At 41.6% G+C, this 144,179-nt stretch overlaps 6 protein-coding genes across 6 annotated transcripts in view; 2 read left to right on the top strand and 4 right to left on the bottom strand.

Moving 5' to 3' along the window:
• The window catches only part of key (NF-kappa-B essential modulator kenny), a 14,040-nt gene extending 225 nt beyond the window's left edge, over positions 1-13,815 (bottom strand). The window contains exons 1-14 of the mRNA XM_080270396.1: positions 13,777-13,815; positions 11,097-11,233; positions 10,621-10,720; positions 9,817-9,995; positions 9,000-9,164; positions 8,118-8,271; positions 6,860-6,975; positions 5,892-6,026; positions 5,361-5,423; positions 4,141-4,308; positions 3,156-3,332; positions 1,820-1,980; positions 924-1,041; positions 1-117 (exon numbers count right to left, since the gene is read on the bottom strand). The exon at positions 1-117 is cut by the window's left edge and continues 225 nt beyond it. Coding sequence (XP_080126522.1) covers positions 1-117; positions 924-1,041; positions 1,820-1,980; positions 3,156-3,332; positions 4,141-4,308; positions 5,361-5,423; positions 5,892-6,026; positions 6,860-6,975; positions 8,118-8,271; positions 9,000-9,164; positions 9,817-9,995; positions 10,621-10,720; positions 11,097-11,228 — 1,785 coding nt within the window. The 5' untranslated portion in view covers positions 11,229-11,233; positions 13,777-13,815. The remainder of the gene's footprint in view (positions 118-923; positions 1,042-1,819; positions 1,981-3,155; positions 3,333-4,140; positions 4,309-5,360; positions 5,424-5,891; positions 6,027-6,859; positions 6,976-8,117; positions 8,272-8,999; positions 9,165-9,816; positions 9,996-10,620; positions 10,721-11,096; positions 11,234-13,776) is intronic.
• A 2,813-nt stretch (positions 13,816-16,628) lies between these two features.
• On the bottom strand, positions 16,629-20,996 carry ATPsynE (ATP synthase, subunit E). Its single transcript, XM_080270395.1, has 3 exons — positions 20,907-20,996; positions 19,254-19,410; positions 16,629-16,788 (listed from the first exon to the last, which is right to left on the bottom strand). Exons 1-3 carry the CDS (start codon positions 20,949-20,951, stop codon positions 16,733-16,735), a joined length of 258 nt encoding a protein of 85 aa, XP_080126521.1. The 5' UTR covers positions 20,952-20,996; the 3' UTR covers positions 16,629-16,732.
• A 9,982-nt stretch (positions 20,997-30,978) lies between these two features.
• Positions 30,979-42,427, top strand: LOC145397195 (uncharacterized). The gene is made up of 9 exons (XM_080270393.1): positions 30,979-31,172; positions 31,549-31,625; positions 32,719-32,787; positions 36,156-36,183; positions 36,919-37,500; positions 38,851-38,911; positions 39,984-40,161; positions 40,608-40,724; positions 41,119-42,427. Exons 1-9 carry the CDS (start codon positions 30,980-30,982, stop codon positions 41,260-41,262), a joined length of 1,449 nt encoding a protein of 482 aa, XP_080126519.1. The 5' UTR covers position 30,979; the 3' UTR covers positions 41,263-42,427.
• Positions 42,428-45,954: 3,527 nt separating this feature from the next.
• On the bottom strand, positions 45,955-51,999 carry LOC145397245 (uncharacterized). The gene is made up of 5 exons (XM_080270441.1): positions 49,469-51,999; positions 48,292-48,455; positions 47,454-47,601; positions 46,880-47,068; positions 45,955-46,128 (listed from the first exon to the last, which is right to left on the bottom strand). Exons 1-5 carry the CDS (start codon positions 51,997-51,999, stop codon positions 46,083-46,085), a joined length of 3,078 nt encoding a protein of 1,025 aa, XP_080126567.1. The 3' UTR covers positions 45,955-46,082.
• A 27,048-nt stretch (positions 52,000-79,047) lies between these two features.
• On the bottom strand, positions 79,048-86,921 carry LOC145397194 (uncharacterized). Its single transcript, XM_080270392.1, has 8 exons — positions 86,847-86,921; positions 84,309-84,440; positions 82,055-82,181; positions 81,369-81,465; positions 81,275-81,314; positions 80,771-80,990; positions 80,435-80,627; positions 79,048-79,476 (listed from the first exon to the last, which is right to left on the bottom strand). Exons 2-8 carry the CDS (start codon positions 84,421-84,423, stop codon positions 79,282-79,284), a joined length of 987 nt encoding a protein of 328 aa, XP_080126518.1. The 5' UTR covers positions 84,424-84,440; positions 86,847-86,921; the 3' UTR covers positions 79,048-79,281.
• A 1,033-nt stretch (positions 86,922-87,954) lies between these two features.
• Positions 87,955-106,881, top strand: Nup154 (nuclear pore complex protein Nup154). Its single transcript, XM_080270391.1, has 27 exons — positions 87,955-88,028; positions 89,588-89,756; positions 90,451-90,576; positions 90,878-90,974; positions 91,532-91,695; positions 92,250-92,398; positions 92,859-92,969; positions 93,345-93,496; positions 93,999-94,090; positions 94,856-95,017; positions 95,402-95,592; positions 96,146-96,391; positions 96,632-96,728; positions 97,430-97,608; positions 98,673-98,788; positions 99,349-99,505; positions 99,792-99,886; positions 100,530-100,704; positions 101,198-101,394; positions 101,699-101,855; positions 102,263-102,501; positions 103,239-103,383; positions 103,626-103,799; positions 104,369-104,507; positions 105,163-105,283; positions 105,549-105,671; positions 106,722-106,881. The coding sequence occupies exons 2-27, from the start codon at positions 89,588-89,590 to the stop codon at positions 106,855-106,857; spliced, it is 3,909 nt and encodes a 1,302-aa protein (XP_080126517.1). The 5' UTR covers positions 87,955-88,028; the 3' UTR covers positions 106,858-106,881.
• The last annotated feature ends 37,298 nt before the right edge of the window (positions 106,882-144,179 follow it).

The raw sequence follows: 144,179 nt of genomic DNA, 5'->3' as shown, positions 1-144,179 counted from the left end.
ATCAAGGCAGCGGTTGACGTGATCCTCTAGTGGATGATACTGGTTGAAGGATTTGTTGCATTTAGGGCAGTAAAACAGGTTCTCGTCAATTTCATCTTCCTTCTTCTTATCTTCTTCCTGCAAGTTATGTCATAATTATTAACACCTTGAATCAGGTGATGTACTTTATTGGTTTATTTTTGCTAGAGGGCTTTATTTTACCTTAAGGGAGGCCTCATTTACTGAAGTTCACACTTCTCACTTTCTGTCATCCCCATCCTCTCCACATGCCCAAAGCATCTTAAGGGAGGCCTCATTTACTAAAGTTCACACTTCTCACTTTCTGTCATCCCCATCCTCTCCACATGCCCAAAGCATCTCAATCTGCCTCTCCTCATCACACTCCAGTCTCATTCTTTCTCTTAACTCTTCCATCATAAACCTATTTTATTTTAATGACACGACAAATGAGACTACAGCAGCCATTTATTGAAAAACAGGAGTGCATAAATGGACAGCAACTGTTCAGTAAAGAAAACTCTGGATAAACTAAGGAAACAACTTATAAATTTTGCCATATAAGAGAAGAGACAGAGAAATGGCATACAGGGGAATGCAAACCCTTCATTTATTACGAAAATTATTAAAGTAAGTGAGTAAGGTGTAATGCGTTCAGCCTTCCTGAACATATCTAATACCCACAGGCATTCCAAAAACGACAGTAAAGAATCTGGGTTTTGCATTCCACTCTCCAACTGAAGATTTATGCAACCACCCTAAAACTCAAACCGTAAAAGACATACATAAGGGAATGCCGCTGGAAATGCAAAGCTACCAAATGACAAACTAACTGAACTGGAACAAGCTCTGATATTTTATAAAAACATCCCTTACATTTAATGAGGTTTGCCTGTATATTCTTGAAGCATAACCAGTAACTATACCTTTTTGTCCGAACTGTTTGAAAGTTTGTCCCAAAAAGCATCAGGGGCTATGGGTGCCAGTCCCGTAGCTGCCGGAGCTCCACTACGCTCCTCAGAGGCTCCACGCGAACCTCCAACACTAAAAATAAATAAATAAGTAGAGAGTAAACAAACCGATAAAGTTTTAAAAATGAGGTACACAGCAGTTACCGGTATGCCATTTTCTTCTTGCTGCCAACAGACATTTGTGCTCAGCTATTACCAAAGCTTCACACTTTCCATGCAAATAAAAATATATAAAAAATACACAAATAAACTGCTTTTCTGCATGCTGATTTCTTTCTATTCTTGCTACCACCAGCTGTTGCCAAAGCTGCACCACTCCTCAGAAACTCCATATCAGCTCGTGCTGCTGGAATATATACTGTAACTAACCTCTGCACTATAATGGCAACTTTTCCAGTTTATCTTTTTTCCACCAGACATACACACTGTCATTGCTTGAGGCTCATGTGAACCCTGAACACTAAAAAAAATAATACAGTATACAGTACAGTAAGTCATTATCAGTCAACATTTTTTGCATTCTATTTTTGCTATCAAATACTAGATACTGTACTAACAGACTGCTGCTTAACTTCCACTGCTTTATAAAGCAAATTTGCCAGTTCCTTTTGTTTCATTCATTTCATTTAAGGGCTCCAATATGTCTGCATGTGTCAGTCTAGGTCACCTGATGGTGACACTTCACACTGCTCAATCCCATTTTTGGGGCTGGGGGTGGTGAGAGGGGTACTATGCCAGTATGAGTGAGGGGGTCAGAGCACCACCACAGTCCTTACTGCTGGGGCCCCAAGATATCTCTCCCGAGCCCTGAAGGCATCCCCCTCCAACACAGTGATTGTAGCAATACTTACCCCGGATGCAGCTGCCTGCGTTGATATGCCTCCAGCTCATCAACCAACTGTGTGTTGCGAGTGTGGAGGTGACGCAGCTCATCGCGCAGTTTCTCCCGGTCAGCAGCAAGTGCTTCCCTGGCCTCACGCTCGGCGCGGAAGTCACCCTGATACACTTCAACCTGCAGAACATTATCACCATCATCATCTTGTTCCTCAATCCTTATTCACATACAACTCTATCATATAATACCTCAACCACCAAAACACTCATAATTATAGCCATTATCATCATCATTATCAGCATATACTGAAATCCTAATTCTCACTCAACTTTTAAACAACACAAAAATCCTGATTCTCCCCTCCCCCATTAATAATTATTCAGATACCATGCCATCTCTTGCTTCTGAACTTACCCTATTCATATCTAACTTTACTGTTTTCTACATTTACTTTGCACAGATTCCTTCATTTACAATTCAAGCCTCTAAAATTTAGCCAGTTCTTAACCTTAATCCTCCAGAAACTCATTCACTGTACATTTAGGGACAAAAGTATGCATAACTTTCCCCCCTCCCTCTTCTCACCTTCCTCTGCTGGCTAATATTCTAAGCTGGGAGAGACTCGGTATGTTCCTTTGCCCACTGATGATACTCCTTGATATAACACATAACAGATGAGTAGATGAAAGTAATGACCATGCCATAAGTGTGAAGCAGAAGCAGTAAAGGATTACAGGATCTTATGTCCCTGATTATACACTCAAATGCCTGTTATTTCAACACTTTCACTTCATTTCTCACTGCCTTCTGGTGGTTGACCTTGATATAATGGCAGAGGATGGATATGCTTCCCTGCCCACAGAAGATTCATATGAACAATGGAGGAGAAAATGAATGGAAATACCCTAAAAGTGATGCACATTCTATTCTACTGCTTCATCTTTTAGTATACCATCAGGAATGCAGGGGCCCAGGGCTACGCCATTCAGTCCAGACATAAAAAGCAAGAGTGACTAGTAGCTCATCCCTGAGCTGCATTATAAGAACAATATATCCTGAGAACTCCCTGGATTTACACCCTGCAAGGCCACACTAACCCACCAGACCACCAAACCCTGTAATACTGGAGCATACATCCCTGACTGAACCAGGGATTATTCCAGCCATCTGACCTAAGCTGGAGAGGGACATCTTCACATGATATAACAGGTTACTCAAATGTCCTTCAATTCCCTTCCAACTGATTGAAGGGAAGATGGTTGATTGCAGCAGAATGGTAACTTTAGACCACAGTCCATCATGTTCATGTTCAGATGAGCCTGGGCCAACAGGATCATCATCATCATCCTCACCTGAGCTCTAAGTATGGCGATAGTCTCACTCTCACTGGTGCGTTCAGCCAGGGCAGCTTTGGTCTGGCCAAGTTCTTTCTTCAGTTTGGACAGGTCATCATTCTTGGCTGCAAGTAATTCCTCATAAGACATAAGCTTGGCCATTGCCTCATCATGCTTCTCATTCATGGACTTGATCTGCAAAACAAAGGAAATATAAAGGAAATAATCTACTATCCATCTATTTATCACCCAACCCTATATTTTCCCAACAAGAGTGTAAGGACCCAGGACTGGGCTAAGGTGAGAGTTAGCAGCCACTATCCCGGTGTGTAGCATTTTATGAGCACTAAATCCAATTACCTCTTACATGTACACCATTATTGGCCATATTCAACTAAAGCAAATTCACTCACTAGACCACCAGACATCTACAAACACAGGAAATATCTGTACACAACAAATATCAATGAAATACATATAAATTATACATGAGAAATACACACAAAGGCATTATAGTTAATCTTCTTTTAAATCAAATGATGTTTAAGGGAGTAGATGGGTGGCTGCTACCAACTTTGGGAGGCACTACCATGAGAGTGAAATGTGGCTACACGCTTGGTGACTGGCCATACAACCATCACTAAGAGGAAGAAATCATTGTCACTTGCTGATGTTTTCTCTGAATGATAATACAGAGTCACAGCTCAAGCTGAGACTCTCACATTGTTACAAATCTTATTACACATCTCAAATTTCTTTTTTTCCAAACAGCTTCCAGCAAGTGCTGTATAAAGCAATAGTGTATGGGGAATAGCAACCGTCCCCCCCCCCTCCAGTGACGTGAGAGTAGTAGTATTTTCTTTCTCTCTGGAATTTACTTCATTCCATTCTTAGGCAGGATGATGATGATGATGATGATGATGATGATGATGATGATGACAATGACAATGCTGATGATGAGTGTGAATTCTGGTCCAGGCTACTCCCTTAGTATGAAACTAACCTTAACCTGGTAGTACTGGTCATTGTGCGTCTCCCTCTCGGAGCGATCCTTCACATCCTGTATTTCCTTCTTGAGCCGGCTGATCTCATTATGGGCTCGGCTCAGCGCTGCCCTCTCGTCACTTGTCTTTTGCCTCTCAGCGGATAGAGCCGTCTCCAGGGTTTCCACCTTAAAAATATAATTGAGCTTTAAATTCATCATCATCATCATCATCCAGACGTCCTTTCCCATCCTAGGGCACAGTAAGGAGTAGCAATGTCCAGACAGCCCAAATTTACCCACTCCAATGGGCCACACTACCATTCACTCATCATTCAAGCCCCTGGAATCCTGGCTCTATCTGATACTTTAAAATACTGGTTTATTTACATCAGAATCTTAAAATACTTGCTTATCTACATTAGAATGATAAAATAATGACTTACAAATCTACATTAAATCTTACAATGCTGGATATCTACATTAGAATTTTTTTACACTGGCTTAGCTATGTTAAATCTGGGGGTTTATCCACATTGGAATCTTACAGTACTGGTTCTCCTATGTTTGATTCATTAACCCAGGCTCCTGTGATTCACTCTCAGTTCAATAAAACCATCTAGAATTTCCTGAAACAGAATGCTGGAGTTGTCCGATCGTGAAAGGATTAACGATGACAGTATTAACTCTCTCAGGCACCTATGACTCACTATCCGCTGAAATGTCTGCCTTAAAACTGTTTGGCCATGTGGAGAGGATGGAGGGTGAGAGACTGACGAGGAGAGAGTACGTGAGTCAGGTGGAGGGGTGGGGGAGGCCAAGGATGAGATGGAGGGATGGAGTGGAGAGGTATATGAGAGAGGGGGGTGTGAACTGGGAGCAGGGCAGTGAAATAGCAGGGGACAGGGTGACATAGAGGTGATTTGTTTGTGGCCACTCCTTACGGGATTAAGGCGTCTGGCAATTGATAGATAGGAAACTGTTTCCCTCAAATAAGTATATTATATGTGCTCAGTCTTGACAATAAGACTGACTAGGAGAGTGTATGTGAATGAGGTGGAGAGGTGAAGGGGGAAACAGAAGATAAGTTAGAGGGATGGGGTATATGAGTGAGGCATGAAGTGGAGAGAGGAAAGGCTGATGGCAGAGGACAGAATGACATGGAGATGATTAATTTGTAGCCACCCCTTCCAGGACTAGTCAGTCTCTCATTCTCTGATCAAGGTGTTAAAGGTCCTTACCTCCTCTCTCAGCATGGCAGCCTCATCCCGCAGACGCTTCTTCTCCCCAGCATCATTAGCATCCTGAAATATCACCGAGTTATACTTCTTTCACCTTCATTTTGTCAAGATTTCATCCTTTTGCAGCTTATTTAATATAGTTGAATGGCAGAATATGATAATACTACAGCACTACATCCTTTCCAATGCATTTCTTCACGACTGGCAACATATTCTAGTGCTAAATGACTGTTATACACCAGCATTCAAGATACAGAGACATCACTTTTGGGCCAAGTCATAGTAGCTGCAGTAGATATAGCAACCCAAGCCTTGTATGAATGTGAACCCAGTGGACTGCTGGCCAAAGTTACCCTTCTACTGCAACCCACCATCCTCCTGTAGGGGGATGTGGAGGGGACTGAAGAATGTTTGTATAATCAGGTGGCTAGATCCATCACCCTGTCATATCAGTGCCACCACATCAAGGTGTCCCTCTCCTGCATCCTAAGCTAGAGAAAAACAAGTATTGTATATATTTCATTCCATCACCTTCACCACTCCTTCTTGTGGTGGAGAAGCAGGAACCTGGGAGGCATCGGCTCTGGCTTGAAGTTTGCGGCACATTTCGCGGTGTAAGGAGGCTTCTTCCTGAGCTCGCTGCACCTCACATTCCAACACTTCAACCTGAGGAAAAGTATATTATCATCAATATCGCCATCACTACCATGACCACCACCACCACCACCACCACCCTCTCTCAATTCCTCCTGGGCATGCTGCAACTCACTCTTACACTTCCTGGACAAATCACCATCATCATCATCATCACCAGCCTCCTCCTGGGTTCACTGTACCTCACACAACCATGCCCGGTCATCATACCAATTGAGTCACAGATCTAGCTGGGCTTATATGTCTGGTGTCACTTTGAGGGGCAAGACAATACGACAACAAAAGTGCAATCCCAGAGAGAAGTATGTCTTGAATAGTCCTTCCTAATGCTTAGAAGAAAACAGAACCCTCCTCCCTCCTGCTGTGTCCAGGTGAGTGACAAAACTGAAAGCAGCAAATCAGGCTACAGGCTGGATCCACCATCAATCATCCTCTGTCTGCCCTCCTGTGTTCCTACTCCTCCCATTCTTCCTGACACTTTTCATTACTCTTCTTTCCATTTCAGGTGAATCTACACTGACTGACATGCCTAATGGCTTCTTGTAACCCAGGAAACTATTTACCATACAACGCTGGGTGGTAACCATATAACCAAATAACAGGTGATAGGGAGCCTATTAGGGTGTCCCTGTTAACCAGGTGGAGAGACGCATATGCGGTGTCCATTCAGGAATCAAATCTCCACACTTTTTCCTATGTCTTGCTGTGGTGAGGCACTGCATACTGCAAGGAGACATTGGTTCACTGCAAGGGATGGCCCTGCTGGGGCAGTTGCTTGCCTGCAGTTGATGGGTCTGCTCAGCCAGACAGACTGGAGTTACTCAACAACAACTACTACTACTAACCTGAGTTCGAGTATCATGAAGCTCCTGCAGTAGTGTGCTTGATGTGTCCTGCTCCTTGTGTAACTGGTCACGTAACTTCTGTATCTCAGCTTCACCTGGTGGGCCTCCCATACCCTCTGCAAGAGTAAAGGAAGTCATAGTTAACCCAGGAAACCATTCAGTATGTTGGAGGGTAAACACAGAGCCAACAAACTGAGGTAAAAAACTGACCACTCCATCTGGAATGCTAGGATCATATTCTCTGGCATATTTAAGAACCATTCCATGCTGTAACTGATTTGAATTTTTAGTAAACACTAGACGCACAGGAAGGTTCCGCATATTTCCATTCCTTGTTTGTTGTATATATATAACCTACAACAATTCTCCTGCAACATTTTTTTTATATACTGAGTAAGAGACATGGATATATTTTGCTATGCTCTTTCCTTTTCCTTCCTGGGAAATCAAATAATAATTGTGAGAGGGAAGCAACTGTAAATACCTTTATGTTTGAGAATTCCAAACCCAAGCTGTAACAAGACATTAACACTAAAATATGGTGCTGGCCATGAAGAGGTGCAATGTAAAGGAAATAGAGTTGCTGTACTGTCTTATTCTGCCGCTGAGCAACAGGAAAAGGCTGCAAAAGAGCAAAAATCTGCACCACGTTAAACTGGTATGCGACAGGTTTTCACAACATGACCCCACTGCAACCTGATTCATGACTGCATACAGTATACAGCAAAGAAAAAAGCTCGCCAAAAGAAAATAATACAAAATTAAAATAAATAAATCAAAAAGTAAACAGCTCACAAGCTAGAAGTGAGATAGTTTTCCTGCCAGTCAAACAACAGCTGCATGAAAACAGAGGTACAGCTGATGAACAGCATGTAAGGATGATATGGATTCTGTTATCAATAGAGACGATTATAGAAACAACCTATCAATGGTAAAATTTGATGGGAGAGCTGGATCTGTGATGGTTCTATGTGTATACAGTATACTGGTGATGGAGAAAGAAAAGCAAGAGGAGTATCTGACTAGTGCAAGAGGAGTATCTGACTAGTGCAAGAGGTGTGTGAGAACACAGAAGTTTGGAGGCAGTTCTGTCATGGCCAGCCTCTATCAGAGGGTTTCCAGAAGGAAGCAAGGCATCTGATATGATGATGATGATGATGAAAACTGTGACTAACACCCTCATCACCCCAACCCTACATTCCACTAAAAAATGGATTGTGAACACAGTCATATTTACTACCAAAAGTTATCAATTTACCATAAACCGGGCTGGACTCAACAGATCTGGCCTTGGCTGTGGCGCCCTCCCTCGCCTGGCGCAGCTGCTGCCTCAGGTCATTGGCCACGCTCACCAGCTCAAACCTCTCCAGTTGGAGGCGTTCTTGCTCACTGCGGCTGGTTGTTAGGTCACACTGTCAGCAAAATAAACAATAGGTATTTGTTACAAGTTGCTTTTCCTAACACATATTTTTTTGTTTTAACTCAATTAGCTGAAACCTCTCCAGTTCCTGGAGTTCTTGCTCACTGCAGCTTCTTGTTAGGTTGTATTGTTGCCAAACTAAAACAGGTAATATCATCATTATCCTAACCCTGTCTCATATCAAAGAATCTCATTATATAATGTCACCCTTTTATGCATTTTCTTACTACGTACCTATTCAACAACAGCAGCAGCAACTATTACCTCATATAACATAATGTCCCAAGGAGCTATGACAACACTACAGCAGCACCACCAATAACAATAACAGCAACAACAACCCCTACACTGAGCATCTTACAATTCCTTTCAAGTACGGTAACAGAATACTAACAACTACAATACCACCATGATCATCCTTTATTTACCTTATGCATGGTACTATATCCTGTAAGATCATGAGAGCTGTACTGTCACCTTATGCAGGATAATATATTTATCACAATGCTGTCATGCAGCAACATTTCAACTTTCATTCTCGCTTCCCTAATCCTTATCACTACTTTCATACCAAAAACTTTAAAATGATGTTATGGTTTACACACCTGCAAATCAGTAAAACTGTAAAAGTTGAAATGATGAAAAACAGGCAATGACTTTAATAACAAGAACTACAACCACACCACCACCACCATCAACAAAACCCTTTACCGTACTTACTTTCAGCAAGGTAATGTCTCCTTCAAGCCGTGATCGCTGTACGGCCAGCTTTTCCTTGTCCTCCTGGGCCTGCCTCAAGTTTCTCTCCGCCACCTCAAGCCGAGTGTTCAGGAGATTGATGGTGTCGCTTAGCTCGTTGAACCGGGACTGGCCCTCCTCTGGTACCTTGCAAGAAAATGTGGAGTTAACCCTTTAGGCACAGTGTACAGGAAGAAGTGAGGAGTGATGAAGCACAGCAGATGTGAGCAAAATTAGTCAGCTTGTTTTCACCTGACACAACTGGGCTATTCCCTAAACTTGAACACTACACTGTGGTTGCATGAAATTCGATGAGCCTTCGTTATGATTTAGCACAATCTCTTTCAGTACATGTCAAATCGATCCTTTAACCTGACCACACTAAACGATCAATTGAGCTGAAAGGGGTTAAGGAAAAGGAAAAGGATGGAACAAATGCAACAGTGACAAAATCAGAGGCTATTTTTATAAAAGATCCTAACCAATTTTTACAATAAATAAATCCCGGTGACAGTAAAGAATAATCACGTCATTTTCTGTTTTGTATTTTTTCATTTTAACATTCATTTTACTAAGGCTGTGAAGTGCTTGGAAACTGTAAAAGTGAAGTTAAGTGTATTAAATGTAGCAGGAGTTGCAAACCCAGGCACATCTGAACGTGAACCCTGTGAAATGCAGGCTGAAGCTTCTTGTATGAGCATGCAGCTTCACCGTCTAGTCATATCAGTGCCACCAGATCAGGCATCCCTCTTCAGTACCATATCCTAAGGCTGACGAGGTTAACAGACAAGCACCATACCTTTGCACTAGCCAGCTGTGCCTTGACTGTCGTATTCTCATGTTGCAGTGAGGTCAACTGTGCCATGGCCTGTGTGACCTGCTGCCGTAGCTGCTGCTGTTGTGCCTCGTTCTGCTGCCGCCATTGTACCACCAACCCCAGTTGTTGTCGCAGAGCAAGGTTGTTCTGGGCCACCGTCTCTGGTGGCATCAAATTACCCCCTTGAATCCAGTAACATACCTTTATATTGTATTTTATTCTCTACCTTCAGACAAGTATATTAAGCTTTGGGGAAACCTCCTACATTGAAAGTGTTAATGAAGGCTGTGTCTAATGCCTCCAGTCCAAAATGTCTCTCCAAATAAAACTGTCTGGTCAAAGAATATTACATAAAACTCATCATCAGAATGAAGGGGTTAAATCAAATTAAGTGTTACTTTTCCATCCTGGTTATTTCTCACCAACATCCAAGCTTTTCTTGCTCCATTTTCTCTGACAACCCCCTCTATATCGTAAATCATATGCATCCATAACAAATATATTTCCTTCTCCTTCCTCCCCTCACCCCAAGGAAAAAATAAATATATATTTTCTCTACACAGGGTCACCATTCATGAGATATATTCTCATTCAGCTCCCCCCCTCAAAAAACAATTTGAGCTACGATACTGTTTACATAAACACACCATTCTTGTGATATGTATCTCTTCAGCTACTCTCTCTTCACCCTCCCAAAAGAGCTATAATTATTTTCTTTTCATAAATACATCATTCACTGGAAATATCCTTTTCCAGCTAGTGAAGAAAAAGTAAAAGGCCTCTCACCTTTCAACTCCAAATTTTCATTAATGACCGTTCGTAGTTTTAAGACAAGGTCATCTAAATTCACAGATCCTTCAGTTGACAGCAGTGATGACAATGACTCCTGAGGAGGAAAAGCAAAAGTCAGTAATTATATTTAATAAGCAAAGCATATTACCACATATCCTTCGTTTCTACTATATTACCCTCAAAGTGATTTCAAAGCTGTTGCCAAACCCCTTTTTTTTCCTTAATCCAAAAAAATGTATTTCCCATTGACAGAATGCTGCAGATGTTCTCAAGAACATGCAGTTCAGCTCTCACCATACTGAATGCGTTCAACAGTATTAGTAGGCTTATACAGGGGAGTGCAAGACTTGGGTTGTAAAATCAATATCAGTACCTAAAATATGACAATGTTCTGTACCTAACAATCCACAACTAAGAAAGATGCTGTACCTATACTGTCTATGTCTTGAGCTTGGCGACTCACCACTTACCTGTACTTCCAATGTGATGCCATTAGCGGATGTGATGGTGGGTGATGTCATCAGAGGGAGGGACTCAACACCTGGACTGGTCACACCACACAGTCCACCCTGACCCATTTCGGGCTGGTCTGGCCGCACCATTACACCTGGGGGTTGTCATAACTCCAGCTTAAGTTCAGTGGTAAAAAAGAGTACAGAAACTTCTAATCTACTAAGAATATGGCTCCCTGAGAAGATTTTGCAATGAATGTGCCACTTCCAGACACTAGATATGTTGAACTTAGTTTATTACTCACAATTTTTTTTTTTTTTTTTCCAGTGCCAATAACCTCCAGTCCCTTCAAAATGTGTCCAGAACTCTAGGTATCCCAAAATGAACTGAATCGTAAACTTTTCCCTTTTGTTCAGGTTTCTTTGCACAGATAGGACAAAAATGCGTATACACTCAAGTCTTCATTATCACAGTCAGTCAGTCCTCATTACAAGTTACAAATGTGTGCAGAAATACTGTATCATAAAGGTACTGTATATCAGAAAGGAACTGGCACATGATCTTTACATGTATCAATGCAATGTTAACATATAATTTCTGTTATAATCTCATAGGACAAAAGAATATTAAAACATGCAATGGACAAGGAGAACTTTTATGTACCGGTACATGTATTACAGTGACCACTAATATCAATCCATCTCCTTATGACATCTAATGAGACAGAGAGCAATAACTTATGAAACCCTTAGATGCAAGTTTTAGAGCAAAAAAAAAACTTCTCTGAATACAGTGCATGCATTTTATTACTTTAAAAAAAAAAAAAAAAAGAATGATATTAGTGTCCACAACTGCATCGTACCATAACTGTTTTTTGGGACAATGTCTGTTATTACCAAACTATTAACAAATATATGCAATTTTTCTTACTTACAATCATGACTGTTTAGGCTGGCTGTGGGAAGAATAATTAAGAGTCAGTACATTATCCTACGGCCATAGCAAAGCTCAGGGGGTTACAAAATTGTCCATCAGTCCTCCCATAGACATGAGTGTGTGTGTGTGTGTGTGTGTGTGTGTGTGTGTGTGTGTGTGTTTTAAGAGACAATGAATGGAGGAAGGAAAAATGAAGGAAAAAAAAAAAAAAAAATGGTACAAATTTAAGTCTATCTACCTACCTATTACCAGACGCCATAATCCCGTAAGGGGTGGCCATTTGACTCCAAGTTAAGTACATACAGTAATTCTTTCAATCTCAAGACAAGTAAGAACATTCCCAAACATCTCTCCCTCAATTTATTTTTAGATATGGTTGGCTAATATAATTTTGTACATTATATATATAGAGTATGATGGCCATGTGGAGAGGATGGAGGGTGGAAGACTGACGAAGAGAGTGTATGTGAGTGAGGTGGAGGGGGAAAGAGGGAGGGGGAGGCCGAGGATGAGATGGAGGGATGGGGTGGAGAGGTATATGAGAGAGGGGGGTGTGAGTTGGGAGCAGGGGAGTGAAATGGCAGGGGACAGGGCAACTTGGAGGCAATTTGTTTGTGGCCACCCCAAACGGGATTGAGGCGTCTGGCAATAGATAGATAGATAGATAGATGATGATATTAGAATGATAGCCTATATATAACACTGATGGGGATGCCAAGGTATACTAAGCAAAGCAAGTAAGTTGGGAAGAAATGATAGGGAACTTTCCTAACCATCTAGACTATGGGCCATCTTTTTACCATCAGATGATTTTATTCAGCTGCAAATAATAATAATAATAATAATAATAATAATAGCTAATAATAATAAGCTTATTTGGTTTGGCATATATAATCAGTGTGGCATATGAAAAACACTGAACAGGTGTTTATAAGTACCATCCATGCTTGAAACCAACCAAGGCTAACCCAATAAGGCCTCTGTGGCGTATTTCCATTGGGGTCCTTCTTTTGGGATCAGGATTAGCTGGGGGCAATTGGGAGTACTAAGTCTTATTATAAAGGTAATCTTAGCTTAGGTTATATGAATTTGTAAACACAAGATTATAACAAATAAAGAATATTTGTTTGTTGGTAACATACTTAAAACTAACATTGAAGTGTCTAGCAGTACAAAAATATACATCAGCATCTCTGATGGAGGCTGCCTGTTGAAGGTTTCTATTCAGATTTTTCGTGAAAGAATAAAGACTTCTGCTTGCTTTTATACTGTGAGACAAACTGTTCCTGTCTTTGGCTGCTGCACTGTGGACTACATGCAACGCCTTCAGTCCTTCTGTTTATGCATTATGAAGGGGGTTAGATTAATGGAGATTGCCTGGGCGTGATGGGGTGAAAATATTAACAGTATGAAGAATTTAAAAATGGGAAATAAATGTTGTTGTTGTGGTCTATCGTTTTTACTTTATTTTAGGCCTACCGTAACCTAAGTACAGGTAACAGACGTAACCTAACCTGCCTATATGAGGAGTGTGACTCAAAAATGTCAAAAATACCAAAAAGATTAATGTTAAGTATGAATGGGTTGAGGTTAATGTTGATTGTTTACAGAGATGCACTGCTGCTGTGACTATTATTAACTCTGACAGTCCATATTTACAACTTTTACACTAATATATAATACACAGCGTCCCCAGCCTCGTTCAAAACCTGCAAAGAAACTCAAAATAGTGAACAAATAAAGCTATAATGTCTAACTTACTTATAAAATTGAGAATCAGCAAATCGCCACTTCCGCTTGAAGGAAGCTGCCCCCTAGGCCAAAATAATCAAACTCGAAGGTCACGTTCTTTCCCTTCTGATGGCCACGCAGTACAATTAAATTTCAGCGCCTAACAGAACATCATATACCAACCTTTTTTTTTTTTTTCCTCGCCTTAGGATGGAGCGAAGAAGGGTATAGAAAGCAAGAAAAATCCGATAAGTACAGTTTGGCAAGGCTTGGAGGGGCAGAGAGGGGTAGTGAAGAGTATGTGAGGTAGAGTACAATATGACTGAGTGAGGAGGGGTAAAACAGAGATGAGACAGGGTACAGTATGATGGTCGGTGGTGTGAGGTGAGGTGGGGTGGGTTAATGGTGGGGTTGGGTGAGGCAGAATGGGGTTGGGTAAGGCAGATTGAGGCAATGGTGGGGATGGATGGGGTGGAGTGGAGTAATGATGGGTTGGGTGGGGTGCATAGGGTAAAGGTGAGATAGGTGGGGTAGAGTGGAGTAATGGTGGGTTGGGTGTGGTGCAGTGGGGTAATGGCGGGATTGGGAGGGGTGGAGTGGGGTAATGGTGATGTTGGGTTAAGTGCAGTGGGGTAATGGTGGGGTGGTGTGGGGTAATATTGGGGATGGGTGGGATTGAGCGGGATAATGGTGGGATGCAGTGGAATAATGGTGGGGTGGAGCGAGGTAATGGGGGGCTAAATGGGGTGGTGTGGGTAATGGTGGAGTTGGGTGGGGCAACAGTGGGTTGGGTGGGGTAGTCGTGGGGTACAATTCGGTAAGGGTGGGGTTGTGTGAGATGGAGTGGGAGCAGTGGTGGGGCTGGGTGAGGTGGATAGGGTAATGGTGGGGTTGGATGTGTCTCCAGCTGTAGTTTAGCCCATTTCTTTATGATGAATGCAAGTCTGTTCTACGGCACAAATAAAAAAAAAAGTTATTATTAAACCAGTACCTTAAGAGTGTAATGGTGATTCATTTGGTGCGGAGGAAACATAGCTGTCTAACACAGAAATTCCTGATAGGGAGGATTCAGCCATGTAAAAAATAAACAAGTTTCCCCTTTCACAGCTAAAAGAAAACGTACTGAAAGGGGAAACAATTCTATCAAAATGGATTATGACCATGAAAGGTGGCTGTGTTGTTGAGTATGCAAACTTCTTATCTCGGGGGGGAGGGGGGGAGTAAACTGCTAGTAGGCTATTATTGTTTTATCTGCTGATTCCTTTGAAATTTTCCATTTAAGTAATAGACTGTTGTAATAGGGCCAATATCTATGAAATCTATCTGACCTCACTTTTTTTTTTCGATACATGTCCCTCTTATACATTATTGCGTAGCAGCTACTGAACTTGAAAAAAAATTCTCCCAGCCACGAGAGTGAAATAGAGAAGGTTCCCACCCCCTAAGTCCATCTAAACTTGCAAGAACACCTGCACTTTCCTACAGTCAGTCTGTTATGGTCTGACACAACTAGACTACTCCCATAACATTAATATTATGATGTAATTATGTGACAGCTGTGAACCTTTAGTTATGAGTCTCCTTGGTTACTAAACAAATCAGTACTCCAATCTGACAACACTTGCAACTGCATTATAGTCTCATCAGTTTCCATAACTTACTTTCTTATACTGTAGTCACTTACCATACACATTTATTTTTGGCCTACCATGCCTCCTCCCACTTTCATACTCACAGACTCTCTTCACCAACCTTTATACATCCATTCCCTTCCTATGACCTTACCATCTATGCACACACTGCTATCCACCTATCAAGAATCAGGTGGTGGCAATAATCATTCACTTATTGTAGTGCTGCCTACTTTTTCAATAACTGTTTTTGTTTTTCTTTATGCAAGGAAGAAGGGACCAAAGGCTGGAAGCCCACATGATTGTTCCTTCCAGGACAAAATAAAAACACTAAGTGCCAAACTCAAGTTCCACTCAAGATGCCTGGACACACTGTATTTACAAGACTAGAGGTCAAAGGAAGTGGGAAATAAGACAGAGGAAGACAGGTCCAGAATTAACCTGTTGCACACATGAAGGACTAGGAGTAATGGTTAACTCTTGCATTAGAGGGCTGGACAGAAAGGGGATTGAGACTTTGCTGTTACACACTCACCATAGTGATGGAGTGACAAGCCTGTTGCCTGTAACCCAAGAAACTAATTACGATGAAGGGTGGTAACCATGTAAGAAACTAAGTGTGATCTGGAGCCTACAATGATGCCTCTATTAATCAAGTGAAGGGATGCAAATGCAGTGTTCATCACACAAAGCACACACTTCCCAATGCCTTACTCTCCACCGCAAGTAGACATCGGTTCACTGCAATGGACAGCCCTGCAGGGGCATTTTCTTGCCTGCAGTTGATGGGCTTGCTTGGCCAGGCAGACTGGGGTTTCTCTACTACTCCTACAACTACTACTACTATCAACATATTTTTCCTATATCCAGACAATTTTATTCAGCTTGGGAGAGACTTCACATTAAGAGATAGTCTTAATTAATTAATACATTGCTACTCCTCACCCTGCCCTAGGGTGTGAAAGGAGGTCCAGATGATGATTATTACTAGATCCTCCTAAAGTGATTAAAACTGCCCAGTAAGGCAGTACTGTAGTAGCTAGAATAAACCAAGGAAACACATCACTGTTCTAAGTGTCAAATATTCTGTTACCCACCTCTTACCATTCATATCTGAAGGGGGTCCATCTTGAGTCACAGTGGTTGTAACTTCTCCAGAAACACTATTCCCTTATGAAGCTGTAATCTTCCATCCAATGTCCTTATCCTATTCAATCTTAACATCTACTGTAAGGTAAGAAAAGCATGTGGTTATTAAAGATATTTTATTAATTAACGTTACTTTATACAGTCATTTTTTGCCACTGGATTACAACGAAACACTTGTAAACTCACTCCCTGAACAAAGATCCATGCTAAAAGTCTGGTGGGACTTTTGCGCCTGCTTGGTGTGCCAGGTAGATCATCTCCTCTGTAAAGGAAGGATAGAGATTATAATTTTCATCATGACCAAGGATGATGTGAAAGGATGAAATGGGTAAATGAAAAGGAAGGGCAACCAAATGGAATGGGACAGGACAATGAGGAGGCAATTTATCTGTGGCCACTCTCTTACAAAAAAAAAAAAAAAAAAAAAAAAAAAAAGGGGGGGGGGTTAGGTACGATCCAGAAACAAAGAAAAATAACAAGAGGCATAACTTTGCTAGCTTTAGAAGACAAACTGATTTTTTCCCCCCCCTCAATTTTGGGGGCCTAATTAAATTTCATGTGTCAAATACTATGGGTTCACCTCCAAGTGCACTACTCCATATTAAAGTGAGAAGAAAAGGGATTGAAGTTCAATGGAAATTATGAGGCAAACACAATCTAACAACAGGGCTCCTGGGTTGAAAAGGGCAGCAGCTTATGTGATATGGCAAGAGACGCATACAAAGTGGAAATGAGGATGTTGAGGAATGTGTGTGGAGTGTGGAGAGTGGACAGGATAAGGAATAGCTGATGTGTTTTCTGAAAGATGTGGAGCAGGGAAATCTGTGGATGCCAGAGCTGAAGAAAGTGTGCTTAAATGGTATGGTTATGTGGAGAGACTGGGTGTGAACAGAGTGCTGAAAAGAATATATGTGAGCGAGTTTGAAGGTGGAAAGTGGTGTGGTAGGCCAAGAAGGTAGATAGATATAGTAACTGACGGTGTACAAAAGTGAGGCATGGAGAATGATGAGGCTAGGGATGTGACAGTTGATCATGCTGGTAGGAAGAATTTACGTGGAGTGTACAACAAGGGTTTGGCACACTTGTTCTATCCCAGTGATGTAATAGTTGTCAAAGTGAATCTAGTTGACAGGCGGTACAAACCACCAAAGTGTAGATGATTGTGTTTGTGAGGTGGAGTCATGATTCTCGGAGCATGAATGATGAGTGAGTGGGTATGTGACCCATTCAACTGGGAACTTTGGTTAGTTTCTCCTCCTGTCAAGTTTTTTTTATGGCTCTCTGGACGTTACCACACTCCATCCTAGGGTGGGACAAGGGGTATGGATGATGATGATGATGATGATGATGATGATGATGATGATGAGGAGGAGGAGGAGGAGGAAGTAAGTAAATCAAGTTATAATGAGTGCTTCTCAGTATATGCATCTACCTGCATCATAAGGGTGTGTTAACTGAACATCACAGCATCAAGACTACTAGTATCAACACTAACTTCTTGGCTATGATGATGTCTTCCTCCTTATTTTATAAATGCTACTACCAGACAGTTTTATTTTTGGGTGGAGGGGTCAAGGACCCGAGGTTTGGGCACGGCAATTCATCCTATCACAGGCAACTGATCATTATTACTGCAATTGCTGGAGCTGTATGCTGCCAGAGAACATCTTCAAATATAAAAAGAAACAAACTGATGCATGATTTCTCCTAACGAATCCCAATACTGAGGCTGGCCATGGCAGAGCTGATATTTTCTATGGACTGGAAGTAAAGCTGACAAAACCAGCCAAGTACTTCCCAATAGTGGCTGGCTGGGAAAAAAAATCTCTGAAATATAATTCTAATATTTGTAAGTGTGAATCCCAGCTTGGACTCTGGCTCTATGTACTTGCGGTTTAGTTTCTTGCCTAAGCATGATGACTGTGTGGGTATACCATTTTTACTCTAACTTGGCCAAAAATTGCCATCACTCCAACTTGAATGCTGAGTTGTAACAACAGATCAACACTAGAATATGATGCCAGTCATGAACAAGTCCTGTGGAAAGGACAAAAGGACTACAGCATCGTTTTATTCTGCCACTGAGCTATGTGAAATATGTTGCAAAAGAAGGAATATCTGGGAGCTGGGAGAAGTTTAGGTCTTCTATAGTTACCTAGCTTGTAGTCATACGTCACTATCATAGTCGCACCTCTCAGGGTTAATGGCAGCTACCCTCTACTAATCTTCAAATCCACTGATGCATCATAATTATCTCATTTTCTTATCAGCCTGGAAGTCTAGTGGTTACACTTCACAAACCAAAATAATAACCTTACGTTGTGCATGGGTTTGAAGCTTCCTAAAGTGACTTCCACATGACAGAACAAAACAATACTGAAACAGGACAACCCATTCACCACAATGACATCTTTATATTTTGTACTCCTGCTGCTGCGATTTTTTTTTTTTTTTTTTTTTTTTTTTTTTAATTAATAAGGTGAAACATCTTGCATTGTGTGGGATCCATACAACCTTCATTAATCGGTTCACTGCTACAAAATTTTGCTACAATTTTTTCCAGCTTTATAAAAACTTCTGAAACTCGAGGGTATAGAAAAAAATATATATATATATCCCTTCAGTATATACTGGAGGTCTTTCCTACACTGCACAACATCATCTGTTCACTGGCCACAATAAAAAAAAAAAAAAAAATACCACTGGCGTATGGGGTTAGGAACTTGCCTCTGTTAAGCTTGGCCTTTTCCTCAGCCAGTTGTTTATTCCTGATGACAGCCTTCTTTGCCTCCTCCTCCCTGAAAATGTCTTCTTTCTTTTTAAGTGACCGGTAGTGGCTGCTTCCATATATCACACCCGTCAGCAAGGCGGCCCATCGACCAAACTGAAAAATAATATGCCATCATCATCCTGCCCTCTTTTTCCCATCAAAGGATTGGGTGAGGTAGGGTCCAGAAAGTTAGGAAAGAGAAAACAAGATAAAAGGAGAACTGACCAATGGTATAAACACAATCACTCACCATTCAAATCTACAGAAAAAACAGCACCCTCCACAAACCCACAACATCCACTACAGTACATGGCAGCACATCCACCCACACCAAGGAACATCAAAACAACACCCTGCACATGATACTATACACAAATACTGTCATCTCTCCTCCGTCGCCCACCTCAGACCAGCTTCCAGAAGCACATCCACACTCAGATCACTCGCCGCTCCATTCAGTCACTAAAAGACAACACACAGCTGCATGCACGGCCTCCTGACATCCATCCTTCTGAATCCTATCTCCCTCGTGAGGACAGGGTCCACCTGGCCAGACTGAGATGTGGGCACCATCCAGCCCTCTTAAGCTACCAGAAGAGGCTGGATGACTCCGTCGCTGATGCCTGTCCAAGATGTAACACAGCACCCCATACTATTAAGCACATTATGGAAGACTGCATTGCACACAATCACCTATGCCAACAACACAACATACACTCTTTGAGAGCTCTGTGGGAAAGCCCAGTCTCGGCCATGGCCTTCCTAAGGGAGTCGGGGCTGTTCAGCCAGAAATTTATAAATCTGAAAGCAGACTGTCAATGGCAAAAGAGGTTAGACTGGCTTAGGTTTGGCTTGGTTAGGTTAGGTTTGGTTATATCATTAAGTTTTCCACTGCTTTGACATGGGATACACTGATGTGTCCAGTCAGAGCAATGGTTGGTAGAAAATGTGGCTAGTCGGTGTGATTGTCGCTAAACACTACAATGGGCGACCTGGCCACTTCCTTAAGTACCTTAAAATACGTATACTTTGTAATTTTCCAATTCTTGCAATCACAATGGAACAATTAACTATCGGTGCTGCTTGTGTACCAAATTACTTACAATATTGGTGGAATCAGCGTGCCCATTTGGTAAAGAATTAACGTACCGTAAATACTACCACAGATGTCAGTGCCCAAATATCATTATGCTGCGAAATAAAGATGAATATACAAAACTGGTAAACTTCTAGTTTTGAGGCATCATTAAGTGGAATTTACTGTTTATTTCGTAGTTTGATTGAGGTAGGCTATGCTTGGTTTCTTTGTAGGGTCTTCCATACAAAAGCAAAATTAACCCATGAATGACAGGATGAAATTTAATGAGAATTTCTTGCGATGCCCCTAAATAAGAACTTCACCTACGAAATAAAAAAAGGCTCAAGAGCAGAGAATACACAACACTAATCTGCTGACGACCACTACCAAAACAAACAGACCGGCAGACAATCCACCATATTTTCCTCATTGTCACAGCCCATACACATTGATTTCTTCTGTTTCACACCGAAGGGAGGTGAAAAATGTCTAGAATTACCATCCAAATTTTGCAACTGAGCGAACGACTTGCCTTAATTAGGGGAGAAACACGGACCGGTGCTCCAAGGGTCGCCATCTTGTCGGAGGAGTCCTAGCAGCTGAGCAGACGACTTGATTTTTGCTATTATATATCTAGCTTTTATTTGTAAAGTATTTAATTAAAAATGAGTGTAAAATTAGTGTTTTTTCAAATCTTTAATTTTACTTGGCTCAAATTAATGTTTCATAAATCTCCGATTCTCTCTCCCACTCATTCTTAACAACAACGCAGCAACTTGGTAACAAGATAGAAGTACGATTTTGTGTGGGGTCAGTATAGCGTGAAAATCTTATTCCTATCAATGTCAGCGATATTCTACTTTCCCTCTCGTGCGTAGCGCTGTTCTAGCGAGTTCTTACAGCAGTTAGTGCTCATTCAGCGCTGCAGTCCAAACGCCAGCATAATAAACAGAGGACTGAAGACAATCGCATAGACGGAGAATTGCTGCTGAATTTACGTGTTCTACGCATTATCCTTTTCAACAATGAGTGAGAGTAAGTTTGACTGGATGTTTACAATATGGCTATACTAAATAATTTCCCTTATTTTAAGAATGTCCTGTTTGTGAAAAGTATGGGCTTGATTGGCTGTTACGCTTCTTTAAAGATCTTTTTGTTTCAAATTAATCAATGGTAATGATGGATTTGAGATGGCCTAGCAAACTGCACAAGAACAGGGTTTGATCAGAATGCTTATACAACAGCTGCTCCACTTGAGACAATATAACACGATGATGATATATACTTTTACTTGCTGCTTACCCTACAGCTTACTTTATATATAATTAAACATCCTTCACGGGTTTTCTACTGTAGGTTGGGTTGTTTTCTGGACTTTACCCTCTATTTGGCTTGGGGTCTTTGTATATCATGCATTCAATCATTTCCTCATCACAAAAATTCCTTGTCAAAAATAAGAATGCTCCCCATTAGCCATTTGTCCTATAATTTGGTTCCATATCTTAGAGCAATGAGGTAACATGAACACTGGCTCAAACAAGAAGAGCAATACTGTAATAATAATAATAATAATGAAGGTAATACAGTACTGTAATAATAGTAACAATTAGTGAAAGAATATGAATCCTAGGTCATAAATTTATAAGGCTTAAATGCTTCATTAGTAAGGTAATAACTGGCAAATAATTAAACAGGGTGGTCCACATATAACACTCCTTTTCCACAATGCCAGATGATTTTGTGTGTGTTGTGGAGACGACTCAGTCACTTAAAACCAACTCTTCATCATTTGTTTCCTACTCCCACTGCTACACCCACACCAGCAAACTTAGCCATCCCCACAGCACTTGATTAAGAGTTTCTATAATCACGATGTGTGACTCTGAGGTTGTTATTATCGTGCCCTGGCATCCTACCATTCAAAAGTTCGTCTGATTTCTTGTATAATACGAGCTGCATGTGATTTATGTATAATAATATTTGTGTATAATATATTCATGCATAATAATATGATTCGTGTATGATACGAAATCGGATGCACTTTTGAATGGTAGGTTGCCAGGATATGATAATGACAACCTCAGAGTCGTGCACTGTGACTATAGTGGAGTGCTATATATGGGCAACCCTGTATGTGCTGAGACACTATTTCATACAAGATGATGTAGCTGATTCTTGATGGTTTCCACTATAATACACAGCTCTAGACTACGGTACTTACCAAATGTATTTCACTTAAATAGAAGTAGTTTTAATTATTTATAAACAAAGACAATTTGCTACAAGGTACAGCTGATGACAGAAATATCTACTCACCTCAATATGATAACAAGACTGAGCAATAATTTTCAAAACCCAGCCAAAATATCTCCGGAATTCAACAATGCCTTTCTGTTATGGAAAAGTTTGCAATACTGCCTAATTCACATTTTTATAATACTGTACTGTACTGATGATGATGATATACTACAGCACAATGTATTTCCAGACGACAAAGTACTGCGCCAAAACCGTGGTCTGGGGCCGCTTTTGACCAACATAGGTGGCAGGAAAGGACCATTACTTAGTACACCTCCTGCAGGAAACAGTGGTGCAGTGCCACAGAGAAGTAAGTTTGTTGCTGTTTGTGGTGCGTTTGTTATTTTTGTTAGTTGTGTCTTGTTTTTGTTTGGTATTGTTGTTGTGGTAGTGATGGTGTAGTACCAGACTCATAGGCAATGTGAACACTGTGTACTGCCAGCCGAAGCTGCCCATTTTCATGCAGTTCATCATTCTCCTTCCTGGGTATACTGAGGGATGTTAATATAACCAGGCAGTGGATCTAGTCAACTAAATCAGTGCCACCAGGCAAAGGCATCCCTCTTCAGCTATACATTCAGATCCCTAACTCTTTTCAGCTTGGTTGATGGCCATATGCAGTCACATGTCAACCTCTGTCTCTTCGCCACGCTGTTGTATCTTTGTCTCTTTTCTGTCGCTACTTCAGTGGTCACTGTTCATCTGAACTGTCTGTTTGCATCCCTTCACCACTACGACGGGTGCATAACACCCGTCTAGCAACAAACTCTCATCCTTTTTCTGTCCTACTCACAGATGCAAGAATTAACTGTTACTCCCAGCCCTTCATGGATGCAACAGGTCAACTCTGGAACTGTCTCCCTCTGTTAGTACTTCCTACTGCCTGTGATCTCCAGTCTTTCAACTACAGTGTGTCCAGGCATCTCAAAACGAACAGATCTTGAAAATTTGGCACTGTCATCTTGTTTTTGTTTTTTCCTTGAGGGAATAGTTTACAGGCTGGCCTTTGAGTCCTTCTTCCTTGGAGAGAGAGAAACAGAAACAAATAATTGGGTCACTTTGACCTGTAAACTAGGAGACTCATTTCTTACCTCACAACTAAGGCTCGTAGAAAGTCATGCAATCACAGTACAATTCGTATCATTCATAAAGGCTCCACAGTGCTTGCATACGTCAGCCTTGGTCACCTACTAGCAGCTCTCCGCACTGATGGATGTCTGGCAGTACAGTCCTTCAGTTGTGAGAGTGACCCTTGAATGAGAAGAAACTAATTATTGTGAGTCAGTTGAAGAGAATAAGTGCCTGTTCACATGAAGGGCAGGAATGGACATGTGCCTGTGTCTGATGTAGCAGAGGAGGCTTTGTTGCACTTCTCTATGTAATTTCAGCCTCACTCCTTATTTTCTATTGTATGTTATTTGTATCACTTTTACACTGACATAGTTTGTATCTGTAACACACAAGAGGCACAGCAGGCAAAATAAATCACTATGGAAAAAATGCAATAAAACCTCCAAAGCCACTTAGCCACCGTAATATATGGCTGACTTACACCATAACATAACTCTTTTGTTTGAAGTCTCTTGGGGGGGAGTCATGATGATGATATGCAATCCACCCTGTTTATATTCTTTTCATGTAAATGTGGCTTAGAATTGCCATCTCTTCATCTTGAGTGTTCAGTAGTAACAATAAACTAACACTAGAAGTGTTAGTGAAGTGTAATGGAATGGATATATAATCAGGGCTTTGTCATATTGTACCATTCAGCCAAGTGAAATAAGCTGGGATAGGACACAAATCTGGGCCATGTTACAGCGAAACATGAATAATGTAAACTGGGATGATTCTCATTTGTGACAATAAACAGACACTATAATATGATGCTAGTCATGAAGAAGTGCTGTTGAAAGAATGTAGACTCACAGACCTGTCTAGTTTTGCCAGTAAGCTACATAAGCCACAAAAAAAATATATATATATATATGGCCAATGTTAAGATGAAATAAGTATGCTGGGATGATGATGATAGCTGTAACAATAAACGAATACATGATACTAGTCAGAAATAAGTGCTGTAGAAAAGATACAGAGCCATAGTATTGTCCTCTGCCATTGAACTAGAAAATATAAGCTGCAAAAAGACAAAAATCCAGACCAAGTTAAGGTGAAAAGAATGTAATGTGAACTAGGATGATGAGTAAACAGTGATTCTTTACAGGGGAGGCAAATACATCACGGGATCAGGGCTTTGATCCCAGTGCACAAGGCTTCTCGGGCTGGGGAGACTTAAATTCCAGGCCCATGGGAGGAAACCAGTCCCGGAATGATGAAGGTATGACACACGTTTATTTTTTGTAACATTAATAAACATTTGCCCCTTTTATTTTTTGTCATTCATGATTTTACTCAGCTTAGGAGAACATTTTCCACACTAGAGGGGTTGAATACAGCCTAAATACACACAAATATAAGACACTCTTCCTAAGCTGAATAAAATCATCTAACAGCAGGGAGAATAAACAAAATCGGACATCACCTGCATTCTGTGAGTTAAGGCTAAACATTTCTTGTGTTAGATGTTGGAATCAAAATTAATCAAAGGATAGGTTTTGAGAATTGTGGATACCAAAATACCTTTGTACAATAGTCTCCTGTATATTTTTGTGTTGCTAGATACTCTTAACTTTATTGTCTATATAGTTATGTGGTTCTGTCTGGTACCTACCATTAAAAATGCCCTGAAAAGGTTCGGAATCTTTGTGACGTGAGAGAAATACTGAATTGAATTGTGTGTATCACTACTGCTGTGCTTTATACAAGGAGATGAGGTGTAGTGAGTCAGAGAGGAAATATCCCTGTGCTGTATACAAGGAGATGAGGTGTAGATGGAGAAAATACCCTGTGCTGCATACAAGGAGATGAGGTGCAGCGAGTCACTGAGGAAATACAGTACACCCTCGATATAACAAACTACAGTCAAGTCACTTATGGCGTGTGCTTCTATGGCATGGTTTTCTATGACACGGCAAGGTGCCAGACCCAAAAAAGCGAACCACACACTTAAACTATACCTATGGTGCGGGCGTGGCAAGGTCTGAAACGTGCCTCTTGCCTCGGAACCCCCAAACCTACCCCTTCCACTTAAGCACTATCTTCGTCGGAGTCAGGTACATACAGTATTTTATGCCCTTAAAGCCCTTTATTATTTATTGTTTAGTGTTTAGTTTGTGTGTAATACATGCATTGACTGATTGCTTGATTGTGTGCGTGTGTAAAGTGGGGTGAAAAGGAGGACTTTGGGTGAATGTCCAGAACCAAATTGCATTTTTCCCATGGGTTTAGTTATTTGTATGGCGCGGTTTTCTATGGCATGGGCTCAGTCCAGAACCAATTAGTCATGCCTTAGGCGACTTGACTGTAGTTGGTACCAGACCCCTAATATTAAAGCCAGGGATGCACAATAACAGAGCAAGGTCTAAATAGCTCTTTCTCAACAAATCCTCTCACGATGCTGGCCACCCAGAGACTGATACGGAGGAACACAGATGTGTGTGTGTGTGTGTGTGTTACACTAGTTGGTGTTGCCTGCACATCCATTCTTTTCATGAAGGAAAGTTGGTTAAGTGAACATAACTTTCTGCCGGTTCTAGGTGGTCATTAAAACCAAAATTCATTGAAAGAAGGTTTTATATATCGAGGGTTTACTGTAGCCCTGTGCTGTATACAAGATGAGGAGGTGTAGTGCAGTACTAAAGGTGGAGAAAATACCCCTGTGCTTTATACAAGATGAGGTGTAGTGGATCATAAAGAAGAAAATACCACTGTGCTGTATACATGGATATGAGGTGTAGTGAGTCACAGAGAAAATACCACTGTGCTGTATACATGGATATGAGGTGTAGTGAGTCACAGAGAAAATACCACTGTGTTGTATACATGGATATGAGGTGTAGTGAGTCACAGAGAAAATACCACTGTGCTGTATACATGGAGATGAGGTGTAGCGAGTCACAAAGGTTAATATAAAACGGAGATCAGCAGTTTAAGGGACTGAGCTTTGCTATGAAGTTGATGCTTGCTGTATCATGAATTTTTATTTCTGGTTATTGTGGCAACTCTCCAACTTAGTAAAGAAGATACTGTATTACTGACTTGGAGAACTGTCTGAAATATAACAGAATCTAGTGTTGGAGTTTTACCTCTGCTTCATGTGACAAATCTCCAACTAAGTGTACAAGATATTACTGATGTGGGAGAATTCTCTGAAATGTTACAGAACTGGGTGATGAATTTTTATGTTCACTTATCATCACAGATCTCCAACTTAGTAAGCAAGACATTACTAACTTGGAGATCTGTCTGAAGTGTAACAGAATTGGGTGTTCAGGTGGTAACTGTGAACTTTATCTTAGTTTATTCTAGCTTCTTCTAGATGATTTTTATTTTGCCAAAGACAGACTTCTGGCTCTGGAGGAGTTAGTCCTCATTAACCTTAATTACCACTACTATACGTGTCATTGAAGAGAAGGCTACATATGGTAGTGCTGTGTACAATGGGTTGTGAGGCATGTGTGGCACTTATCCAAGAGCCTGACCTCCTTCTACTTCCCTGCATCTCACCATGGAAAGGATCCTGTTCCACCACAATGGAGTGCTGGATTCCGACAGGGTGTTTGTACTGTACTATACGTGTAGGACAGCCCCACAGCAGCTGCTTACCTGTGAGCATTGAATCTGCTTAGGCAGACAGACTGGGGTTAAGCAACAGCAACAAATAAATTGAACAGAATCATCAGATTGAAGTGGTTAACATCACTGCTAAAACAAAGCACAACATGGGCTACCAGTGGATTACAGCAGACTGAACCTTAACTGTACAAGGCAGTCACAGCCTTATATAACACCTTTTGCCCACAGTGTTACCAAATGTTACCATAAGTGTAGTAACGGGAAAGTAACATATAAATAATCATGGAGTGGAAAGTGGGATCAAAGAAAAACAAAGTAATGTACTAAGTATATGACATTAATTGCTCAGACAGATAAATCATACCCATACACTGAAATTAAATGCCTGTATCCTCAGTGTCAGCACAGGTTCAGTATATGAGTGTGATTCACCAGCACTGGGTTACAATTAGTGTGTTTTGCTTCATTCAGTCATAATACATGACCCCAAAGCCTTGCATAACGCTTAACCCCAAAGCCAGCATAACGCTTGACCCCAAACCAAGTAGACCAAATGCTGCTGTGTAGACTCCAGCCTTGCATTATTAACCATCTCAAAATATTTCTCTTAACAGTTTCAATCACATCCAAAACAGCAGCAATTTATATGTGTATGGTAAAGCTGTCTGTCTATGTTGAGTGCATGCAAGTCAGCTCCTTCACTCAATTCACTCATACTTTTGTGCAGTTATATGGCTTCTGAGTTAAAATCCAAGTAGATTTTCACCGTTAGTACAGAGGTAATTCATTGTCCACCCTGTTCCGTGTCTTTTTACATAAAGACAGTGCAGCCAGAGTAATGCAAATGTTAATAGTGTACATTTTAATGGTGATACTGCAGCTTTTGGAGTGGTGGCTGTAGGTTCATTTGTACTCTCTAACAAGCAGAGTATGTTTTTACCCATTTGTTCGTTTGTTTGTCTTACAGGATTACTCCAAAACTAAAAGAGAGATTTGGACAGGGTAGATACCCCATGTCCCAGGGAACAATTGATTAACTTTTGGGACCGGTCCGGATCGTATTACAGATTCAGGATCCGGAAAACACATTTTGCGAAACCCTTATCAGTGATGAGAGAACCTAACCCATTATGAAGAATGGCTTGGAAATTACATTGCCCTTGTTGATGAGATGCACTCCACTGAGTGTCTCTCAAGTTTTATATGCAAATGAAAAAATTAATAGTGCTGATTTACCAGAATTTTCAGAGGTTTCAAAAAGTACATAATGATGGAAGGAATGCAGGAACTGTTGTGAAAAAATTAGAAAATATGTAGAACACTGCACATTCTCTAATTTTTTCATGTTTTTTTTGGGGGGTAATGATCATGCTTTCTTCTGTGTTGTTAGATTAGTAATGCCAGTTTGTCCAGCAACGGTTTTGTGTGTATTTATGAGACCCTGTGGAATGTTTTGCCCTGGTAGCTACTGGTCTCTTAAGCCAATCCCTGGCTTTGGGTGCAGCATTTCACTCTGTGGAGGGAAGGAATACTGGTGAGGATCATTGATGGGGAAGCCTGCACTGTGCAAACCTCCCTCAGTGGCATCTGTGGTGTGGCCAGTCAGGTTATTTGGGTAAGCTGTTTGTGGTGCTGGTGATGCCCAGGTATTTGTCGTCATTCCGAGTTGCCTGGCCAAGACTATCCCAGAGAGATGAGTCTGAGTTTTTACCTTGTGTGGTCTTGTTAGCCTTGTATGTGCCTTTTGGAGTGCAGCTCTGAGTTATCTTCTGTAGTGTTGTTTGCCATGCATATGCCTCTTAGAGTGTATACATTGCATCCTGGAGTAGGTACCTGAGACCCCCCATGGATCAGCAGTGAGCTCCACCTCCATCTTGGTGTGTGGTTTTCATGGTGGTCTTCATAGGCAGGAAATATTCAGTCTTAAGCAGAGGTGAGTCCAAGCTGACACTTGCACATTATTAGAACTCTTACTATGGTACGCATCTCAAGCGTCTTTTATCACACCAGATTCCAGCAATCCATGATAGGTTATGAGCTACTTTTGGCACTTGGTTTAGCTTGCAATCCATAGAAAGCAGCTGTACCCTGGCCAGCCTTAGTATGGGGATTACTTTAGAGGTTGCATGGTTTCATATGATTGACTGAATGACTTAAAAAGGATAGAAGGAGAAAGAAATCCAATCAGATGATATCACGCTTCCTCAGAAGAAATACCTTTACTTCGTAAGCCATGGTACAGCTGATGCTTTTCAAAGACTTGTAGCCAAAAGGTGCTCATCCATGATGCTTAGTTTTGTAACTTACACCGTTGTGCCTGTGGTGGGTCATTCACCCACTATCCTGCGATGCAAGGCCACTGCATCATCCAGGTTTCCACAGTGACCTCCCCTAGGTGTTAGCCTAGGTACCCATGTTACCTATCAGATTACAAAAGGTGGATGGACACCTGAAACAAGTGACACCAGCTGCCTAAACTAGGATTATAACCCTGGCACTGCCAGGTCAGTAGCTTCATAGGTAGCACTGCAAACCACTCAGCCACAGGGGTCGTGGCTAATGAGAATGGTGCTCTTGGTGTGCATGATGTTGGAGGCTGTTGATGATTCCAGTACAGGGTACCAGTAAGCATTTTCCAAGTGCACTTGTTGAAGAAAATGTGCCAGTGTGATGCTGCCTTAATTGTAAGCTGTTTAGTGAAGAACTTTACCGCTTCACTGCAGCGATGTACAGTATTTAATTCAGGCTACTATTAATCAATGTATTCAACTTACAGAGGCCCTCATTTTTGATGGCATTAATAAAATCTGTATTTAGCTTGAAATAGTGTCTCCTAAACCAAGTAAAGGTGTCTGGAAATGGTAAAAATAAAATATAAAATAAGCCACTGGACTGAAGACATTAACAATGCTCTGACTGACCTTGGTAATGATGAAAAGTTGTGAATACAGTTGCTCCTTACTTACAAATTTAATTGGTTTGGAGAGTTGGTTCATAACACAAAAAGCCTGTGGGTCTAGTCCTGTTCAAGGCCTTTTTTTTTTTACGTGTTCGACTCGGCATAGGCTTCATAAACTGCTCCCAAGGCCTAGTAGTCCTCCTACATACTATACACCTCTACCTGTCACCACTTTGGCACTAACACCCACCGTCCACATTGAATACATGCTAGGGCTGTCTCATACAGGACTGGTGTATTGGTATTAGCTGGGGTATTTTTACGACATGTCAGCGGGTCTTCTCGTAGATCAGTAAAGTCTGTTTTTGTGAAATTCAAATCCTTAAACTGTTCCCTGTCCCAGCGGGGATTTGAACCTGGGTCCGGTAAGACTGCAGGCCACCTCACTACCGACTGAGCCACCACCTGAACATTGGTGAACACAGGTAGAAAGTGAAATACTAATCTGTACCAGTTGTTTCAAGTCAACATAATAATTAATTCCAGTGTCTTTAAAACATAATAAGTCCTGTATAATATAATTCAGTACAGTATATGAAAAAAATGGAAAACAAAAAAGGGGGGGGAAATACGTATCTCTGAGTGTCTGTAAGTAGGAGAGCAACTGTAATCATTTAAGTTTCCTTCCTCTTGTAGGCTAATGTGTAACTGGTATTATGGTAGGAAATAGAAGAGACTCAGGCATGAAGCGAGATGGCGACCCCAAAGAAAGGGACGCCAGAGACTTCAAAAAGCCAAAACAAGATTACGAAGAGCCGCCCTCTAGGGAAATGAAAAACTGGTCTGCAATGAAGGAGTACAATGACGACCATAATAAGGAATGGTTTGCTTCAGAGAATGCGAGGCTGGGTAAGTGATTATGTATTTAAAGTACCTAAAGATTGAAGTTTAGGTGTGTGTGTGTGTGTGTGTGTGTGTGTGTGTGTGTGTGTGTGTGTGTGTGTGTGTGTGTGTGTGTGTGTGTGTGTGTGTGCACATACCTAGTTGTAGCAGGGAGTTGGTCTGACTATCTCTGTGAGAGAGAGAGAGAAAGCAAGAGAGAGATTAGGAGCGTATACAGGTTAAGAACTAAACAAATAAAGTAGCCTTCAGATCACATTCAAAATACTGTACTATAGCAGAGTAATATTAAGTTGTATTAATAACTGTAATATAACCTGGCATTTTGCAAAAGAACTTTGTCAGTCAAAATCCCTTTATAAACATGATTATATAATGATTTTAGGCAAGCTGTATGGTGAAGGTGTGATAACAGTGACCTACATCGAAAGTCAGGGGGGAAGAGTTGGTTATGCATGTAAGGTAAGTTATATATCCAAATCATTTACTCATATATACCCACATAATTCACCCATCCCAGCCGTTCTGTCATATCATTTACACAGTACACATATTGCAGTTGCCTACTCTCATGATATATCTCATTTATCCTCACCATTTATGCACCATATCTCTTCCATCGTACTTTATTATGTAAAAAGAAAGAAAGAAAAGACTAGGCCTGCAAAACTTGTCCACTTGTCTCTACCGAAGAAAATTCAACAAAAAGAAAGCCAAATTCAAGAGTTTAGCAATTGCATAAATGAAAGACGAAGAGCACCAGTTCACTCTTTCAGCAGCATTGTGACAGTATGTTGGCCTCACAGTATATTTGTGCCCTGAATTCAGAGTTCAAAACTCAAGCCAAGTTGGACATTTAAAGAGGGTGGTGGCAGCTTGTCCTCTCATATGATTGCCTGTCTTTGCGTGTTGTCATTTCATGCAATACTGATAACATTACAGATTCTAACACAGCAGCAGAACCACTGCAACACTTTCACATGCACCACTTACTACACACACCCTTCTCCATGCAAGCATCAGAAAGGGTCACTTCTGTCCTTCATCCTGGAGAATTGCTGGTCCTGTGGTGGACTCCATAATATGAGGTCAACTTGCAGTTTTATAAATATGATGAGTCTGTAGTTTGTAGTTAGGACAAGAAGCAGTGCAGTCAACGTGGTATGGCTTCTCATTAAAAGTCTGACCAGTTCCAATGACTGTCATTTTAAAATGAGGTGCTGAACGTGGGCTTCTCCGTGTATAATTCATTCATCCTAATTTGCCCTGTCACTTCCCATGTCTCACTAACATCCATACTCTCTCTCCCTCTCTCTCTCTCTCTCTTTCTCTCTCATTTACCATATCCATCCATGTAATTCTTGGCCTTCCTTGCCTCATTCAAACTTACTCACATGATACAAAGTTATATTGGTTTATTCTGAATGCTCTACATATACTGTACTGAAATATCTTACAAGTTTATTTCATACTTAATGGTGATATTCAGTTGTGGGCTGTTTAATATATTAGCTGTGTGGCTTTATACCCTTTTAATTTTTATTTTTCACTGCAGATCTGTCTTGCGGAAATGAATGGAAAGAAGTCGTTGGAGCTGCACTGTAGTGGTATGAAACACCTGAAGGTATTATGTTTCACTGGAAGTTTTTCGTTTAACTTCATTCATAAAGGCTCTGACATGTTTCCACGTATTGGATTTGGCCACCTAATGGCAGCTCTCTGTGCTGCTAAATCTCCAGCAGCCTCTCTTTTCAGTCCTTTACCCCTGAGGTCATACTGAATGACCTTGTTCCACGCCTTTTTCAGTTTGCCTCGCACAACACTACCCTCAGTATTCATACCTCTCACCCTTTGCACGCAGCTGTCATCCTCCATTCTTGTAAAGCTGCATTGTTGTAGCTTACATTTATGACTCCATTTTATTTGGACCAATCTAGGATTTTTTTTTCAGTTCATAGATTGTTCCTCTCTCTCTCTCTCTCTCTCTAAAAAATGCCCTGATTTACGATATAAAATGTCCTGATTTACGATATAAAATGCCCTAATTTACAATGTAATGACAGAAGCAACAGATGATATGACTAAAGAAGAGGGTGGTACTGTATATGCCTTTGTCATGCATGTAGTGTATGTTCAGTACATACAGAGTAACACACACACAAAAAAAGGAGGCCATGCTTTCTTATAAGAAAGCCCCGTACTATGGCTGGCCGTGGTACAGCTGATGTTTTCCATGGATTGGAAGCTAAACCAAGTGCCAAATGCAGCTAATTGCTTTCCAGCAGTTGCTGGGAAAAATATATATATATATATATATATATATATATATGTCTTGAGATTTGTAACTGTAAGAGTTCCAGCTTGGACATCCAATTCTGTGTGCAGTCACTCAGAAAAAAGATCACCAAGAGACTGTACTTGCGACTGAATATTTCCTGCCTAAGACTGATGACTGCACGTGTAATTACCAACCTTGTAGCCACACTTCACCCTCTCGGTAGTACCTTCTAGGGTCAGTGGTATCCACCCTTTGACCACCTAAACAGAGACACAAGTTTCCCATAATTTCTTCCACTTACAGCTACAGAACTCACTGTCCTTACATGGCAAACCCTCCCAAACTAAGAGAGGTCTGGTATGTTACTCTCCCCATAGATGACTTAATATCCACCCAAGAAGAAATTTACGTCTTGATTGTAGATGACGTAATTTATTCTATACGTATTCAGTATGGGAAAAGTCTCTAGTATCTAAGGGGTTTATTAAGGCTACACCTAACTATTCCAGCTCAAAATGTCTATCCTAAGCTGAATAAAATTGTCAGGGGGGGGGGAAGGAACGCAGCACGAGAGGAAGAAATAGCAGCTGGAAACTTGTCGCTAATTCAGTACATGCTGCAGTGTGTATGGCAGCTCAACAAGTACTTTTGATTTGATTTTTGAAGTCCCTTAGTATTCGTCACCACAGCAGAGAACTGCTTCATTATCAGAGGCAATATTGTACTGTATTTCCCAACTGTACAAGGCATGAAATGGGCAATGCAGAGTATACCTTCCTGATTACATGTGGAAAGGTTGGCAGTAACTTGAGGTGCTTTGTTTGGTAGAATATAAAACAGGATTCATTATGAATCAGCCAAAAAGATGTTGGAATGATGATGATGATAATGCAACCTCATATTCACAAACGCGTAGGTTTGGGAGTCAGTATGACTCCCAATAAAGGAAGGCTTCTAATGTTGTAACTTCAAGCCTTAAAATGGCAATATCTGTCATTGCAGAGAGTGTATGTTGTGTATTTTAAATCATAACTGTCATCATCATCATCATCATTTCCTTTTTGTTCCCTACTAGCTCCATGGAACCTCCTAACGGGGATGTCCTTGACACAACTACCAAAAGGCTCCTAATTTATATAAAGATGTTCTAACTAATGTAAAACTGATACTCATCAGTTTTCATTGGGTAAAACATTAAGAATTAACCTAAGTACAATTTTAAATAACACTGTGATTTAGGGGAGTACATGGAGAGACTGATCAGGCTATACTTAAGTGAACACGATTCCCGACAGTCATTCCTAGCAGTGAATCTCATATATTTGTGCAGTGATTACTGGTGTATGTAGAGATGGCCATGAATTATTTTCACCAATTCTGGCTTCTGACTCATATATCAGAAAGAATACACTGGGTTGAATGAATCGCCTCCACAGTTTTAACCACTTTAAGACAATTATAATTCTTGTCTTGGGTGGGTAAAACTTCATTTTTTAAATCAAATTAAATCAAATGATGTCAGGCTTCCTCTTATGGAATCCTCATAATAAAGCAAGTTATGACACAACTGATATTTCCTGTGGAATGAAAGCTAAACCAGGTGCCCCAAACCAGTTAATTATTCTTAGCTGCTGGAACTTAAGAGAAACTGAAATCTAAGATGTGTCAAGAGTTGTAATTATGTGTGAGTTGAATTTAGACTTGACTCTGTTTACATGTGGATGAGTGTTTCCTGCCTAAGAGTGATGATTGTATGGCTAGTTATATCAAGCTTGCAGCCACACTTCACTCCCCTGGTACTACCTCCCAGGATCAGTGGTAATCAGTCTGTTTTGTCTTACTGATCCAAATGTCAGTGATACTAAAAAATGACCGACAGACTGTGCACATAATTAACAGCCTCAGCATATACCCTAAGTCTTTGTATTATCTTGACTGTCCGATCATTCCATAAGTAGGCTAGATGGACTTTAAATGCTGTCATGAGTGGCTAATAATACCAAGAAAAAGACATGGGTTGAGTTAAAGACTGAAGATGGTAATTATATTATAAATGCTGGTTCAGAATTGCCTATAATTGGTTTGTCTTCATCTGAGGGAACTGGGCCACTATTAAAACTTGCTTACTAAGTCGTGGTTGCATGAAATTCAGTGAGCCTTAGCCATGAGGTAGGTACAAATGTCCTTGATTACTATATGCATTTTACCTTACTCTGGCCCAGATTTTCATCCGTTTGCAGATTACTTCACATAGGTCAGTGGCAGAAAAGACAGTGCTATGGCTCTATATCCTTTCCACAGCACCTCTTTGTGACTAGCATCTTATTCTAGTATTCGTCTACTGTTACAACTCAGCATGCAAGATGGTGAGATGGGGGTGGTAATTTTAGGCCAAGTTAAGAGTAAAGAGGGCATAGTCATATACAGTATATCCTCCAGTCTGGTTAAACGTGGCCATCAACTGAGCTGACGGGGGTTATGGATTTTTGTCAGATGAAAATAACCCAACTATAGTCACTGCCATTTAGGTGTGTATTGGAGAAGGAGGATTGTATAGAGTATATTTGGTAATTAATATAAGTACTGTATGTTTGACTCGATTCCATAAAGAAGAATGCAGTAATTTTTCCTTTTTTACTTATTTGAAGGAATGTTTCTTACATATATTGTATTATTAGACATTTTTTGACACAAATTTTTTTTTCTCATTTCAGAAAAGGAATTTGTGGGAGAAGAACAAAGGTAATGTGTTAAAGTAAATGATGTTGGAGAATTTCTAGAAGTAATAGTACCGTTCTCTGTAGGTGATGAAATCAGTAAGTTACAAGAGGAACGTGTGGGGTCACATGGAGAGACAGACAAATGAGAAAGTAAAGGAGTGCTGTGGTGTTGATGTGAATGTGACTGAAAGTGTTATGAGACACAGAATGAGAGATGGACCAGAAGAGTGTATGTGAGTGAGGTGGAGGGAAAGACGAAAGTGATGGAGGGATGAAGTGGAGAGAAGGGAGTGTGAGCTGGAGGGATGGGGTGGATAGGTATATGAGTGAAAGGAATGTGAGGTGAATGAAGGGCAGCCTAATGGCAGTGGAGAGGGTGACACAGATGTGATTTTGTGGCCACACGTATGTGTGTCCTTCATACTTAATACAAGTCTCATGTATCATGTAACTGTGGAATAAAATATTGGCAATGGCTTTGTTTGAATCAACATGTTAGTAATTGCCCAAGAATCTGTATTCAGTACCAGTTACAAGATTTTTTCCTTTTGTTTTTTACCCGATATTTTAATTAGGTAAATTAACCATTGTGCATGCCACTACATCTCTCAACCCCCAATCCCCTAAAAGAAGGATGGTGGTCTGCAGAAGGGTGTCAGCTTGCAGTCCATCAGGTTCCTATCCAGATGATCCTGGGGCCACAACACAGATGTTCAAATAATTGTTATATGGCAATAACTCCTTTCTCAATCCCCAGGCAACCCTGATGCAATGGAAAAGGATGAGCCACATGAAGAAAGGAAAATGCAGCAAGGCATAGGAAGAGGAGGAGACCTTGGCCAAAACAGAGGAGGAAGAGGTGGTCCAGGAGGAGGAGGAAGAGGAGGAGACTTTGGCCAAAACAGAGGAGGAAGAGGTGGTGGAGGAAGAGGAGACTTTGGCCAAAACAGAGGAGGAAGAGGTGGTGGAGGAGGAGGAGACTTTGGCCAAAACAGAGGAGGAGGAGACTTTGGCCAGAACAGAGGAGGAAGAGGAGGAGGAGACTCTGGCCTAAACAGAGGAGGAAGAGGTGGTGGAGGAGGAGACTTTGGCCAAAACAGAGGAGGAAGAGGTGGAGGAGGAGCAGACTTTGGTCGAAACAGGGAAGGAGGGGAGTTTGGTCAAGGCAGGGATGAGGGAGATTTTGGTGGTCGAGGAAGGGGTGGAGAAGGGCGAGGGAGCAGAGACCAAGGCCAGGGTGGTAGGGGCTGGGATGACCGAAGAAGGGATGACTACGATGATTATGGAGGCTACAGAGACAGCAGATATGATGACTACGACAGGCCCCCTCTGGATCGTGGTGAGTACTGTGCCTTGGATGTTGACTATGTTGTTATTTTTTATCACAGTCTTAGTCATAATCACCTTCATCTACCACCACCATCGTACTTGGTCGCAGTAAGGGAGGGGGCATTCACCATCCATTCTTTCAATGTAGTGATGCTCTCGCGTGACTGCCTGTACCTCTATTCCTTCATTCCTCTTCTGTCTTTCTTTCCTTCATTCTTTCCTCTTCCTTCTGCCTGTGGGTGACTCTACATTGAGTGACAAGTTAAATGATCTCCTGTACACCAGGAAACCATTTACTACGCTGGGTGGTAACCATATTACAGCGCCTGGTGGTTTAGTGGGTAATTAAGGCACTCCAGTTGGACTGAGCCTGCACAGGTTTTTCATCCAAGGGATGGTGGGGTTTATTGCTCATGTAATGCTACTCAGGGATGAGTGAGGCTGGTCACTCTCATCTTAAATGTCAGGACCAGCTTGCCTAGCCCTGGACTCCTAGCTCCTCATGGGACAACACAGGATTAGATGATGATGATAGGGGAGAGGAGACTATGGGCACAGCAAGGGAGGAGGAGACTGTGGTTATGGGAGAGGAGGATGAAGGCAGGGGGATAGTAATCAAGACTGGGTTGGTAGAGGCAAGGGTGACTGCGGGAGGAGGGATGAATATGATGAGTAGGGACACTACAGTGATAATACAAGTTTCAAGCCTTATCTGTTGAGGTTTATCATCATCTTTCATAGCCCTAGTTATCACCATCATCATAAACATCATTATCATGACCATTTTTATCTTCCATCCTCATCTTCCACCACCTTCATCATCATAATGTTATCGGCCTAAGCTTATGTGGTTTATCGTATCATTTGGTCTGCTTTCTGCACAGGGTGTTTACATTTTGACACAAACTATTATGTCACTTAGCCTGAAAAATGTCCAAGAAGAATGATAGTCTCACCACAGATGTTTTCAGTCTCATTACTGTGGCATGTTTGTTCTAATGTAAAAGATCTTGATATCCTTCTCATACTAATTAATCTAAAGTTAGCATCTCTCCATCGTGAATGCTAAGTTGTAACAAGAGATTAGCAGCAGAATATGGTGTTAATCATGATGAAGTGCCATGGATGGATATAGAGATGTAACAGTGTCTTTTTCTTCCACTGAGCTATGTGAAATAAACTGCTTAAGGACAAAAACCCAGGCCAAGTCAAGGATAAGAGTATAAGAACATGTTGTAGTGCTAGTCTATTATTATAAATCTGCATACAAGGTCAAGGAGTGGCAGTTTCAGACCTGGTTAGAGTAAAAACAGTTTAGTAACCAAGGAGACTCACTGTACATACATGTCTTTGTCAACAGATTGGTACCGAGGAAGGGGAAGTCCTCCACGTTCCTATGATGATCCCTACTATGACAGAAGGTGTGTATTCAATGTGGGTGTGATAAGTGTTGGAAGTACACTGAAGTTGTTGGGTTATGTGGAGAGAATGGAGAATACGAGATTGAATAGGAGAGTGTGAGTGAGATGGAGACCAAGGATGAGGTGGAGGGATGGCATAGAGAGGTACATGATAAGTGCTACAACAAAAGAAGGTATGTAATTAATTTGTGTGTGCTGGAAAGTGTTACAAGAGGTACCCTCAATGGTTTGGTTATGTGGAGAGAATGGAAAATAAGAGACTGAATTGGAGAGTGTATGTGAGTGTGGTGGTTAGATAGAGCTTTATCATTTTTAATTATTATTATTATTATTATTGGTGGTAGGTGAGGGCACTCACCATCCACAAACTTGATGTAATACTGCTCTTGGGTGCCTCTCATCTTTCCCTCCTTCCTCTTCTGCCTTTCTTTCCTTCATTCTTTCCTCTTCCTTCTGTCTCTGGGTGACTCTACACTGAGTGACAAGCCAAATGGTTTCCTGTACACCAGGAAGCCATTTGCTACAGTGGGTGATAACCATATACCCAAATTATGGCACCTGGTGGTTTAGTGTGGAATTAATGTGCTCCAATCGGATTGAGCCTGTATAGGTTTATATCCAAGGGATGGTTGAGGTTTATTGCTCACGTAATGCCACTCAGGGATGAGTGAGGCTGGTCACTCTCATCTTAAATGTCAGGACCAACTTACCTAGCCCCAGGCTCCTACATTCCTTATGGGGCGGCATAGGAATGGATGATGGATGGATTATTATTATTATTGTTATTATTATTATTGTTATTATTATTATTTGGGAGGTTGCTGTCATAGTACTTCAGGAATTTTGTTTTTATTATTTCTGTGAGTGTTGTTATTTTATCAGTGATTCTTCTCATGTATCATTTAAGGAACTTGCTATGTTATTCTGGGTTATAATATTTCTGGGATTGTTTTGATATTTCCAGGATTACCATTATCACATTACCATTTTATCACTTGAAGTACAGTATAACCTTCACAAAGATCATGGTAAGTGTGATTTTACTAATTTTCAGCTTTCTTGCTTATTTCAGGAGACCAGATAGCCTTCCATACGACCCATATAGGAGTGATCCGTACAGCGGTGACCGTTATGGTACGGGGCCTAATTACAGCCGCCCCCTGCCCCCCCCACCCTCCATCAGTGGCGGCCCACACGCAGCACAAGATAAACTCAATACAGGAGCAACTGGCACATTACTTAAGAAGCTGGTGGGTTTTATTTAGTACAAAGGATATTTGTGGCCATAGTATTATTTATTCATCTGGTTTTATTTATATGTTTATTTTTTGCCAGAAACTGGTGGTCTAGTTTTGTTGTATATAGGACTTCCCCCCACCCACCCCCAACCCAGCAAGCTACCCAATAAAATGGGTGATGACCATACAACCAACAACATGCCTGATTGATGAGAAAGAGTGTGAGTCAGGAGCAGCGGGAAAGAAGGAAGGGGAGACCAAGGATGAGATGGAGTGGAAAGATAATGAGAGAAGGAGGGGGTAAGCTGGGAGGAGGGCAGCCAAATGGCAGAGGACAGGGTGACAAGATGGTGATTTGTTGTGGCCATCCCTGATGGGATTAAGGTGTCTGGCAATAGACAGATAGACCCTTCAATAGCATTAATTATTTCACATGTTAATTTCTTCATTTTTTTCAGTCTGCATGTTCAGTAAATTCTGAAGCTGATGCCGCCCTTGCCACAGACGTCATTGAGATGTTGGTGAAGTCACTGAAGGAGTACAACCAGAAGAAGGGATCAGCCAGTGCTGTTCATGTAAGTTATATATTCTGCATTGGTTTCTCCTTAAACTGCCCTAACATTGCCATCTCTCCAGTTTGAATGTTGAGTTATAACAAAAGATTAACACTACATTACAGTATGATGCTGGTCATGAAGAAGTGCCATGGCAAGGACAGGAAGCCATAGTATAATTTTTGCTGTCACCAAACTACAGTATATGACATACTGTATGCTACAAAGGGATAAAAGTCTTGGCCAAGTTAAAGCAAGAGAACCATAATATTGTACACTATTAGCCTGGGGTTGCAGTACCATCAAGAACACTGAAAACAACAACAACAACAACAACCTCTCCATTACCCAAAATTCATCTTCCCTCTTTCTCTTCACCATATGTGTATTACCATCATTTTTTCCTCCCCTTCAGCTCCTAGAGGACACTGCAGCGAAAATCAACATCATAAAAGCCCTGGAAAAGGAAAAGCAGCCACCTGTACCCCCACCCAGCACTGGCCTCTTATCCACCCCTCCCTATCCCTCCTTCCCACCAGGACGCCTCGGCAACATGTAAAGCTGTGGCTGGTTTTCAAATGATGGAAATGGGTCACTCCAGTTACATGGGGGTTGTTTGTCATTCAGTGAGCCGTAATTATGAACTGTGAATTGTCTCCTTGTTTGCTACTACAGTTGGCCTCATTTCAACTGTTAGAACCTGGCCACTCCCACAATTTGTATACAGTATTAAGTGACAGTTACATAAAGTTCAATAAGTGCTAGTTATAAGGTAAAAATGACTCTCCTTTACTTGTATTCTTGTCTGGTAAGGAGGCTCCTGAGCACCTCTATTTATATAAACTACTCGATACTCATTAACATCCTCTTTTTTGCACCATATCCTTTTATTGCTGCCATAGATTGCATAACACACAAGAACAGAGTAACAGTGCAGGATCAGAAATAAACCAGTAGGGGACAGGTGTTAGTAAGCCTCCTAACCACAAAAGAATACCATCCCTTATATACTGGCCAAACTGAATCTCTTATCTTTACCTGGCCATCACCTGAAGTGAAATGGGTTAGGGACCTTCATAAGCTCAGAACAAATGTGCTACAGTACAACAGCAGTGAAATGTTAGTTTTTTCTTTATACAGTAGTACATTTTGTATCTTGGCTCCAACTTATTTTGATTCAGTTTATTAATATCTCCTGAAAGGGTCGGGATGATATCAGATTACTTGTATTTTCTGTTAATATCTAGTGAAAGGGATGACCTGGTGACATTCTGCTTTCAGTGAATACTGTGAGTGTAGGGTTGGAATTAGTCTTGTTAATGTGCATCTCTGAAGTAACCAAATATAAATAAGACTGAACAAGGACCTTCTCTTTCTACACAGAAAAACAAAACTTTTTATAAACAATCTCTGTAATGGATTATAGGCTAATAGTAACGGTGTGTGACTGACTTACTTTTGTGTATTCCAATGTCCTCTTAATGTGGTATGGTAAGTCACTCAGCTGTTACTTAATACAATGAGTACAATTAATCTGTTTATGTTCTGTACTTGCTGAACACTACATGCAATTTATGGAGACAAAGTATTTCCATATTCTTGTAAGTTTGCCACAGTCAGATAAATGTGGACTAAGTTGGCACAGCTGCATGGTGTAGTTTTCTAGTGTCAGTCCAGGATGATTATAATTAAATTAGTACAACTGAATTATTCTGAATAAAGCTTTGCCCTAATTTTCTGTATAATTTATGTAAATCATTGGGGTTTTACTGGGGGAGGGGTATTATCAGTGTGGTGGAAAATGGAATGCCACAATGGTAAGATGGAAGAACAACAGTGAGGAATATATAAGGGCAGAGCTATCCTGACGCACTTCCATCTTCAAGAATTCAAGGCTTGGAAGATACAGGTAATACAGTATCAGTAATTATTCATGGTTGTGGTGGTTTGGCCAGGTGGAGAGGATGGAAAGCGAGAGACTAACGAGGAAAGGATGGAGAGCGAGAAACTAATGAGGAGAGTATATGTAAGTGAGGTGGAGAGGGGGAAGCGTGGATGAGATGGAGGGATTGAATCGAGAGGTATACGAGAGACGGGTCTGGACCCAAGAAGGAGCAAATTGGCAAGATAATGATCTGTTTGATACATGGATTAAAGCTGAATTACAAGATATCCTCAGAAGTACTGGGAATTGAAACTATCAGAAGAAGTACAAAGAAGGAGACTGAGGTAGTTTGGTCATGTCGAGATGATGGACTCTGAAAGTTGTGTGAGAAGGTGTAGAAGTAGAGAGGTACCAGGCCATCAGTTGAGAGGCAGATCAAGGAAGACATGGGACAAGGTGATGTGCATTGACCTAAGACTCAGAGGCAGGAATTTAGTCAGTTTGTTTTTGTCTGACAGAACTTGGCTGCTTTCACAATTCAAATACTAAGTCATGGTTGAATGAAATTCAGAAAGCCATAGTTATGCAGCACGGATAAGTCTCCTTGATTACAAGTAAAATTCATCCTCCAATCTGACTGAACCTGGCCTTCAACTTATATCTTTGTCAAATGAAAATACAGTGACAAGAGAACCGTCATAGGACAGAGCATGGTGGAGGAATGTTAGCAGGTGAACCCACCTGACCCACAACCATGGAAAAGACACACCTCAAAATGATGATGAAAATGCTTGTAAATTCCTTGGATACAGGGGAAAAAATTGCCTACATATTCTCTGCACACCTGATGGCAAAAAAAGGAGAGAGTGGGTGGAATTAGGAGTCCCAAAGACTCTTCTTTCCCTACCAAACATCACACAATATCTTTCCTAAAATCAACAGCTTCCCATACAAGCAGACACCAATGAAAGAATGTCTATCCAAACACTCAACTTTGCACTGGACTAGACACCTTAACCCTTTTCCACATGGCCATAAATTTCTGGCAGGTTGTTCCAAACACAATGCTCTCACATGTGCAGGACATCTGACAAGCAACTGAGCACATTCTTTTATTTTAAATAAATTTTTCCTGGTTCCCTCATGAAATTCATGTCAGAAAGTTATTTCAGGTGGTAATTTTTGTGGCTCAAATTATGTCTGTATGCCAATTTAGGAGGTATTTTTAATGACACAATTCACTTCATACAGGGCAAAGAGGTTACTTTGTAGATAGAGGGAGAAGTTCCCTCCATCAACAAATCTATTGGAGGTGGTTACAAGCCTGATTTATTCCCTCCATTATGATCTTCCACTGAGTTCTTCCATCCCCTCTACAAAGGTGGATTCCCCTCCCCTTTCCTTAAACTCAGCTCTAAACTACCACCACCACCATCATATACACCTCTTATTCCCATTTATGGATTGGGTAAGGTACCTGTATTTATTTTTAAAAAAATATATATATTGAGCAGAATCAGTATCAAGTTTATAACACTGTACATTCAAAAGGTTACATTCAATTGTTTATTACCTCCTTTGAGGTGTAGGAGCCCGAGGCAAGGCCCCCATAGCCTACTACTGTACATGTAAAGGTAGCATCACACTGGGCAGAAAACAGTGCTGCTGTGGTGAGTACTCAAATGAATTAAATATCAATCATTTACTTGTTTTTAACAGTGAAAAGCACAAGTTAAATAAAATTAAAACTGGCTCACAAAAGCAACTAACATATTCCCGCTTCTGCCCAATGTGAATCTAGCATATGGCAAGATTATGAACCTACACTACAATAATCTCCAGCCACCTCCTGGGGACCAAACCCATACATGGCTGTCACCCCGACTGGAGAGTTCTAACTGCACATTACAACACAGAGGCAATATTAGTCTAATTTTGTGCAGTATGATACAGCTGGTCCTCATTTAAAGCTGCTTTTTATTTATGTTTGTTTCATTAATAAGTTGCATATGAATTACCACCTTTTCTGCATTTAACCACTTCAGTCCAATGATGTATTTCTCATTTTAATCAGTTTACCACCAAACTATTCAATATTAGAAAGATCTCTAGTAGTGAAGGGGTTAGTGAATGCTAAATCTAACCCCTCCAGTTTTTAAAAGTCCCTCTTAAGCTGAGTAAGTCCTCTGGAGACACTAAGAATATAATAAAACGCACACCACTCTAGTGAAGGGCTAACATTGCTTGCGATTCATTTAAAAGTTACAATGAGGTCAGGTACAGAAGATGCTTTTTACACTATGAGCCTCTCAGTCATGAACCAAAAGCACATATAAATCATCCTTCTGGTTGCAAATATCTCAGACTTTAAGAGAGGACATACTGCAGTGTCTCTAATAATAATGTACACTGTGCTGTAGTTAGTTTCCAGTTACAACTACATTTACAGACATATGGTACAATAGGGTACAAAAGTTTGCCTAATACAGGTACCGTATTTCACCTCTTCTGTTTATCACTTTACACTGCTAGATAATATTCCTAAGCTGAGTATGGGCTTGTAAAATTTCCAGACCATAAGGTGGTTGGTTCTTTGTGGAATGTGTCAAGGAGAAAAGTGAGGGACGTGGCCTAAATGTGCAGACACAGTGGAATAGCAGTGGAAATTGCAACTTCAGGCTTATCTGGATGTGAACTCAGTGGATCTAAGGGCTCGTTTACATAATCAGTGTCAGAGTATGTGTTCAATGTATGGTAATCATGTGGCAATGGAGAAGTGATCTTCAACACTCAAGAAGTAATCTTCGGCATTTAAGAAATCTTTGGCACACAAGAAGTGATTTTTGGCATTTGAGAAATGAACTTCAGCACTTGAGAAGTGATCTTTTTGATGGCAACACTGATCATCTACACAGTCACTGTCCAAATACGGCAGCAACACCATGCTATAAAAAAAGACCCACCATGACTATGTAAAGGAGTCCTAAGAAAGCCAGCTCTTTCCATTGGGTGCTCCCTGAAATTTTTCCTGAGCAGATTGAGATGGTCTGGGAATGTGGAGAGGATGGAGGATGACAAATGGGTGTGGAGGGTGAGGGGTATAAACACTGAGGGTAAAGTTGCAAGAAGCAGACTGAAAAAGACCTGGGATGAGGTCATACTGTGTTACCTCAGGGATAATGGACTAAATGGAGAGGCAGCTAGAGATACTGCAGCATGGACAGCCACAATTAGGTGACCAAGGTTGGTGCATGCAAGCATGTTGGAGCCTTTATAATGATACATAACAAAACGACTATGTCAAAGGATTGGCTGAGAGTAAGATGCATGAGGTGAGTGTAATAGCAGGCAAATTTTTGACCCTGACTACATCACTACACTACAGTACCATCACAGACACCCCACCATGTAATGTTGTCTTTGTTGTTGAGCTCAGAAGGCATTAGGTACAGTGGGCGGCCATCTTATTACTGCAACGTTTCAATCTCTGGTGATTACATGGCAAGTAACACTGACTCCCAAATCTGGTCTTCACTGTATCTGTGAAAGGAGAGAAACGACATTAAGCTCTTCAAATCTAATGTATAAAATTATCTTATGGCAGCAAAAGTATTGGCTACAAATATATTATGCAATCATGATTATCAACACTGTCACCATCATCATTATCACCATCAACATCAACACTATCATCACCATCACCATCATCAACACTATCATCATCAAGGCTTGTACAACCATGTAGCTGAACTCCCTAGTTATACCAGTGCTACCACAAGACTGTCCACCATCTGAATTTACAGTACCAGATAAATGGATAATGTTGTGATCCTTAAAATACATTCCTAAATATTGGCAAGTCCTTGTTGTGAGCTACCCTTGTTTGACAACTGTTTTCCTACTGATAGTATCTGAAGGGGTTGCAGTTCCAGTTCATCTGAATATGAATCCAATGGACTGCAGGCTGAAGTCCTCCTCCCCCTACAGTCCACCATACTCTTTTGGGGAGATCGGGTGGATGCTGAGGGATCTTTGTATGATCACGCAAGTTATATCAATGCCAACACAAGAAGGCATCCCTCTCCAGTATCCCAAATGACAGTATACATACACTACTGTATCTGTAGGGCAGTCCTACAGAGGCAGTTGCTTACCTGTGATCAAAAGGTCTGCTCAGCCACAGACTGGTTAAGCAACGACAACAACAAGAGTAGCACCATTCAACAGAAAAAGTTATAATATTCTGGAACACATCCCTTGCTAATGATGGCTACCAGTAAGCAATCCTCACCTCCTAAAGTCACATCTCCAGTGGGAATGAGCCATGTCCTTCAGAGTATAGTACTCGTCATCTGTCAGTCCAATCTCCTCAGGGACGGTGATGTGACCAACGAGTATATTGTCTTTTATTAGCCCTGCCACCAGCTGCTTCCATCCCTCCACTGTCACTTCAGCACCAGGAAACCGAATGTCCACAAACCTGATTGAGAAAAATCATTGTACAGTATCATCATTACCACCACCAGCAGCTGCTTCCAAACCTCTTCTGTGAATGGCAGTAAACCCGGATGAGACAGAGTTTACCATATTATAAAAAAATACCTTAGTTCATATTACCGTATCATTAATAATCATCATCATCAACCACACTAAGAACTGCATCATCATCAGAAGCACCTTCCAAACATCATAAGAGGCTTGAGTGCAAAAGAGTTGAATATCCACATACCTGGTGTGTGGATAGAAAAAGGTTAATACAAATACTATAATGATGATGATGATGATGATACTTATATTACTATTATTATTATTATTATTATTATTACTGTTATCATCAAAGTCAATGCTCTATAGACCCAACTCACATTGACTCAGGAGGTAACATTTTGGTCATTATGTCACACACTCTGGTAATGCCGGCGTCATCCACATCGCTCAGCAGCAACCACAACATTGACACCTCTGGCATCTGACACAGCGATGATGATGACACAGCTGATGTGATGTGTAAACCTGGAAAGAAAATGTTACCACGGTGTAAAGGGAATCATCATCATCATCATCATCATCATCATCATCATCATCATCAACATCATCATCATCATCACCTATGTACCCTGTTTGCTTCTGGAAACCCCCAAACAAGGGATGTCCATAACAGAACCTCTTCCAGGTATCTCTCTCTCTCTCTTTCTTTCTTTTTTTTATGCAAGGAAGAAGGAATCAATGGCTAGAATCCCCCAAAATTGTTCCCTCCAAGAAAAAATACAAACAAAATAAAAGAGCCATACCCTCTCAAGCCCCTCTCCCTCCACCTTCTCTCTTTCACAACCATACACTAGCAGTCAAATGTTGTCTCCTGCTTCCAGATAGGGCATGAATCTCTACTAAAGGAGGTGATGCTGAAGAGGAACCTACACATGGTGGTGCTGTGTATCCTGGGAGGAGAGAAGCAGCTACGGCATCCACCCCAAAACTCAAACCACCTCATATTTCCCTGCCTCTCACTGTGGTTAACTCAGCTATGGTATACTATGTTAGGTTAGACTGCTGGTTTAGGTTGTTAGACTGTTAGATAAGGTGTATTTATGATACATTAGGTTAGGTTTGGTTAGTCTGTTGGGTTTTTGGCTAGGTTAGATTAGAATTAATTTGGCTTGATTACTCTGTTAGATATGATTAAGTTAGGTTTCATATACTCACACAGACTAACCCAACTATGGCTGGATGCTTCTTCACGGAGGCATTTCAGTAACCCAGCTGCCTGCTCATCACTGCTTACAGCCAGGTTCAAAAACTGGGTTGAGTTTGGCAGTGTAGCTAACGTCTCACCTCCGATGTGACCAAGGAATTCACCAAGTTGACACCTAAGCAATACATACATACATCCATCATCTAATCCAGTGTTACCTCAAGAGGGGCGTAAGAGCCCCGGGCTAGGAAAGTTGGTTCCGACATTTAAGATGAGAGTGACCAGCCTCACTCATCCTTGAGTGGCATTACGTGAGTAATAAACCCAAACCACCCCTTGGATATGTAACCTTCACCGGCTCAATCTGAGTGGAGTGCCATAATTGCCCACTAAACCACTAGGTACCACAATTTGGTTATATGGTTACCACCCAGCATAGTAAATGGTTTCCTGGTGTACAGGAAACCATTTGGCTTGTCACTCAGTGTAGAGTCATCCGTAGACATTAGGAGGAGGAAAGAATGAAGGAAAGAAAGACAAAAGAGGAAAGATGGAAAGAAGGAAGGAAGAGAGGAAACGGTAGGCACCTGAGAGCAGCACTACATTAAGTGAGAGGATGGTGAGCACCTGAGAAATAAATAAATAAATAAATAAAAAATGAATTACAATAACAATGTTAATAATAATAATAATAATCTTAAACAGAAAATAATACTAAAGCTATTATGGTGACTTTTCATCATCCGCTGGTATCAGCACTATTATGATGTTAGTGTTGTTCCTGTGGTAAGTGGGGATGCCCACCATCCACTCACTCAGTGTAGTGCTCTCTCTCTCCTAATGACTCTACACTGAGTGACAAGCCAAATGGTTTCCTCTCTCCCAGGAAACTATTTACTATGCTAGGCAGTAACCATATAACTAAATGATGGGTGGTGGTTCAGTGGTCTTAGGCACTTCAACTTGAGGGGTGACTACCTGCACAATGCCACTTAGGGGCTGGCGAGGCTGGTCACTGTCACCTTAATTGTAAGGACTGAGTAGCCTAGCCTTGGGCCCCTACACTCCTGTTTACATGGGTCAGAATGGGAATAATAATGATTATGATTATGACTATGATGATAAATTCTGTAACAAACACCTGACTTAAGAATAGGACTAGTTCTATTTAAAAATTATACTCTTTACCTTGCTGCGGCAAACATGAGCTGTTCATCATTTGCAGGCACTGCACTTGGATGCTTGAAGTCATGCCTGAAGTACAGATCAAATTGGCTGTTGCAGTTGGCGATCTTTTCAATAAGTTCCGTGAAGTGAGATATGCTGTCTGACTTGCAGGCTATGCTGACTTTGATTTCACTGGGTCTAGCACTGTCCAGGAGAATGAGAGCTACCTCTATTCGGTCCTCTGTGATGGTCAGGTTCTTTGTGATGTGGCTGGAGACAAGCCTAAGTATGGTGTTGTCATTCTTCACATTATCAAGCAGATCAAACCATTCGTTGTTATCCTTAATACCAAACTTTGACTCCTTCAGCAGCTCCACAATCTCCTCAGCTGTGCACTCCTCCACCCTCTTACCCCCATGGGCATACAGAACACCAGCCACCTGCACTAACAAACTCCGGTACTTGATTAGCTTAAGCGAGTCTGGGTCTTCTTTGTGCAGGTCAGTTAGGATGGCTCGTATGGCTCCGGGCTTCTGTGGAGAGACGGTTTGGCTCTGTCTCTTCAAGGCATCGCTTAGAAAATTCTGCTTTACAGTAGGCGACACCTGTTTTGCTTCAAGGAATGAGGCAAGTTCCTGCAAAAATGCACTATTATCAGCTTCCTTATTCTCATCCAACAAACTCTGTCGTATCCACAATGAGGCATAGAACTCATGCATTAGCTTATGTGGCATACTAACTTGCTCTTCTCCTTCTACAGTATTTATCACCAGAAAGGCAGACATCACTTCTTTTGATGGTAAGCTATTAGTATTACAGGTTGTCTTCATTAGCATCACGGACTCTGGCAAGAATTTCTCGATCATGTCCCAGCGCAGCGATACGAGAGCCTCCCGACACATGCTGGTCACAAACACCGTCACTCTCTCATTTAATGTATCTAAATCCACACCCATCGTGGTCTCATTGTGAATAAGTCTTTCTATTAGCTTCTTCTTCATTAGTGTCAGTGTCTCTAAGTACAATTCACTAGAACTTGTCACTGCAGTCATTAAGGAAGGATCGTCAGCCCACAGCCACACGAGAATCACCAAGTTCAGTGGAAGCCGAAAGTGTCTTTGTAAACAAGGTAGTGATTTCCTCATGTACTGGAGAAGTTTGTCTGTGTCCTGTATACTAAGATTCACCCTCAGCATCTCATTGTGATACTTAACAACAAATTCTTCCCTTTTATGGTCTGCAATACCAATGATCCTCAAGTGAGCAGTTTGAAACTCAATTGTGACATGTAGCTGGAAATAACTCACCTTCTCTGGGCGTGAGGTACAGAAAACTACTAAATTTGCTGCCTTTAGGTTGAGAATTTCCAAGAAAAGTTTTTCTGACGATGAATTTAGTTCATCAAGGCCATCTACAAGCAGCAATACTTTTAGGCCAAGAACAAATTTCTGTAATTCCCCTTCCCTAAAGTATTTGGCGCTGGTGTTGGGCAGTAAATGGCCGAGTAGCTGTGAGAAGGACGAGAGGGAGCGATTTCTGCAGTCCATGACAAGGAGGAGGTCAAACTCTTCCAGTCCCTTTGTACAGCAAGTGGGGCTTGACCACTGATGCTTCATGTGCTTCAGTAAAGTTGTTTTTCCAGACCCAGCAGGACCTTCTATGATATAAACTTCATGACGAGGTATATTTCCACTCTCAACGTCCAAACTACTTGTGCGGCAGAATACTATGATGTCATTGCAAGGAACGAGTGTGCCTCTTACCTTTGTACCGGCGCTCTCAACCTCAATCTGTGTAAAGACTGTATCAATTGTCAACATAACCCTTTTGCCTTCAAGAAATGATACTGGGTTTAGCTGTGAGCAGTTCTTATACCTAGCCTTCAGTTCTCCACCTCCTTCTTCTTTCAAAATTTTCCTTAGTTTCTCATAAAACACCAAGACTTCGTACTGACTCAGATCAGAAGGCACAAGAGTTTGATCCCGAATGTTCTTTAAGTCATCCACCATTTTGTTGATCATCCTTTGCACTTCTAATGGATCCCGATTGTACAGAACTCCTGCCACACTTAACGCTTTCTTGAGGATCCCCATAACTTCAGCAGCCTTCAATATCAATTCCTCTTTAGTTACTCCTAAATTAGAGTGACTGACAGCATTCCTAAAATTCTTGACAGACATGAGCAGCCACTCTAGCCGATTCTCATCCTGTCCTGTGTATTCCTGCTCTAATTTATCACTAGTATGGTACATCAGTTTAACCAAGTGGGTGATGTCAAAACTACTTTCCAAGGACTTGTCGGACATCTTCTGCCTCTGAGATACATCAAAGTATTTCCTGTATTTGGTGCTGGTGTAGCCTTTTGTATTTAATAAGTAATCCTCCACAGTCTGTCCACTTTCCTGAAACGTGCCCCATTTGAATATCGTATACAGAACTAATCGTGCTGTACTGTAGGCCATCTTGATCAACTTGAAGCTATTTTTCTCATCCTCACTAATTTCATCCGGTGATCTTGGGGTAAACTGCTCTTCGGACAAAAACTCAGCCATGATGACGATCTGACTGTGACGTGACTCATTCCACTCCTACCTCCATTCCTCTACCTGTAATGTGTTAAATATACCAGTACGTCAATAATTTATAGTACTGTGTATATTGAACAATGGATGCCTGGCAGACTACTGGGTTGAGGTGCTCCAGACAGACATGGCCCATCTATCTATCCATCTACTTATCTCTCTATACCTATTATAGTTAATCACATTGGTGGAGGATTAGTGCCCCTCCCTGTAAAACAATTAACTCTAAGCCGTTGGCCACCCCGTTTGGGATACATGGCGTCTGGCAATGAATGAATGAATGAATGACAAATGGGGTGACCACAGACCTACCACCTCCATGTCACCCTGTCCTCTCCCATCAGGCTGCCCATCCTCCAACTCAAACACCCTTTCTCAAATATCTCTCCACCCCATCATCTCATGAGGCACATGTGGGTTTAAATACAAGGAGTGGCTGGGGTTTACTACTAACATAATGCCATCCATCCATCCATCATCCAATCCTGTGTTGCTCCATGAGGAGCGTAGGAGGCCAGGGCTAGGCAAGTTGGTGCTGACATTAAGATGAGAGTGACCAGCCTCACTCATCCCTCACAACATTATACCACTCAGGGAAAAGCAACTGGTCACTCTTCTCTGTAATTTTAAACCGAGTATCCCAGTAACAACTTATTTAAAAATGCCCATGGAGGAATGGAGTGGAGAGGTATATGAGAGGGGGGGGTGCAAGCTGAGAGCAAGGTAGTGAAATGGTAGGGGACAGGGCAAAATGGAGGCGATTTGTTTGTGGTCACCTCTTACAGGATTAAGACATCTGGCAATAGATAGACAGATAGACCTGTGGAAAATCTCCCAAGGTGGAAGGCTTAATAAACTCTCTCTGTTAACCATTAAAACTTGGCTAACAGCTTCTCTGTTTTATTCTGGTTAATGTCCAGCATGTTTACTAATTACAGTAATGGGAAAACTTGAGAGGCTGAAGTATAGAGGATGACAAATAGGACCTGCACTCAAGTCATATGGAAGTTTTCAGTTAAGGTAGCTACCGTACTGTTTGGTTACATCTGGCTAATGAAAAATACAATAAATATATAACTAGCAAACTGGTAAAGCACTAACAAATAAAATAAGATCCCCCCCCTCTCTCTCTCTATGACATTTAAAAATTCATGACAATGATAAATTTGCATCAAAATGTATCAAACAGTAGTCGATGACACCCTAAGCCTGTGAAACAACCAAGTGTTCTCATTAAAAAATAAATAAATAAATAAAAATACCCCTCACAACAATTAAAGTCTGACCACAAATGTAAACAACACAGTTTATTCCACACAATAAATGCTTTCCCATACTCCATAAATTCAGCAATTGCCCTGAGCATCCTTGAGTCTTTGAATCTGAGGCCTGAGCAGGTTAGGATTGCGAATGAAGTGCTGGGAGGAAGGATGGGACTGGAATGTATTGGTGCTGTGATGAGAAGGGGCAGATTGAAATGGTTTGGGCAGGAGGAGAGGGTGGATTTTGAAACTGGGTATGGAAACTGTGATGTATAAACATCAAGGGTAGGGTTGTGCTGGGCAGACTGAAAAAGCCCTGGGACAAGGTCATAGAGTGTGACCTCAGCAATAAGGGAATGAACAGGGAGGCTGCCCAAGATCAAGCTGTATGTAGAGCCACCATTAGCTGACCAAGGCCAATGCATGAATGTTGGAGCCTTTATAAACAATACAATAAGATAAATGCACTGTACCGTACGGTACATCCATTATTTTAACGATGGGCCTAAAATTGCCAAATCTCCAGGCTAAATGCTTAACTGTATCAACAAATTAACATTAGAAATTGATGCTAGTAATGAAGAAATTCTGTGGAAAGGATGCAATGCCCTATTGTTATCTTTTTCTGCCAATGAACCATGTAACATGCTGAAAAAGGATGAAAACCCGGGTCAAGTTAATCAGTGCTGGCACCCTACTCTATAAATCTGCCTCATCATCACTCTCAGCAAATCTGGCCAGTCATACTACCCGAAAAAACTGTTAAATCATCCTGCCGTTACCCACTCATAAAAAAAAAAAAAATCAGTGGAATATAATACTGATTGTGCTTGCTACCTTAATACTGAAATAAAACTGAGAATAATGAAGATTCAGCGGAAAATATCGATAATATATACCGATTCAACCTATATATGTCCAGATAAAAAAAAAAAAATGTTGCAGACCAGAGTCAATGTTTTATGGAATGAAACAGGCAAACCACACATAAAATCTACCAAAAATCCTTGCATACCTACCCAATCCCACCCATTTCTACAAAACCGAGAACACACCCACCATTACCCATTAAATCATTGCAATATATCACAAAACACACCTTCCACCTTTCAGATGAAGGTTGTTGACACTCATTTATTATTGTCAGCGTTCGCATAGTGACCAACCAGTCCTCAACGCGGCAACGCCCTTTTTTTTTTTTTTTCCTTTTTTTTTTAAATTATATTAGTCACCAGTGTGATATACCAGTAAGAGATATTTCAACAAAGCAAAATATATAACTTATATACTTTTACCTGTGATAGGTTAGGAAAGCATAATAGAAAACGTATTATAACTTGGGTGAACTTAGTTATTCAAATTAAGCTAAATAAGATCGTTTATTTGTTTTTTCTTCCTCATGTATACGTCAGTGTATCCCTTTACTTTCAGGTACAGTACCATTGATTTTCTCATGGCTGAGACAAATCTAGTGTTTTCTTCCAGCTTATGCCACATGACTTTATTCAAAATCAAAAGAGAAAGTTGATATGCCCCTTACCACTGTATTATTCATAAAGAGATGCCTCCATATGGTGGCACTAATTCCAGGTGGATTCACATTCTTCAACTCTCTGTTCCCACGAAAGGAGGATGGTGGACTGTAGAAAGGCAATTTAAACTTACAGTCCACAGAGTTCACGTTTCAGATGAGTCCGGGACTGCAACTACTACTACTGTACTACTGCTGCTACTGCTACTACTACTACTACTGCTACTATCACTACTACAACTGCTACTGTTACTACTACTTCTACTATTACTGACCACTACTACTGCTAATATTGTTAAGTGTTACTACCACTACTATTGTTAGCTAGTACCATCACCAGACTGGGGGGCAATATTCTTTCTCACTTGCCCCAGGGATAGGTTGTATGATCAGTTGATTACCACCCAGCACTGTAAATGGGTTCCTGGGAGTCAGTAAACAATATGGGCTTGTCACTCAGTGTAGTACTCTTGCTGGAAGTGCTAAAGCAAGTGAGTGCATGATAGGTGCCCCACCCACCATTATGATCAATGAAATAGACCATACACTTGTTCACTCACCACTGAAGCCCCTGGAATCCAGACTTCACCTCACAGGCACATCTTTCCACTCATATCCATTTTATGAAAACCAGTCAGGCAATCCTATGGTTAGCAAGCTCAAAAAGGGGTACCAAACCCTTGTCATGTGTTCCTCCTTTCATAATTCATCCAACCAACTTGATCCCCTGTCAGTTCCCTAGCCTCATCTATCTCTATACTTTACTTGATCCCCTGACAGTTCACTAGCCTCATCTATCTCTATCCTGTACTTCGCACACACTTACCATGTCAATCCACTGTCTTGGCTTATCACACCTCCTCCTATGTTCAGATTATGTCACATTTACCTTCATTACTTAACACTAACTTGAAATTTAAGTTATTCAGGATTACTGCCACATCATCCAGTCATTCACTATGCTGAGCTATATGACCATCTGGTTTGTGACGATACAATCACCTGAGAGTAGCTTTATAGTTAATACCCTCCCTCCCCAACTCTGGGAATAGGCTTAAGAGCCCACTTCGCATGGCTCAGCAGTCCTCCTAGGTACTCTATATCCTCATGCCACCACATCAGCACTAACACCCACCATTCACAACTAGTACATGTTAGGGCTGTCCTACACAGGACTGGCACTAGCAGGAGCATCTTTATGATGTTGGTGGATCCTGTGTGACGTCAGTAAAGTCTGCATAAATGAAATTTAAAAACTTAGACAGTTCCCTGCCCCAGTAGTTGATCATCCCATGTTTTGTGGTAGATGGGATGCCCACCATCTACTACAGGGGCAGGGAACAGTTTAAGGAAACACACACACACACACACACACACAAAATAATAAGTAAATAGGTAGGTAAATACGCACACACACACACACACACAGACACCAAAGAATAAGGAAATAAAAACACCTCCAGTTCAGTTTCATCAATTATTTTAGCAAAACAATTCACTGTTACATAAAGAAAGAGGAATGTTAAATATAGATTTGGAATAAGTATAAAAATGTGCAAAGCATTTTAGACAAAGCATAATTTATATTATATAAACTACAGTCCACATTATAAAACAAACCTAAGTGTATATATAGAACTTTAGCCCCTTTCAGTACAGTGACCTTTTTTCATTTTGATCTGGCTATAACTATACTGTTACTCGGCCTTAAATTGTCATCACTCCATACTGAATATTGAGTTGTAATAATAGCTTAACACCAGTCATGAAGAAGCATAATGTAAAGGACACAGAGCCATTCCACTGAACTACATGCAATGAGCTGCAAAAAAGATGAAAATCTATCAAGGTAAAAAGACCCTAGATGATATTTTGTGACTTAAGAAATTATAGCTATAATCCCTTTTCCTTAACCTGGCCCAGTTTTTTGTCCCTTTGCAGCTTATTTCACATAGTTCAGAGGCAGGATAAGACAATATTATGGCTTTACATCCTTCCACAGCATTTCTTCATGACTAACCTTATTCTAGTGTGAATCTCTTGCTATATATATCAGTATTCATGGTGAAGAGTTGGCAATTTTAGGGAGGTTAGAGTAAATGGCTACAGTAGTAGTATTAGCAGTAGTAGTAGTAGTAGTAGTAGTAGTAAAAAGCAATAGCCCCAGGTTCATCTGAAACATGAATCTGGTGGACTGCAGAATGAGGTTACCCTTCTTCTGCAGTCCACCATCCTTCTTTCAGGGGATAGGGAGGGAGTTGAGGGACATTTGTAAAACCAGACAGAGGAGCTGAACAGTTACATCAGCGCCACCGTGGGAAGGCATCCCTTTTCAGCACAGTCGTGAAGGGGTTAATGAAGGCTAAATATAACCTGTTCAGTTCAAAAAGCCTCCTATGTTAAATAAAATCATCTGGTGGTACCACAAATAAATAATAACAATAATAATAAAAATAATAAACATTAATGAAGTGAAGGAATCAACCTTTAATTTCAGATATATACAGGGTGGTCCTTGTTTAACACTATGTCCATTCCGCCAGGTGATTTCTTATGTGTCGTGGGGAACGGCACAGTCAGCATTATCGGTGCCTACCTTGCATTGTTTACTCACTTCCTACTCTCACCGTCACACCCACACCTGCTATCTGGGCCATCCCACAACACATACAACACTGCCGGGTGAGTTTCTAGTGGAGGGCCATTTACAGACCACCCTAAATTTCAAACAGTATTCAATTACAATATTCCTGATTTCCAAATAAGCATTATCCATCACATTATTATCTATATCAATCACCCTTAGTTGACATTAGGGTGGAGGACAGGGAGGAAAAAAAATCATCTCTTTGCTACTACCATATGGGGAAAAATAAACAAGATGTATAACCTGTAATGGTGAATGTCTCAATACAGTAATATATTGTATGTTTATTCATGTTTAATCCTCATTGTGTTAATCTATTGTGCTTTGTAGGCTCGGATAATTACGCGGGCTACTGTGCCATTTATTTAAGGGTCTGGCGGTTAGTAATGCACCATTAGTGTATTCCACTTACTTGTAAAGCTTTGACTCTATTAGTATTAGTATTGTACAGGCTTTGGCTCTTATCAGTTTGGTTACTAGGAAGCTTACTGTACTGCTACCACTAAACAATTTCACTCAGCTTTGGAGAGACATTTTCAAACATATGGAGTTAGATACAGCCTTCATTAACCTCTTCACTATAGCAGGTCTATCTTAACTCAATAAAAATCATGTGTAAATTGCGAGAAAAAATGAAAAATGTGTCATCGCAGAAAAGGGGTTGAGTGGCATGCAAGACAATATATCACTGAGAAATAGATGACAGTAATACTAACTTTGTGGAGATGTAGGACTGTAATCTATGTGGCTAGGGAGACTTCTTAGCAGCTCTTCTGTAGTGATTTATCTTGCATATTACACCTCAATGTTTTCTGTATTACCGATGTATATTACTTTGATATACATAGTAGTAATGAGAGTAGTAGTAATAGTAGTAGTAGCAGTAGTAGTAGTAGTAGTATTAGTTGTATCATATGAATGTGAACCCAGTGGACTGCAGGCTGAAGTTGCCCTCTCCTGCAGATGACTATCCTCCTTTTGGGAGGATTAAAGAGAGAGTTTAGGGACACTTGTACAGCTGAGCAGATCCATCACCCAGCTGTATCAGTGCCACCACATAAAGGCTTCTCTTCAGCACCACAATGATATAAAAACAATATAAATAGTCCACAAAAGTGTTGCAGTGTAATAATAAAAACAAACTGCTACAGAAGAGGTGCTACAAATCCTCCCATCCCACCCAGAATATGTCTCTTAGTTCCTTCAATCCAATAACATGTTTAATTCTTCCTAGCTTCTTCTTTAAGCATAAGGGAGATCTACTGCAGGGAAGGGGTTAATGAAGGCTTTATCTAACCCCCCAAGTTCAAAACACAGCCCTTAAACTCAACTAAATCATTTGGATAGGAAGAATAAAAAGATGCATTGGTTTGATGAGACCAGAGGGAATATCAAGTAAATTACAGCTGTTATATTATTTAGCATAAAAATAAGCATATGTGGAATCTCTAACTACAGCTCTTATATACAGCTCTGCATTTTGTATATATATCTGATATAATTCATACTGGTAGTATAATTACTGTATCTGCTATGATAGGAGATATTCACATCTATGCCCATTCAACAAATTACACTTATATACAAAGGCCATGCACAATAACCTACACATAACCACTATAAACACTTTCAGTCTGAATATATCCATTTTTAATTCATTCTTGTAGTTACTTTATGATTTTATTTAGCTCAGGATAGGCTTTTACAACTGCAGTGGGTAGATTTAGCCTTCATACAGTAGTAGCCGCAACCCCAGGCTTATCTGAATGTGAACCTGGTGGACTGCAGGCTGAAGCTACCCTCCTCCTGCAGTCCACCATTCTTCTTTTGGGGAACAGGGAGGGGACTGAGGGATGCTTGTATAACCAGGCAGTGGATCCACACAGTTATATCAGTGCCACCACATGATGATATCTCTCTCCAGCACCAGATATAGCCTTAATAAACCCCTTCAGTGCAAGATGCCTTTACATCATTCAGAGATTATTCTCATGCGCTGCCAACTGCGCTACTGAGGCGTTGCCTAAATGGCTCGCTTGGTAAGCTGCTGTACTCACGCAGTTGCAAGCGCTGGTTCGAATTTTGGGTGCCTAAATGGCTCACTTGGTAAGCTGCTGTACTCACGCAGTTGCAAGCGCTGGTTCAAATCCTCGCAATATTTTTTTAAAGATGCCTTTACAAAGTTGAATAAAACCATCTGATATCAACAAGAATAAATTTAAAAAGGACATGACCCAGACTAAAAGGGTTAATTTTGACCGAGAGCAGAATTAATTTAAGGCTTTTCATCCAATGGCATAATTTTTCTCTGCTGATCCCTTTAATCCAACTGACATATCTTTTAATTCAGTCTTAAGGCAACCAGATAATTTTATTTTACTTAGGAGAGTTTTCTTGTACTGGATGGGTTTATTAAAGGCTGCATCTGACCCCTCCAGTTCAAAAAGTCCCCTGATGTGAGTAAAATCATCTGGAGGCAGGTAAGAAAAAATTAAGAAGTGAGTAATCGGATTTAAGTGGCTGAAAGTGAAGATACGTGATATCTTAAGAGGACTCCCCTTTCCTTAAACCAGGGCACTTTATGGACCTACAGCCATATATGGAGTTAACCAACAATCCTCTGCTTGCTTGTGTTGTGCCTTCCATGTTTCTCATTCCTTCCTAAATGACAGAATATCCTTCTTCACATGCTTTTTTTATTTTGTCACATTTTGCTGTCACATAAATACTGTACCATAATTCATGTAGCACCATCCAACATAGAGAAGTGCTGACAAACTTCTGACCATGGCTGTACTTCTCCTTACAAACAATATCTAAAGATAATTAAAATTACTTCACATTTCACAGAATATCCACAGATATACATTTTTTTTGTACAGATTACAGTTAAAATCACCATATTAAATGTACAATCAAGGAAAAAAGTTCAGTTACTACTTCACACTTGGGCCTGTCTGTCAGTTTCCTCCCTGAAGCACTATACTGTATTAGAATCATCAGTGGGCAGAGAAACATACCAAACATCTCACAGCACTGAAATATTACCTTGTTCAGCTCAGTCATGCCAAGCCAAGCAGACCTGTCCAACTGAAGGTAAGCAACTGCCAGTATGGGGTTGTGCCAAAGGTTCCTTACACCAATGATGCTTTGTCTGTCTCTGGGTGGTATGTGTTATGCAGTGCTCTATTATGTGTGTGTTATGCTTTGCAGGCCTATTCTACGAGCTGGGCACGTGTCATCTATAATTCCACCCAGCCCAAACCTATGCAGGCACCTGATGGCTGGGTAATGTCCTGATCTAAGCCAGCTTGGTGGACTCAACCAGCAGAGGAAAATGAGAAGTAGAAAGTGTGATATATTAGACAAACTTTTGTCCAGGACTGTACCTAGATTCTACATTATGGCAGATAATGGAAAAATTGGCTTATATTTGCAATTACGAAATACAGCAAGTTTTTGTTATAAGACTAGGGTGCACTACAAAATACTGTTTCAACTTTTTTTTAACTCCTTCAATCTGGCAATGTTTTCCAATTTATTCCTGCTACTAAAAAGCCATTTTATTTCATTTTAGGGGAGACATCTTGTAGTAAATGGGTTAATGGAGACAATATCTAACTCCTACAATCAAACAAGTACTACCCTATCTATCTATCTACTGCCAGATGCCTTAATCCTGTAAGAGTGGCAACAAACAAACAATCTCCATGTCTCCCTGCCCTCTACCATTAGGCTGCCCTCCCTCCAACTCACACCTCCCTCCCTCCTCTCTCTTTCTCCCTCCATCTCATCCTTGGCCTCCATATCATCCTCTGCCCCTCCACCTCACCCACATATACTCTTCTAGTCAGTCTCTCATTCTCCCAAGTTAAATAATATATGATACTAAGAGCAAGAATAATATGGAAAAGACTTTATCATACTGAAGGGTTTCATACAATAAGACTTTTAAATAAGGAAAACGCCAAAACAACTGTACAGGCAACAAGAGAACTTTTATCAGGCAATATTTGGTAGTTTTTGATGACTTAATTGCAAAAATAAGTAAATAAGTAAAAAAATAAAGCAAAATTGACATGAATTTTAAAAAATAAATTATAATAAAAGTCTAATTTAAAAGACAATTGCAAAAAATATGTAAATAAATGAAAAATAAAGCAAAATAAATACAGTAAAAGTCCAATTCTTCGGCATCCAATTCCCCGGCAAATCTGACATTTCGGCAGTTTTGAGAAATAGTCCCATTTATGAAAATCTCTGATCGTTCGGCAGATTTTCCGATTTTTTTCGTCAATCTTGAAATTCTCCATGAGGACCCTCTACTGCTGGGGACTTCTTCCAGCAGTAGCAGAGTCCAATCAACCCCTTCTATTGTACATATGTAAATAAGGAACCTACTATAAGTTTAGGTAAGTGCATGTGAACTTGTAGGCCTACTGTACCATTACATTAATATACAGTATGTTCACTAATTTCTTTATTTTTCATATTCATGTATAGTACTGTATTCATTACAGTATTGTACAGTATCAAACAGTATACAGTACTCTCTCCAAACACATTTGTAATGATATGAGTAGTGATGATAGTGTTCACCGAAACATATAAGGTATTGAGTGGGTAGGGTTTTTGATAATTCGGCAATTTTGATTTTCGGCACTAGCCTGGTCCCATAGATGCCAAAAAATCGGACTTCTACTGTAATAATTTTCGTTCTTGAAGGCCCCTACATGCTTTCTGCGTCTGCCTTCGTCACCTAATAATAATAGATGTCAAATTTAAAATAAAAGTCAATACATAACAGAAACTTACTGTATTTGGCTTTTGTGTTATGGCAGGTAAAGGAAATATTGGTTAGCTATCTGCAATGAAATAAAATACATATAAGAGTATAAATATAATGCAAGGGAAATCCATCGCCTTACCATTAAGTAAACACAGAGTACAGCATATTAAATTAAAAAACTCAGGAAGCTAGTTTATTTGTGATATCTATGGCATTTTTCTTATGGTTTCAGGAGGCTGTGTAATGCTTCTTTCCAACCACTGTCATCACCAACACCTTGTTCTCTTGCTTCCACTTCATCCTCTAAAATAATAAACTCAAGAAAATGGTTTATTTGTGGTACTTCTGGCCTTTTTTTTATGCACCACCTTTCCCTAACCCAACTGCATTCTGACATTTAAAAGGTGTCAGTTACATGCACAAGAATATCCTCCCCTGTAGTGTATTCCATTTAATGTCAGACAATATTATTCAACTAAAAGTCAGTCACAACAGATGGAAAGAGTTAATAGCTGCTCTAGCTCCCTCATGATTAGCACAGGTTTAACATTTTCTCCAGATGATATCCGGTTATTTTATTCAGTTGCCAGAGTTGTAGCTGCCTGAGTGTGTTAAAGGGCAGTGGTATAGCCAGAGAGGTATCTAGGGTGGCATTGGGCACCCTTGAACTATGCCTGGCCACCACAAATATTCAGGGGAATAATTTCAGACCCCCCTGAACAGTTCTCCTTGCACATCCTGTAAATGGACATGGTCACCCCATTTTAAAAATCCTAGCTACCTTCCCATTAAAAGGTAATGAGCAAAATAAATTACTCAGGGAGGAAGATGCACTATAAAGCCTCCTAAACCCATAAACATACAACCCTTACTCAAAAACATAAGATATAAAATGTGCATTGTGACATTACCATACCCTAGAGATAATTCATCCATCTTTCCTTAACTACTTGGGACCATGAATTCATCACCTAACTGCAAATGGTAACAAACGAACAAGGCATCACAGTGCAACCATACAACCAATACTTCTGTTATGGTTGTCAATAAAGATAAACTAACTTTTTTATCCCACAGTGTTTTATTCTTGTTACCTCTAGATCATGTTCTTGGCTGACATCATCATTATCATCATCATCATCATCATCATTATCATCATCTAGCACACTATTTTACTTGTGATAAGTATTCTGAGCCATATTAATTGCATCCTCAGCAGCTAGGCGTAATATTCTACTAAAAAATATATGAGTACCTAACAGAAGAATTGTGTACATAATATAGATAGTTCATAAAGTAATATACAGTACACAGCATAAAATATAGTACAGTACATAATGTAATATACAGTATATAAAGTAATACATTGTTTGTAAATATATGAAATTACTTAAGCTTGTAGTCATAACCTTTTAAATCATTTACCCTCAGTTTACCTCTTCCACACTTAACAAAATTAGCTAACTCATTTATCTCAATTATCATCTAAATCAGCTTCTCACTCTAACAATACACCACACAGGCATTTTCTGATTCCTTATATTTTTTCATCCTGTTTCATTCTCTTTACTGGATCAGATGTTTTCACTAACCTCTCTCTCACAACACCATCCTTACATAAAAAGAACAACCTTGGTAACAACACAACCATCTAATCCCTATTCTTAACTCAAAACTTTTCATAACACAACCCTCTCATTCCTATTCTCAACTCAAAACTTTTCATAACACAACCCTCTCATTCCTCTCCTCAAAACTATTTCTAACACAACCATCTCACTCCTATTCTCACCTCACTACCATCATCATCTCCTTTGCATAACACAACTAAAATCTACAACTAAATATCCTTTTCATTATACAACCATCTCATTCTTATTCTCACCTCTAAACTATGACTAAATCTAGTTTTGCTAATACAACCATCTACTCTTACTCTCATCTCACTACTATCAACATCTCCTTTTCAAAACAACACCTAAAATCTACAACTAAATGGCTTTTTCATTATACAACCATCTATCTCTTATTCTCATCCCAAAATGTTGGCCAAATCTATTTTTCCTAATACAACCATCACATTCCTATTCTCAATTCTAACTCTCCTCTAACACAACCATCTCATTCCTCTCTTTCCCAAAACTATCAATGTCTCTAAATCTCTAACTCTCCTCTAACACAACCATCTCACTCCTCTCTTTCTGAAACCTATCATTGTCTCCAATTCATCACACAACCATTTTGTTCCTATTGTCATCTCACAGCTAGTACTATTTCTCCCCATCACTCCGATACAGGCACTACTTTTCGTGTATATGTAAGTACTGTATTCCTCTAATCCTCCTCATAAACCTGGGATCTGTTCAAAATTATCATAACTTTTTCCATACAACTGTCACTCAGAAAGAAATGGAAAATTAGTGTGACTTCTTAAGAATGGAACTATAATAAACAATTCTTTTCTTAAATTTACATGAACTTAGAAGAAAAATTACTTTAAAAAGATGACTTAAGACTGGGAATTAATGAAAAGAGCCTTTACCAAGAGAATGCACAATCATGACCCCACACTCAATCCTGTTTTACGAGCTGAAGTGCATTTTAAACAATCTTCGCTATTCTTCCATCAGAACCATCAACATCACATAAAAACCCTTACTAACACTACATCACCCCTGCCAGTGTGTGGGAGAACTACTTGACTTCACATAATGGACTATCTATTCTATAGCCTGATTCCTATACAGATAAATACAAATAAAAGTGGAGAAAAATCCTCTAGTAGAAGAACTGGCAGACTTCAGGGAAAAGACTATTTAATCTATGGCCAGATTCAAGTACAGATAATAAAAAAAGGAAAAAAAAGAAAAAAGAAAATCCGCATGTGGGAGAACTGTTAGACTTCAGGGAAAGGAGTATCTAATCTATGGCCACATTCATGTACAAATAAATACAAACAAAAGAGAGGATAATCCTTGAGTCAACCATTATTTAAACAACCATCACTTCTGGTTTATAAGCAGTATAATTCAGCTAGCAAGCATCATCACTGGGGTATATTCTAAATGGCTTTGGAGATTCTTAATGCCTCTTCCTTACAGATTTATTCTGCACAATACATCTCAATATCCTCAGGTAGGTTGTAAATGAAAGGCTGACTAACAGGGTGTATGTAGGAGAAGCAGAGGAAGGGAGAGGGAGGGGGAGACCAAGGATAGGGTGGAGGGGTGGAGTTGAGAATGGAAACTATGCTGGTACAGTACAAACCCAAATCCAAATATCCAATATCCAATAATCTTCACTTACCAAGATTTTTTTTTTTTTTTAATGCAAGGAAGAAAGAACCAAATGCCAGAAACTCACAAGACTGTTCCTTCCAAGAGAAAATAAAAACAAAGTACCAGAGCTAACATGCTAGAAAGGGATACTGATGTAATGTCCTCACACAGTTGGTGCATATTTTTGGACCGAGTTCTCTTATTGACGTGTTATGAGCACGTGATCAATTGCTAATGCAAGGTACCTCACTGCATTTGTTGTTCGTGGTACTGTTGGCTATTTATTACATTCTCTTTACAGGATTACCATTATGGTTCTACTTTCCAAAATACTCCATTTTCCATACAGCTTTTGGACCTAAGTATTTCCAATTTCAGAGTTTGGGTATCTGTGCTTGAGTATCCCTTTGTACACTAAACATGTAAACCATGCTGGTATTAATACTGCATAAAAAACACAATGGACAATGTTAAAGTGTAATATGCAAAATAAATCACTAAGGAAGAGGTGATAAGAAGCCTCCTGTGTCTCCTACAACACAATCACATGTCACTATATAAGAAAGGAGTCTATCAGAAAGCAAAGACTCAAGCAGATGATTATGCCCAAGTAAAGATCTGGTCTATAGTGTGTTTGTTTAACCTGGCAAAGATCCCTAAGCCATTTCAGCTCAATTAGTGGCCAATTGTAGACAGACTGAAGGCCAAGTTTGACAAGTAACCAAGGAGACTCATTTCTACATCATAACTAAGGCTCACTGAATTTCATGCAACCAACACTTAGTAATACAGTTGTGACAGTGGCTCAGTTCCATCAGGGGAAAATACACTGACTACAGTAAGGCAGTGACTGACCTAAAATTAACTCCTATGGAAGAACGTCAATAATAACAATAATAATAATAATAATAATAATAATGCATACCTGAACACTATTAAAAATTAAGTATTTTTCCAACATTTCATTAACATCTTAGGACAACAGGCAATTCTGACCACATGGCACCATAATATCCCACTGATAATAAATACAAGCATCAAGTGTACCTCAAAATGTTTTTAAATCCTAGTGTGAGTAATTTACAAAAAGTACAGTATTAGAACAGTTTGAGTAATTTCCATTAAGTACTATATTATACTAGATGTAGTCAAGACTACTTATGTTAAAATACGTTACTTTCAATGATAAATTTCAACACAATCTTGCTTGGAGATATAATGAAGGTATAAGGTGCACATTACACCCTTCCTTGGTTGTCTCCTTTTTCACACAGTTTTTGTTGTTGCTGAGGCCCCAAGCTTACCTGGATAGGAACCCTGTGGACTGAAGACTGAAGCTGCTCTTGTCCTGCAGCCCCCACATCCTCCTTTTCGGGAACAGAGGAGAGGCTGAGGGATATGTGTAAACCCAGACAGCAAAGCCAGCCAGTTTTATCAGTGCCACCACATGTAGGCATCCCTCTGACATACAGTGTTGGAGGAGGATGCCTTCATGTGGTGGCACCAGTAAGACTGAGCTGCTTCTCTGCCTGAATAAACAAACATCCCTCATCTCCCTACCTCTGAATGGAGGATGGCGGACTGCCAGAAAAGGGCAACTTCAATCTTCAGTCCACTGGGTTCACATTTCAGATGAACCTGGGGTCACAACTATCACCACCATGACATACATTGAAACACAGATTCAAAAGGGAAGTTCTCTTAAGTAACATGCATCACAAACCAAGTTTCAAGCAAATGTTCAATCACTAACAGGTACACAAGCTTCTTCATACCAGAGGTAATTTGAAAGATTCCTTGCAACTAACCTAATGCTTTATGGCAATGAACTTCTTAAATCACAATTTGATCCCATTTACTTAAGCTACCTTGGGCTGTGTTCCTGAGAGCTCTGGGAGGCTGTCCAGCACTTCTTTGTTACTAGTTTATTCTGCATACTATAGTGCAATTACTCTAACCTGACATATCCGTAATCCTTTTCAGTTTAGTTGATGGCCAAGTGTTGTCAAATTGGTGTGGTGATTTGACTAGTAACCAAGGAGACTCATTTCTATTTCATTATTAAGGCTCAGCAAATTTCGTGTAACCACAACACAGCATTCTAGGTTTAGAATGGCCCACTAACCTCAGATGAAAACAATATGACTACACACCTACCATTGTCTCAAATGGATGTTATATCTTTTCAACACCTTCAATCCAATGATGTATATTTAAATTTTATTCTTATTACCTCTAATGCACTTGTGCTCTGTCTGCATCTAAATATGGCATGTGTAGCGTGGTACGCCATTATGTATATGCTGTGTAGGTCTATTCTATAAGCTGGGCATGTGTCACCTGTAATTCCACCCAACCCAGATCAAAGCTGTTAGATGAGGAGGGCTGGGTGATGTGCTGCTCTATGCCTAGCTAGGTGGACCTAATCAGCTCTACTTAAGGATAACTCTGATGGGTGACAGCTGTATCAAACCCCATAGGTTCAGAAAGTCTTGCCTAAGCTATATCAAATCATCTGGTTAACAAGAATAGACCGGAAAAAATCTATCACCATCAGTATAAAGGAATCAATATCAATACAGACTTGAATATTAACATAAGAGTAAATACTGTAGCAACTATTCCTCCACGTAAAAAAAAAAACATGTCACATCAAAATTTTAATAAACTGGTAAGGAAGAGGTGCCAGGAAGCCTCTGGAGCTAACAAGAATGCAAGCCCTGGACTACAAAGACGCTCATATCAATTTTCAAAGCCGCACAAAAAGCTGAACTCAATCTCTCAACCCTAATTATCAAGAAAGACAACAACAACATTTAGTAACAAACTTGCAATTAATCTCCCATCATAATTTTGGGTACGTTTTTATACGACCTACAACAGATGAGGAAAATTTGATCGATGTTGTCTACAGCCAGATGCCTTTATTCCCAGACAGGGTGGTTTTAAACAAATCACCTCCACACCTTTCTGTCCTCAACTATCAGGCTGTCCTCCCTATAACTCACACCCCCTTTACTCAACCATTTATTAATATCTGTTAGCAAAACATCTGAAAATGCACTTACGTAGAATCAAATTTTTGGTGACATTCAGCGGAACTACAAAGTGTTTATACGTAATCATATGTAGTTAAATTATGGCTGTGGGGCCTTTTTCTGACGTTCAAGAGTGAGGTGAAGGGGGAGAGGAGAAGAGGGAGACCAAAGATGAGGTGGAGAGATGGAATGGAGAGGTATAAGGAGGAGGTGGATGTGAACTGGAAGGAAGGCAGTCAAATGGCAGAGGACAGAGCAACATGGAGACAGTTTGTTTGTGGCCACCTCTTCTGGGAATAAGGTGTCTGGCAATAGATTGACAGTTTTCATTATTAGTGATTTTCGTTGACTGCAGGTGCATCTGGTCCCTAACACCCACAAAAAACAAGGAGTGACTACATTAGCTTTTTCTGCCACACTTCCAAAATCCCTACGAGCCTCCAAGCGTCGCGACACAGTGCAGCGCGTGTGAAGCAGAAGCACGTGGCAAATGAACATCACAAGACAGAAAGTCCTCATTATATACTGATGCATTCTTAAAAATCACAATTACACTATTTCCTTCATAAAAGACACTGCAAATTGGTGGGAAAAATGGCAAAGCTGATTCATAGGTAGCGATGGAATTTTAATACTTTTATATGATTAAACCCCTTCACCTCAATGACACACTGATCATTTCTTTATCTTTTTGCAATGTTCAGAGGCCTTTACTCAGTTTAGGAGAGACTTTCTGAACTAGAGGGGTTAGATACAGCCTTCACTAACTCCTTCACCAATACAAATCTGTCCTAAGCTGAATAAAAGGGTCTGGAGGTAGCATGAATAAAATATCAAAGTACACCACTGAACTGGAAGGGTTGATGTGGACTTAACCCCTTTGCTTCAGTGGCTTTTTTTTCCTTTTATCAGTTTTATTTTTGCTACCATCAGATGCATATATTAAATTTGGGAAGGCTCTCAAATAGTGAAGGGGTTAATGAAGGCTAGATCTAACCCATCATGTTTGAAAAATCTCCTAAGCTGATTTTAAGTGCCTCAAAGTAGCAAGAATTAAAAAAAAAAAATCAAGGAAAAACAGGAAAAAAGAAAATGTCACTGGAATGAAGGGGTTAATAAAAAAAAGTAAAAATATATATATATATATATGTTTTAGAATATAATGAAGACTCACTGCAGTTATCTATTTTTCTCAGAACAGGTACATAAGTAGATTTTTGCTATTATACAATTCTCAAAATTTGCATAGCAATGAGATTTTTAAAGTCACAAATCTATACTAAAAATTGTTTAGAAAATATTCTTTTTGACAAAATTTCACCTTCTACGATAAAAACAGTGCCTTTTTTTATATTTTTTTTACAAATAGAAAGACGTTCCAAACTAGACCTAGGACAAAATTTATCATAATCTTTTTATTCTAACTTGGCCTGGATTTTTTTTTTTAAATTCTGTATCTTATTTTCTGTAGCCCAGTGGCATATAAAGGCAATGCTACAGCTCTACAGGCTCTCCACAGCACTTCCTCATGACATGCAACATATTCCAGTGCTACTCTCATCACAACTCAGCATTCAAGATGGAGAGATGGCAATTCAAGGCCAAGTTAGTGTAAAAAGAGTGTAGTACGTGAATCTCATTTAATCTTGGTGACATCCGCTGCAGTTTATTCTTGCTCTCCTATGATGATTTTATTCAGCTTAAGAAAGGATTTTAGTAGTAGTAGTAGTAATAGTAGTAGCAGTAGTGGTAGTGGCAGCAGTATTGTAATAGTAGTAGTAGTAATTTCTCCTTTACATAAATGATTTCTTCTTGAACTTCCTTCTCTTTGCCAGTCTTTTTCTTCCACATCCCCTTCAGTGCAATATTCTTTTTAATTTTATTCTCACAATCTCCTAAGACTTTAATCAACTTAGGAATGACTTGAAATGGAGTGATTTGACACAGCCCAACCCCTTCATCTACAACACTTACTTCAGCTGCCAGAGTAGATTTTTTAATGGAAGGTTAGATTGGTATAGCCTTCCCTAACTCCACAATCATAGCATTCTTCTTGTCTGACAGAGGAGATATTCGAAATGGAAAACTGGAGGTTAAGTATATAGTAGCCTTGTCCAACCCCTTCAGTAAACAGGGACTCATCGACGCTGAATAAAACCATCCAGCAGCAGCAAGAACAGAACAAAAATCACGTTCTCCGTGTGAGGGAATATTCTACTTTACCCAAGACCAATAACAGAGTACCTGTTCATCCTCAAAGCTACACTATGCATATACAGTACAGGCAGCCCTTGTTATATGTCAGGAAAGTGTTACAAATCACATTTTAACTTTTTTTTTTTTTCTCTCCCTACAACTGGTGCTATACTGCTTTACTGTAAATTAGGGGAAATTAATACATCAGCTTTATAGGTAGAAAGCGAGGCTTGAAAGACAATTTATTAATTTATTGTGGACTTAACCTCTTCATTCCAATGACAAAATTCATATTTTATTCTTGCTATCACCAGATGATTTACTGCCTTTAAAACAGAAATTTTCGTCCTGGAAGTTATCATTATTGTTGCAACCCCATACTCATTTGAATGTGAATCTGGTAAACTTCAGGCTAAGGTTTTCTTTTACAGTCCACCATGCTCCTTACAGAGGACATGGAACGAGTTAAGGGACATCTGTGTAACTGAAGAGTAAAGCTACCCAGCTATATCTGTGCCATCACAGAAATCCCTCACCAGCACCACAGTAGGGGGGGGGGGGTAAATACACTTCTCATTAACCCCTTCACAATCTGATGCCTCCCTAAACTGAGTAAAATCATCTCAAGGTACCAAGAACAAAATATTAAAAAAAAAATAATAATAATAATAATAATAATACAGGAATAAACAGGTTAACAGTAATAAAGGACCCTGTAGTTCATTCATCTTAACTTGGCCTAGATTTCAAACTTTTTCAGCTTATTTTATGAAGCTCAGTGGACCATAATGGCAATTCTTTGGCTGTACATCCTTTCCCTAGCTCCTTTTCAAGATATCATTATACTCCAGTGTTATTTTCTTGTTACAGCTCAGTACTCAAGATGGGAAGATGGCAATTTTAGGCCAAGTTAGAGTAAAATGGGTATATTTAATAAGGTGACATAGAACAAGGACTCACTGCACCATCAATTAAATTATTTAAGAAATACAGTGTTAGTTTGCATGTAAGTTCCTGTATTGAGTGCCAGAATACAAACTGAGTATTAATGAGTACAGTATTTAATCCTTTGGTGAGCTTCAGTTACAAAAAATAACATATCTCTATTACTCACCTACCAGCACTTATTTTCATACCTTACTGAATGAGGAGCAAAGCAACAGTGGCTCAATAATTAAAACCAAGTGCATGAGGGTGTGGACAGGCCTCCAATTTTTGGCAAAAATTTCTGAACTATGTGATAATGATGGAACAAGTTTAATCTTTCTATATCACTGGTTCTTTCAATCTGTTCTGTGTGATTGTTGATGTAGCTCAACCCTGGTCTGTCTGTCAAGGTAGACCTGTCAACCACAGGTAAGCAACTGCTTCTGTGGGGCCATCCTACAGGTACAAAATAGTACATACACCATGTAGGGATCCAGCACCCCCTTGTGGTGGACAGGGTTTCACCAGGGTTAGACCAGGTCAGTTTCATGGCAAGGTGCAGGGAAATATGAGGATGTCTGGCTCCTGGGTGGATGCCACAGATACTCCACCCAGGGTGTACAATGCCACCACACGTAGGCTCCTCATCAGCGCCACTCTGTGATGTGTGTTGCAGACTACTCACATCTAACAATTACTGGCTTTCCATAAATTACCATAAAAAATTTGGAGTTTGCTTACTCCTTGGTGCACCCAGTTTTAATTATCCAGCCATAAATATAATATATATATGTATATATATATATAAGAAATATGCATCCAATAAAAATATATAGTAACACACAAATACAGCTGCAGGAATGATACAGAAGTGACAGACACGATAACAGCTACTCTATAAGTTTAAAGAGGCGATATCCTCTACAGCTGCACGTGAGATTAGTGGTTTCCTAGCATCTCTTCCTTAGTGACTTATTTTTCCACTCTGCATCTTAAAGCATTCAATCTGGTGACTTACTCTGCCTCTAGATGATTTTATTTAACATACGACAGATGAAGTGTGTATGCCTGAGAAGTGGAGTCAGGATTTCAGAAGCTTGAACTGTGAGTGAAGGGGAGTGTGGACAATTTAACTGGGCAGACTTGGGTTAGTTTCTCATTCCAGCAATTTTTTTTTTTCTGATCATCTGGTGCTACTACATCATTATCATCATCACCATCATTAACCGGACCTTACACCCTAGGCTTGGGCAAGGCAGGGTCCAGGGTGCCAGAAACAAACTTGACAAAATGAGATGCTGACCAGTCTGCCTAACTGAATGGGTCACACTCTCATTCACTCTCTAATCAAGCCCCTGGAATCCTGGCTCCATCTATCATAATAAAGTATAATACACTACTGGACTAAAGGCTTTACAGTGGGTTCATGTTGGGGAAAGAGAGAGAGAGAGAGAGAGAGAGAGAGAGGAAAAATAAAATCAAACTCTTACCTGTCTCTCTCCCCCACCCAACATTTGCACTGTCACAATGGATCCTCTACAGTGGGTCAAGTTTACTAAGGAAGAGATGCCAATAAGCCAACTAAATCCACACTAACATGGCCCCTAATCTACAGAAGCTAAGATCACATACCAGCAAATGCACTTGATTGACTCTCATGGTGGCAGCAACTCTTGTATTCTACTCTGGTGATTTTTATGCAGGGGAGTCACAGGAGCCGGAGAGAGTTAATACTGTCACCCTCACCTCTCTCATCATCGGAACAGCTCTATTATTCTATTCTGGATAACGGCAGGTGATTTTATTCAGCTGAGAGTGAGTCACAGGAGCCTGAGAGGGGTCACCATCACCCCTCTCATTACTGGAACAACTCTAGTATCCAATTCATTTCTGGCCTATTTAGTGTTAACCCCTTACTATCATAAAGGCTATTTTATTCTTGCTATATCCATTGAAGCTTATTCTGCTTCTGAAAGCCCGGCATCGTTAACGTGTCAGAAGTTCTTCCCCAAGTCCCTTACTCGGCCAAATTTCTCACTAATTCTTACTGCCTCAGATAACTTTTTTTTTTAAGCATATGAGAGAGATAGTGGAGATGTTAGAAAGTCTTTATTTACCTCTTCTTCTTACTACATATTCATCTGGGGTTACCAAGGCCATAGCATACACTTCACCATTTCATTGTACGTGTTTATCACTTTGTCAGCTGCCTAGAATTCCAACCTACTAAGTGGTAAGAGATACATCTATGAGAGGCCTTTCCTAAGCTTAAATTCATTATGTCACATGAAAAAATAGAAGGATCTGCTTGCAGTGAAGGGGTTAAAAAATATGTGTTGTGAGCTGCCACGAATTCCTATCTAGACAGAGGTATGGATTGGCATGACATTACTATCAGCCTTCATAATACAGTACAATATCCCTCTTTTTTTTCAGTTGTGATTTTGTTTGTTTTCTTCTCTGTGGATGAGTTAATTATAAAAAATACAAATCATAAAAAAATACACAATTCTATGGCATATTCTGGGATTGTCTGACAAAATTTGATACTTAAAAAAATATAATAATAATAATAATAAAACTATTGGATTCTAATGCTTGTAGATGTTCTGGGGCCCTATATACGATCTTTACGCAATCACATATTAAATTATGGTTGTGCGAGTCTTTTTAGCTGGATTATCACTAACTGCAGGTGTCCTGCTAAAAACAAGGGATGACCATACAATAACCCTTTCCTAAGCTGAACAAGGCCCTCTGAAGGTAGCAAGGATGAAGCACAAGAGCCATTATCACACTGAGAGGGCTCAGGTAAACTCGCCATTTTGGACACCGCTATATCAATATGTACACTCTTGGATGCAACTGTAAGGAATAAATAAAATAATACTGTGATGATGATGATGATGATATTAATAACAATAATAATAATAATAATAATGATTATGATAATAATAAAAAAAAATAACCCCCAAACTATTATAAATCATTTGTTGCACATCTATGGGAACAGAACATGACAGCTGATCATTTTGAAACAAGCTCACTGTTCCAAATTTATTTTGTTTGCTTTTGTTGGGGATTTCTTTGTTTGTTTCTTTTTTTGCAAGACTGTGTCTAACTGCTCTGGGTTGCTTTGGGGGATTTTTTTTTCTTTTTCTTCTTTCTTTCTTTTTTTCTCTCCAAGAGTATCCGAATACATGCATACTGGAGCAGGTGCATCCAAAATGCCGAGTTTAAACTAAGTCTCCAGCTGTCATGAGTCGCAACGTTCTTAGCAGCAAGTGTGGCCATTGCTTGTATTAGTGCTGTGTTCTTGGTGCGTAGGTCTGAGCACCTGGTAAACGCCTCACAGCTCACCGGTCATCAGCAACTGACAGTGATGAATGCCTGTATGAAATGCCTGTCCTATGTCCAACCCTTCTGCATACATGGGTTTTGTGTGCATGCAAGAATGAAACATACCTCGTGGGACTGTATGAGTTAAATACAGTAATCACTCTAATATCCGGACGCCCAATAACCGAACATCCCCACTAACCGAACCTTATCGTCCTGGGATCAAACATTCCCAAAATGGTCCGAAAATCCAAAAAAATTGGAAAAAAAACCGATTTTTTGCCGTCCGTAATTTGAACTTGCCGCGCGCGCCGCGTGAGAGCATTGTTTTGGTTCGTCATTCCTCCGACGTCCGATAGAGCGCCGCTGCATCATCCCCACTTCCCGCCTGTCTCTCACCGCGACTGGACCTGCGCTGTTCGTCATGGCTGCCCACGTGCTCGCTTTTGTGGTGGTGCCGTACTTGCTGCAAGGCCTCCTGCTGCTCTCTGCCCTACTCTTAGTGTGTGTGATGATGGCCCCGCCTCCTGAGAAAAGGAAGAGAGTGGTGTTGACTCTGGAGAAGAAACGGGAGATATTGGAGAAGGTTGATGCGGGTTGGTCTTCCTCTCGCATTCTCCGCGAGTTCAACCTGGCCCGGTCGACTTTGTTTGATATCAAGCGTTCCCGAGACAAGCTCATGCAGTACACGGCTGACTTCTCGTCGAGAAGCAAACGCAGCGTGGAGAGGAAGGTTATGTTTACTCCCAAGTATGCAGAGATCGACCGCTCCACGTTGATTTGGTATCGACAGCAACGTGCAGCTGGTGTGATGGTACGTGGAACGGAGCTGAAGGCTGCTGCTGAGAAGTTTGCAAGGCTTCACGACGCCCTAGACTTCAAGGCATCCGAGGGTTGGCTCTTCGCGTTCAAGTTGCGACATGGCCTTACTAACCGTAAAGCACATGGCGAAGCATTGGACGCTAACGAGGATGGAGTGGACGAGTTTCGGCACAAGGTGAAAGGCTTGATCGACAGGGAGGGCCTCACTCTCGGTCAAGTCTATAACGCTGACGAAACTGGCCTATTCTATCGCTCGGTGCCAACGAACACTCTCGCCGATGAGACGGAGAAGCGTGTACCTGGCCGCAAGCTTTCTAAGGAACGGATATCTGCTTTGTGTTGTGCCAATGCTAACGGCATGCACCGGCTTAAGCCCGTTATTGTTGGCCGTGCAAAGCAGCCTCGGTGCCTTCGTGGGGTGATGGATGTCCTTCCTGTCGTATGGTACCATTCTTTGAAAGCATGGTTCACAGCTGTGATTTTCAAAGACTGGTTTCACCATCACTTCGTCAAGGAGGTCATACATTACCAGACGAAGACACTGGGAATTCCTCGCGACCAGGTAAAGGCTCTCCTTCTCTCGACAATGCACCTGCCCACCCGTGCGACAAGGACTTGGTTGCTGAGAATGGCCGTATTAGGTGCATGTTTCTGCCACCTAATACGACTGCTCTCATTCAACCAATGGACCAAGGAGTGATCGTGGCAACAAAGCGCCTGTACCGTCGGAAGTTCCTGGACGAGGTGATGGTGGTTCTCGAGGACGAGGACGAGCGCAGGGAAGGACGTGACACTCGAGGCAAGCGGACTTTGGAAAACCTTCGCCGCTACAACATCAAGTCTGCGCTGTACAACTGGGCTAGTGCATGGAAGGAAGTCCCTGTGAAAACTCTTGAAAATGGTTGGTCTCGTCTGCTTCTCGGAACAGATGTGGAGTACGATTTCCTAGGGTTTGACGTGGATGACTTCCATGCACGGCTACGTACGCACGGCGACGATGTTGATGTGGACGATGTTCGTGAGTGGTTGGACGGCAGCGGGCGATCCTGGGTATCAGACGTTGTCTGATATCGAGATCGCGTCTTCGGTTGCTGGTGTCAGTCCCGAACTTGAAGATTCCGACGACGAAGGCGATGATGATGCAGACTCCGCCCAGCAGGACACTACTCCAGCCATCCCCAAGCTGAGCGCACTCCGGGAACATCTAGAGTTCGTCCTAGACTACCTGGAACACCCGGACTGCGACAGGGAGATGGGGCCCTTGGGACTCGTGGAGGAAGTGCGTGCTTTCCGGCAGCGCATCATCAATCGCCAGAATCGTCGGTCCTTGCGTCAGTCAACGATTGACAGTTTTTTCAGGCCCGTGACCCCCGCTGTGCCAAGCCCTGGTTCCACTCCGTTGCCTCCCCAAGACAGGCCCTCATGCTCCGAGCCACAGCCCAGCACATCAGCTACAGTGGAGTCACCGCTCGACGTGAGTTTGCGGCTGTCTTCAGAGTCTTCTGTAGTCGGTACGCCATCACCACTACCCACCGATGCACCCCTTGGACGCCTGCCAGTGATACTCTCGGGCTCTGACAGTGAATAAACAGCAAGAACTTCTCCACTAGACCACACGGGAATTTTGAGTGTTGTGCAGTGAAAAAAACGGTGTGTTGTGTTAAGGTTTTCAAGTTGGGAGAAAAGACTAAGTAGAAAAGAAATTTAACGTAACTAACCTTCTTTGTTTTGGCTTTGGAAACTTAAAAAAAACTTGGGAAAAGTTAATGTGCAACACTTAAATTTAATGGAACATTATTTGGACTAAAGTGAACACTGTGAAAAGAACGGACTTCTGTGTGTTAGTGACTAAGTTCAGTGCAAGACTTCAGGAAGAGTGTAGTGCAAGTGCTTCAGGAAATCGTTCTTACTGTCAGAGTCCGAGAGGAGGCGGTTATTCATCGAGGTGGCCAGGGACTTGCTGTAAGTAGCCAAAATGTTTCATGTTGTACTATTTTCCATACTATATTTACCAGAATGTTTCATATTGTATTTTTTCCCATACTATACTTACCAGAAAGTGTCATACTGTACTTCTTTCCATACTAAACTTACCTCATGCATGTGCAGTAGGAATGGGTTTTTCAGAGTTCGGTTAGGTTCGGTTAGGTTAGGTTCGGTTAGAGTCCATAAGTACCAGAATGTTTATTAATGTATGAACATACTTCTAAACCCACATTTTATGTGTCTATTGCATTTATTTCAGTCATTTATGTGCCTTATTGGTGTGATTTGGGTGTTAAATAGGTGCTATGCATGTCCGGAGGGAGTTGTATAGGTGTTTCTCTGTGTTAGGGTCCGTAAGTACAAGTCCATAAGCTGGGGCCCAATATCCGGACAAAACCAATATCCGAACCTACCGATGGCTCTATTGATCCGGATATTGGAGTGATTACTGTAATCTAATTTGCTGTTGTGACCTCTTCAGTGGCAAATAACAGCATGACTTGTACAGTAAGCCCTCATCTTTCACATGGGTTATGACACAAGGACACCAGTGAAAAGTTTCTGCAGAGTACCCGGTAATGACTATTGCAAAAGGTTCCCCCCCACACATACACTTTAACTGTCAAATGGCTAAATACCTTTTGTATTGTCCCATACACCAGCAGATACTGAAATTTACTTTCTTCTTCTTAGATGATCTAAACAAATTTTGTTAAGTTATCCCACAATACACTTTAAAGTTTATTATGTGATCATGATTGATCTATAGCCAGACACCTTTTTCCTGTATGGGGTGGGCACAAACAACTTGCCTCCATGTCAGACTGTTCCCTGTTCCCTGGTATTTGGCTGCTCTCCTTTCAACGCACACCCTCCCCTCTCTCATACAAATCTTTATCCCTTCATCTCATTCTGTTTCCCCCTTAAAAAAAGTGCTGCACCAGAAAAGATGAAGGCTTAGTGTATTACTCTTGACATTAGCTGAAGTCTTTCCTAAGCTGAATAAAATCTTCTGACGGTAGCAAGAATAAAATATAAAATTCAGCACTGAAATGAGGGTCATATTCTAAGTGGCTTCAGAGATTCCTTATACTTCTTCCTCGGCAATTTACTCTGCACATTACACCTCAATACATGTTGCTGATGGAAATTATGTTGATACTGAAATGATAAACCTAATATACAAGAATGTGGTAAGGTGTCTATGTATCTACCTATTCATCTGCCTATCTATCTATCTATGGCCAGACACCTAAATTCTGGAAAGGGTGGCCACAAACAAATCACCTCCATGTCACCCTGTCCTCTCTCAAGCACACACATCCTCTAACATGCAAAATAAATCCCTAAGGAAAAGAAGCTATAAAGCCTCCTTTGCCACCAGAATACAACTGTGAGAAGATGGAGGTCCCCAATTTAGCTGCCTGCACTTCCAACCTACTTAGCAGTGAGTGATGCCATTGCTCGTATTAGCGCCGTATTTTCAGCACGCAGGTTTGAGCGCTCAGTGCACGCCTGGCTGAGTTCCCCAGTCATGAGGGACAGCCGGGATTCCAGCGAGGAGATGCGACGGTCCCGCTCCTCAAGCAGACCCAGCAAACGACGGTTCTCCTCACGGGCTGACTCCAACAGCTGAAATGCAAATTTTTTTTTAACATTATTAATTTCAAATACTTAGAGATGGTTTAGCCATGTGGAGAGGATGGTATATGAGACTGAGACTGACTACTGGAGTGTATGTGAGAGAAATGGAGGGGGAAGAATGGGAGGAGAACAAGGAGGAGACAAAAGGATAGTGTGGAAAGATATATGAGAGAGTGAATGTGAGCTGGAGGATGGGGAACCAAATTGGAAGAGGACAGGGTGATGTGGAGGAGATTTATTTGTGGCCACCCCTTACAGGATTAAGGTATCTGGCAACAAACAGACAAATAGATAGATAAATTTGTTCTCACTTTGGTAGGTGGGAACACACCCTAGAGTCACTAGATGTAGTGCAACGTTATCGTGCCTCAACACTGACTGACAAACCAAACTGTTTCTTTTAAGCAGGGAAACCATTTGTATCATTAGGTGGTAATGCTGTGTGGTGATCTGGTGTGTTAAGATGCTCCAAGCAGATGGGGCCTGTAAGTTTACATCCAAGAGGCGATCAAGGTTTATCACATAATGCCACTCAAGGGCAAGTGAGGCTGGTATTGTAGTAAGATGGTTTGAAACCACCTGAGGCATTTGGGTTATGATACTCCAAGTGTGACTCATAAGGGTTTGAATCTGACAGGTGGCTAGGATCTGCTACTTATGTAATGTCACTTATATATGAGTAACGAGTCACTCACCTATAATGCTTGGCTAAGGCTACATGATGGATTTCTCACTTAAGAAACCTCTCAACTACCATACTGCAGTCCAGGGCAATTTCAGAGTAGATGGCTAACCTATGCTTCATGTGGCATTACAGAATCAATATTACAGAATTCATTTGTCTTCTGGGGTACCTAAACTCATGTGCACAAGACCAAGACTCTCATTCTGATTTGGGTGTTCTAACTACCAGGTCACCAGTAACACTGCTGGGTGAAAAGCCTACCTCATCCACACTCTCTGTAGTTGGTGTGGCAGGGCGTCCATTGGCGGGAGGGCGTGTTGATGTAAGTGTGGATGCTGTGGGGTGGACTGTGGTGGCAGCCGATGACGGCTGAACCAGGGACAGTGTTGAATCACTCATTGTCAACGAGTCATAGTCCTGGTTGTCCTCGTCATCTGCTTCCAGGTCACTTGGACTGCAACACACAAAACTATTAATCCTTTCACTGTGATGATAGCTTCTTCATTGTTTGCTACCAGTACTGCTTGATAACAAGACGATGATAAATTACAATAATACACACACACACACACACACGCAAAATAAAAATCACATCACCTCTTGTTCCTATGACTGGTGAAGGACTTCTTTGGGACTGGGTTGGGTCCTGCAGCAGTGGAGTGATGATGGTGGTGGTGATGGTGATGATGATGATGATGGTCAGAGGTGGTTTTCTCCTTGTCCTTCTCTGGGTGTTCGTTGTAGTGGGTGTTGCGCCGTGTCTCAGCCGTCATCGAGAGAAGTTCCTCATCCTCTCCCGTGCTGCCTCCTGTTGACTGTAAGGAGAGGAGAGGTTGAGGTTTTATTTCACTTTGGGGACTGGATGATGATGATGATGATGATGATGATGATGATGATGATGATGATGGAGATGATGATAAAGATGGCGATACTGCCACTTACTGATTGTACCAGGAAGCAATTTACCCCTTTCATACACTATTTTAATGGGAAATATGGTCTGGATGATGGTGATAATTTAGACATTCACTGAGAGGCAAGGGAAGTGGTTATCATCTGGCTCAACAGTTTTACAGAACATACATACTGGATGATGATGATGATGACAAAGATGATATTTTTTCTGGACCATGCCCAACCACTATAATGAAATAATAATGACAATGATAATAAAAACAATGACAACAATACTAACCTCAGTGGAAGGCAGATGTACAACCCCCGTGCTGCGTCTCTTCTCTCTCAGCTTCCGTCTGTCCCTCTGCTGCTTCCCCTTGTTGGTGTGGTTCGGCCTAAGGATACCAACACATTAATTTATATGTACAGTTGCCCACAGAAGTTCCGTTCCTTTCCCATCCAGTAACTCTCTCGCTCATTATTTCCAGAATTGATTTTCCCGTGAAAGCCCACCTTTATGATGCAAAATCTGATGCCATCATTGATTTATTCAAGTGTTTTCTATTTGGTACATGATTTGTGAAAGCAAAACTATCACATCACTGTCTATGAAAAGAATGAAACATTTGTGGGCAACTGTACACTCACCCACCAAAGTACATTATCTGAAAACAGGAAACTGAAGGTGTCACAGTGAGCGTTCTTGCTGTCTGGATATTTTTCCCCTATGGTACATACCTCTGAATGGATGTTGCATTCCATATGTTGTATAAAGGTTCTTCTTTAAGATAATGTAATAAAGATGCATACATATTCATAACACGTTACTGCAAGAAATTTGCAAATGTCAGGGAAGGGAAGGGAAGGGAAGGGAAGGGAAGGGAAAGGAAAGGAAGGGAAGGCAAGGTAATGTAAGGTAAGGGAAGGTAAATTAAGAAAAGAATAGGGAAGATAAATAATGGAAAGGACAGATTTTGTTGCTACCTGTTAGGGCGCTTGTCTTTGATTCTGGTGGCTGGCTTTGGACTGGCATCATGGTCCGGGGCACCAGGGAACAGCCCACCCGTCCCTGCGTCACGCTCGCTGCCCTCACACTCCTCATCTGCTTCACCTGATGGGTACAATTTATGTATTTTGAAAAGAACGACTGACTAACTAGAAAAGTGTGTGAGGTTGAGGGGAGGAGACTAAGGATGAGATGGAGGGATGATGTTGAATGGTATATAATAGATGTGGGTGTGAGTTGGAGTGAAGGCAGTTTGTGGACAGATGAAGGAGCGACATGGAGATGATCTGTTCACGGGAACTCCCTCTAGGATGAAGGAGTGAGTAATATTGAGAATAAAACACAATAGCTGAAGCTGCAGACAAGGGATAAATGTGATTAGTTATATCTAACACATTCATGATGGTGCTCGAAGATTAATAAAATGCTGTGGCAGTAATGCACCAGAATATAATACATATTAAAACTGAGGTAACAGCAGAGCAAAAATATAAGTAGTCATCACAGTGAACCAGAGACTGTAGAGCCGAATGCTTCCAATCTGTTGACTACAATCTTGCCTATGCTAAATAACACCAACCAGCAGTGGCAAAAATAAAACACAGGAGTGGTCACTGCAATTCCAGACAAGGTACACTGAGGAAGACACAGGATGAAGTAGTATGCTGCTTTAAGATCTTCATGTATTACTAGAGAGCTGGTGCAGAACAGAGGAAATTCAAGGACTGGTATAAGGCTCAGCTGTCTGATTCATCCTGTATGGAAAATAGCATATTATGATGATATGCTATGGTACATCACATTCAAAACTATTGGAGCTTTGCAACAAACACCACTCCAATCAATGGCTACACAGCTATTTCTTCCGGTACCCGGTACTTAAAAACCTGATCTGCCAGTGTCCCCAGTTCAAAATATGGCGAACAGCAATACAGTAGGGCATACAGGAACGCATCTCTGACTAAGAGTAAGAACCATTAACTTAAAAAGCCAAAGTTCTCACATATTTCCTCCAGGGGGTCCATACCGTATTGCTTCCTTGTACTGTAACTGACTGGCCTTATCATGAGAAACAGTGAGATAGCCAAGATAAGAGACTGCAAAGATAGCACCTGTGGATATGCTTTATCATGGACGTTCTTCAACTTTAAATGATTCTGTTCAACTTCAGAAAGCCCTCTCTCATTAAAGGGGAAAATAAATGCTCCATCTGCTCCATCCACCTTGAAAAAGTCTCTCTCTATAAAAGAATGAAGTATAAAACACATTACTGTAGAGGAGCATTTAACCCTTTCTGTATGATGTTGGATTCTTCACTTTACTCTTCTGACCTGTGGAAAATTGTATGTAATTCAATGAAGAATTCTAACAGCACAGATAAAATACTCATTTAATTTTTTTTCTTTTTTCTTTTTTATTCTTGCTACCTACAGATGATTTTATACAGCTTATATGAGCATTCTAGTAGTATGGATTAAACACCTACCAGTATCATCTTCATTATCATCAGCTGGACCTCCTTTCCCATTCTAAAGTGGGGTGAAGTAGGATGCAGATAGCCAGAAAAAAACTTCACTGACATACTTGCCAAGGTTTGCCCAAGTGAATGAGCCACACTTCCATTCATTCTCCATTCAAGACTGTGGAATCCTGGCTTTGCTCCTCACACCACAGGTGATTTTATGAAGCTTAAGGAAGAACTCTGGTACTATGACTTGAAACAATATGTAACCTTTTCCTTTTCATTCTTGCTACCTCCAAATGATTTTCTTTAGCTTAGGAAGGCGTTCTTGTACTGAAGTGGTTATTAAAATCTTCATAAATCCTTTTAGATTGATGGCAATTTTGAAAAACTTGTTCTCTTCATATCCACTCAACTTCATTCACCTTAAGAACGACCTCTCATAATTCAAGGGTTCAAAATGACAGCTATCGGTCTTCCTTTCAGTCCAGACTCATCTCACTGAGCACACTGCTTGGTGCTGTTTGTTGCAGTTGTAGTTATGTACTGTGAGTGAAATGCAACAGGCTGAGAGCTATACCGGTACCTAAGTGTGATATTCAGCTGATATATTTCCTGTTGTTTATTGGTGTACTGCATTCTGTATTCTATCAGTTATTTTCTTCCTCTCTTGACCCTATCTCACCTCATCCTTTGGAGGAAAAAGGTCTGTATAAATAATAATAATGATAAGTATGTTGTTATTAAAGTCACACGGGAGGCTACCATACCTGGGCGTGACGTAGGGTTGATGTTGCGGGCGCGGGCGGTGCGAATGCGGGACCGACGTGAGGAGGTCTCAAAGTCCAGATCCACATCTTCCTGGCTGACCGAACTGGATGCCATTTTACCTCACTGTCCTGCTAAGTAAAAAATAATAAATAAAAATATATTGTACAAATGAACTACCTCCCCAACAAATAAGAAGGAACATTGCCTTCCTTGCATTATTTTACAGATACTTTTATGGCAAATGCTCAGATGGTGTTACACCCATTGTGCCACCTCTCCACACCTTTCCCTGTGCTACATGACCATCTGGTAGTGCCCATGTGCAGACTGTCACACAGCCATATTGCAGAACTTTTGTCTATCATAATTCATTTATTCCCCTGACCTGCTTCTCTTTGGAATTTGCTTCCCCTGATTAGTTTCCCCCCAAACTTCAACCTCCAGCAGTTCAATCCAACTGCTACAGACTTTTTAAGAACAGAGGACACCTGCCATCTGGTGTATCGAATTATTTTTAAATTGTTTTTCCATCCTCTCTTCATCTTATATAAAAAATAAAAATGATAAATATTAAGAGTGCTTCCTGTTGGAGGAACAAGACATACCAAAATAAATTTAACCTACAGTATTCATGTCATACCTATTACTGTATTTTTGTAGGAAGAACATATGCAAAAAAAATAAGTAGTAAATCCTTAATGTAAGCAGTAATTTAGCCACTACCCTGTGTGTTAAACTGTCTACTCCACTAAATCAGAAGGATCCCTATTTCAGGAAATCTAGTCCCTATTTTATGTACTTTTGTTGCTAAATTTCATACAATATAATGTGCGATAATGGAACATCCTCCATCAAACAACATAATCTGATTATATGATGTACAGTATACTTATATACAGGTAATACAACAAACTTTTAAACAGGAAGGAAGTGAAAGAGATTACGGTGAACTCTCCATTATCTGTTGGTGCAGTATCCGGAATGGCTATTTTGGCCCTATTAAAGCAACATCCAGCAATTTTATGCAACATCCGCCGCTGAAACAGGACTTAACCGGTGGTCCAAGGCAATATCTGGGATTGGGGGGTCTCAACTGGCTCATCAGCAGTGGCCAACCAGCACCAGAGGAAATTCCCAAACTCGGGAGCCACTACACTGTTCGCTATGCACCAGACAATCAGAATCTGTCATGGGCGTGGCTTATTCGGAGCACCAAGAATACCGCCGTGCTCTCATTCTCACCCATGGTTGTCACTGACTCAAAATGTGCCTGTGCATTCCTGATCTTTTGACCATGCAGTCACAAAACCCTGGCGCTCTGACTAACTCCGTGGTGTCCTGTGTTCAAGCTACTGTACTGCGTTGTATTGCAAAGCTAATGGCCTGTAAGTGCTCCTGTCCTAGTGCTCTGTTGTGATTGTTAAACTTCCCTTGTGCTGTATTGTGTACTGTACTGTTTACAAGTACGGCCCCCCTGGTGCTGTTTCTCCCATCGATGCCAACATTTAGTGAGTAAATACAATAGTACACTATGTACTGAACTGTATTGTTTTTATATGCTTAGTTTTCATCTTTTACTCATGGTAAAGTTTTTAAGATAGAGGGTCGAGACAGACAGAAACACAATATCTGGCTCAAGGCCGAATGATGAGTTGGTTGTGCAATATCCGGCGGCTCACATTGTTTGGCGTAGGGCTTGGCTGAATTACACCGGATAATTGAGAGTTTACTGTAATGCACTGATTTATAGAAAATTACTCATGTTTTGGTTACTACCGTATGTTGGAGAGTGAAAATGGACAATTAGGCACTAAATTGGAAGTTTTAAATTGGACAGCATTTAACTGGGGATTCACTGAATAACACATAACTTTCTCCCACTCTTAACTAAGATTTGCTTTTGAAAGAGGGTCAGAAGCCAAGCAAAAATAAATTCAACTTTGGATACTTCTTCTCTTTAACTACAACTTCTTGTAGTGGGTGGAATGATGCATGAAAAATGAATGTAACCTAAAATACTCCTTCCTAAATCTACGATTTGCTTTTGGACAAGGAACATGAGACGTAATAATAAACATACCCAAGTTTTCTTCTCCTGTAACTAAGATTTCTTTCTGTAGGCGGAACAAAAGCAAAAATAAATAATGGAAAACCTACGATATGTCTTCCCTCATCATTAAAATTTCTATTTGTAGGAGGAACAAGATAACATACAAAAATGCCAAAGAAATATAACCTATATTTCTCCCCACATAACTATGCTTTGTTTTTGTACAAGGTACAAGAGATGTGGGATAATTCTGCAACCTCTTCTTTCCTTGTCCTTCCTGAAAAAACAAATGTGAGTTACGACTGGGAATTGGTAGTAAATATGTTTGTGAATCCCTGCCAAGATCCGCTGCTGACCTGGGCTGACCAAGTTCGCCAGGCAGGTGTCTCGTCTCACTCAGCATCATGACCTCCCATACTAAGTACCCACAACGTCCAACTCTTACTCACATACCACAAAATACTACTCTGAGGGAACACGAACTTACCTCTTATCGTCTAAGTGAGAATCAAGCACTCCATTAACCTACTGAGATTCTTTTTCATGAGTAAAAGGTCCTCACCCTCTGTCACTTTCAGAAAACATCGACATGGAAGTATAAACGCCAGAAACCTTGATGCTGTTTATTAAGGATCTTAAGCCACCCAGATAAACAATCTTCCTATTAAGCCTATTGATATCGAAAGTCATCATGATTTTGGCCTGTTTTACTGTAGTATTTACTCTAAATTGGTTCGAAAATGCTTGGAAGCTGTTTGTGTGAAGGATAATAAATATATAACCACCTTCATGCTAATTATAAATGCAAGAAAATATGTAAATATGGAACCAGGTCACAGAACTTTAGAACTCGATTCTATCAAGAAAGAATTTATAGTACGAGATTCCTTACAGTGAAAGTTCTAATACCTTTCCGACACTTCTAAACATTCTGTAGAGAAAGCTTTGCATTATTTTATACTAATATTATGGATATATAAAAGATGTAATTCTGTAATAAAATAAGACTTGGGATTTATTAAGGAAATGTTTCGTGTCATCATTTTGCCTCATGCATAAAAGTGGCAGCACTTGAGACAAGAGGAGATTTTCCATATATGCTGCACCACTTCACGTCGTATCTGAGGGCAAATAGGAAGAAATTATACCCACATTTTTATAGTATGTGAATCCTAAAGACAATTTAAATAGCTGTGCATTAACTCTTCCATATAAATAACTCATACCAGTGGAGTTCTTAACAATGAATGCACATTAGGCCTTGGAAATTTTGGAATGAGCATGCAGACTCAGCTTAATTAATCAAAATGAACTTTAGACACATATTATGCATACATTGTACAATTTAGGGTGGCTTTATAAAGCCGAAGTCAAAGCTCCTCCCTTTCCATTTGAATAATTTGAAGCATTCAAAATACCACCAAGAGCAAGTCATTCCCTAGCGTATTAGAAATAAACATAAGATGCAATTGGTTTGCATTTTAAAACCCTAGAATCACTCAAAAATTCATAAATATTGAAAAAAATATAAAGCCGAAGTTAGAGCTGCAGTCCGAACAGGTTGTGTTAATGTCTGGCGCGTTTCTTGCTGCCGACGGAATTTAAATTTTATTTCGTGTCACCTTGGGAATTTCTTATGTCTTCTGGGTAGTCTGTGCCTCACGCGGCCGTAAGTTACCTTTATGTAGTCCACTGAATTAATAAAATGTTTTTTATTTGTGTATTTATTAAGAAAAGTATGTTTAATTATGCGGTGCCTTAAGCTTGTCTCGTGTTGTCATATTTGTCTTGATGTTGTTTACCTAAGGCTCTGTGCTTAGCCCTTTCATGGCCCGGATAGCTCTAGTATTTTATCTCAGCTGACACCAGACGGCTTTATATAGCTGAGAGTGAATCACGATCGGGGAGTGCTAATATTGCCATCATTAGCTGTTTATGATGGGACAAATTAGTTCCACCCACCACCAGATGATTTTATTCAGCTGAGTGAGTCATAGGAGCCAGAGGGTGTTAATATGATCAAGAATATTATGTATAGTGATTGCTTAGTTCTCTTAACCTGTTTATTATTACCACGAAGCAAACATTGTCTTGTGGTAACCTATTTCCTTCCCTGGAGAGCAATGTTGTGTATTTTCAGTTCTAGCAGATTACCGATTTAGTTACCAGAGCCGTATTGATCAGTAGGACCTGCCTGTTTGTATGTTTGAGAAAAACAAGGAAGAATGTAAGGGAAAGAAACTAAAAAATATGGTACAAGGAAAATAGCTAGTAATGCTGGGATGCAGTTGCCATATTGAAAAATGGAGGGGAAAATTAACTGCAGATGGGACGGCTGTGAACACATTGCATCCACATTCGGTTAATGTGTACAAAATCTTAACACCAGATTCCTTAGAAATTATAATAAGAATCATTCTCTTGCACAGTTCTAAGTCAACTTTGGTCTGTGACATTTCTTTGGCAAATTAAAATTAAGCGAGATATTGATGGGCCTTTACTGTAGTGTTATGGCTTTGTGAACATGTACCCCAACCCAGTTCTCAGTAATGGTGAAAATAAACTGGTGAATTTCAAGCCATTCTAGGCATTAACCTACCCAAATGCCACCAGACCCAACCAACAATCCTTATCATTCAAGCCAGGCTGAGACCAATTGCCAATCTTAGTCTTAGCTGAAAAAAAAAATAATAATAAAAAAAAAAATAATAATAATAAAAAATCAGGATCATACTTTTTTTTTTATTTTTGTTTTTTACTTATGGTTGATTTGTTTTGAAATTTTCCATGTACAGTAGTGTAGATAGTAGAGGCCACCATTATCACATCAGTGTTGAATGAAAAGCATTAGTTTCTTAAAGGCCGGTATGAGTTTGTGAGCAGCACCGGATCCCACATTGCGACCTTCAGGGCAGATGACTTTTCTTCGTATTAGTGCCACACAAGAGGATGTTGAATGCAGTGTGATGAATAAATTGCTAAGGAAGCAGTGTTACAGAATCTCCCTTATGACTTGGCATGTTAGTATACCAATACCATTTTTGGAACTGCCAAATTATCTATACCTGTCTGTCTATCTATATACAGTACTACCTACCTACGTTCTTACTGTACTGTACCTGCCTACCTACCGGTACCTGTCTATACCCAGACATCATAACCCAGGGAAAGTGGCCACAAACATATTTCTTTTCCAGCACGTGATATACCGATATTTCTTTTGTCCAGATGCAGCAGAACACACTGAGCTCCACCCTCAGCTTCAGCAGTGGGGATGGAGGTGGAGGGGACGGAGGGGCTCAGGACCTGGAGGTGGCAGGCAGGCTGGTGGATAAACACCTCAGCTATGACTCCAGCTTCCCCTCTCTGGTCGATCGCTTACGAGTATCACCACAGAGTAGGTTGATCCATTTGTCTGTAGGGGTGTCAAGGTGGATGGGGTCCATTTGAGGGATAGACTAGAGAGGTTTTTGAGAGAGGAGGATGTAAGTTGGGAGGGCAGCAAAATGGCAGGGGACAGGGCAACATAGAGGCAGTTTGTTTGTGGCTACTTGTTACAGGATTAAGGCATCTAGCTATGGATAGATAGAAATACCACTCCCATTTTACCCCCTTCATAGTCTAAGGGTAGGAGATTGACCTACCATTGACATGATAGAAATACTATACCTCTAGCCACCCCTGGGACTGATATAGCGCAAGGACCACAGTGTATTCTGACCCAAGAACTCTATCACCATGCCACCAGGTGTCTCACTGGGTCAAGTCAATTCCTCGTCATTCCCTCAGTCTATCCGTACATGGTTTTGTTCAACGTAGGAATCAAAACCTTAAGGAGTTAGCTTTAGCCTTCATTAAACATTTCACTTTAAGCACCTCATTAGCCAGCAGACTTGTGGATAAACAGCTCAGTTATGATGCCAGCATTTTATCACTTCCTGACTACCTGTGAGTCTCTTAGAGTATGTTGAATCTATTGTTACATTTGTAGTTGTGTGAGGCTGGATGGCATGTGGATCTGGAACCAGTTAATTCCTTTCAGTTTATTCTGCCATTCTTTCAGTATATTTGTTAATACAGTGTGTTGACAGGTTGTGCAACAGTCAGTGGGTTGAGTGAAAGTGATTACCCAAACAGCGGTGACCTGCGCTCGGCCCGACACCTCCACACCACTCGCAAGGTTCCCCTCCCATCCGAGCTGATGCACCACTTTCAGCGTATCCTTTTGTGCTCAGAGAAGCACACGTTTAACTCCCTTATACCCACTCATGTGTGGACGTGAAGGGGGAGATGAGACGAAGAATGAGGTGAAGGGATTGGGTGGATAGGTATATAAATGAGGGTGGTATGAGTTGGAGGAAGAGCAGCCTGATGATGATGATTGATTGTGTATACCTAGGATGGGATGGACAGTTATGAATGATGATATGAAATGGAGGGAAGACAGCCTGATGATGATTGATTGCATTATTACCTTTTAAATTGTGTCCTCAGTTTTTCCTTAACAATTGCAAACAGACATGCAATGCAACTGTATGATGGGACTCTTTCCTGAAATCAACCGAGCGTGGCTGACCATCGACAACGACATATATGTGTGGTTGTATGAGGATGGGTAAGTTTATTTGTGCGAAGACAAGTGCTTTGTTGTCTATAGTACTTTCAGAATAACCTGGCCCATATTCTTGTGCTTCTGTAGTTTATTTCTTGTAGCTCAGTGGCAGTAAAAGACAATGCTGTGGCTCTCCATCCTTTCCACATATTCTGTTTGATTATAGAGCACATGTAATACTATATAATGATAGTGACCCGATTCACATTTTTCAGCGAATATTGTGAAGGGGAGAAGTAAAGCTAGATTCCATTTATTTTAGCTGGGATACCATGAGTTAGGAAGGTTCCTCTGTATTTTTATTATAATTTTCTACTTAACTTAGGAGAATTTTATTTTAAAAGTAGAAGGTTCCTTGCTGCTTTCATATTATCAGTTTATCCTGGCATATGTCATGGTGATAATTCTCTCTTTTCATCATTGATGCAAGTATGTTGGTATGAAAAATGTTAAGTAACTTGCATTAGAAAATAATCTTTAAGGATAGTATTCAAATGCATCATGAAGGAAGAAATGCTAGGAAGCCTCCATATTAACCAGTTATTTATTTATTTATTTAGGAGTGATCTGGCATATTTTGATGGTCTACATGAAACCATCCTTAGTGTGGGGCTGGTCAAGCCTAAAGCGGGAGTGTTCAAGCCATACATTGAACACCTTCTGTGCCTCACCACCACCTCAGAGATTGTGTTGCTTGGAGTGTCCTTCTCCCAAACTGCAGATGGTAAGTTCTTTGTTCTTGACTGTTCAGCTATGAGAAGTCTTTGTGCTGTCCATTTTACTGGATATGTTGTTCATGGTTCTTGACTTTTGTACTTTCTCAGTGCTTGTTTGTAGATCATGTCTCACTTTATCCTTTGGGAGGGAAACAGTGCCAGGATGATGATGATGATGTCTTTGCAAATGTGCAGTTTATATGTAGCAGCTTATTCAGTATTTTGTTACTCTTCATGTATGTGTTTTTTATTAATAAAGTACTGTCTCTTTTCTTATGTCTTTGCTAAAATTTACAGTGCTGAGGGATGCATTTATGAAGTGGCACTGATATCACTATTTTACAACCATCATCTCCTCTCATCCCTCAAAACGAAGATGGTGCACTGCAGGAGAAGGGCAACTTAGCTTTCAGTGTACTGAGGTCATGTCTAGATGAGCCTGGAACCAGAACAACAGTAGTGGTGTAAATCCTGTAGAATCATTCACTCATAAATGTACCAGCTGTCTGTATTAGGAAAATGTTGTCCTATAAATCGGACTAACATTTGTGTTGTGTTACAGGTGAGGGAAATTCTGGGATGCACCTGTTGCCGGAGCCTCTCTTCTCAGTGCCCACAGATGGCTCATACGTGCTCACCATCAAGGGCACCTCTAATGGTCGAATCTTCATGGGGGCCAAGGATGGATGCCTTTATGAGCTGGTGTATCAGGTATGACGTCAGTGGGAAGTGATGGTGAAGGGAGAGAAAATTGGATTGGGGAGGAAGTTTGTCCCATAAACTGTGGCCTAGGAAAGATCTGCAGTGCCCATGGTGTATTAATGAAGTTTCTCTAGATGAACCATTTTGTCATCTTGCCTTGTAGAGAATGTGTTGTAAAATGTACGGTATGGTATATAAATTTTTAAGTAAGAGTGTGCAGGTTTGTTTGCTGTGTATTGGTACTTTCCCCCTCCCCCCCACTTCATTAGAGACCAGTTTTAAAAGTATGAGATGAGCTGAGTCTCTCCCTGTCTTCAGACAGCGGATAAAGGTCATGATGTTGGTGTTGCATAACTTTCATTGTATATTTTAGACTGAGGATACTTTGTTCTGTATCATACCCAATACTTAGGTGGGAAAAGGGGGCAAAAATAATGATGATGAGTAACATATGTATGTTGTATTTTAGGCTGAGGATGGCTGGTTTAGCCGGAAGTGCCAGAAGGTAAATCACTCCAAGTCTGCCATCTCGTATATCCTGCCCTTCTTGGCCTTCTCAGAGGATGACCCCATTAACCAGGTTAGTGATGTTATTTTGTTATACCCTAGTGGTTTTAGCAGTAGAACTCCCAGTTTGAACTTGAACCCAGTGAACTGCAGGCTGAAGTTGCCTTTTTCCAGCAGTCCACCATTGTAGGAAAAGGTAGGGAGCTGAGGGATGTTCGTATAGCCGAACAGCATACGTGCCAAGCTATATCAGTGCCGCCACATGAAGGCGTCCCTCTCCAACACCCATCTCTTAGTGTTAGGGCAATTTAAAGCTATACAGAACACATCCAGATTTAAAACAAAAAATCCCTTGTAAACTGAGTAAGATCAGCTGAAGGTAGAAAGAATGAAATAAAAATAATAATCTTACTTTGAAAAGTTAATAGAGTGATGTTTTCTTCCACAGATTGAGATAGACGACAGCCGACACATCTTGTACACCTTAAGCGACAAGGGGACAGTGACGGTGTATGACCTAGAGAATGATGGGAAGGGCATGTGTCGTGTTATTTCTGTCACACACAATACTGTTATGAACGCGGCTCTACAGGTGGCAAAGTGAGTTAGTGCTTGTGGATGCTTGCACTCAGATGTTTTGGGTTTTACAAGGCTGTATAATATGAAGTAATGAAAGAATGGTGTATAGTTCTTTGATACATCTGCTGATTCGTATACGTTTTCACCTCTTAGTCATGAGGGTTTACCTACCTTGCTTTACAAGAGGATATACTTACTTACAAGAAGCCTACATGTTTTGACGCTGTACACCCAGAGTCCACCCAGGAACCAAACCTCTTGTATCTCTGCACCTCACGAAGGGAAGGAACCTGGTCCAGCCTTGGTGCAGGGCTGTCTACCACAAGGCGGCGCCAGATCCTGTGTGTACTGTAACATACCTGTAGGATGGTTCCACAGAAGCAGTTGCTTACTTGTGGTTGATGGGTTTACTTGGCCAGACAGAAGGGTTAAAAGCAGCAGCAGCAGGATATAGGTTTATAAGAACGTTAAAGATGAAAACACCGATCATTCCATTATTCTTGTAATGAATTATGCCTTGCAGAACGGTGGACAAAGCCAACTTCAAGGGTGTTGTGAGCCTGTGTCCCGTCAGTGCCAGTGAGTCTCCACACATACACTTGGTGGTGGTTACAGGTATGGATAGTTGATTGTTGGAGACCCGTATATGAAGGAAGAGGGAATATAAAGGTTATGATGATGATGATTTCATTGTTGGTGTTGTCAGTGTTCCACTTCAATAATATTTCACTGTATACTGTATAATGTTCTTGGAAATACCGTGTTCAGCGATTTAAGTGAAACTAATCTTCCATAATAAAATAATACACTGGTATATTTCAAATTTTGAAAATCATTATTGAATAAAAATAATGAAACTAAGTGAAGCTGTAATTGTAATTATATCTGTGATCTGTAACAGCACACCAGTAGATTGCAGCAATGAGAATTTCAGTCATGACATCACTGCACCTTCATACATTTCTGTTGTGAACATTATTTTTGTTTATTGAACTGTTCTTGGGAAAAGCGTGTTACATGAACTCATGTAAAGTGACAGTATTGTACTGTGCTGTACTGCTATAGGCTCTAATTTGGGAACTGACTGAACAAATTGTTTGTTGTGCATCAGGTCCTCTGGGGTCCAAAAGGGATAATATGGATTGACTTTAACCCCATCTGTGTGTGTATGTCAGTATATAACCAGTTGCCTTTATCCCAGAGGGTGTGGCAGAGAACAGATCCTTGTCTTGTTACACTGTCCACCACCATTAGGGTGCCTTCCCTCCGTCTCACACCACCCTCATTCATATACCTCTCCATCACATCCCTCCACCTCATCCTTAATCTTTTTATAACCATTACTGACAAATAGTAAGCAAAATCTCATTCACATTACAGGTACTGGTGTGCGTCTTTACTACACCACAACGCCCCTTAATGGTGGACACAGCCAGCGTCCCTCACAGCTCACCCTCCTCCATGTGCGTCTCCCTCCTGGTTTTGCCGCCAACGCTACTGTTTACCGACCCACCAAAGTGCACAAGGCTTTATATTCACATGGTAGGTTCATCAGTTTGTATTTGCCATTCTCCTTGTTGTGGTCTCTGACTCAACTACATGTGAACACAGTGGACAGCAAAAATTTGATATCATCAGCTGGACTCTCTCAAGTTGTTTGACAAGTTTTTTGCTGGTGCTGAAGTTGAAAAGGATGTCAGCCTTATTGTAGAGTACCTTTATGCTCTGTTGCAACATCTCTTAATGGTAGACAGCTACAGTTAGGAATTCAGTACCCTGATTTTGCTGTGTGGTAAAACTTCCAGCCCTTTAGGAACCTTCTGTATGATGACCAGTCCCAATATAAGAGTTCCTGAAGTGGAACCGTGGCATCATTTTGAACAGCTGTTTATAGCACTATTGATCTCATCCATTCCCTTTCCACAGGCACTGGGGTCCTGTGTTCAAATGAGAGTAATGAAGTTGACACAGTGTGGACAATGAGCAGCGAACAGTACCCATACCACCACACACTGGCTGAGTCCCAGAGCACCCTGGCCGTTGATGGTTACGTGTGGGCCCTGGCTGATGTCACACCTCGGCTCTGGTGCGCCAACCTTAACCCTCCAACTGTGCAGGTACGAAGATAGTTTTAGCCCAAACACTAATTTCTTTTTATATCTTCATCTAGCTGTCAGACAGTGCTAGAGATGGATGACTTTATCTGGCGATACTAATATAATTGGGGCTTGAAGTTGCCTGATTATACAAACATCCCTCAGCTCCCTCTCATATCCCTGGAAAGACAGATAGTGAACTGTAGAAGATGGGCAGCTTGAGCTTGCCGTCCACCAGGCTCATGTCACTTACAGCCTTGATGTATTTTCATATTTGTAAGTGAGAAGTAGGATTAGTATAAAGATTTATTTATATACTGCACTTGTACTAAAGTGTTTAGTGAGTGGTGGCACCCATCATCCACTTACTTGATCAAGTACTACCTTCAGGTGACTCATTACTGAATGGCAAGCCAAATGGTTTCTTGTAATGCTGGAAATAATAAAAATAGTAATGTTGAGTGGTAACCATATCACCAACAAATGGACACTTGCTGTCTTTATGAGCTGGGAGACAGATACACATTTGTTGTTGCAGATAAGTAGATTACATAAAATTATTGACTGTTGACAGGGCACGCGACCACCACTACTGGTAACCCAGCACCAGCATGCTCCCCGGCAGTTGGTTCTCCTGTCGGCCAATGGTGCACACATCCTAACTTTCCAGCGGCCTGTGGACCAGCTGCGTCACCTGCTGGAGGAGGCAGGAGGGGCAGAGGCCCCACTTGTTAAGGAGTTCTTCAATGCCATGACTCCAGCCCAGGCCTGTGCTACTGCCCTCATAATTGCTACTGACCCAAACACCCACAATGCTCAGGTGAGTAAGCGCAGGTAGTACAGGTCAACCATTCTATATGCACATTCACTAGTATGGTTTTAACATTTTAACACACTTTTTTTTTTTTTCCTTCAAACAAGAAATACTTTTAGTTCTTCTATGTATATGCATTGATAACTCATTTCTTGATCATCTGTCACTTAAATTAATGGAAAAAAGGGCATTGATGATGATGATGGCACTGACAACGATGACATATGATGGTGATGGCTATTCCAGGCTGCAGAGTGGGCCACCCGTGCACTCTTCCTGTATGGTACAAACATCACTCCATCGCCAACAGCTTCGTTTCCTCCACAAACCCCGGCCAATTACAGTACGTACACAGTTACTATGTGTCTGGGTACCACCTCACTTCATGATGTTGGAGAGAGACAGATTCATGTGATGGTATGGATATACTAGTTATGCAGATTCCCCTCAGCTCATTCCTTGTTCCCCAAAAGGAGAATGGTGGTGTGTTGTATGGTAAGTTCAGCCTGCAGTCCATTGGGTTCATGTCCAGATGAGCACAAGGCCACAAGAACAGCCTCACTCCCTTTCTATGTGGGGAAAAGGAACAGAATGATAATGACATACAGTAAAACCTCAAAGTCAGAATAATAGGGGCTGAGGCCATTCCAACTTCACTGAAAATCCAACTTCTGGAAAGTGTGAGTCCTTCTAACTAACCAGAATAAGATGACCCCATCTATAGGTGCAAGAAAGGCTGGGATGTCAATGATGATGGTGATGATGACAGTTATGATTTTGATGATGATGATGATGACAGTGATGACTTTGATGGTGATGATGATGATGACTGATGATTTTGAGGATGAGGATGACAACAACTATAACAGTGATGATGATAACGACAATGACTGATGGTGGTGATGATGATGATGACAGTAACAGTGATGATGATTACGATGATGACTGATGATGGTGATGATGATGATGATGATGATGATGATGATGATGACAGATTGCTAGGTACGCCAGTGATGATATTGATTTTGTGCTTCCATATTTCAGACTTCAATCCCTCACAAATGTCAACACCGCTGCCAGGCCAGGCCATCAGCCCAGGTGTCGGCCAGGATGCACAGTTCTCCCCCCTACACAATGCCCTCTACTTGTACCTGGCCAGAGTGCTGCGGTCGGCCTGGTGTATGCCCATTGTTAAGGAGGTGCAAGTAGATGGCAAGCCTGTGGTGAGTTGGGACAGTCAGGGACAAGGATGCCCACTGTTCCACGATTTTTTCTTCACACGTAAAACATGTTCGTTGTTTCTGTAATACATGTTTGTCTTTTCTGCCAGACACATCATAATACAGGGAATCATCTGTGGATTTTGAAACACACTAACCATTTCTCAGCCTAGGTATGTTAACGAGCAGTGGATTGTGGTTCAGGTAACTTTAGAATTTATTTTTAACTGAGAGACATCATAACATTCAAAGGCTTCAGCAGCTATCATGGGTCACATTTTCTCTTTTACTGTGCTGGTACACCTGGGAATTTACTTGGTTCAGAAGAAATTTCCCTTTATGAGATACAGTAGATCTCTGATGCATGTATGGAGACCAGGGGTTTGCCTTCGTGGGATGTATTGGTGTAATGTATTAGCCAGGCTGCATTGACTTTTTTTTAGCTGCCACATTGTCTTTCACGTTTTGGCACTCCAAATGTATGTGGCCCAAAAGGATTATATTCCGGGAGTTTGTTGTGGTTTGTTTTTCATGCCACTAAGAGACGAAAAGCATGTCACACATCTTTGGGGGAGGCGGTGGCTGAATCGGTAGAGAGGCGGCCTGCAGTCCAACTGGACCAGGATCGAATCCCGGCTGGGGCAGGGAACAGTTTAAGGATTTGAATTTCCTAAAAAGCAGACTTTCCTGATCTACAAGATGACCCGCCGACATGTCGTAAAAGTACCCCCGCTAATACCAGTGCACCAGTCCTGTATGAGACAGCCCTAGCATGTATTCAGTATGGACAATGGGTGTTAGCGCCGAAGTGGTGACATGTGGAGGTGTAGGAGGACTACTGGGCTTTGGGATAGACCACTGCCCTCAAGAAATAGGCCCTGAGCCTTTGCCCAGAGTTGGACATGTAAAAAAAAAAAAAAAAAAAAAAAAAAATCTGGAATAAATACCCTAGCCCCAGGCCCCTACACTCCTAATGGAGTAGCACTGGGTTGAAGGATGGCTGGATGGTAAAGAAATCTGAGGAAGTCAAAGGGTTTATTGCAGTATTGTAATTTCCTTATTTTCAGTTGGTTGGTGTGATGGTGTCTGAGGAAGTTGGTTTCCTGGCTGGTCATGTTGAGCTGTTGTCGAAGTTCCTGGCAACCAATCAAGGCGCTGCCACTCCTCTGCAGCCTCTCAACATGTAAGTCTTTCTGTGATGTGACAGGTGAAAAAAAAATGTCTCAGAATCAAATCAGGTGTGGTATGTTAATGTTTAAAAATATAGTCCAGTCAAATGTAATAAATATATTACTGTATAAAAAAATGCTTTACAATGAAATAAAATATAACATGTTAATGTGAAAAAGAAACAATAAAATGTTTACTGTCTGTCTGTCTACCTGTCCATCTGTCTGTCTGTGTCTGTGTGTCTGTCTGTCTTTATATCTACCTGTCTATCTGTCTCTCTGTAGCCAGACACCTTAATCCTGTAAGGGTTGGCCACAAACAAATCGCCTCCATGTTGCCCTGTCCCCTGCCGTTTCACTGCCCTTCCCCCAACTTACTCATACACCGCCCTCTCTCTCACACACCTCTCTATTCCATCCTTCCATATCATCCTTGGTTTCCCTGTCTCTCTTCCCCCCTCCACCTCACTTGTACACTCTCCTAGTTAGTCTGTCACTCCACCCTTTCCACATGGCCAAACCACATTAGTATATATCTCCTAACACTTTCTATCACATCACTATTTTCTTGCAGCACTGGTGGTAGTGTGGGACGAAATCTGGGGGAGGGTCCAGAGCGAGCCTCCCTTCTGGCCCTGCGTTCATTACTGTCACAGGCGCTGGAGGTGCTGCGGCTCCTTACCCTGCTCACCACACACGGCATCACACAGGTCACATCTGCTCTACATAAGGTAATTTTTATCCATCTGTGTCTGTCTATATACTAGTTTCTATCCATCAATAGCCAGAAACCATAGTCTTTGAAGGGATATTGATGAATCATGTTTTATTACATTTTTTTTTCTCCTTTTTGCTTTCCTTTTTCCTATGTCACTCTCCTGTTCTCCCCATTTTGTGGTGTAAAATACCTTTTGGAAGCTGATGGTGGAAATACTGTATGGTTTAAGAATTAATGGTGGTGGTAATAATTATACTTTCCCTGTGTCTTTTATTTTTCACCTGTGGATCTGTTTTTAGGATCTACGAGAGCAACTGCGAGCAATGACTTTACGAGACCTGGTGTTGACAGGCCGGGAGGTGTGTCGAGGCCTCATTATGGCACTTCTTGACAGGTAAGCCATTTTGAAGTACAGCCAGTCCTCGTGTAAAGTATAGGATATGTGCAGGCAGGCTGCTGCTGTAAGTGAAGTAGCTTTTATTGAGACATGCTTGTGATTCATGACTGATGGGTATGTAGTTGTAGTAATTGCAACCCAAGGCTCAGTGAATGTGAACCCAACAAATTACAGGCTGAATCTTTTCCCCTGCAATCCACCATCCTCTACTGGGGGGGAATAGGGAAGGAGTGGAGGGATATTTTTATAACTGGGCAACAGAGCCAACCAGGTGTGTTGGTACCACCACAAGAAGGCATCCTCTGAGGGGTTGTCTCATGAAACTCATTTATGACTTCAAAATTAGTGTGCCATAATATATTGCAAATCGCTTAAGTGAAGAAAAGTGTTTTATCATGTGCAGCTTAACTAGTAAAACAACTAAGTGGAACATCTTTAGTTGAGGACAAACTGTGCTTCGTACTTTATTCTTCCCAATTCCAGTTAATCTTATTTGGCTTATGGAAGACTTCATGTAGTGAGGGGTTGGCTGTTTATCTCCCAGTTTAGGCATTTAGCTCCTAAACTGAAGAAAATAATACAGCAGTAGCAGGAATAAAAATACAGGTGTCATTTTAGTGTCACATCTGTCTGTCCTCAGGTACCATGGAGACAATGCTTCATCAGATGCAGTGTCAGAGCGGCTGAGAGAGATTTGCCCAAGTCTGTACCGTGTTGAGGATGCCAAGTTAGCCAAAGCCAATGAGATTATCCTGGCCGCAAAAGCCAACCCAAACAAGGCAGAGAAGGAGAAGGGATTCAAGGAGGCCGTGGCTGTGAGTAAATGTCTTGTTTCTGTCTGTTTGATTTCCAGGCTTATTAATGCTTTTTGTGTTTGGTGTTTTTGCAGTGTTGGATATATTCTTGGATGGATGTATTTATTGCACTGGATGTTATTGTTGTCATTAGTGTGGCCATAGGTTCACCTAGACTTACACACAATAGACTGCAGGATGAAGCTACCCTCCTGTAGTTCATTTTCCTCTTTTCAGGGGATAAGGAAGAAGGTGAGGGATGTTTGTATAACCAGATAGCTCCACCGCCTAGTTATGTTAGTGCTGCCACCCAAAGGCACTCCTCCCCAACACCATTGCATTGGATGTGTGGCTCATGGAACAGGACAATTTGAATAATTCTCATACTTTTATGCCTACCCAGTTTTGGATCATGCCTATCCTGTTTATGTATGGAAAGTAGGGTTATGATGGTACTGTAGTAATGATGAGTTTTAAATTGATGATTAACAACTCTGTTCCTTCCACGCCACAGCTCTGCAAACAGATCGGTCAGCACGTAAATGTGGGTGGGATCTGCAGTCAGCTTGCCAGTGGTGGTGCATATGAAGGTGTGGTGGACTTGTGCCTGAGTGTGGCAGGGCAGCGAGACCCAACTGGACTGGCTCTACATTATTATAAGAACAATGAGCCTCCTGAAGACCACCAGGGGTATATTGCATTTACAGCAAGGTAGGTGAATGAACCTGCAAAAGCTGTTGTTAGATGGTTTTTGCCTGATGGACCTGGGCTGCTCTGACATTTTTAGTATTGAGTCATGGTTGTATAAAATTTGATGAGCCTTAGTTGTGATCTAGGAAGAAATCTCCTTGGTTATCCAGTCATGTCAGTCCTCTAATCTGACTACACTTGCCCATCAACTGATCTGAGAGGGGTTAAGGATCTTTGTGAGGTTAGAATATATGCACTATAGCATGATTAATGGTCCATAAAACATAGGGTAGATGTGAGTATTGTAACTGTCATTATTTTTCAGAATGGAGTGCTACCGACTTGTAATGGACCAGCTGAATCAGTTGGTGGGAACGGGAGCCGCGCCCCCAACGTCCCCCAGCGTGCCTACCCGCCCTGGCCCACCCACACCCCCACCACCCACCATCCCATCCACAGATGCCACACAGTATGCCAATCAGGTGTGTATTAAAGCCTACAGGACATTTTTTCTGTATTTGCGATTATGTTTTTAAATTACTGATTTTATTTTTTTGCTGGGAATGGGACTGGCAACCCCCCACCTCCTCCAGCATCCCCACAATTCCACCCCACACCATACCGTCCGTACATGACACTCAGTATGCCAGTCAGGTGTGTCGCGTGCCCTAAGGTGTACCGTCATAGTCTTTTTCCACACCAACACAAACGATCGGGTTAGTGGTGAGCAATGGGGATTAGTTGTCACATGGATGTACTTCCAGTGGTGCGCTGACACCTCTCACACCAATTGCCTCTTTCCCCTCAACTCGCCGTACCTTCAAACCTTCCTTGTTGGCTCAAATGCCGTACCCAAGCTTACCATTCCTTATTGTTTTCCCTCCAACAGATGATGAATTTAGCGGTCAGCAGTGGGGATGAGTTGGCACACGTGACGCTCTTCCAGTGGCTGGTGGACACCTCTCGCACTGATCGCCTCCTTGCCCTCAACTCTCCGTACCTTGAAGCCTTCCTTACACGCTCCAACGGACAGGCCCCGCTCAACCACCTGCTGTGGCGCTATTATGAGAGGAATCGCGACTACTATAAGGCTGCAAAGACACTGCTGATGTTGGCAGAACAGATTGGGTATGAGACTGTTGATTTGGATGATAGTTAATTCCTTCTAAGTAATGATATATTTTCTGTTATATTATTATTATCTCTAGAACTTTTTAATGTTTATTTCTTAGTTTTCCACTTTTATTTTATGACGCTTCTCTTTTACCGAGACAGAAATTATAAGAGCTTTACATTCTCCTGTCTTATTTCTCAGTACCATTAATTATTCAGAGGGATAAATTACAAGGGCCATCCATCAATTATCCAGTCTTTTACTGCCCATCAGGACCATAGGGAATTATGTCCACTTATTGAAATTGGGTGTTATTCATTCCCTAAATTCCCGTTCTCTTCTTTAACAATTCTTTCATCCACAACAGAAAGAAAAAATACTGTAGTGGCTCCTTGTATTCTCCAGTTGCATGTAATTTTTAGTGGTCTTGTCTAGAATAACTTGGTGTCAGGATTATACTCCTCAGCAGGGGTAATATTGGACTGACTTTTTTGCAGGGTATCTAGTGGGCTTGTGTTTGGAAGATCCCAGGTACAGTGATGGCCTTGATACACACATTGAATATAGCTCCAAGAAGTGACTTTTTATGCCATCAGGGGAAGTTGATTGATCATGTACCATTAAATGTGCTGAACCAAATAACCAGCTCTACACTTCAGAGGGAGCAACATGGGATCACCTGTTTGCATTTTTACTTTTACTGTCACAAGAGCCACTTTTACTGTTACACTGTCTTTCTCTTCCGCCACAGTGACACCCCTGTCAGTGTGCGAGTAGAGTACTTGTCACGTGCCCTGATGTGCCTCAGCTCGTGTGAGATGAACACGGCCTCTAATTACTCAGACTTCATGCTGCATCTGGAAGAGAAGAAGGAAGTGGCCAAAGTGCAGCTTTTGGTGAGTGCACGGTCATGACGGTATAGAGATATCTTGCCTGACACTTAATGGTGATGGGAATGGAATATGATGGTGATGATACTGAAATGTAGGAAGAGTAATGAGGATCATGATAGATCAAGAATGATGATAAAATAAGGTAATGTAAGAATAACAGTGGTGGTGGTGATGAAATAGAGTAAGTATGATAATGATGATGATGGTGATAAATTTCTTATAACACAAGTACTATGCATCCACAGGTGCTAGATGCGCTACAGTCGAAGGGCGCAGGTGCTGACGTGATAAACCAACTCAACTCTGCCCTGCTGACGCTGACGGTGCTGTATGAAAAGTTTGCCGAGCCTTGGGCCTTGTGGGAGTGCAAGCTGGCCATTGTACATTGTGCTGGACACTCTGAGCCGCAGCTGGTCCAGGTAAGCAATAATAGACTTGTTTTTCACTTGATGAAAGTGGGTCACTATCTAACCTGAGTAGTATGTTGTCGTTGTAGAGGAAGAGGAGGAGGGGGAGACCAAGAATGAGATGGAGAGATGGAGTGGAGAGATATGAGAGAAAGAGGGGTATGATTTGGGGGAAGGGCAGCCAAATGCCAGAGGAATGGATGACATGGGGGCAATTTGTTTGTGGCCACCTCTTACAGGAATAAAGCATATGGCAGTAGATAGATAGATAGATAGGTTGCATGAAATTCAGTTAGCCTGAGTAATGAATTAGGAGTGAGTTGCCATGGTTACTATAGTCCTTTTGTATTTGTCTGATAGAAGTGGGCCACTCTTAAAGCTTGAGTATAATGCTTGAAATTTTGTGAGCCTTAGTTGTGAGATAGAAATGAGTCTCTTTGGGTACTGCATCTCTGTATTGTATTATTTTTCCAATCGTCTAGCAATTGTTAGCCAGTGAACAGTTGGCCAACCTATTATGAGGGATTTGTAAGGGAGTGAATTGCTTCATTTTAATTGATTTATTGATTATTCTTCTTCAGTCAATATGGACAAAGCTGATTGACAGTGAACTTGAGGCCACCAGTGGTATGCCGGTTGAGACAAGAGTGGATTCATTATCAAGCAAGATTAAAGCTCTTGCCCGCCTTTATTCTGGCAACCCCAGCTATTTCCTTCTGGGTAAGTCTCCTCGACATGTGTATTGAATATTATGCCATCATTCCTGTGGTTGGCTACAGGTTCCTCCATGAATAAAAGTTTGCTGAAAGTGTGCTACCAGCATTGTGTCTGCCTTCCATATTATACCATTCCAAACAACAGGTTATAATTTCCTTTCTTGTCCTCTCGTTGTGTGCTTCGTGTTCCTTCCTTCCATGTGTCTCATTCCTCTACAGATGACAGGCAGTATCTTTCCCTCTCGTACTCTGTTGTTGTGTGCTTTATTTTTATTTTTGTACCTTTAACATCTCTGCGTCGTGAGTGGTAAGTCGTGGTAGTAGATTACTGCAGTACGGTACTAGAATATGATGCCAGTTGTGAAGAACTGCAATGGAAAGAATGTGGAGTCATAGCACTGTCTTTCTGCCACTGAGCTATGTGAAACAAACTGGAAAAGGGGAAACAGTCTGGACCAAGTTAGAGTAAAAGACCTATAAATTGTGGTGTGTGTTTTCCATCCTCTGTAACCCACTTTATTAAAAAAAAAAATCAGTTAAAATGGACTGGTGTTTGTATTGCATCATCTGCAACCCTGTTTATCCAAAAATATCGTTAATATATACAAGCTTTCCCCCGTGTTACTCCAGATTAACCATTTTTCTTCACTTTATTTCAGAGCACATAATAAAGCATTGTGAAATTCGGTCTGTGCAGCTGAAAGCCGAGACATCTTGGGTGGCCACTACACTCCAGGGTTGTGGCATTCCCATCAACAAACTTATCAATATCTATCACAAGTAAGTGTATTATCAGGCTCAGATCTCATTTATCTTTCCACCCCATCCCCCCAGCTCAGCCATGGTCTCTCCGCTCTCCCTTCCCATCTCCCTCTGTACTTCACTCACACACATTATCCAAAATGTTAGTATTTTTAGATTGTACCAGAGTAAAGCTAGGGCATGGATGTGTATATGATGTTCTTGAGATTGTACCATACATAGTTTGAGGTTGCACATTTGTTACTGTAACTTTGAGATTGTACCATTGTGATTGTGTTTTCAGATTGTACCACAGCGGTGAGAGTGTATGGGAGGTAGAACGTTCACCTCACCATCTGCTGGCTGTCCTTGCTCACCTCATCACCATGCTTATCCAGACCTCAGCCTCCCTTCACCCACAGCAGAAGTAAGTTGGAATAAAAGACTGTTAACATCCAGTCTTGTATTAGTGCCATTTTGAGTTGTAGGCACCTGAGTCTACTACAGGTCAGGTCCTGGCAAGAGTGGCAGGGGTCTGGAGGATGTAAGGGCCATGGGCTAAAATACCATAGGCCAGAACATGGAAGTGTGATTGACTGACTGAAGCTTCGTGTGATATTACTCCTTCACAAAGCCTCCAGTTGTCTCTTGGAAAATTGAACATGCACATAGTACACAACTGTTTCCCAGACTGGTGCCCTTAGGTTACACTTTCACTAAACACAGAGAATAAATGGGTGACACAGTACAGGATTTTCATTATTCACATTAACCCGAAGGCTTTGGGAGGTTTCCCTGTGGAGAACAGAAATGGCATGCATTAGCCATGCCTCAGTTTGACCCTTATGGGTCATACATGAATGAAACCCCTCACCTTGCTAGACCACAAGGCATCTAAAAATTGTATGATGACAGTTGGGCTAATGCACCACTTCAGTACACAGAGTGAAGACCCTTCTTTCATATTGCATGTGTCAGACAGCTCTTATAAAGTGGAAATATCCCACATGCAACAGGGATTTCCTTAGTAATGACATTAATAAAAGTGAGATAAAGTGGTTGGGGTAATGGGAATAGGGTAGTAGAAGTTGTAGTTGCAACCCCAGGCTCATCTGGACATGAACCCCGTGGACCACAAGCTGAAGTTGCCCTTCTGCAGTCCACTATTCTCCTTATGTGAGCCTAGGGAATGTGAAGAGTGTTTGTATAACCAGGCAGTTGAGCCACCCAGTTATATCAGTGCCACCACATGAAGGCATCCCTTTCCAGTACCAGGAATAAGAGTAAAGGTAACACTGATGATGATGATGATGAAAGCGATGATAATGTTGACAGTGATGATGGTGATAATAGTGGTAGTATTGACAATGACAGTGATGATGATGGTATTGCTGGTAGGCCTAGTAATTTTGAGGACAACTAATGATGATGATTATGGTAATGATGTTGCTAATAATGGTTCCCTTCTACTTCACAGACGTGCAGTAAGGGAACAGTGCCTGGACTACATTGCCGAGTACCTCACCGACCTAAGTGCTTCAGCAGATGTCTCGGCTGGAGTCATTGCTGCCCATCTTAAGTCCTGCCAGGCTAAACTCGAGCGCTTCACTTGAGTTTCCAGGCGTGCTTCATTTGTTTCTGAGAGTGCTTCACTTGAGTTTCTGGGGTACTTCACTGAGTTGCCAAGAGCACTTCGCTTGTTTCAGAGAATGTATGACTTCAGTTCCCGAAACCACTTTACTTCAGTTTCCAAGAGTGCTTCACTTCACCTTCCGAGACTTTTTCACGTCAGTTTCTGAGGTCACTTCACTTCGGGTCCCAAGACCACATCCCTTCAGTTTCCAAGACCACTTCACTTCGTTTTTGAAGACCACTTTGTTGCAGTTTCCAAGAGGGCCTCAGTTTACTTTTCCAAGACCACTTCACTTCCATTTCCTTAACACTTAACCCTTTCAGTCCAGTCATGCATACTGTATTTGATTTGTTATTCTTGCTGCCTTCAGATGCTTTTATAACTGGAGAGGGTAGATAGGAATATTGTTAATCCCTTGTTACTAAAGATCCCAAGTTGAATAAATCATCTGAAGGTAGCAAGAAGTGACTAAAAGAGTATATATGTCATCAGAATGGAGGAGTTGTTGTTGTTTAACCCAGGTCAGTCTAGCTAAGCAGACCTGTTGACCACAGGTAAGCAACTGCTTCTGTGGGTCTGTCTGACAGTTACAGTACAGTACACACACCATTTAGGGATCCGGCACCTCATCAGGGTTAGAGCAGGGACTTTCCTGTGGTGAAGTGCATGGAAATAAGGGAGGTTTGGCTTAAGAATGGCCGCTGCAGCTTCTCCACCCAGTGTGAACTTTGCCACCGCTTGTACATCGTCGTCACAGTGGGGAAGTAATTGGAACTGATGAGAGCACTTCAGTCAACCCATTGATTTTAAATGACATCGTTTTTATGTTGTTCTTGCAGCCACCAGACAGTTGTATTCAGTTAAAGAAAGCCCTGTCTTTTTGAGGATTTTCTTGATGTATCTAACCCCCCAAGTTTGGAAAGTCTCTTCAAGCTCTGTGCCATAAATCATCTGGAGTTAAACTTGTAAAACGAAACATATGCCCCACTATTGAAGATGTTAAACTTCTGGCAGTGTTTCATTTGAACAACCAGGAGTCCTTCAGTGTTTCATTTCAACTGGAGAGAATGTTTTAACTGAACTGGCAATAGTGCATCATTTGAGCTGCCGAGAGTGTTACCATGGTGTACAAGGATGGCTGTGTTGTGAGGTATTAAACCCATTTAGCATGAATGTCACTGTAATTTATTCTTGCTGTAACACGGTGATTGTGTTCAGCTTAGGAAAGCCCCTTGCTATTGGAAGGGGTTGATGAAGCTGTATTTACTCTCTGGTATGAAAAATCTGTCCTAAGTTAAATAAAATTATCTGGAAAATAAAAAGAATAAATTTTAAAAGATGTTTGGGCTGAGAAGGTTAATATTTAGACTCAAACCTCGATTTAAGGGACCTCCATTTAAGGGATTTAGGATTTAAGGGACTACATATTCTACCTGACAAATGGGCAAGACCATTAAAAAATGATAAGTAATATCTAGGTTATATACATTAATATGTTTCTATATACAGTATCCGTAAAATAATATTCATAATCATATAAATAAATAAGTGAAACAATCGTTGCATTTCATAATAATAATGTCCTTATATGTGGTAAAATAATGAACATTTTCAAGTAAAGGACAAGTTGATTCCCCATTTAGTCCCTTAAATTGAGGTTTGAGTGTACTTAATATTTACTTACCTTTCCCTAAATTTGACTTCTTTAAGAAGTTGTTGATTCAAGATATATATGTGTCAGTGTTACTTCTCTTAAATTTATATGGTATATGTTATTATGTTGTTATAACATATTCTCTAATTAAATTATATGTCAAGTAATAATTGCCCATTTTCTTATTTTACTTCTTTTAAATTTATGTGATAAATGTTAAGTGTTACCAGATGTATAATATTCGAACAACTACAAATTTTATGCAGTTGAATATCAGAGATCCAGAATCTGTGAGCCAACCAGCTTTTGAAAGTTTTTAGTGATAGTACAGTAGGGTAGGTATGCCAAGTGCAGGAATAAAATACAGTAGATGCTCAGTTTAATGAACTAATTCGGCCAGCCCCTGTTCCGTTATCTTGAATTTTCCGCTAAATTGAGTTCTGTAACCAAGGCTCAGTATGAAGGAAAATTTTCCATTATTTCGAGCTATATACTGCTAAATCCCTGATGGCAACTGAAACCTAGCAAACTGTGCTAACTGTTTGTGCTACACACAGCAGTCTGAACCCAAAATCAATATCCCCAGAAGTGAATTACAGTAAAACCTCAATATAACGGACTTCAATAGACCGGAATTCGCTTTTATCGGACATGAGGAGCTACTGGACTAAATTCCTATACAGTATATCGGAAAAAGTCCGATAAAGCCAGAAGCAGTCCGGACTGCCTGACCACTTCAGGTATGTTCGCCACAATAAGGTAAATAAAAGACATGTTTATCACTGTACAGTACAATATTATTATATATACTATACCATTTGATTAATGTTGTGAAGTTATAACACAGTACAGTACTGTAGTGGTAGTCAAAACAGTTCAAAAACTGTTCATGAGATCCGGACTGATGTCTGATATATCGGAAAAAGTCCGGGTTAGCAGGGGGAAGTCCGGATGTCGCTTTTATCGGAATTTCACGTTTTTCAGAATGGCTTACGCCCCAATTAGTCCGTTATAGTGCGGTCTTACTGTATTGAGTACGGAATTTCCTTAACAGAATTATGCTCAGTTTAACAGAAATTTACCTGTAAATAGCACAAAAATATTGGGGGGGGGGGAATCCGTTATCTTGGGCTTCCACTAAATTGGTGTTCATTAAATCGAGCATCTACTGTATATGTACTGGAAGTTTCCAGTTATTAATGTTATATTTAATGTCTGGAACATGAAGGAGTTATAGTAGCATATAGACAAAGTGTTTATTGGATTATTGTATACACCTCTTGTCACCGTTGGGTGCTCTCCCCTCTATGGATTGTTGTTCAGTAGCCCTAGTCTGTCATGCTGGGCAGACCAATCAGCTGCAGGTAAGCAACCACTCCTGCATGGCTGTCCTGTACAGTGAACTGAAGTTCCCATGCTGTAGATAGCACCTCACCACACTGAGGCACAGGAAAGGGTGTGGAGGTTTGGTTTTTCGATGGATACTGCATTTGTGTCTTTCTGCCCAGTTAACAGGGGCACCATAGTGAGCTTCACATTCTCTGGTGCATGCAGGGAGATCAGGGGTTTGGCCATCCTGCTGTATACAGATGTAAAATATTAGAGCTAACAGCATACCCAGTGAAATGGACCAGACACTTAGACATACATCATTCAAGCTCCCAAAATTCTCATAGCAACTCACATACCAAACCATCAGCAAATATTTTTTTAATTACCAGCTTAATAGATGGGTAAAGCATCCTAATATTTGGTAGTTTTCTCTGTCTGTCCGTCCATCCAGCCAGTCCATAATTGCCCTGTCACTGCCCACATTTCATATCCATAAGTAACGGTGGTTAAAACAGCATTTTTTGTCTCATCATCACCCTCCAAACACAGTACCGTATATCCCTTCAAGAACAGTTTATACCTGTCCCATGAAATTTTTGTCTCTCTTGCAGTCCATATTTTTCATTCACATCACAGCAACTAGGCAACAGATATATGGTAAACTAGTGTAGAACTCACATGCATGAATGACCTGGCCTGTAGCAGTGTTTATGCATTACATGAATAACCCCCCAAGTATAAAATGTATACTGTAGTTGTCTGTAGTTGAATTTAGAGAGGAATATATGCTCAAGTCTGGTGGTTGATGATTTGGGGTAGATTTTGGAATTCTGGTAATCAATTGTATTTTTGAGTACAGTACAAGCTGAAGAGGGAACATTAGTGTTTTTTGTAATTACCCGTTTCAGAGTCACCATTGTTGTTAAATGAGAAGGACAATATTTGTTCTTGAATGGTAGACTGTATTGTTTTTGCTCTAACTTGGCCCAGATTTTCATTCATTCACAGCTTATTTTGTATACCTCATTTGCAGAAAAAGTCAATACTGTGGCTATGCGTCCTATCCATAGCACTTCTTTGTGAGTAGCATTAAATATTAGTGTTAATCTGATGTTCCAGCTGCATTAAAGATGGAGAGATGACAATTTTTAGACCAAGTTAGAGTAAAAGCAATATAGTATTTTTAGACCTATCTATCTGTCTAATGCCAGAGGCCTCAGTCCCGTAAGGGGTGGCCACAAACAAACTGACTCCAAGTCGCCCTGTCCAATGCCACTTCACGCCCTTGCTCCCAGCCCACACACCCCCTTCTCTCATATACCCCTCCACTCCATCCCTCCATCTTATCCTCAGCCTCCCCCTCCCTGTACTTTATTACATGCATTTATAAAGTCAGTATTCTTGTAATATATTTGTGTAAAGTCGTGATATTTTTCCATTTAATACTATGACTACAGTTCTTCATCTGTCTTCAGCCAGACGCCATTATCCCGTAAGAGGTGGCTGTGTCTTTGTTAGTTGTTCTAAGGGGAGGGACACTAACTCTCCGCTAACCCACTTGTTGACATGTAGGGAAAGCGTATGGGTTGGTTATATGGTTTCCTGGCATACAGTAAATTTTAGACTTGTCACTCAATGGAAGGCCACCAGAAAAGGAAAGACGTGTAATAAAAAGTGAGAGGAAAGAAGGCAGAAATAGGAAGAGAGGAGGGCAGACACAGGAAAAGAATGATAAAGGTGAAGGAATAAGTAGGCAGCACTGCATCAAGTGAGTGGATGATGGTTGCCACCACCTACCACTCTGTATGACTGCGGTTGCTCCACATAATTCATAAGCACAAGCAATGGTGGTGCCTTTCTTTTTCATCTGTATCGTCGTGTTGTGCCATGTGTCGGGTATGGGCACTGGACATTTACTTGATACTGCCTTTTAAATGTTAATATATTTTTTATCTTTTATCTAGTGTCCTTCTTGATGACTCACAAATAAAGATGATAAGGTACTGCTGAGATCCATAACCCTTTCAATGCATAATCTTTTAGCCTTTCTGTTCTCCCAGTGCTTACTATATAACTCAGATTGCAGAATTGTTTAAAAGATAAAATTCCTCTGCAAAGTGCATTGGACCTATATAGTGGGGGTGTTGATGAAAGAGATGGCTAGAGGCTGGTGCGTCTCCACTGTTATATGCCTCCACATGGAAAGGGCAGAGGTGGGAATGAGAGGTGATCCGAGGATCTTTGTATTGTTGGTTGCAGGGTTTCACAAGCGTTATAAATGAATCCTGGGTCAGTATGCTCATTGGGTAAGGAAGCTCCCTAATACATATAGGGGTTGATAGAAACAGACCAAAAAAAGACCTTGGGTGAAGACAGCGTGACCTCAGGATTAAGGAACTGAATAGGAAAGTTGCCAAAGATCAAGTAATGTGGAGAGCCACCATTAGATAACCAAGACCAATGCATGAAAGCATGTTCAACCTTTATAAACAATATCAACTCCCTTTCCATAAAGGACATACAATATATTTTGTAAGGCATTTATTCGTGCCTGCCTAGGTTGCGATAACAAGATAATTGCTTTTCAGTATTCTGTTCTGCTCCAGAGCTCCCTTGTCTGCATCTCATTCCATTCTTGCTACAGTATCTGCATCTCAGCGATGGTTATTTTGGCCTGACCAAGCACTCCTGTCTATATAGCTAAACACCTTAAAAGACTGGATGATAGATGAACTGATTGGGATTTTCTCTATTAGCAGCTTCTATGCTTGGGAGAGGACTAAGAGAGGGGGTATGAGGTGAAGAGTGGTCGGTTTGAGAGGGGACAGGGTGACACAGACGATTCGTTTGTATGGCCACCCCTTTTGGGATTATGCTTCATCGAGAGTGTATATATGAGAGAGTACGTATTCCAGATGTCAGTGGCGAGAGTGACAAGCCAATTAATCCGTGAGCGGAAGCCTATAAGCTGTGAATCCCTTGGATATACAGTACTATAATCCTTTTAGGGGAACATCAGGTTGGAGTGCTTAAGCCATTCGTCCATCAGGCGTCCATTTGGTTTTATAGTTACCATCCACTGTAAATGGTTTCTTGGGGTGCAAGAAGACATTTGGCTTTGAATAAAGTTTCGACACCTGAAGGTAGTACTACATTGATTGGATGGTGGTTGCTCCCACGGGAACAGTAGTAACATGCCTAGAAAAACTTTAAATTTAGACCCAAGATGATGTTTATCTGATATTGATCAGTTTTGGAATGCTTAAATAATTAGCATCAGGTAAAAAGTAATGCAACCACTGAGCAAAGATTATTATTATTATTATTATTATTACTACTACTGCTACTACTACAATTACTTATCATCATACTATTATTTTCTTATACGGTACTCGAAAGCAATAACTTGGCGCCATTGCGCTGACACCGTTGGATGTGTGGTCGTTCTCGTTGGCATATTGCTGTCACTTTATGCATATTGTGACGAAGTGGTGTGTTCTAAGGTTATGGAAACTAAGCGGACATATCCCTAGGGTGTTGTGGAAAGGGCTGAGGTAAGCAGTTTGTTTTATTAATAAACAGCCATTGTATTGATGTTTAGCCCCCTACTACACAGGTTGGGTCGGTGACAGGCCTACCCTGTGTGAGAATTTTGAAAGTTTATTTGGCCTTTAATATGTTCAGTTCGCCCTAGGGAGTTAGCTGGGTACTGTTATCCCTCAAGTCCTGTACAGTGGTTGTTATATAGCAAAGAAATAAGCTTTTCACTTTAAAGATTACTATTTCCGTTTAGGCCAGAGCTCTGCCTACAGTGATAAGATACTGGGGTAAAGATGTATAATGAATGAGTTTGTTTTCGCCTGACGGAATTATGCAAGTACAATTTGAATATTAAGTCCTCGCCATATGAAATTCGATGAGCCATGAGTCACGGGGTAGGAATGAATCTCCTTGGTTACTTGATCTTTGTCATTTGAAAAGAAACCGAATACAGAGACTATGAGAAGTACTTGAGCCTTGCATAAACTCGGTATTTATATTTCTCATTAAATTTTATATGCCAGCTCTCTAGCAGTTTCCACAGCCTGCCAAGGTTCCTCTGATAGTTATTGCAGTATATGTTGAGGTGATAGCCTGTTTATATTTATTATCAACAGCAAACGTTAAGATTTAATAATGTTAATTTTTCTGTTTGTAATGTATGGGTATCTATCTCTGTCTATTTATCTCTTTACTTGTCTACCTATATATTTACCTGTCGATACCTACCAGGCTGCTACTCGTAACTATCTATTTACCCTGCTGTCTGTTTATCTACGTATCTTCCTATGCTGTCTATCTATTTACCTACCTATCTTCCTACCTATCTATTTGCCTACCAATCAATCTACCTACCAACCTACCCATACCTACCTCTGTGCATCTGTCTATTTATTTATCTACACACACACACACACACACACACACACACACACACACACACACACACACACACACACACACACACACACACACACACACACACACACACACATGGAAACTAAGACTGAACCCCCAAAACACCACACTGAGAAGGTAAATTTACAGGGAACCAATCTGTACATACGTAATTTCATGCATAATCTGCCGTATAATTATAAATGCACTGCGACTCAGGGGACTTGTTGCGATTAAGGACGCTCCCTAACACCTCTCCCATAGCGATTTATTTCTGATTCTGCACCGTTATTGTATCCTTTCACGGCGATTAAGGAAGCCCCCAAACACTTCCTCCTTAGCGATTTATCTATGATTCTGCTCCGTTATTGTATTTTCACAGCGATTAAGAAGCTCCCTAACACCTCTTCCTTACCGATTTGTTTCTAATTCTGCTTCGTTACTATATCCTTTCTCGGCGTTAAGGAAGCTCCCTAACACCTCTTCCTTACCGATTTATTTGTGATCCTGCCTTGTTATTGTATCCATTCACGGCGATTAAGGAAGCTCCGTAACACCCCTTACTTACCGATTTATTTCTGATTCTGCACAGTTTTGGTATCCTTTCTGGGCGTTAAGGAAGCTCCCTGACACCTCTTCCTTACCGATTTATCTCTGATTCTGCTCCGTTATTGTATCCTTTCACGGCTATTAAGGAAGCTCCCTAATACCTCTTCCTAAGCGATTTATTCCTGATTCTACTTAGTTACTATATCCATGTGTGTTATTCGTTCAATCTGTATTGATGTTGAAAAGACATAAGAAGCAAATAATTGAATATTAATGAGCTGTTTGGAAATAAATCGTTAAAGAAGAGGTACTAGGGAGAAGCGTACAAACACCTCTTCCTTACCGATTTATTTCTGATTCTGCTCTGTTACTATATCCTTGTGTGTTATTCATGCAATCTGTATTGGTATTGAAAAGACATATGAAGTAAACCAAGGAATATTAATAAGCAGTTTGGAAAATAAATCGTCAAGGAAAAGGTGTTAGGGAGCTTTCTTACCCGACGAAAATACGGCGGTTATAAGGAAGCTCCCTAGCACCCGTACCTTAGCGATTTATTTGTGTGCGCGGCTGGCTAATATCGTTTTGTACGTCATGTGTGCAGAGCATGGTGATAATGAAATGATATAAGTTGCACAGAAGAGAGAGCGACAAGGTGTAATAATAAGCAAAATAATTCGCTTAGGAAGAGGTGTTAGGGAGCTTCCTTAACCGACGAGAATACGGGCTAAGGTGTGCAAGGTAAACCCAAGTCTCATAAAAGATCTTTAGCATTGTCTTGAACTTTTATGAGCATCTTATAAGAATGTAACTATGCTACAAATGGATTTATGATACTACTACTACTACTACTACTACTACTACTACTACTACTACTACTACTACTACTACTACTACTACTACTACTACCAAGTAATAATAATAATAATAATAATGATGATGATGATGATGATAGCGATGGTAATGATAATAATGATGATGGTGATGACGATGAAGATAATAATAATAATGATAATCGTGGTAGCAATAGTACTGATAATAATAATAATAATAATAATAATAATAATAATGATAATGATGATGATGACAGGTGCAGTGTTTGAAAGTTGACAGGCAAAGATGGTGTCGTGAATTTAGGAAACTGTGGAGTCTTGTGGCAGAGGGTGGACTAGAAGGATATGCTTGAGTATGTCTTTATAGTGATGTGTGTGTGTGTGTGTGTGTGTGTGTGTGTGTGTGTGTGTGTGTGTGTGTGTGTGTGTGTGTGTGTGTGTGTGTGTGTGTGTAATTAAAGATACCTGTAGCTTATTAACAATTCTAATGTACAGATATAGTAGGACAGAATACAGTTTACCACTTTTCAGTCTTTCCTATGAAATTTTCATGTCAGCTTTTCCATGCTGCTTGGTGGTCCTTCTCACTTTTTTCCTGCCAGCTTCGACTGGAGGGTTTGGTGGGTGGGGGAGAGCCTTCTTGCTTTACTAGCCTTACCTTCAACTTGTAGAATTAGACATCACAATGTCAGTCTTTGTAACAGGCAGCCTTGAAAGCACCATTAGGTTTGTTGCTCTTTGCTTTCCTTTGTACTGCATTGTGTGTGTGTGTGTGTGTGTGTGTGTGTGTGTGTGTGTGGGAAGCTGGAATGTAGTGGCAGTCAGGTAACCCTGTGTGTGTGAGGTGGTGTGGGTTGGTCAGTGGCGGTGGTGACGTGCGCGTGTGAGTGTGTATGTGTTCGTCTCTACACCTCACACACACACACACACACACACACACACACACACACACACACACACACACACACACACACACAAATCCGTTTCAACCTAATCCCTGAAATGTTACATGTGTGGAAAAAAGTGAAGAAGAAATTTTGTTTTTTTAACGCAGGCAACATTAAATTCATTACAATATACTCATTTTACTAGTCAAAAATAATATCTTTCCATAATATTGGAAGCTGTACACTAATACTGGAATAAAACTTGGAATATATTGCAGTGAAGCGTGTGTATAGTAGTTTGGTGTATAATAGCTTGGTAGTGTGTATGTGACTGTAGTGTGTAGAATAGATGCGTAGTGTGTATAAGTGATTGGTTACGTGTGCAATAGACTGGTAGTGTGTTTAAGTTTGGCAGTGTGTGTAATAGATTGGTAGTGTGTGTATGGTAGTGTGTAGAATAGATTGGTTGTGTGTATAAGTGATTCGTAATAAAGTAACTATATTTAGAGCCAGTGATCGTTATTGTAGTGGTTATTTTAGTGTTGCCTACGTTAATGCCTTGATGTGGAAAATTATGCGAAACCTTGGTCATTGGTGGCAGTGAAAGTGACGAAATGTGAAGAAATAATGCCTAGTGAGATGCCATGTTGTAAATCTGTGGGAACTTCTGTGTGTGTGAAGTGAGGGACCCTGATACTGGAAGCCCGTAAAGGATGTCCAGCAAGGAAAGTTTGAACTGAACTGAAGGATTTTATAGTCCTGAGATGCAGTATTTTAGTCTGCGAGAATTTTTGTATATGAGAAGTAAAGGAACCCAGTACAACTATTTTGTAAATCAACGAGAACTTCTGTGTTTGTGAAGTGAGGGACCCTGATACTGAGAGCCCGTAAAGGATGTCTGGCAGAAAAAGGATTGAGCTAAATTGAAGGATTTTATAGTCCTGAGATGCAGTATTTTAGTCTGCGAGGGTTTTTGTGTATGTGAAGTGAGGGAACCCAACACTTAAAGCCTGCCAAAGTTGTCTGGGAAATCGCTTGAACTGAACTGAAAGATTTTATAGTTCTGAGATGCTTTATTTTAGACTGCGAGAATTTTTGTATATGCGAAGTTAAGAAACAGTACTGAAAGCCTACCAAATCTGTCTGGGAAAAAGCTTGAAATTAACTGAGGAATTTTTATTGTTCTGAGATGCTACCGTATATTGTTGACAGAGGATTTTTGTGTATGCGAAGTGAAGGAACCTAGTACTGAAAGCCTGCCAAATTTGTCTGGGAAAAAGCAGAACTGAAAGAATTTATTGTTCTGACATGCTTTATTTTAGTCTGCGAGAATTTTTGTGCATGTAGAGTGAAGGAACCCAGTACTGAAAGCGTACCAAATTTAATTGGGAAAAAGCTTGAATTGAATGATTTAATTGTCCTAAGATGCCGTATTGTAGTCTGCGAGGATTTTTGTGTATGAAGCGAAGGAACAGTACTGAAGTCTTTCCAAATTTATCTGGGAAAAAGCTTGAATTAAACTGAGGAATTTTTATTGTCCTGGGATGCCGTATTGTAGTCTGCGAGAATTTTTGCGTATGCGAAGTGAAGGAACCCAACTCTGAAAGCCCGTAAAAGACGTCTGGCAGGGAAAGCTTGGACTGAACTGAGGCATTTCTGTTGTTTGAAAATATTTGGATATTGAGGTATCGTAGAACAGGGCAACTTGGACCGGTATGGAAAAAAAAAGAATTGCTAAATATGGAAAAATGAAGAACTGACATGCAGGAACTGTAGAAGGGAAAGTATGTGTAGAAGGGAAAATATGTGGAAATAGAGGTACCATAAAACAGGGCAACTCCGACCTGTAGGAAAAAAGAAAGAATAACTAAATGAAGAACTGACATGCAGGAACTGTAGAAGGGAAAGTATATATGTGTAGAAGAGAAAATATGTGGAAATAGAGGTACCATAAAACAGGGCAACTCCGACCTGTAGGAAAAAAGAAAGAATAACTAAATGAATGTAAAAATAAACCAAAAATATAAAAAACGGAAAAATCAAGTATTGTCATGGAGGTACTGTAGAATGGTGAAAATCCGAGTGGTTTGGAAAATAAATTAGCTAATAAAAGAAACAAATAAATAAATATGTGTTTAAAAGATGATTATAAAAGATGAAGAATTGGCATTTTTGGTATATTTATTAATTTTCAAACGGGTTGGAGCTCCCCCCACCCAAGTACATGAATATGAACTCCATTTACTAACTATAATAGCACCACAACAGTAAGAAAAAAAAATGATCTACACATGTTGCTACAGGAAATTTACTAAGGGTGACAAGTAAAATCCTTACTACAAAAACGAAATGAAGTAAAATCCTTACTACAAAAACGAATTGAACGGAGACAGGGCAACATGGAGGTGATTTGTTTGTGACCACCCATTACGAGATCAAGGCGCCTGGATATAGATAGAATAATAATAATAATAATAAGGAACTTTGTGCGGGAGAGTAACGATACTTTATTTATTATTGACCATTTTCATTGCAGTCGAAACGCAACAGAAAATCAAAACACTCGCTGGACGTTGTGCCAAATGCCTGCTCTCAGTGACTAGGCGTAGTGCGGCGCGGATTGAGGTTGACAACAAGCACTTTCCCGCGCCAGGACTCGACCCTTCCACCATGAGGTCAGGTCAGGACAGAGGTCAGCAGGTCAACTCCGGAACCGTCACAGATAACACGCATATTCTCCTCACTCTCTGCAGGTAAGGGGAATGTTTGGTTTGAGTGCAGGAGTTTATCTATGTATCTGTCTTTATATCTGTCTATATTTGTATCTATCTGTCTGTATTTATCTATCAGAGGTCAACAGGTCAACTCCGGAACCGTCACAGATAACACCTATATTCTTACTCTCTGCAGGTGAGAAAAATGTTTTGTCTGAGTTTTGTTTTTTTTATGCGAGGAAGAAGGAACCAAAGGCCTCTGTCTTTATATCTGTCTGTCTTTCTATCAGTCTGCCTGTCTGTCTGTATCTGTCTGTCTGTCTGTCTGTATCTATATCTGTCCATCTATCTGTCTGTTTGTCTGCCTGTCTGTCTCTGCTTATCTATATCTGTCTATCTATATTTGTCTTTCTATGCCTCTGTTCTGTGTGTGTGTGTGTGTGTGTGTGTGTGTGTGTGTGTGTGTGTGTGTGTGTGTGCGGTGTGTGTGTGTGTGTGTGTGTGTGCAGTTGAACAAAGAGTAATAGTAATGGGTGTAATTCCCCCCCTCCTCTCTCTCTCTTTCTCTCTCCGCATCTTCATAGCTCTTCCTTCCCCTTCCCTCCCTTCCCATCACAGTTCCACCCTGCCTCTCCCCTCCCCCTTCTTCCTCATAGTTTCTCCCTTCCCTCCCTCCCCCTCACAGTTCTCCCCTCTCCTTCACAGTCCCCTTCCTCCTCCCTTCAAAGTACTCTTCATAATGACAGTGACAGAGTAATGAGACGGTGAAGGATTGTTGTGGTGTGGATGTGGATGTGATAGAAAGCGTTAGGAGACACACACTGAGGTGGTTTGGCCATGTGGAGAGGATGGAGAGTGAGAGACTGGCGAGGAGAGTGTATATGAGTGAGGTGGAGGGGGAGAGAGGGAGGGATGGAGTGGAGTGGAATATGAGGGAGGGGGGTGTGAGCTGGGGGACAGGGCGACGTGGAGGCGATTTGTTTGTGGCCACCCCGTATAGGATTAAGGCGTCTGGCAATAGATAGATAAATTCCAGGATTTTGCTATTGGCAGCGACGGAGAATGACGGTGGCAGTGAATATGATAGTGTAACGGTGAGGTAGTGAAGGTGATGGTAACAGTGATGCATGAATATAAACGGTGAAAATGACTGTGAGTGGATGCGACAGTGACGCGGAATATTACTGTGTGGGATTTACAGTGAACGTATTGAACGGTGACGTGAATAAGCGCATAGGACAGTGACACAGTAGCATAATGCATTGGTGTGGGGTCATTTTCACCATCCCATGCCAGTGACGAATGGTGAGGATAGTGACGGTGATAATATGGATGATAGTAACAGTGAAATAGTGAACAGAACGGTGAGAGAAACAGTATTACAGTGAATGAATGAATAGATGATTGAATATGACAAAGGTAACAGCAGTGAAAGACTGTGAATAAATGAATGTAACAGTGACGATGACTGATATTAATATAACGATGAAAGAAACAGTATTACAGTGAATGTATGACTGGATGAGTGAATATGACAAAGGTAACAAGCATGAATGTGGCAGTGAATGACAGTGAATGACAGTGAAAGAGTAAATATAACAGTGACACAGTAGCCAAATGCAGTGGGAGTGGGTTGGGGTCACTTTCACTGTCCCCCTGGCAGTGACGCAAGGTGGGTGATAGTGACGGTGGTGTGGTAGTGTCTTGTGGGGCTGGAGGCATGTGTGACGCAACCTGGCTCCCTCCCCACCCGTCACACACACACACACACACACACACACACACACACACACACACACACACACACACACACACACACACACACAGTCGAACCCCCTTTTGACTCATCCCCCATTTGTGCAGTACCGATCCACACACACACACACACACACACACACACACACACACACACACACACACACAGTCTAACCGTCTTGACTTATCTCCAAATGTACACTACCAACCTTTCTCTCTCTCTCTCTCTCTCTCTCTCTCTCTCTCTCTTTCTTTATATAGGGAAGTCATCCAGTAGTGGAGTGAGGGAACCTATAAGTTGTATTTCATATTTATATCTATCTGTCTGTCCCTATATATCTATCTATCTGTCTATCTATCTATCTATCTATCTAAATATGTTTCTGACCATATCTGTCCATCAAAACATGTATCTGTATATCAATCTATCATCATCATCATCATCATCATCACCACCACCACCATCCTCATCACCACCACCACCACCACCACCACCACCACCACCACCATGCTGACTATAATCCAGTATGAATAATTATATAGAAGGTGCGATGAAGAAGTAGGCATGATTTGTCTTTGTCATTCCATGCACGGGTGACTGGAGTACCACCGGACCTTTCTACTGAGGGAGAGTTTAGTTTATTATTATTATTATTATTATTACATTATCATCAATATTCTTGTTTTTCTTCTACGCCTTCGTCTTCTTCTTCTTCTTCTGATTGTTGTTGTTGTTATTGTTATTATTATTATTATCTGATGGAGCCAGGATTCCGTGGGCTTGAATGATGAGTGAATGGAAGCATGGGCCATTAAACTGGGCAAACTTAGGCTGTCTGGACGTTGCTGCTCTTCACTCTGCCCCGGGGTGGGAAAGGAGGTCCGGATGATAATGATGATGATGGTGATGATGATGATGATGATGATGATTATTATTATCTTAGTTGTAGGTGGGGGCGATCACCATCCACCCACTCGATGTAGTGCTGTTCAGGTGTCTGCCCTTTCCTCTTTTCGTTCCGTCTTTCCTTCCTCCCTCTTCTGTCTTTCTTTCCTTCTTTCTTTCCTCTTCCTTCTGTGGTAGGTAATAATGCAGTGATATAATTATGGTGTGTTGTGATCTAGATACCTCCATGCTTTGTCTGTGTCAGCCCATATACGGACACTACCACCACCCGCCACAGTACCACCACACCTCCACACAGCCACAGTACCACCACACCACCACCCTGCCACGGTACCACCCTGCCACAGTATCACCGCACCACCACCCACCACAGTACCACCACACCACCACCCTTCCACAGTACCACCACATTACCACCCACCACAGTACCAACACACAATGATGATTCTGTACCCTAAGATGAAGGAAATAATATGGGTTTACCGTGAGAGGGTTAATGGTGACTATATTAACACTATCAGGCTTCCGTAACTATCAGCTGAAAAACATCGTCTGTAAGGTGCTAGAATGGAGTTGTTCCTACCGTGGGAAGGGTTTATGGTGACAGTTTTAACAGTCAGGCGTTAGTTGAAATAGTAACGTTGTTCCGACCATTACAGGGTTAAATTCTTCACTGTCATAACATTCTTTTACTTAAGGGAGCCATGTAGCACCGGGCCAGTCAGTTAGTCACTCCTGAGGATTTTCACGCAAGGTGGTTCATTCCAATACAGCCGAGTGTGGTGCTTTACTAAATATTAACACAAGATTATTCATTACCGAAGACCCATATGGTTGTTGCTGTTGTTACTGTTGTTGCTTAACCCCGGTCTTTGTGAGTGAGTAAACCTGTTGACCACAGGTAAGCAGCCGCTTGTGTGATCCTGTGTCCCCTCGTGCTAGGCAGCGCCTCACCATGGCGAGGTGCAGGGAAATACGAGAAAGTTTGGCTCCTGAGTGGACACTGCAGGTGCTTCCCCTAGGGTGCATAGCGCCACTGGGTGTAGGCTGCCCGTCACCGCTGGCTGTGATGGTGGAAACAGAAATGGTAGTTGGTAAAGGTGCTTGTAGTGTGGGAAAACGAGCGAGTGTGGTGGGTGGTGGTGGTGGTGGTGGAAGGAGGTGATGACAGTGGTGGTGGTGTGTCTGAGTGTGGTGGTGGTGGTGGCAGCGGGTATGAAGGTGATGGTGGTGGTGGTAGTGAAAGTGTTAGCTGTCCAAACATTACATTCCCACACCGTCTCATCCTCACCACTTTCACAAACATTTCAAGCATTTCATTTTTTCCTTTTATTTTTTCCTGAGATCATTTATGTGTTTGTGTTATGAGAGCAAAGCGTGCTTACTCTTTGGTCATTGTTCTTCATCGTTTTATTTCGACTTCTTCCTCTCCTTTGTACTTTCTTCTTCGTCTTTTTCTTCGTGTTCTTCCTCTTCTCTTTCATCGTCTTCTCATCCTTCTTCTTCCTCTTCCTCCATCTTTTCCTCATCTTCCTTCACTTCCCTCTCTTACTCATCTGCTTTTCTACCGTCCTCTTCTCACTTCCTCTTCCTCCTTTTTGGACACTAAGTAAAAAGTAGGATTTATTTTTCTCCCCCTGCCCCCCCCCCTTCTCTCTCTCTCTCTGTGGATTTGATTTTTTTTTTCGTGTGTGTGTGTGTGTGTGTGTGTGTGTGTGTGTGTGTGTGTGTGTGTGTGAACCTACACTGCAGAAGTCATCCCCCCCGTTGTTGGTCTCCCTCTCCTCCACCCAACCACTCCTAGTCAGTCTCTCCCTCCACCCTGTTCCCTTCTCCTCCAACCACTCCAAGTCAGTCTCTCACTCCATCCTCCTGTTCCCGTCTCCTCCAACCACTCCTAGACGGTCTCTCACTCCACCCTGTTCCCTTCTCCAACCACTCCTAGTCAGTCTCTCACTCCACCCTGTTCCCTTCTCCTCCAACCACTCCTAGTCAGTCTCTCACTCCACCCTGTTCCCTTTTCCTCCAACCACTCCTAGTCAGTCTCTCTCTCCACCCTGTTCCCGTCTCCTCCAAGCACTCCTAGTCAGTCTCTCACTCCACCCTGTTCCCTTCTCCACCAACCACTCCTAGTCAGTCTCTCCACCCTGTTCCCTTCTCCACCAACCACTCCTAGTCAGTCTCTCCCTCCACCCTGTTCCCTTCTCCTCCAAGCACTCCTAGTCAGTCTCTCCACCCTGTTCCTGTCTCCTCCAACCACCTTAAAAACAGTGGGAAGCGAACTCGTATGTTTTATTAGCCTAACCAGAACCGGCCTAACCTGGGAGTGGCCAGGGAGGAAGAAGGGGGTGAGAGAAGGGAGAGAGAGGAGGGATGGGAAGGAGGGAGGGAGAAGAGATGCGAAGAAGGGAGAAAGGAGGGATGGAGGATGAGAAAAAAAGGAGAGAGAGAGAGAGAGAGAGAGAGAGAGAGAGAGAGAGAGGAGGGAGAGAGAGAGAGAGAGAGGAGGGAGAGAGAGAGAGAGAGAGGAGGGAGGGAGAAGAGATGCGAAGAAGGGAGAGAGGAGGGATGGAAGAGGAGAAAAAAGGAGAGAGAGAGAGGAGGGAGAGAGAAGAGATGCGAAGAAGGGAGAAAGGAGGGATGGAGGAGGAGAGAAAAAAGGAGAGAGAGAGAGTGAGAGGAGGGTTGTAGGAGGAGAAAGGAGAGAGAAGGAGGGTTGATGGGGAAGAGAGGTAGGGAAGGAGGGAAAAGAATGGATGGAGGAGGAGGAAGGGGAAGAGAGAGAGGGAAGGTAAAGCATGGGGGAAGAGGAAGATAGTGAGAGGAAGGAGGATGGATGGGGAGGAGGAAGGGGAGAGAGAGAGAGAGAGAGAGGGAGGGAGGGAAAGGCGGGGGGAGGAGGAAGAGGGAGAGGGAGGGAAAATAGATGGGAGAGGGAGGGGGGAGGGAGGGGAAGGGGGCAGGAGGAAATAGGTAAAAAGATATGCGGTAATATGGATAGCAGAGGCGGGGGGAGGAAGGGGTAGGTAGGTGGGGGGAGATGGGAGGGGGAGGAGGCAAAGGGGTTGGTAGGAAAGGCGGAGAGAAGTGGAGTAGGAGGTGGGAGGAAGTAAAGGGGAAAGTGTAAGGGGGAAGGCGGTGTGGGGGAGGGGAAAGTTAGACTGGGGGGGATGAGGGAAGGAAAGTAAGAGGGGGAGTAAGGGCAGGAAAGAAAGGTAGGTGGGAAGAATCCGTCGGGGAGGAGGGAGGGAAGGCAGGAAGTTGGAGGCGTGAAAAAAATAGGCAGAGAAGAGGGAGGTAGAAGGGAGGAGAGGGAGAATGATTACGAGGGGGGAAGAAGGGAGGAAAAATGTAGTGGAGGAAAGTGAGGATGGGGGAAAGGGAGAGAAAAAGAGAGAGGGGGAGAAAAAAGGTAGGTGAGGGAGTGGGTGAGGAAAGAGGGAGAGGAGTAGGGTGGGGGAGAAAGAGAGAAGGAAAGGGAGGTAAAACTGTAAATAGGAGAGAGAGGTAAGAAAGAGAGAGAGAGAGAGAGAGAAGGGGGAGGTAAAATGTAGGTGGGAGAAGATGGAGGTAAGATATAGGGGGGAGAAGGAGGGAGGTGGGATGGAAAAAATGTAGGTAGGGGAGGTGGAGGGAAGGAGGAGGTACGTAAGGGGGAGGAAAGAATGTGAGTTGGGAGAGAGGGAGGGTAGGGGGAGTGGGAGCAATAAGAGAGAGAGGGGGAGGGAAGTAAGAGAGAGAGAGAGAGAAGAAGGAGGGAGGAAAGAATGTGAGTGGGGAGAGAGGGAGGGTAGGGGGAGTGGGAGCAATAAGAGAGAGAGAGGGGGGAGGGAGGCGGGGCAGGGGGAGAAGGAGACAAGAGAGAGGAAGGAGGGTGGAAAGAATGTGGGTGGATGTGGATGTGTTACCAGGATAATATTCGTTGCCTCAGTTATATTCCACCCACCAACAGCCTCTAACTCTGTCATTCTGTGCTGAGAAATCGTCTGGTTGTAGCAAGAATAAAACAAGGGTAAAAGTGTAAAGTAATTAAACAAGAGTATAAGTGCTAGATGGGGAAACTTGTGGGGCCCTTTGATTATGTGTCTTTCGTGTGGTGTGGTGTGGGAGGGTGTTTGTGTGGTGTGGTGTGGGAGGGTGAGTTTGTGTGGTGTGGTGCAGGAGGGTGAGTTTGTGTGGTGTGGTGTGCAGGGTGAGTTTGTGTGGTGTGGTGTGGGAGGGTGATTTTGTGTGGTGTGGTGTGGGAAAGGGTGAGTTTGTGTGGGGTAGTGTAGGGGGGTAGTTTTGTGTGGTGTGGTGTGGGAAAGGGTGAGTTAGTGTGGTGTGGTGTGGGGGGGGTGATTTTGTGTAGTGTGGTGTGGGAAAGGGTGAGTTTGTGTGGGGTAGTGTAGGGGGGTGGTTTTGTGTGGTGTGGTGTGGGGGGGGGTGAGTTTGTGTGGTGTGTGAGAGTGGTGTCTGATGTGAAAGTGTGGTGTAGTGTGGTTAAAGTGTGGTGTGGTGTAGTGTAGTGTGGTTCTCTGTTTCCCAAGCCTTCGAAAATCATTAATAAGTGACAGACAGACAACCAAATCTAATGAGAGTGATATTGTACCCAAGGCCCAATTGTACCTTAACCCCTTCCATCAAGAGCCTCATTTTTATATTTTTGCTGCTGCCCTGTGATTTTGAGAGAGAGAGAGAGAGAGAGAGAGCGACAGAGACAGACAGACAGATTAACAGACAGAGACAGACTAAAACACACACACACACACACACACACACACACACACACACACACACACACACACACACACACGTCCACCCCCCCCACACACACACACTGACCAAAAAATAACACCCGCTTTCGCATCGCCAGTCGCGGGTATAAAAAGAGAGAGAGAAAAAAGAAAAAAGCCACCGTACCGAAAGGGTTTGAGCGAAGGAAAGAGAAAGAGTTACATCAGCTGACGAATTTCTAGGAGACTGGGTTACAAGGGGCTTAAGCCACCGTCGGGCCAGTGAGAGGGGGAAAAACGGACCTTATTATAGCTGGGCGTAAGGGTGGGTTTGTGTGGTGTGGGTCTGGCCATTAGTGCTGCTGTGGTTGATTTCTAAGTTAGGTAATGTGTGGGAAAGGAAGGACTGAAGGACGCGGTATGAAATGATGAAAATAGTGGTGATGATGATGTAATAATAATAATAATAATAATGATAATAATAATAATAATAATGATAATAATAGTAATGGAAATATGCGTAGTTATAATTGTAATAGGAAAGATGTGACAGAACTGGACAGTTTAATATGTAAATTATGTACTGTACTCTCTCTCTCTCTCTCTCACACACACACACACACACACACACACACACACACACACACACACACACACACACACACACACACACACACACACACACTGTAGAACTATGCCCTATGCTGTGCTTGGGAATAGAGACAAATATGCTCCCCCAAACGACCCCTTTCCCACTACTGACCATGAGCTGTGGCCTTGAACGTCTCATTTACTTTCTGTTATTGCCTTCTGCAGCTATTCCTGGCATTTCCCCCATCTTCCTCTATGCACCCTGTTCTCCTCCTCCTCCTCCATCTTCTTCTCCTCCTCCTCCTCCTTCTCCTCCTCCTCCTCCTCCTCCTCCTCCTCCTGTTATAGCTTCAACGATTCTGACTAGCTTACATTCCGTTACCTTTGCAACAATTCCTGACATATCCTGTAACTCTCTGTATGTGCATTGTTACTTCTCTTTTGTACTGAAAATTTCTCACCGTAGTGTTTTGATTCTGAAATGCTGATCCCTGACTCACCCTTCCTTTTCCTTCCTTCATAAATAAATAAATAAATAACTACCGTAAATAGTTTCGACAAATAACTGATCATGAACTTCTGAACCCAAGCCATGAATTTGAAATGCATTGGGTTTTTGTGTGACTAGATTAATTTTGCTGTGAGGTCGGGAGGGTAGGTAAGTCAGTGTTTGCAGATGACTCAGCCGTGGTTCCAGGCATTGAAAGAATTGTGGTCACCAGTTTTTGCGAGAAATTTGGGAATGTACTTGCGAGGTGGAGGCCATATATCGAATGCCTGGCTGTGTTGATAGTTTTGTTCGTGTGGTGTAGCCAAAACATCGAAGGTTTTGGTGATGCGGTTATAATCACATTTCACTTGGCATGCTGTTTGATAATTCTCATTTCTTTGTGGTGTCGTTTTCTTGCTGTTTGGATCCTACTTCATTTCATCTGTTTTGTATGGGAGGTATTGCTGTTGCTCTGCCCCCGACCACAAGCAAGCTGCCACCTTCCTGTGGCAAACAGCGCCTCGCAAGTGTCGGAGCAAGGGCCTTCCACACGGAGAGATGCAGGGTAAATGGAGCAGGTACAGCCTCAAAAGGATGTATAGGAGATATGTATGAGTGGTACACTCAGCCTGGACTCTGCCTTTCTTTGTTTTATCCGTCCGTTTAGGAGTGTTGTGCAAGGCCACCTACCACATGACATCTATGGCAGTACCTCCTGGAAGGGTGGTAACCATCCATCATACCGCATACTGTACTTATACTCAGTGGAGAAAATGCAAGTGGAATGCCGCCCCTTTCCTGTATTTCTCAAGACATCTTCAGGGTAACACCTGAAGATATGTTCAGAAATAAAACACGAAACAAGTGCTGTGGAAGGAATGGCCAGCAGTAGTGTTGTCTTTCTCTGCCCCTGAGCTATGTGAAATAAGCTGCAAAGGGACGAGAATCTGGGCCAAGTTAAAGTGAATGAGGTATAGGTTTATATAAAAGTACGAAGCCGATAAAAAAAAGAATTTAGGAAGGAAAAATATTCAGTCGTTTTGAGTGGCACACACACACACACACACACACACACACACACACACACACACACACACACACACACACACACACACACACACACAGAAACTATGACAAAAAGTATTAAAACGGAAATAAATGTGTGAAAAAAAATATCTGCAGGAAAGAGAGAGAGAGAGAGCGAGAGAGAAACCATGACAAATAGTTTTAAGAATGGAGAAAAAGAATGTGTGAAAAAATAAAATGATTTGCACGATCCTGAAGCCAAATCCTGAGTGTTCTTTGTGGTTGCTATTGGCTTGGTATTGCGAGGGTGTTATTTCTGTGTGATGGTTGTTGAGTCGCTGGCCTGCATGGTCATCTTGGTAATAGAGTCTTTGTCTGGCTGTCTCTGTATGTCTTTGTCTCTCTCTCTCTCTCTCTCTCTCTCTCTCTGTATAAATATAAATGTAGGTGCAGTATGTGTATGTATATGGATAGCTGTGTGTGTGTGTGTGTGTGTGTGTGTGTGTGTGTGTGCGTGTGTGTGTCTGCCTCTCTATCTAGCAACCTCAATGTCACACACACACACACACACACACACACACACACACACACACACACAATTGTTCTCCGTAATTCATAGAGACAGGTAAATAAATTGCAAATAGAGACTGTGTGTGTGTGTGTGTGTGTGTGTGTGTGTGTGTGTGTGTGTGTGTGAGAGAGAGAGAGGGAGAGAGGAGGGGGGGGGATTGAGTCACCTTCATCATGTCATCTTCGTAACACTTTATCGCTGTCACCTCTGTTAGTCGTTTTTCCGAATTGAAGGAAGAAAAAAAATATTGATAGGAAGGAAGATAGAAGGTGTGTGTGGTTCAAACAGACAAAAAGCACACACACACACACACACACACACACACACACACACACACACACACAGTAGAAAATAGAAAATGTGTGGTTGAAATAGACGAAAAGCACACACACACACACACACACACACACACACACACAGCATAAGTATAGCCCTCATGTAGCCTATTCATTTTTTTTTCTCGTCTTTTTTCATAGTCTTTATTTTTGAGAGAGAGAGAGAGAGAACCAGGTAACGATAACCCACGTACTTCAGTCTCTCTCTCTCTCTCTCTCTCTCTCTCTCGTTGGGTGTTTCAGGGTTAAAGAAAATCGTCTGATGTTAGCGGGAATAAAATACGATGTTCTTAACCCCTCCCTTGTGGCGATTTATTTATTTATTTTTATTTAGAGGATTTAATATAGACCGAGATAGTTTTAGTGTGTGTGTGTGTGTGTGTGTGTGTGTGTGTGTGTGTGTGTGTGTGTGTGTGTGTGTGTGCTATAGATAAACAGATAGATAGCTGGATAGATAGTAGTTGTAGTAGTAGTAGTAGTAGATGAGAAGGTAGGATAGGTAGTAGTATTAGTAGAAAATTTTTAACAGTAGTAGTAGTAGAGAATAGTGGTAGTAATAGATAGTAGTAGTGGTGGTAGTAGTAGTATAGTAATAGTAGTAATGGTGGTAGTAGTAGTGGTAGTAATAGTTAGTAGTAGTGGTGGTAGTAGTAGTAGTAGTAGTAGTAGTAATGATAATAGTGGTAGTAGCAGTAATTGACAGTAGTAGTGATAGTAGTAGTAGTAGTAGTAGTAGTAGTGATAGTGATAGTAGTAGTAGTAGTTTTTGTTATTGTAAACCAAAGTACAAATGTAAACCCAGTAGACTGCAGGCTGAAGTTGCCCCTCTTCCTGCAGTCCACCATCATCCTTTCAGGGGATAGGGAGGGAGTTGAGGGACGTTTGTATAACCAGGCAGTGGAGCCGCCTAGTTAGGTCAGTGCCACCCCATGAAGGCGTCCCTCTCCACCACCACAGATAGATAGATAGGTAGATAGATAGATAGAAATGTAGGGAGTTAGGTATGGATAGATAGATAGATATTGATAGATAGATTGGTAGGTAGAGATAGATAGATAGAGAATTACGGATAGATAGAGAGACAGATAATGTAAATAGATAGATAGATAGATAGAGGAAACAGAAACAGGAACAGTGAAAGCGAATGCAGGACTTTGACTGCAGGAAAATAGCATGGTTTTATTTTAGATTATACTACTATGACGTGTGTGTGTGTGTGTGTGTGTGTGTGTGTGTGTGTGTGTGTGTGTGTGTGTGTGAGGGGGGTTATGTGTAAGAGGGGAAGTGTTATGTTTGTGAAAGGTCCGTCTGTGTGTGTGTGTGTGTGTGTGTGTGTGTGTGTGTGTGTGTGTGTGTGTGTGTGTGTGTGTGTGTGTGTGTGAGAGAGAGAGAGAGAGAGAGTTGGCAAATCAGTCATGGGGTTGAGTATTGCAATGTTAGACACAAGTAAGCTAGCGCGCACACACACACACACACACACACACACACACACACACAGTGAAAGGTATGCTGACACTGACCCTACCCTTCCAGATACACATTACTGATAAAAATAACAAAATAAAATGAAAGATATTTGCCAGAAAAAAATATATACAGAAAAGATAGACGGATATAGTGTTTGGTGAGTGATGATTTTTTTTATATAGGAAAGGCAAGGGTTGTGTAGATTAGATAATAATGATAATAATAATAATAATAATAATAATAATGATACTACTACTACTACTACTGCTATTACTACTACTTCTACTACTACTACTACTACCACCACAACTACTGCTACAACTACTACTACTACCACCACCACTATTGCTACAACTACTACCACTACTATTACTACTACTACTACTACTACTAATAATAATAATAATAATGATAATAATAACAATAATAATCAAAATAATGATGGTGCTACTACTGTTACTAACTCTTCTCTTATTACTACCGCTACTACAGCTACTACTGCTACTAATAATAATAATGATAATGGCAATAAATAGTAATAATAATAATAAGGCAAATACTTAACAACGTTTGTGAGGGCGTGTAATATTTTTTAACATTTATGGATCACGAAAACGCTTAGAACAAAGGAGTATTGAAGGTTACGTAGAATTGCCCCGTGAGAAGCAAATCATGAAGGTTGTGGGACGTGTGTAAGAGCAGAGGAATTCCAGCCAAGTAGCTCGAAATCTTTGTTGGAGAGATATGATTGTGTGATGTTCCTATATTTGCTTATATATATATCGCATTGAGAGGTCTATTTCTATCTGTGACTATCTATCTATCTATCTATCTGTATGTCTATCCAGGCGGTGGCTCAATCGGTAGAGAGGTTGCCTGTAGTCCTAACGGACCCAGGTTCGAATCCCGGTTGGGGCAGGGAACAGTTTAAGGATTTGAATTACATTAAATCAGGCTTTACTGATCTACCAGAAGACCCGCCGACATGTCGTAAAAATACCCCCGCTAATACCAATACACCAGTCCTGTATGAGACAGCCCTAGCATGTATTCAATATGGACGGTGGGTATTAGCGCCGAAGTGGTGACATGTAGAGGTGTATGGTATGTAGGAGGACTGCTGGGCCTTGATAGCAGGCTGTGAAGCCTATGCCCAGAGTCGAACACATAAAAAAAAAATAATAATAAAAATCTATCTATAGCCAGACGCCGTAATCCCGTAAGGGGTGGCCGTTTGTCGCTGAGTTAGTTGTTTTACGGGGAGGGGCACTAACCCTCCACCAACCCACTTGCTGGCACATAAGGAACACGTATGGGTTGGTAATATGGTTCCCACCCAGCTTTGTAAATGGTTTCCCGGCTTGCAGGAAACCATTAGGCTTGTCACTCAATGTAAAGCCACCTGAAAAGGAAAAAAGAAATAAAAGTGACAGGAAAGATGGGAGAAGTAGGAAGAGAGAGGGCAGATGCAGAAAGAAATGATTAAGGCAAAGGAAGAAGTAGGCAGCACTATATCAAGTGAGTGGATGATGGTGAAAATATAAAGAAGGGAGGATAAATATAGGAAAAGAATGATAAAGGTAAAGGGAGAGATAGGTAGCACTACATCAAGTGAGTGGATGATGGTCGCAGCCACCTATAAAGGAAAAGGTCGGGGTGTTGAATGGTGTGTGAATGATTGTGGCCATTTTAAATAACCATAGTGTTGTTCGTCTTTCAAGCCAGGATAAATAGATGATAGATAGATATGGCATTGAAAGGTATAGACCGATGAGGAACAGTGGCATTATTTTATATCTATTAATTGCCAGACGCCTTAATCCCGTCAGGGGTGGCCACAAACAAATCGCATCCATGTCGCCCTGTCCCTCTCTATTTCACTGCCCTGCTCCTAGCTCACACCCCCCTCTCTCATATACATTATTTTACAGATACTTTTATGGCAAATGCTCAGACAAAGGTGCATCCATTATGCCACCTCTCCACACCTTCCCTCATGCAACACAGGCATCTAGTAGCACACTTGACCGTCACACTGCCATATTGCACAACTTCTTTGCAACTCGCTTCCCCAGAGTAGTTTCCCCCCCCAGGCCTCAACCTTCAACTATTACACATTTTTTAATGAATGGAAGACGTCTGTAATCTGATATATGGATATTTTCTTCTTTAATTAGTTTTTCCTTCCTCTGTTGATCTTCTGTAAAAAAAAATCTTGTTACTTTCTGCCTCATTACAAATCCTCAAAGAACTCGTTTATGTATCAAGTGGTTAGATGAAGTACTCTCTCTCTCTCTCTCTCTCTCTCTCTCTCTCTCTCTCACCAGCTAGTAATCTTTTTCAGGTCTGTCAGCGTCTTAATTCATGTTTCTCGAAATCTTAAGAATGTTTGTTTATCGAAGTGTGTGTGTGTGTGTGTGTGTGTGTGTGTGTGTGTGTGTGTGTGTGTGTGTGTGTGTGTGTGTGTGTGTGCGCGTAAGTGTATGTATGTGACGTGTATATATGTGTATGTATGTGCATTTGTTTATGTCTGAATGTGTGTGTGCGTATATGTATGTGAATGTGTATGTGTTTGTGTGTGTGTATGTAAGTGTATGTATTGTATGTGTATGTATGTGCATTTGTTTATCTCTGAATGTATGTATGCGTATGTGTATGTACAGTATGTGAATGTGTGTATGTGTATGTATGTGAATGTGTGTGTGTGTGTGTGTGTGTATGTGTATGTATGTGAATGTGTGTGTGTGTGTGTGTGTGTGTGTGTGTGTGTGTGTGTGTGTGTGTGTGTGTGTGTGTGTGTGTGTGTGTGTGTGTGTGTTTTCTTCACTGACAAGAATCTCTAATCTCGTACACACACTAATTTCTTACAGTAGTGTTCATTTATTACCATTAGGCAAATTCTTCCCAAATCAGCAGCTTTCATGGTTTGTAGAAGTTCATTATTCTCTCTCTCTCTCTCTCTCTCTCTCTCTCTCTCTCTCTCTCTCTAGCTCTCTAGCTCTCTCTCTCTCTGTTTTATAATTTTTTCCCATATTAAAAACAAATCCCAATATCTCAATAATACGTATTATTTCTCTCTCTCTCTCTCTCTCTCTCTCTCTCTCTCTCTCTCTCTCTCTCTCTCTCTCTCTCTCTCTCTCATAATTTTATCCCATATTAAAAAAATCCCAATATCTAAAAAATACCCATTTCTCTCTCTCTCTCTCTCTCTCTCTCTCTCTCTCTCTCTCTCTCTCGAGGTTGAATTTCGGCGCCAATTCCGTTATAACCGTGCCTTTGTCTCGCCTCGGCTCCAGTCATTTCCCGCCTTGACGTTTGGAGAGTCCGGTTCGGCCCCCTCACACAAAGACCGAGATTGTCCGTGGTGCCGCAGCTGAATCGCCTTGGGTTCTTTTTTTTTGGCTACTTAAATTCCTTTATTGTGTCCTTCATTCTTAGATTCCTTTTGTTTTGTTTTTTTGTTTATTTTTTCGACACTGCTTGCTCTGTTTCCATGCGTTTTTATCTATCTGTTTATCTATTGCCAGACGCCTTAACCCGCAAGCGGTGGCCACAAACAAATCGCCTCCCTGTCGCCCTGTCTCCTGTCATTTCGCTGCCCTCCCTCCAGCTCACACACCCCTCTCTCATACACCTCTCCACTCCATCCCTCCATCTTTTTATGATCCCTCTGTTAAGCTTTATAACTTCATTCCTTTTGTTATCCTTTGTTGCCTGCCTTAGTTTTAGACGTCCCTTATCAATTCTTCATCATCATGTCCTTCTCCACCATCTCCTCCTCCTTCTTCTTCCTCATCGTCTTCACATTCATCTCCTTCGTCTTCATGTCCTCTTTCTTCTTCCTCTTCTCCTTCCTCTTCCTCTCCTCCTCCTCCTCCGGTCGAGTCTAACCAGGAGTAATGGTTGCAAAATTATGGGAAAGCGTTTCCAAACCCACGAAGCAAAATACTTCCTCAACAGAGTCTTATATATCTGGAACAGACCACCCTCAGATACCGTGAACAGTATCTCAGTTAAGACATTTAAAAACAAGATAGACAAGTACTTGCACGAGAATCCTCAGCTGACTGTTTCTGTCCTAGTAACTCATTTTTATCACCTACGCAAAAGTTCATTCCCCTCCTGTCTACAAGACACTCCTTAGACTTAATGTTCCTGTACATAGCGTCCCGTCATGTCATTATATATTTATCAATTTATTAAAGTCAAATAAAGTAGTATAAGCACAGACTTGGGTCTGCAGAGATAGCCCAGAGTTAATGGTCACTACTCTTACTTTCGACCTGTGATGGGCTGTGGATCACTGAGGGTCCCTGTTAGTTAAGTGACCACCATCGGGACTTGTTTGTTAATGTACCAGGGGTCACTGCTTCAGGAGGAATCTTGTGTGCTTGCCCTGCATGGAAAGTTCCTTGTCACAGTGGAATGAACGGAGCTAGGACCTGATTGACTGCTGCCTACCTTAAAAGCGCCAGGCAAGGCTGCCGCACCACCCCTGAATATGCACACTGAGCACTGTGCAATTTCCACTCTGTGTCTGCAGACGTCCCGTTAACTCAACATACACGTACCTAATGTCGTGCCTTATTTGTTATTTGGTTATTCATTTTACATTACTACTTTCTCTTTCAGGTTATTCATACTGGTAGCTTATTAATAAAGTATTATAGACTGTAACTTTCCAGTCTTTCCCATAAAATTTCCGTGTCAGTTTATCCATGCTGCATGGTGCTCCTCACTTTACCCTGCCAGTTTTGGAGGGTTTGGAGTCGGGGGAAGCCTTCTTACTGTACTGTCCTTGTTCTTCAGCATGTAGATTTAGGTATCACAATGATAGTCCTCTCTAACGGGCAGCCTCGAAAGGACCATTAGGTCTGTGGCTGTTTGCCTTCCATTGTATTCCTCCTTCTCCTTCATCTTCTCATTCTTCTTGATGTTCACCTCATTCCACTTCATCACCCTCTTCTTTTTTCTACATCATCATCATCTTTTTTTTTTTCCACATCATCATCATCATCATTATCATCTTTATCATCAATCCTCCTCCTCCTCCTCCTCCTCCTCTTCATCATCATCATCATCATCATCAGTATCATCAACCTGCGAGTCGATTCTTCAACTAATTCCTTTCCATCTCACCCAAAATAAGCTCCATCACATAAACCTTCACTAGGAATGTATAAAGCTCACTAAAACCTAATGGCATCCGCTCCAATGACGCTTGTAATAAAGTTTCAAGCTCGACCCAACACAATAAGCTTCAATGAGGGTGGAGGAAGCTTACTAGTATCCCGTGGTAAGCGTTATATTGGTAAAGCTTAATTAGGAATATATGGAACTTAATAAAAAGCTCATGATAACATTTTTTTTTACTATTATTCGTATCAATGGTTTGTGCATCATCATCATCATCATCATCATTATCATTATCATCATCACCATCACTGTCACCACCACCACCATCATCATCATCATCATCATCATCATCATCACCACCATCACTGTCACCACCGTCATCATCATCATGACCACCACCACCACTGTCACCACCGTCATCATCATCATCACCACCATCACTGTCACCACCACCACCACCATCATCATCATCATCATCACGCCAAAATCTCCGCCAAAGGTGAATGTGAACGTGGAAACAGAAGTGAAAGTTGCGTTGGATAATATTAACGAGAAGCAGAGTGTGTGTGTGTGTGTGTGTGTGTGTGTGTGTGTGTGTGTGTGTGTGTGTGTTTGAAGTGCTCCATCATTCACTATCCATCACCATCTTCACTCACTTTCATCATCATCATCGTCATCATCATCATCATCATCATCTTCCCTACCTTAAGATGAGATAGGCAGGTGGTAATATGGAAAGGGAAAATTTGTGAGAGAGAGGAAACAGCTATGCATAATTATAATGTACACACACACACACACACACACACACACACACACACACACACACACACACACACACACACACACACACCATTCAACACCTCATCTTTTTGCTCTGCCTCTCAGTGTCATATCTATCCATCTATCTATCTATCTAACTAGTCTTGAAAGTGTAAGAACTAACAACACTATGCTTATATAATACCACACAGTCATTCACATACCACTCAACACCCCATCATCCACTCACTTGATGTAGCGCTGCCTATCTCATCCTTTACCTTTATCATTCTTTTTCTATATTTGTCCTCTATTCTTCCTATTTCTCACCATCATCCACTCACTTGATGTAGTTTCGCCTACTTCTTCCTTCACCTGTATCATTCTTTTTTCTGTGTCTGCCCTTTCTCTTCCTCCTCTCCCAGTCATTCCTGTCACTTTTTATTACTCTTCTTTCCTTCTCAGGTGTTTTACATTGAGTGACATACCTGATGGTTTCTTGTAAGCCAGGAAACCATTTACAACTCTGGGTGGTAACCATATAACCAACACATACGTGTTCCCTACGTGTCAACAGGTTGGGTGGTGGAGGGTTAGTGCCCCTCCCTGTAAAACAACTAACAAAGGCAAACGGCCACCCCTTACGGGATTATGGCGTCTGGCTGTAGATAGGTAGAAAAACGTCGACCTATGATTAAATGAAAGACCATAATAGCGATTGAATAAAAGCCGAAAATGACACTAGAACAGACGAATTAAAAAGAATGGAAGGTTGGGAGAAAATTACTGAACGTTTACCGATGTACTGTATCGTTTGGTGTTAAGTATAGTCCTTTCACCTTAACCTGGCCCAGATTTTCGTCCTTTTGCAGCTTCTATCTATCTATGTATCTATTGCCAGACGCCTTAATCCCGTAAGGTCACAAACAATTCGCCTCCATGTCGCCCTGTCCCCCGCCATTTCACCGCCCGCTTCCAGCTCACACCTCTCCACTCCATCCCTCCATCTCATTCTTGGCCTCCCCCTCCCTCTACCCCCCTACGCCTCACTCACGTACACTCTTCTCGTCAGTCTCTCACTCTCCATCCTCTGCACATGGCCAAACTACCTCAGTGTGTTTCTCCTAACGCTTCCTATCACAGCACATCCCTTATTCCACTTAATAACAGAAGAAATTGCTACTACTTTACCATAGCACTTCTTCGTGACTAGCATCATATTCTAGTGTTAATCCCTCAGTGTTCAATATGGAGAGACTGCAATATTAGGCCAAGTTAAACAGAGTATGACCAAAATAAAACGTGCTATGGCTCTACATCCTTTCCATGGCACTTCTTCGTGACTAGCCTCATATTCTAGTTTGACTAAATTTCTTTATTGTTTTATATTGCGCATTGTATCTTAAAATTCTCTTGTAATTTCTTTGTACCTTTTTTATATTAGTTTGTATTAATAACATGCCAGAGGGTTTAGTGATGTAAGGAATAAGTCACTTAGGAGGATTTGTTAGGGATATCTCTTCACTGGCACTGAGGAATCACTGAAACACACACACACACACAGACACACACACACACACACACACACACACACACACACACACACACACACACACACACACACACACACACACACACACACACACACACACACACACACACACACAGTACCTTTAGTAATTTTTACCTCAGATCTGCAACATGACTAATGACTAGGTAGGACGCCACCCTCTCTCTCTCTCTCTCTCACACACACACACACACACACAATCTCACTTTTTCCTTCACGCTGTACCTTAAGCCTCCATAATTAAGGTTTCTCTTTTATTGTTTAGTTTCTTTCGTTTTAAAGGATAAGAAAATCATGATAATAAAATCGGGTGAGTTGGGGGGGGATAGGGAGGGCAGGAAGGGGTGCGGGTGGTGGGTGTGGACTGCGGTGGTGGTGGCGGTGGTGGCAGCGCTGGGCTGGGGCACCGGCCTGGCCATGGCGCCCCACACTCACACTTTGGAAATCATGGCCGCCGAGGCCACCCAGGCCACCCAGCCCTGGACAGGCCGGCTGAGGGCGGTGCCCCTGGTGGGGTACTTATTAGCCCCCTCAGAACGAGAAAATCTGTGTGGGCCTCCACCCCCTAGCTTGTACTGGATTCCATTCGCATCTGCGGCCCGGCAGTACCAATATCGGAAGTGCCTGCTCAACGTGCTGCACGGCCCCGCCAGCCACCACCAGCAGGAATCGTGGATGGTGATCGTGTAGGTTGTCATGGCGATGGTGCTGTGTTCAGCATGTGTCATGGCGGGAAGACTGATTGGTACCTGGGCTGTGGAACGAGCGGCGGCGAAGGTAACCGAGCGGATTGTTGCTATGTGTGTGGACGCAGTGATTCGGATGAGTGTGGAGAGAATAGTTGAGTCTAGTGTGGATAAAGCGGTTGGCTTGTGTACAGAAAAGATTGTGTCTGGTTGCACTGAGCAAGTTGTTGAGGACTGCACTGAGAGGGTCGTGGCCGGCTGCACAGATCGCATACTTTCCACCATCATGGCTGGGCTCGAGGAGCAGGCGGGGTACGAGTCTGATCAGGCGTCGGAAGGAAACAATTACTTACCAAGCGAGGAGGAACAGGCTTGGTTGGATTGTGTTATGGGGCAGGAACCGCCCACCCCTTCAGACGGCGCCCTCACCCCCACAGAGCACCTCACGCCTCTCATACGTTCGCAAGTGAGCGAGGCAATAAAGGATGTGCGGCTGTCGCTGTTAGGCTCGCTGAATAGAGATATATTAATGATGTTTGAAGGGTATTGCATCGAATTGGAGACGTGTATAAACCAAAGGCTTCCCCCCGTCCAAAATGATGGTGTAGTCGCCCCGCCCAAACACTGAAGAGGCCACCGTCTCACACCGTCCCGAAACGGTCCCAACTGTCTCACACGGTCCTAAAACGGTCCCACTTCGTCCCAAAACGGTCCCATGTCGTCCTAAAACGGTCCCGCACTGTCCTAAGACGGTCCCGCAGTCCTAAAACGGTCCCACAGGCCATCACTTTAACTTGCTCTAACTTCTTTTTTTCTCACATTTACACTATAGTCCTACTTTATACTTGCCATATATCCCGTACTCCATAGACCATACACGTTATATATTCATTTGGCCGCTCGTAACACTGCTTGATCTCTGGCAGCCTCTGTTCAGTCGGTTTTATTTTATACACGCCATATACGTATATTCTAATGACGGCTGTCCACGCTGCTCGATCTCTGGCAGCCTCTCTCTCTCTTCAACCACGTATACGCTACTTTGTACACGCCAACGTTATGTATTCTAATGGCGGCTTTTCACCCTGCTTGATCTCTGACAGCATCTCTTCAATCCCTAATACCTTATACACACCATACTCGTTATATATCGTAATTGCGGCTCTCCAAGCTGCTCGATCTCTAGCAGCCTCGTTATTCAATCCCTTATGTACACGCCACACACAACACTCGTTAAATATTCTAATGACGGCTCTCCACGCTGCTCGATCTCTGGCAGCTTCTCTATCCAATTATTTACATCCTACTTTGTACACACCATGCTCGTTATAATATTCTAATGACGACTCTCCACTCTGCTCGATCTCTGGCAGCCTCTTTATTTAGTCCCTTGAGGTCGCACTGAATGATCGTAAGTCCTTTTTTTAGTCATCCTCTTGCAACTCAGGTTCGTATTCCAGTCTGTCGAAGAAGCTCCCTAACACCTATTCTTTAGCGATTTATTTTTAGGGATTGGTGGTTTATTATTTTTTTCTTTGTCTCTTAAACACACACACACACACACACACACACACACACACACACCATTCAACACCTCATCTTTTTGCTCTGCCTCTCAGTGTCATATCTATCCATCTATCTATCTATCTAACTAGTCTTGAAAGAGTGAGAACTAAGAACACTATGCTTATATAATACCACACAATCATTCACATACCACTCAACACCCCATCATCCACTCACTTGATGTAGCGCTGCCTATCTCATCCTTTACCTTTATCATTCTTTTTCTGTATTTGTCCTCCATTCTTCCTATTTCTCACCATCATCCACTCACTTGATGTAGTTTCGCCTACTTCTTCCTTCACCTGTATCATTCTTTTTTCTGTGTCTGCCCTTTCTCTTCCTCTTTTCCAGTCATTCCTGTCACTTTTTATTACTCTTCTTTCCTTCTCAGGTGTTTTACATTGAGTGACATACCTGATGGTTTCCTGTAAGCCAGGAAACCATTTACAACTCTGGGTGGTAATCATATAACCAACCCATACGTGTTTCCTACGTGTCAACAGGTTGGGTGGTGGAGGGTTAGTGCCCCTCCCTGTAAAACAACTAACAAAGGCAAACGGCCACCCCTTACGGGATTATGGCGTCTGGCTGTAGATAGGTAGAAAAACGTCGACCTATGATTAAATGAAAGACCATAATAGCGATTGAATAAAAGCCGAAAATGACACTAGAACAGACGAAATAAAAAAATGGAAGGTTTGGATACTCATGAACAGAGAGAAAATTACTGAACGTTTACCGATGTACTGTATCGTTTGGTGTTATTTAAGTATAGTCCTTTCACCTTAACCTGGCCCAGATTTTCGTCCTTTTGCAGCTTCTATCTATCTATGTATCTATTGCCAGACGCCTTAATCCCATAAGGCCACAAACAATTCGCCTCCATGTCGCCCTGTCCCCCGCCATTTCACCGCCCGCTTCCAGCTCACACCTCTCCACTCCATCCCTCCATCTCATTCTTGGCTTCCCCCTCCCTCTACCCCGCTACGCCTCACTCACATACACTCTTCTCGTCAGTCTCTCACTCTCCATCCTCTGCACATGGCCAAACCACCTCAGTGTGTTTCTCCTAACGCTTCCTATCACAGCACATCCCTTATTCCACTTAATAACAGAAGAAATTGCTACTACTTTACCATAGCACTTCTTCGTGACTAGCATCATATTCTAGTGTTAATCCCTCAGTGTTCAATATGGAGAGACTGCAATATTAGGCCAAGTTAAACAGAGTATGACCAAAATAAAACGTGCTATGGCTCTACATCCTTTCCATGGCACTTCTTCGTGACTAGCCTCATATTCTAGTTTGACTAAATTTCTTTATTGTTTTATATTGCGCATTGTATCTTAAAATTCTCTTGTAATTTATTTGTACCTTTTTTATATTAGTTTGTATTAATAACATGCCAGAGGGTTTAGTGATGTAAGGAATAAGTCACTTAGGAGGATTTGTTAGGGATATCTCTTCACTGGCACTGAGGAATCACTGAAACACACACACACACACACACACACACACACACACACACACACACACACACACACACACACACACACACACACACACACACACACACACACAGTACCTTGAGTAATTTGTACCTCAGATCTGCAACATGACTAACGACTAGGTAGGACGCCACCCTCTCTCTCTCTCTCTCTCTCTCTCTCTCACACACACACACACACACACACAATCTCACTTTTTCCTTCATGCTGTACCTTAAGCCTCCATAATTAAGGTTTCTCTTTCATTGTTTAGTTTCTTTCGTTTTAAAGGATAAGAAAATCATGATAATAAAATCGGGTGAGTTGGTGGGGGATAGGGAGGGCAGGAAGGGGTGCGGGTGGTGGGTGTGGACTGCGGTGGTGGTGGCGGTGGTGGCAGCGCTTGGCTGGGGCACCGGCCTGGCCATGGCGCCCCACACTCACACTTTGGAAATCATGGCCGCCGAGGCCACCCAGGCCACCCAGCCCTGGACAGGCCGGCTGAGGGCGGTGCCCCTGGTGGGGTACCTATTAGCCCCCTCAGAACGAGAAAATCTGTGTGGGCCTCCACCCCCTAGCTTGTACTGGATTCCATTCGCATCTGCGGCCCGGCAGTACCAATATCGGAAGTGCCTGCTCAACGTGCTGCACGGCCCCGCCAGCCACCACCAGCAGGAATCGTGGATGGTGATCGTGTAGGTTGTCATGGCGATGGTGCTGTGTTCAGCATGTGTCATGGCGGGAAGACTGATTGGTACCTGGGCTGTGGAACGAGCGGCGGCGAAGGTAACCGAGCGGATTGTTGCTATGTGTGTGGACGCAGTGATTGGGATGAGTGTGGAGAGAATAGTTGAGTCTAGTGTGGATAAAGCGATTGGCTTGTGTACAGAAAAGATTGTGTCTGGTTGCACTGAGCAAGTCGTTGAGGACTGCACTGAGAGGGTCGTGGCCGGCTGCACAGATCGCATACTTTCCACCATCATGGCTGGGCTCGAGGAGCAGGCGGGGTACGAGTCTGATCAGGCGTCTGAAGGGAACAATTACTTACCAAGCGAGGAGGAACAGGCTTGGTTGGATTGTGTTATGGGGCAGGAACCGCCCACCCCTTCAGACGGCGCCCTCACCCCCACAGAGCACCTCACGCCTCTCATACGTTCGCAAGTGAGCGAGGCAATAAAGGATGTGCGGCTGTCGCTGTTAGGCTCGCTGAATAGAGATATATTAATGATGTTTGAAGGGTATTGCATCGAATTGGAGACGTGTATAAACCAAAGGCTTCCCCCCGTCCAAAATGATGGTGTAGTCGCCCCGCCCAAACACTGAAGAGGCCACCGTCTCACACCGTCCCGAAACGGTCTCAACTGTCTCACACGGTCCTAAAACGGTCCCACTTCGTCCCAAAACGGTCCCATGTCGTCCTAAAACGGTCCCGCACTGTCCTAAGACGGTCCCGCAGTCCTAAAACGGTCCCACAGGCCATCACTTTAACTTGCTCTAACTTCTTTTTTTCTCACATTTACACTATAGTCCTACTTTATACTTGCCATATATCTCGTACTCCATAGACCATACACGTTATATATTCATTTGGCCGCTCGTAACACTGCTTGATCTCTGGCAGCCTCTGTTCAGTCGGTTTTATTTTATACACGCCATATACGTATATTCTAATGAAGGCTGTCCACGCTGCTCGATCTCTGGCAGCCTCTCTCTCTTCAACCACGTATACACTACTTTGTACACGCCAACGTTATGTATTCTAATGGCGGCTTTTCACCCTGCTTGATCTCTGGCAGCATCTCTTCAATCCCTAATACCTTATACACACCAT

Source organism: Coenobita brevimanus, chromosome 40 (genome assembly GCF_032717465.1).
Source record: "Coenobita brevimanus isolate Jiangsu-jjx chromosome 40, ASM3271746v2, whole genome shotgun sequence".
Lineage (NCBI taxonomy): Eukaryota > Metazoa > Arthropoda > Malacostraca > Decapoda > Coenobitidae > Coenobita > Coenobita brevimanus.
This window is presented reverse-complemented; position numbering and strand designations above follow the sequence as displayed.

What these genes read in the sequence shown, in the direction of transcription:
- LOC145397195 (XM_080270393.1), top strand. Translation starts at nt 30,980, where the DNA reads ATGGTAGGAAATAGAAGAGACTCAGGCATGAAGCGAGATGGCGACCCC. An exon ending in TTTGTGGGAGAAGAACAAAG is followed by an intron (nt 36,184 to 36,918) that starts GTAATGTGTTAA and finishes CTCAATCCCCAG; the next exon opens with GCAACCCTGATGCAATGGAA. An exon ending in GCACATTACTTAAGAAGCTG is followed by an intron (nt 40,162 to 40,607) that starts GTGGGTTTTATT and finishes CATTTTTTTCAG; the next exon opens with TCTGCATGTTCAGTAAATTC.
- ATPsynE (XM_080270395.1), bottom strand. Translation starts at nt 20,951, where the DNA reads ATGGCGACCCTTGGAGCACCGGTCCGTGTTTCTCCCCTAATTAAG. An exon ending in GTGTTTCTCCCCTAATTAAG is followed by an intron (nt 19,411 to 20,906) that starts GCAAGTCGTTCG and finishes ATTATTTTTCAG; the next exon opens with TTTGGTCGATGGGCCGCCTT. An exon ending in AAAGGCCAAGCTTAACAGAG is followed by an intron (nt 16,789 to 19,253) that starts GCAAGTTCCTAA and finishes CTTCCTTTACAG; the next exon opens with AGGAGATGATCTACCTGGCA.
- LOC145397245 (XM_080270441.1), bottom strand. Translation starts at nt 51,999, where the DNA reads ATGGCTGAGTTTTTGTCCGAAGAGCAGTTTACCCCAAGATCACCGGAT. An exon ending in CCATAGTTGGGTTAGTCTGT is followed by an intron (nt 47,602 to 48,291) that starts GTGAGTATATGA and finishes TTTTCTTTCCAG; the next exon opens with GTTTACACATCACATCAGCT. An exon ending in ATGTTACCTCCTGAGTCAAT is followed by an intron (nt 47,069 to 47,453) that starts GTGAGTTGGGTC and finishes TTTCTCAATCAG; the next exon opens with GTTTGTGGACATTCGGTTTC.
- Nup154 (XM_080270391.1), top strand. Translation starts at nt 89,588, where the DNA reads ATGCAGCAGAACACACTGAGCTCCACCCTCAGCTTCAGCAGTGGGGAT. An exon ending in GTGTGGTTGTATGAGGATGG is followed by an intron (nt 90,975 to 91,531) that starts GTAAGTTTATTT and finishes TTATTTATTTAG; the next exon opens with GAGTGATCTGGCATATTTTG. An exon ending in AGGATGACCCCATTAACCAG is followed by an intron (nt 92,970 to 93,344) that starts GTTAGTGATGTT and finishes TTTCTTCCACAG; the next exon opens with ATTGAGATAGACGACAGCCG.
- LOC145397194 (XM_080270392.1), bottom strand. Translation starts at nt 84,423, where the DNA reads ATGGCATCCAGTTCGGTCAGCCAGGAAGATGTGGATCTGGACTTTGAG. An exon ending in CAACCCTACGTCACGCCCAG is followed by an intron (nt 82,182 to 84,308) that starts GTATGGTAGCCT and finishes TGTACCCATCAG; the next exon opens with GTGAAGCAGATGAGGAGTGT. An exon ending in ACCAGTCATAGGAACAAGAG is followed by an intron (nt 80,628 to 80,770) that starts GTGATGTGATTT and finishes TGTGTGTTGCAG; the next exon opens with TCCAAGTGACCTGGAAGCAG.